We start from the raw sequence: 144,179 nt of genomic DNA on the forward strand, positions 1-144,179 counted from the left end.
AGAACGTGAAACTACTGTACTGTGTCAAGTTTCAAGAAGCTAGCACAAACCGTGTTGGATTCAGAGTTCCAAATACATCCATCAATATAGGAGTAAACAGAGTGAAACCTAAAAATTCAAACTGTTACTGAAAACGAACGCTTCAACGTAGAAGAACGAAATTTGGGAAACCAAGTCGCCTTAGTGTACTGATCATTACCTGAAAGTATCATCCAGTTTGGGTGAAAAAGTATTTGCTGAGATTTCTGGAGATTTGTAATTTTTGGAAGTTGGCAACCCCTTTCCATGAAAGTGTTTCTCGCCAGTCACTGCTTAGGGCTACATCAAGAGGAAACAAAACATAGAGATAGAACGTGAAACTACTGTACTGTGTCAAGTTTCAAGAAGCTAGCACAAACCGTGTTGGATTTAGAGTTCCAAATACATCTATCAATATAGGAGAAAACAGAGTGAAACCTAAAAATTCAAACTGTTACTGGAAACGAATGCTTCAACATAGAAGAACGAAATTTTGGGAACCAAGATGCCTTAGTGTACTGATCATTACCTGAAAGTATCATCCATTTTGGGTGAAAAAGTATTTGCTGAGATTTCTGGAGATTCGTAATTTTTGGAAGCTTGGCAACCCCTTTCCATGAAAGTGTTTCTCCCAGTCACTGCTTAGGGCTACATCAAGAGGAAACAAAACATAGAGATAGAACGTGAAACTACTGTACTGTGTCAAGTTTCAAGAAGCTAGCACAAACCGTGTTGGATTTAGAGTTCCAAATACATCTATCAATATAGGAGTAAACAGAGTGAAACCTAAAAATTCAAACTGTTACTGGAAACGAACGCTTCAACATAGAAGAACGAAATTTGGGAAACCAAGTCTCCTTAGTGTACTGATCATTACCTGAAAGTATCATCCATTTTGGGTGAAAAAGTATTTGCTGAGATTTCTGGAGATTCGTAATTTTTGGAAGCTTGGCAACCCCTTTCCATGAAAGTGTTTCTCGCCAGTCACTGCTTAGGACTACAGCAAGAGGAAAGAAAACATAGAGATAGAACGTGAAACTACTTTATTGTGTCAATTTTCAAGAACCTAGCATAAACCGTGTTGGATTTAGAGTTCCAAATACATCTATCAATATAGGAGAAAACAGAGTGAAACCTAAAAATTCAAACTGTTACTGGAAACGAATGCTTCAACATAGAAGAACGAAATTTTGGGAACCAAGATGCCTTAGTGTACTGATCATTACCTGAAAGTATCATCCATTTTGGGTGAAAAAGTATTTGCTGAGATTTCTGGAGATTCGTAATTTTTGGAAGCTTGGCAACCCCTTTCCATGAAAGTGTTTCTCGCCAGTCACTGCTTAGGGCTACATCAAGAGGAAACAAAACATAGAGATAGAACGTGAAACTACTGTACTGTGTCAAGTTTCAAGAAGCTAGCACAAACCGTGTTGGATTTAGAGTTCCAAATACATCTATCAATATAGGAGAAAACAGAGTGAAACCTAAAAATTCAAACTGTTACTGGAAACGAATGCTTCAACGTAGAAGAACGAAATGTGGGGAACCAAGTCGCCTTAGTGTACTGATCATTACCTGAAAGTACCATCCATTTTGGGTGAAAAAGTATTTGCTGAGATTTCTGGAGATTCGTAATTTTTGGAAGCTTGGCAACCCCTTTCCATGAAAGTGTTTCTCGCCAGTCACTGCTTAGGACTACAGCAAGAGGAAACAAAACATAGAGATAGAACGTGAAACTACTTTATTGTGTCAAGTTTCAAGAACCTAGCATAAACCGTGTTGGATTTAGAGTTCCAAATACATCTATCAATATAGGAGAAAACAGAGTGAAACCTAAAAATTCAAACTGTTACTGGAAACGAACGCTTCAACGTAGAAGAACGAAATGTGGGGAACCAAGTCGCCTTAGTGTACTGATCATTACCTGAAAGTATCATCCAGTTTGGGTGAAAAAGTATTTGCTGAGATTTCTGGAGATTCGTAATTTTTGGAAGCTTGGCAACCCCTTTCCATGAAAGTGTTTCTCGCCAGTCACTGCTTAGGGCTACAGCAAGAGGAAACAAAACATTGAGATAGAACGTGAAACTACTTTATTGTGTCAAGTTTCAAGAAGCTAGCACAAACCGTGTTGGATTTAGAGTTCCAAATACATCTATCAATATAGGAGAAAACAGAGTGAAACCTAAAAATTCAAACTGTTACTGGAAACGAATGCTTCAACATAGAAGAACGAAATTTTGGGAACCAAGATGCCTTAGTGTACTGATCATTACCTGAAAGTATCATCCATTTTGGGTGAAAAAGTATTTGCTGAGATTTCTGGAGATTCCTAATTTTTGGAAGCTTGGCAACCCCTTTCCATGAAAGTGTTTCTCGCCAGTCACTGCTTAGGGCTACATCAAGAGGAAACAAAACATAGAGATAGAACGTGAAACTACTGTACTGTGTCAAGTTTCAAGAAGCTAGCACAAACCGTGTTGGATTTAGAGTTCCAAATACATCTATCAATATAGGAGTAAACAGAGTGAAACCTAAAAATTCAAACTGTTACTGGAAACGAACGCTTCAACATAGAAGAACGAAATTTGGGAAACCAAGTCGCCTTAGTGTACTGATCATTACCTGAAAGTATCATCCATTTTGGGTGAAAAAGTATTTGCTGAGATTTCTGGAGATTCGTAATTTTTGGAAGCTTGGCAACCCCTTTCCATGAAAGTGTTTCTCGCCAGTCACTGCTTAGGACTACAGCAAGAGGAAACAAAACATAGAGATAGAACGTGAAACTACTTTATTGTGTCAAGTTTCAAGAAGCTAGCACAAACCGTGTTGGATTTAGAGTTCCAAATACATCTATCAATATAGGAGTAAACAGAGTGAAACCTAAAAATTCAAACTGTTACTGGAAACGAACGCTTCAACATAGAAGAACGAAATGTGGGGAACCAAGTCGCCTTAGTGTACTGATCATTACCTGAAAGTATCATCCAGTTTGGGTGAAAAAGTATTTGCTGAGATTTCTGGAGATTCGTAATTTTTGGAAGCTTGGCAACCCCTTTCCATGAAAGTGTTTCTCGCCAGTCACTGCTTAGGGCTACAGCAAGAGGAAACAAAACATAGAGATAGAACGTGAAACTACTGTACTGTGTCAAGTTTCAAGAAGCTAGCACAAACCGTGTTGGATTCAGAGTTCCAAATACATCGATCAATATAGGAGTAAACAGAGTGAAACCTAAAAATTCAAACTGTTACTGAAAACGAACGCTTCAACGTAGAAGAACGAAATTTGGGAAACCAAGTCGCCTTAGTGTACTGATCATTACCTGAAAGTATCATCCAGTTTGGGTGAAAAAGTATTTGCTGAGATTTCTGGAGATTTGTAATTTTTGGAAGCTTGGCAACCCCTTTCCATGAAAGTGTTTCTCGCCAGTCACTGCTTAGGGCTACATCAAGAGGAAACAAAACATAGAGATAGAACGTGAAACTACTGTACTGTGTCAAGTTTCAAGAAGCTAGCACAAACCGTGTTGGATTTAGAGTTCCAAATACATCTATCAATATAGGAGAAAACAGAGTGAAACCTAAAAATTCAAACTGTTACTGGAAACGAATGCTTCAACATAGAAGAACGAAATTTTGGGAACCAAGATGCCTTAGTGTACTGATCATTACCTGAAAGTATCATCCATTTTGGGTGAAAAAGTATTTGCTGAGATTTCTGGAGATTCGTAATTTTTGGAAGCTTGGCAACCCCTTTCCATGAAAGTGTTTCTCCCAGTCACTGCTTAGGGCTACATCAAGAGGAAACAAAACATAGAGATAGAACGTGAAACTACTGTACTGTGTCAAGTTTCAAGAAGCTAGCACAAACCGTGTTGGATTTAGAGTTCCAAATACATCTATCAATATAGGAGTAAACAGAGTGAAACCTAAAAATTCAAACTGTTACTGGAAACGAACGCTTCAACATAGAAGAACGAAATTTGGGAAACCAAGTCTCCTTAGTGTACTGATCATTACCTGAAAGTATCATCCATTTTGGGTGAAAAAGTATTTGCTGAGATTTCTGGAGATTCGTAATTTTTGGAAGCTTGGCAACCCCTTTCCATGAAAGTGTTTCTCGCCAGTCACTGCTTAGGACTACAGCAAGAGGAAAGAAAACATAGAGATAGAACGTGAAACTACTTTATTGTGTCAATTTTCAAGAACCTAGCATAAACCGTGTTGGATTTAGAGTTCCAAATACATCTATCAATATAGGAGAAAACAGAGTGAAACCTAAAAATTCAAACTGTTACTGGAAACGAATGCTTCAACATAGAAGAACGAAATTTTGGGAACCAAGATGCCTTAGTGTACTGATCATTACCTGAAAGTATCATCCATTTTGGGTGAAAAAGTATTTGCTGAGATTTCTGGAGATTCGTAATTTTTGGAAGCTTGGCAACCCCTTTCCATGAAAGTGTTTCTCGCCAGTCACTGCTTAGGGCTACATCAAGAGGAAACAAAACATAGAGATAGAACGTGAAACTACTGTACTGTGTCAAGTTTCAAGAAGCTAGCACAAACCGTGTTGGATTTAGAGTTCCAAATACATCTATCAATATAGGAGAAAACAGAGTGAAACCTAAAAATTCAAACTGTTACTGGAAACGAATGCTTCAACGTAGAAGAACGAAATGTGGGGAACCAAGTCGCCTTAGTGTACTGATCATTACCTGAAAGTACCATCCATTTTGGGTGAAAAAGTATTTGCTGAGATTTCTGGAGATTCGTAATTTTTGGAAGCTTGGCAACCCCTTTCCATGAAAGTGTTTCTCGCCAGTCACTGCTTAGGACTACAGCAAGAGGAAACAAAACATAGAGATAGAATGTGAAACTACTTTATTGTGTCAAGTTTCAAGAACCTAGCATAAACCGTGTTGGATTTAGAGTTCCAAATACATCTATCAATATAGGAGAAAACAGAGTGAAACCTAAAAATTCAAACTGTTACTGGAAACGAACGCTTCAACGTAGAAGAACGAAATGTGGAGAACCAAGTCGCCTTAGTGTACTGATCATTACCTGAAAGTATCATCCAGTTTGGGTGAAAAAGTATTTGCTGAGATTTCTGGAGATTCGTAATTTTTGGAAGCTTGGCAACCCCTTTCCATGAAAGTGTTTCTCGCCAGTCACTGCTTAGGGCTACAGCAAGAGGAAACAAAACATTGAGATAGAACGTGAAACTACTTTATTGTGTCAAGTTTCAAGAAGCTAGCACAAACCGTGTTGGATTTAGAGTTCCAAATACATCTATCAATATAGGAGAAAACAGAGTGAAACCTAAAAATTCAAACTGTTACTGGAAACGAATGCTTCAACATAGAAGAACGAAATTTTGGGAACCAAGATGCCTTAGTGTACTGATCATTACCTGAAAGTATCATCCATTTTGGGTGAAAAAGTATTTGCTGAGATTTCTGGAGATTCCTAATTTTTGGAAGCTTGGCAACCCCTTTCCATGAAAGTGTTTCTCGCCAGTCACTGCTTAGGGCTACATCAAGAGGAAACAAAACATAGAGATAGAACGTGAAACTACTGTACTGTGTCAAGTTTCAAGAAGCTAGCACAAACCGTGTTGGATTTAGAGTTCCAAATACATCTATCAATATAGGAGTAAACAGAGTGAAACCTAAAAATTCAAACTGTTACTGGAAACGAACGCTTCAACATAGAAGAACGAAATTTGGGAAACCAAGTCGCCTTAGTGTACTGATCATTACCTGAAAGTATCATCCATTTTGGGTGAAAAAGTATTTGCTGAGATTTCTGGAGATTCGTAATTTTTGGAAGCTTGGCAACCCCTTTCCATGAAAGTGTTTCTCGCCAGTCACTGCTTAGGACTACAGCAAGAGGAAACAAAACATAGAGATAGAACGTGAAACTACTTTATTGTGTCAAGTTTCAAGAAGCTAGCACAAACCGTGTTGGATTTAGAGTTCCAAATACATCTATCAATATAGGAGTAAACAGAGTGAAACCTAAAAATTCAAACTGTTACTGGAAACGAACGCTTCAACATAGAAGAACGAAATGTGGGGAACCAAGTCGCCTTAGTGTACTGATCATTACCTGAAAGTATCATCCAGTTTGGGTGAAAAAGTATTTGCTGAGATTTCTGGAGATTCGTAATTTTTGGAAGCTTGGCAACCCCTTTCCATGAAAGTGTTTCTCGCCAGTCACTGCTTAGGGCTACAGCAAGAGGAAACAAAACATAGAGATAGAACGTGAAACTACTGTACTGTGTCAAGTTTCAAGAAGCTAGCACAAACCGTGTTGGATTCAGAGTTCCAAATACATCGATCAATATAGGAGTAAACAGAGTGAAACCTAAAAATTCAAACTGTTACTGAAAACGAACGCTTCAACGTAGAAGAACGAAATTTGGGAAACCAAGTCGCCTTAGTGTACTGATCATTACCTGAAAGTATCATCCAGTTTGGGTGAAAAAGTATTTGCTGAGATTTCTGGAGATTTGTAATTTTTGGAAGCTTGGCAACCCCTTTCCATGAAAGTGTTTCTCGCCAGTCACTGCTTAGGGCTACATCAAGAGGAAACAAAACATAGAGATAGAACGTGAAACTACTGTACTGTGTCAAGTTTCAAGAAGCTAGCACAAACCGTGTTGGATTTAGAGTTCCAAATACATCTATCAATATAGGAGAAAACAGAGTGAAACCTAAAAATTCAAACTGTTACTGGAAACGAATGCTTCAACATAGAAGAACGAAATTTTGGGAACCAAGATGCCTTAGTGTACTGATCATTACCTGAAAGTATCATCCATTTTGGGTGAAAAAGTATTTGCTGAGATTTCTGGAGATTCGTAATTTTTGGAAGCTTGGCAACCCCTTTCCATGAAAGTGTTTCTCCCAGTCACTGCTTAGGGCTACATCAAGAGGAAACAAAACATAGAGATAGAACGTGAAACTACTGTACTGTGTCAAGTTTCAAGAAGCTAGCACAAACCGTGTTGGATTTAGAGTTCCAAATACATCTATCAATATAGGAGTAAACAGAGTGAAACCTAAAAATTGAAACTGTTACTGGAAACGAACGCTTCAACATAGAAGAACGAAATTTGGGAAACCAAGTCTCCTTAGTGTACTGATCATTACCTGAAAGTATCATCCATTTTGGGTGAAAAAGTATTTGCTGAGATTTCTGGAGATTCGTAATTTTTGGAAGCTTGGCAACCCCTTTCCATGAAAGTGTTTCTCGCCAGTCACTGCTTAGGACTACAGCAAGAGGAAACAAAACATAGAGATAGAACGTGAAACTACTTTATTGTGTCAAGTTTCAAGAACCTAGCATAAACCGTGTTGGATTTAGAGTTCCAAATACATCTATCAATATAGGAGAAAACAGAGTGAAACCTAAAAATTCAAACTGTTACTGGAAACGAATGCTTCAACGTAGAAGAACGAAATGTGGGGAACCAAGTCGCCTTAGTGTACTGATCATTACCTGAAAGTATCATCCAGTTTGGGTGAAAAAGTATTTGCTGAGATTTCTGGAGATTCGTAATTTTTGGAAGCTTGGCAACCCCTTTCCATGAAAGTGTTTCTCGCCAGTCACTGCTTAGGGCTACAGCAAGAGGAAACAAAACATTGAGATAGAACGTGAAACTACTTTATTGTGTCAAGTTTCAAGAAGCTAGCACAAACCGTGTTGGATTTAGAGTTCCAAATACATCTATCAATATAGGAGAAAACAGAGTGAAACCTAAAAATTCAAACTGTTACTGGAAACGAATGCTTCAACATAGAAGAACGAAATTTTGGGAACCAAGATGCCTTAGTGTACTGATCATTACCTGAAAGTATCATCCATTTTGGGTGAAAAAGTATTTGCTGAGATTTCTGGAGATTCCTAATTTTTGGAAGCTTGGCAACCCCTTTCCATGAAAGTGTTTCTCGCCAGTCACTGCTTAGGGCTACATCAAGAGGAAACAAAACATAGAGATAGAACGTGAAACTACTGTACTGTGTCAAGTTTCAAGAAGCTAGCACAAACCGTGTTGGATTTAGAGTTCCAAATACATCTATCAATATAGGAGTAAACAGAGTGAAACCTAAAAATTCAAACTGTTACTGGAAACGAACGCTTCAACATAGAAGAACGAAATTTGGGAAACCAAGTCGCCTTAGTGTACTGATCATTACCTGAAAGTATCATCCATTTTGGGTGAAAAAGTATTTGCTGAGATTTCTGGAGATTCGTAATTTTTGGAAGCTTGGCAACCCCTTTCCATGAAAGTGTTTCTCGCCAGTCACTGCTTAGGACTACAGCAAGAGGAAACAAAACATAGAGATAGAACGTGAAACTACTTTATTGTGTCAAGTTTCAAGAAGCTAGCACAAACCGTGTTGGATTTAGAGTTCCAAATACATCTATCAATATAGGAGTAAACAGAGTGAAACCTAAAAATTCAAACTGTTACTGGAAACGAACGCTTCAACATAGAAGAACGAAATGTGGGGAACCAAGTCGCCTTAGTGTACTGATCATTACCTGAAAGTATCATCCAGTTTGGGTGAAAAAGTATTTGCTGAGATTTCTGGAGATTCGTAATTTTTGGAAGCTTGGCAACCCCTTTCCATGAAAGTGTTTCTCGCCAGTCACTGCTTAGGGCTACAGCAAGAGGAAACAAAACATAGAGATAGAACGTGAAACTACTGTACTGTGTCAAGTTTCAAGAAGCTAGCACAAACCGTGTTGGATTCAGAGTTCCAAATACATCGATCAATATAGGAGTAAACAGAGTGAAACCTAAAAATTCAAACTGTTACTGAAAACGAACGCTTCAACGTAGAAGAACGAAATTTGGGAAACCAAGTCGCCTTAGTGTACTGATCATTACCTGAAAGTATCATCCAGTTTGGGTGAAAAAGTATTTGCTGAGATTTCTGGAGATTTGTAATTTTTGGAAGCTTGGCAACCCCTTTCCATGAAAGTGTTTCTCGCCAGTCACTGCTTAGGGCTACATCAAGAGGAAACAAAACATAGAGATAGAACGTGAAACTACTGTACTGTGTCAAGTTTCAAGAAGCTAGCACAAACCGTGTTGGATTTAGAGTTCCAAATACATCTATCAATATAGGAGAAAACAGAGTGAAACCTAAAAATTCAAACTGTTACTGGAAACGAATGCTTCAACATAGAAGAACGAAATTTTGGGAACCAAGATGCCTTAGTGTACTGATCATTACCTGAAAGTATCATCCATTTTGGGTGAAAAAGTATTTGCTGAGATTTCTGGAGATTCGTAATTTTTGGAAGCTTGGCAACCCCTTTCCATGAAAGTGTTTCTCCCAGTCACTGCTTAGGGCTACATCAAGAGGAAACAAAACATAGAGATAGAACGTGAAACTACTGTACTGTGTCAAGTTTCAAGAAGCTAGCACAAACCGTGTTGGATTTAGAGTTCCAAATACATCTATCAATATAGGAGTAAACAGAGTGAAACCTAAAAATTCAAACTGTTACTGGAAACGAACGCTTCAACATAGAAGAACGAAATTTGGGAAACCAAGTCTCCTTAGTGTACTGATCATTACCTGAAAGTATCATCCATTTTGGGTGAAAAAGTATTTGCTGAGATTTCTGGAGATTCGTAATTTTTGGAAGCTTGGCAACCCCTTTCCATGAAAGTGTTTCTCGCCAGTCACTGCTTAGGACTACAGCAAGAGGAAACAAAACATAGAGATAGAACGTGAAACTACTTTATTGTGTCAAGTTTCAAGAACCTAGCATAAACCGTGTTGGATTTAGAGTTCCAAATACATCTATCAATATAGGAGAAAACAGAGTGAAACCTAAAAATTCAAACTGTTACTGGAAACGAATGCTTCAACATAGAAGAACGAAATTTTGGGAACCAAGATGCCTTAGTGTACTGATCATTACCTGAAAGTATCATCCATTTTGGGTGAAAAAGTATTTGCTGAGATTTCTGGAGATTCGTAATTTTTGGAAGCTTGGCAACCCCTTTCCATGAAAGTGTTTCTCGCCAGTCACTGCTTAGGGCTACATCAAGAGGAAACAAAACATAGAGATAGAACGTGAAACTACTGTACTGTGTCAAGTTTCAAGAAGCTAGCACAAACCGTGTTGGATTTAGAGTTCCAAATACATCTATCAATATAGGAGAAAACAGAGTGAAACCTAAAAATTCAAACTGTTACTGGAAACGAATGCTTCAACGTAGAAGAACGAAATGTGGGGAACCAAGTCGCCTTAGTGTACTGATCATTACCTGAAAGTACCATCCATTTTGGGTGAAAAAGTATTTGCTGAGATTTCTGGAGATTCGTAATTTTTGGAAGCTTGGCAACCCCTTTCCATGAAAGTGTTTCTCGCCAGTCACTGCTTAGGACTACAGCAAGAGGAAACAAAACATAGAGATAGAACGTGAAACTACTTTATTGTGTCAAGTTTCAAGAACCTAGCATAAACCGTGTTGGATTTAGAGTTCCAAATACATCTATCAATATAGGAGAAAACAGAGTGAAACCTAAAAATTCAAACTGTTACTGGAAACGAACGCTTCAACGTAGAAGAACGAAATGTGGGGAACCAAGTCGCCTTAGTGTACTGATCATTACCTGAAAGTATCATCCAGTTTGGGTGAAAAAGTATTTGCTGAGATTTCTGGAGATTTGTAATTTTTGGAAGCTTGGCAACCCCTTTCCATGAAAGTGTTTCTCGCCAGTCACTGCTTAGGGCTACAGCAAGAGGAAACAAAACTTAGATATAGACCGTGAAACTAGTGTACTGTGTCAAGTTTCAAGAAGCTAGCACAAACCGTGTTGGATTCAGAGTTCCAAATACATCGATCAATATAGGAGTAAACAGAGTGAAACCTAAAAATTCAAACTGTTACTGGAAACGAACGCTTCAACATAGAAGAACGAAATTTGGGAAATCAAGTCGCCTTAGTGTACTGATCATTACCTGAAAGTATCATCCAGTTTGGGTGAAAAAGTATTTGCTGAGATTTCTGGAGATTCGTAATTTTTGGAAGCTTGGCAACCCCTTTCCATGAAAGTGTTTCTCGCCAGTAACTGCTTAGGGCTACATCAAGAGGAAACAAAACATAGAGATAGAACGTGAAACTACTTTATTGTGTCAAGTTTGAAGAAGCTAGCACAAACCGTGTTGGATTTAGAGTTCCAAATACATCTATCAATATAGGAGAAAACAGAGTGAAACCTAAAAATTCAAACTGTTACTGGAAACGAACGCTTCAACATAGAAGAACGAAATTTGGGAAACCAAGTCTCCTTAGTGTACTGATCATTACCTGAAAGTATCATCCATTTTGGGTGAAAAAGTATTTGCTGAGATTTCTGGAGATTCGTAATTTTTGGAAGCTTGGCAACCCCTTTCCATGAAAGTGTTTCTCGCCAGTCACTGCTTAGGACTACAGCAAGAGGAAACAAAACATAGAGATAGAACGTGAAACTACATTATTGTGTCAAGTTTCAAGAACCTAGCATAAACCGTGTTGGATTTAGAGTTCCAAATACATCTATCAATATAGGAGAAAACAGAGTGAAACCTAAAAATTCAAACTGTTACTGGAAACGAATGCTTCAACATAGAAGAACGAAATTTTGGGAACCAAGATGCCTTAGTGTACTGATCATTACCTGAAAGTATCATCCATTTTGGGTGAAAAAGTATTTGCTGAGATTTCTGGAGATTCGTAATTTTTGGAAGCTTGGCAACCCCTTTCCATGAAAGTGTTTCTCGCCAGTCACTGCTTAGGGCTACATCAAGAGGAAACAAAACATAGAGATAGAACGTGAAACTACTGTACTGTGTCAAGTTTCAAGAAGCTAGCACAAACCGTGTTGGATTTAGAGTTCCAAATACATCTATCAATATAGGAGAAAACAGAGTGAAACCTAAAAATTCAAACTGTTACTGGAAACGAATGCTTCAACGTAGAAGAACGAAATGTGGGGAACCAAGTCGCCTTAGTGTACTGATCATTACCTGAAAGTACCATCCATTTTGGGTGAAAAAGTATTTGCTGAGATTTCTGGAGATTCGTAATTTTTGGAAGCTTGGCAACCCCTTTCCATGAAAGTGTTTCTCGCCAGTCACTGCTTAGGACTACAGCAAGAGGAAACAAAACATAGAGATAGAACGTGAAACTACTTTATTGTGTCAAGTTTCAAGAACCTAGCATAAACCGTGTTGGATTTAGAGTTCCAAATACATCTATCAATATAGGATAAAACAGAGTGAAACCTAAAAATTCAAACTGTTACTGGAAACGAACGCTTCAACGTAGAAGAACGAAATGTGGGGAACCAAGTCGCCTTAGTGTACTGATCATTACCTGAAAGTATCATCCAGTTTGGGTGAAAAAGTATTTGCTGAGATTTCTGGAGATTCGTAATTTTTGGAAGCTTGGCAACCCCTTTCCATGAAAGTGTTTCTCGCCAGTCACTGCTTAGGGCTACAGCAAGAGGAAACAAAACATAGATATAGACCGTGAAACTAGTGTACTGTGTCAAGTTTCAAGAAGCTAGCACAAACCGTGTTGGATTCAGAGTTCCAAATACATCGATCAATATAGGAGTAAACAGAGTGAAACCTAAAAATTCAAACTGTTACTGGAAACGAACGCTTCAACATAGAAGAACGAAATTTGGGAAATCAAGTCGCCTTAGTGTACTGATCATTACCTGAAAGTATCATCCAGTTTGGGTGAAAAAGTATTTGCTGAGATTTCTGGAGATTCGTAATTTTTGGAAGCTTGGCAACCCCTTTCCATGAAAGTGTTTCTCGCCAGTAACTGCTTAGGGCTACATCAAGAGGAAACAAAACATAGAGATAGAACGTGAAACTACTTTATTGTGTCAAGTTTCAAGAAGCTAGCACAAACCGTGTTGGATTTAGAGTTCCAAATACATCTATCAATATAGGAGAAAACAGAGTGAAACCTAAATATTCAAACTGTTACTGGAAACGAACACTTCAACGTAGAAGAACGAAATGTGGGGAACCAAGTCGCCTTAGTGTACTGATCATTACCTGAAAGTATCATCCAGTTTGGGTGAAAAAGTATTTGCTGAGATTTCTGGAGATTCGTAATTTTTGGAAGCTTGGCAACCCCTTTCCATGAAAGTGTTTCTCGCCAGTCACTGCTTAGGGCTACATCAAGAGGAAACAAAACATAGTGATACAACGTGAAACTACTTTATTGTGTCAAGTTTCAAGAAGCTAGCACAAACCGTGTTGGATTTAGAGTTCCAAATACATCTATCAATATAGGAGAAAACAGAGTGAAACCTAAAAATTCAAACTGTTACTGGAAACGAACGCTTCAACGTAGAAGAACGAAATGTGGGGAACCAAGTCGCCTTAGTGTACTGATCATTACCTGAAAGTATCATCCAGTTTGGGTGAAAAAGTATTTGCTGAGATTTCTGGAGATTCGTAATTTTTGGAAGCTTGGCAACCCCTTTCCATGAAAGTGTTTCTCGCCAGTCACTGCTTAGGGCTACATCAAGATGAAACAAAACATAGAGATAGAACGTGAAACTACTGTACTGTGTCAAGTTTCAAGAAGCTAGCACAAACCGTGTTGGATTTAGAGTTCCAAATACATCTATCAATATAGGAGGAAACAGAGTGAAACCTAAAAATTCAAACTGTTACTGGAAACGAACGCTTCAACGTAGAAGAACGAAGTGTTGGGAAACAAGTCGCCTTAGTGTACTGATCATTACCTGAAAGTATCATCCAGTTTGGGTGAAAAAATATTTGCTGAGATTTCTGTAGATTCGTAATTTTAGGAAGCTTGGCAACCCCTTTCCATGAAAGTGTTTCTCGCCAGTCACTGCTTAGGGCTACAGCAAGAGGAAACAAAACATTGAGATAGAACGTGAAACTACTTTATTGTGTCAAGTTTCAAGAAGCTAGCACAAACCGTGTTGGATTTAGAGTTCCAAATACATCTATCAATATAGGAGAAAACAGAGTGAAACCTAAAAATTCAAACTGTTACTGGAAACGAATGCTTCAACATAGAAGAACGAAATTTTGGGAACCAAGATGCCTTAGTGTACTGATCATTACCTGAAAGTATCATCCATTTTGGGTGAAAAAGTATTTGCTGAGATTTCTGGAGATTCGTAATTTTTGGAAGCTTGGCAACCCCTTTCCATGAAAGTGTTTCTCGCCAGTCACTGCTTAGGGCTACATCAAGAGGAAACAAAACATAGAGATAGAACGTGAAACTACTGTACTGTGTCAAGTTTCAAGAAGCTAGCACAAACCGTGTTGGATTTAGAGTTCCAAATACATCTATCAATGGGGCTGGGGATGTGGCTCAAGTGGTAGCGCGCTCGCCTGGCATGCGTGCGGCCCGGGTTCGATCCTCAGCACCACATACAAACAAAGATGTTGTGCCCGCCGAAAAATAAAAAATAAAGATTAAAAAAAATCCTCTCTCTCTCTCTCTCTCTCTCTCTCTCTCTGTGTCTCTCACTCTCTCTTTAAAAAAAAAAAAAAAAAAAAAAAAAAAAAAAAAAAAAAAAAACAAATACATCTATCAATATAGGAGTAAACAGAGTGAAACCTAAAAATTCAAACTGTTACTGGAAACGAACGCTTCAACATAGAAGAACGAAATTTGGGAAACCAAGTCGCCTTAGTGTACTGATCATTACCTGAAAGTATCATCCATTTTGGGTGAAAAAGTATTTGCTGAGATTTCTGGAGATTCGTAATTTTTGGAAGCTTGGCAACCCCTTTCCATGAAAGTGTTTCTCGCCAGTCACTGCTTAGGACTACAGCAAGAGGAAACAAAACATAGAGATAGAACGTGAAACTACTTTATTGTGTCAAGTTTCAAGAACCTAGCATAAACCGTGTTGGATTTAGAGTTCCAAATACATCTATCAATATAGGAGAAAACAGAGTGAAACCTAAAAATTCAAACTGTTACTGGAAACGAACGCTTCAACGTAGAAGAACGAAATGTGGGGAACCAAGTCGCCTTAGTGTACTGATCATTACCTGAAAGTATCATCCAGTTTGGGTGAAAAAGTATTTGCTGAGATTTCTGGAGATTTGTAATTTTTGGAAGCTTGGCAACCCCTTTCCATGAAAGTGTTTCTCGCCAGTCACTGCTTAGGGCTACAGCAAGAGGAAACAAAACTTAGATATAGACCGTGAAACTAGTGTACTGTGTCAAGTTTCAAGAAGCTAGCACAAACCGTGTTGGATTCAGAGTTCCAAATACATCGATCAATATAGGAGTAAACAGAGTGAAACCTAAAAATTCAAACTGTTACTGGAAACGAACGCTTCAACATAGAAGAACGAAATTTGGGAAATCAAGTCGCCTTAGTGTACTGATCATTACCTGAAAGTATCATCCAGTTTGGGTGAAAAAGTATTTGCTGAGATTTCTGGAGATTCGTAATTTTTGGAAGCTTGGCAACCCCTTTCCATGAAAGTGTTTCTCGCCAGTAACTGCTTAGGGCTACATCAAGAGGAAACAAAACATAGAGATAGAACGTGAAACTACTTTATTGTGTCAAGTTTCAAGAAGCTAGCACAAACCGTGTTGGATTTAGAGTTCCAAATACATCTATCAATATAGGAGAAAACAGAGTGAAACCTAAATATTCAAACTGTTACTGGAAACGAACACTTCAACGTAGAAGAACGAAATGTGGGGAACCAAGTCGCCTTAGTGTACTGATCATTACCTGAAAGTATCATCCAGTTTGGGTGAAAAAGTATTTGCTGAGATTTCTGGAGATTCGTAATTTTTGGAAGCTTGGCAACCCCTTTCCATGAAAGTGTTTCTCGCCAGTCACTGCTTAGGGCTACATCAAGAGGAAACAAAACATAGTGATACAACGTGAAACTACTTTATTGTGTCAAGTTTCAAGAAGCTAGCACAAACCGTGTTGGATTTAGAGTTCCAAATACATCTATCAATATAGGAGAAAACAGAGTGAAACCTAAAAATTCAAACTGTTACTGGAAACGAACGCTTCAACGTAGAAGAACGAAATGTGGGGAACCAAGTCGCCTTAGTGTACTGATCATTACCTGAAAGTATCATCCAGTTTGGGTGAAAAAGTATTTGCTGAGATTTCTGGAGATTCGTAATTTTTGGAAGCTTGGCAACCCCTTTCCATGAAAGTGTTTCTCGCCAGTCACTGCTTAGGGCTACATCAAGATGAAACAAAACATAGAGATAGAACGTGAAACTACTGTACTGTGTCAAGTTTCAAGAAGCTAGCACAAACCGTGTTGGATTTAGAGTTCCAAATACATCTATCAATATAGGAGGAAACAGAGTGAAACCTAAAAATTCAAACTGTTACTGGAAACGAACGCTTCAACGTAGAAGAACGAAGTGTTGGGAAACAAGTCGCCTTAGTGTACTGATCATTACCTGAAAGTATCATCCAGTTTGGGTGAAAAAATATTTGCTGAGATTTCTGTAGATTCGTAATTTTAGGAAGCTTGGCAACCCCTTTCCATGAAAGTGTTTCTCGCCAGTCACTGCTTAGGGCTACAGCAAGAGGAAACAAAACATTGAGATAGAACGTGAAACTACTTTATTGTGTCAAGTTTCAAGAAGCTAGCACAAACCGTGTTGGATTTAGAGTTCCAAATACATCTATCAATATAGGAGAAAACAGAGTGAAACCTAAAAATTCAAACTGTTACTGGAAACGAATGCTTCAACATAGAAGAACGAAATTTTGGGAACCAAGATGCCTTAGTGTACTGATCATTACCTGAAAGTATCATCCATTTTGGGTGAAAAAGTATTTGCTGAGATTTCTGGAGATTCGTAATTTTTGGAAGCTTGGCAACCCCTTTCCATGAAAGTGTTTCTCGCCAGTCACTGCTTAGGGCTACATCAAGAGGAAACAAAACATAGAGATAGAACGTGAAACTACTGTACTGTGTCAAGTTTCAAGAAGCTAGCACAAACCGTGTTGGATTTAGAGTTCCAAATACATCTATCAATGGGGCTGGGGATGTGGCTCAAGTGGTAGCGCGCTCGCCTGGCATGCGTGCGGCCCGGGTTCGATCCTCAGCACCACATACAAACAAAGATGTTGTGCCCGCCGAAAAATAAAAAATAAAGATTAAAAAAAATCCTCTCTCTCTCTCTCTCTCTCTCTCTCTCTCTGTGTCTCTCACTCTCTCTTTAAAAAAAAAAAAAAAAAAAAAAAAAAAAAAAAAAAAAAAAACAAATACATCTATCAATATAGGAGTAAACAGAGTGAAACCTAAAAATTCAAACTGTTACTGGAAACGAACGCTTCAACATAGAAGAACGAAATTTGGGAAACCAAGTCGCCTTAGTGTACTGATCATTACCTGAAAGTATCATCCATTTTGGGTGAAAAAGTATTTGCTGAGATTTCTGGAGATTCGTAATTTTTGGAAGCTTGGCAACCCCTTTCCATGAAAGTGTTTCTCGCCAGTCACTGCTTAGGACTACAGCAAGAGGAAACAAAACATAGAGATAGAACGTGAAACTACTTTATTGTGTCAAGTTTCAAGAACCTAGCATAAACCGTGTTGGATTTAGAGTTCCAAATACATCTATCAATATAGGAGAAAACAGAGTGAAACCTAAAAATTCAAACTGTTACTGGAAACGAACGCTTCAACGTAGAAGAACGAAATGTGGGGAACCAAGTCGCCTTAGTGTACTGATCATTACCTGAAAGTATCATCCAGTTTGGGTGAAAAAGTATTTGCTGAGATTTCTGGAGATTTGTAATTTTTGGAAGCTTGGCAACCCCTTTCCATGAAAGTGTTTCTCGCCAGTCACTGCTTAGGGCTACAGCAAGAGGAAACAAAACTTAGATATAGACCGTGAAACTAGTGTACTGTGTCAAGTTTCAAGAAGCTAGCACAAACCGTGTTGGATTCAGAGTTCCAAATACATCGATCAATATAGGAGTAAACAGAGTGAAACCTAAAAATTCAAACTGTTACTGGAAACGAACGCTTCAACATAGAAGAACGAAATTTGGGAAATCAAGTCGCCTTAGTGTACTGATCATTACCTGAAAGTATCATCCAGTTTGGGTGAAAAAGTATTTGCTGAGATTTCTGGAGATTCGTAATTTTTGGAAGCTTGGCAACCCCTTTCCATGAAAGTGTTTCTCGCCAGTAACTGCTTAGGGCTACATCAAGAGGAAACAAAACATAGAGATAGAACGTGAAACTACTTTATTGTGTCAAGTTTGAAGAAGCTAGCACAAACCGTGTTGGATTTAGAGTTCCAAATACATCTATCAATATAGGAGAAAACAGAGTGAAACCTAAAAATTCAAACTGTTACTGGAAACGAACGCTTCAACATAGAAGAACGAAATTTGGGAAACCAAGTCTCCTTAGTGTACTGATCATTACCTGAAAGTATCATCCATTTTGGGTGAAAAAGTATTTGCTGAGATTTCTGGAGATTCGTAATTTTTGGAAGCTTGGCAACCCCTTTCCATGAAAGTGTTTCTCGCCAGTCACTGCTTAGGACTACAGCAAGAGGAAACAAAACATAGAGATAGAACGTGAAACTACATTATTGTGTCAAGTTTCAAGAACCTAGCATAAACCGTGTTGGATTTAGAGTTCCAAATACATCTATCAATATAGGAGAAAACAGAGTGAAACCTAAAAATTCAAACTGTTACTGGAAACGAATGCTTCAACATAGAAGAACGAAATTTTGGGAACCAAGATGCCTTAGTGTACTGATCATTACCTGAAAGTATCATCCATTTTGGGTGAAAAAGTATTTGCTGAGATTTCTGGAGATTCGTAATTTTTGGAAGCTTGGCAACCCCTTTCCATGAAAGTGTTTCTCGCCAGTCACTGCTTAGGGCTACATCAAGAGGAAACAAAACATAGAGATAGAACGTGAAACTACTGTACTGTGTCAAGTTTCAAGAAGCTAGCACAAACCGTGTTGGATTTAGAGTTCCAAATACATCTATCAATATAGGAGAAAACAGAGTGAAACCTAAAAATTCAAACTGTTACTGGAAACGAATGCTTCAACGTAGAAGAACGAAATGTGGGGAACCAAGTCGCCTTAGTGTACTGATCATTACCTGAAAGTACCATCCATTTTGGGTGAAAAAGTATTTGCTGAGATTTCTGGAGATTCGTAATTTTTGGAAGCTTGGCAACCCCTTTCCATGAAAGTGTTTCTCGCCAGTCACTGCTTAGGACTACAGCAAGAGGAAACAAAACATAGAGATAGAACGTGAAACTACTTTATTGTGTCAAGTTTCAAGAACCTAGCATAAACCGTGTTGGATTTAGAGTTCCAAATACATCTATCAATATAGGATAAAACAGAGTGAAACCTAAAAATTCAAACTGTTACTGGAAACGAACGCTTCAACGTAGAAGAACGAAATGTGGGGAACCAAGTCGCCTTAGTGTACTGATCATTACCTGAAAGTATCATCCAGTTTGGGTGAAAAAGTATTTGCTGAGATTTCTGGAGATTCGTAATTTTTGGAAGCTTGGCAACCCCTTTCCATGAAAGTGTTTCTCGCCAGTCACTGCTTAGGGCTACAGCAAGAGGAAACAAAACATAGATATAGACCGTGAAACTAGTGTACTGTGTCAAGTTTCAAGAAGCTAGCACAAACCGTGTTGGATTCAGAGTTCCAAATACATCGATCAATATAGGAGTAAACAGAGTGAAACCTAAAAATTCAAACTGTTACTGGAAACGAACGCTTCAACATAGAAGAACGAAATTTGGGAAATCAAGTCGCCTTAGTGTACTGATCATTACCTGAAAGTATCATCCAGTTTGGGTGAAAAAGTATTTGCTGAGATTTCTGGAGATTCGTAATTTTTGGAAGCTTGGCAACCCCTTTCCATGAAAGTGTTTCTCGCCAGTAACTGCTTAGGGCTACATCAAGAGGAAACAAAACATAGAGATAGAACGTGAAACTACTTTATTGTGTCAAGTTTCAAGAAGCTAGCACAAACCGTGTTGGATTTAGAGTTCCAAATACATCTATCAATATAGGAGAAAACAGAGTGAAACCTAAATATTCAAACTGTTACTGGAAACGAACACTTCAACGTAGAAGAACGAAATGTGGGGAACCAAGTCGCCTTAGTGTACTGATCATTACCTGAAAGTATCATCCAGTTTGGGTGAAAAAGTATTTGCTGAGATTTCTGGAGATTCGTAATTTTTGGAAGCTTGGCAACCCCTTTCCATGAAAGTGTTTCTCGCCAGTCACTGCTTAGGGCTACATCAAGAGGAAACAAAACATAGTGATACAACGTGAAACTACTTTATTGTGTCAAGTTTCAAGAAGCTAGCACAAACCGTGTTGGATTTAGAGTTCCAAATACATCTATCAATATAGGAGAAAACAGAGTGAAACCTAAAAATTCAAACTGTTACTGGAAACGAACGCTTCAACGTAGAAGAACGAAATGTGGGGAACCAAGTCGCCTTAGTGTACTGATCATTACCTGAAAGTATCATCCAGTTTGGGTGAAAAAGTATTTGCTGAGATTTCTGGAGATTCGTAATTTTTGGAAGCTTGGCAACCCCTTTCCATGAAAGTGTTTCTCGCCAGTCACTGCTTAGGGCTACATCAAGATGAAACAAAACATAGAGATAGAACGTGAAACTACTGTACTGTGTCAAGTTTCAAGAAGCTAGCACAAACCGTGTTGGATTTAGAGTTCCAAATACATCTATCAATATAGGAGGAAACAGAGTGAAACCTAAAAATTCAAACTGTTACTGGAAACGAACGCTTCAACGTAGAAGAACGAAGTGTTGGGAAACAAGTCGCCTTAGTGTACTGATCATTACCTGAAAGTATCATCCAGTTTGGGTGAAAAAATATTTGCTGAGATTTCTGTAGATTCGTAATTTTAGGAAGCTTGGCAACCCCTTTCCATGAAAGTGTTTCTCGCCAGTCACTGCTTAGGGCTACAGCAAGAGGAAACAAAACATTGAGATAGAACGTGAAACTACTTTATTGTGTCAAGTTTCAAGAAGCTAGCACAAACCGTGTTGGATTTAGAGTTCCAAATACATCTATCAATATAGGAGAAAACAGAGTGAAACCTAAAAATTCAAACTGTTACTGGAAACGAATGCTTCAACATAGAAGAACGAAATTTTGGGAACCAAGATGCCTTAGTGTACTGATCATTACCTGAAAGTATCATCCATTTTGGGTGAAAAAGTATTTGCTGAGATTTCTGGAGATTCGTAATTTTTGGAAGCTTGGCAACCCCTTTCCATGAAAGTGTTTCTCGCCAGTCACTGCTTAGGGCTACATCAAGAGGAAACAAAACATAGAGATAGAACGTGAAACTACTGTACTGTGTCAAGTTTCAAGAAGCTAGCACAAACCGTGTTGGATTTAGAGTTCCAAATACATCTATCAATGGGGCTGGGGATGTGGCTCAAGTGGTAGCGCGCTCGCCTGGCATGCGTGCGGCCCGGGTTCGATCCTCAGCACCACATACAAACAAAGATGTTGTGCCCGCCGAAAAATAAAAAATAAAGATTAAAAAAAATCCTCTCTCTCTCTCTCTCTCTCTCTCTCTCTCTGTGTCTCTCACTCTCTCTTTAAAAAAAAAAAAAAAAAAAAAAAAAAAAAAAAAAAAAAAAAACAAATACATCTATCAATATAGGAGTAAACAGAGTGAAACCTAAAAATTCAAACTGTTACTGGAAACGAACGCTTCAACATAGAAGAACGAAATTTGGGAAACCAAGTCGCCTTAGTGTACTGATCATTACCTGAAAGTATCATCCATTTTGGGTGAAAAAGTATTTGCTGAGATTTCTGGAGATTCGTAATTTTTGGAAGCTTGGCAACCCCTTTCCATGAAAGTGTTTCTCGCCAGTCACTGCTTAGGACTACAGCAAGAGGAAACAAAACATAGAGATAGAACGTGAAACTACTTTATTGTGTCAAGTTTCAAGAAGCTAGCACAAACCGTGTTGGATTTAGAGTTCCAAATACATCTATCAATATAGGAGTAAACAGAGTGAAACCTAAAAATTCAAACTGTTACTGGAAACGAACGCTTCAACATAGAAGAACGAAATGTGGGGAACCAAGTCGCCTTAGTGTACTGATCATTACCTGAAAGTATCATCCAGTTTGGGTGAAAAAGTATTTGCTGAGATTTCTGGAGATTCGTAATTTTTGGAAGCTTGGCAACCCCTTTCCATGAAAGTGTTTCTCGCCAGTCACTGCTTAGGGCTACAGCAAGAGGAAACAAAACATAGAGATAGAACGTGAAACTACTGTACTGTGTCAAGTTTCAAGAAGCTAGCACAAACCGTGTTGGATTTAGAGTTCCAAATACATCTATCAATATAGGAGAAAACAGAGTGAAACCTAAAAATTCAAACTGTTACTGGAAACGAATGCTTCAACATAGAAGAACGAAATTTTGGGAACCAAGATGCCTTAGTGTACTGATCATTACCTGAAAGTATCATCCAGTTTGGGTGAAAAAGTTTTTGCTGAGATTTCTGGAGATTCGTAATTTTTGGAAGCTTGGCAACCCCTTTCCATGAAAGTGTTTCTCCCAGTCACTGCTTAGGGCTACATCAAGAGGAAACAAAACATAGAGATAGAACGTGAAACTACTGTACTGTGTCAAGTTTCAAGAAGCTAGCACAAACCGTGTTGGATTTAGAGTTCCAAATACATCTATCAATATAGGAGAAAACAGAGTGAAACCTAAAAATTCAAACTGTTACTGGAAACGAACGCTTCAACATAGAAGAACGAAATTTGGGAAACCAAGTCTCCTTAGTGTACTGATCATTACCTGAAAGTATCATCCATTTTGGGTGAAAAAGTATTTGCTGAGATTTCTGGAGATTCGTAATTTTTGGAAGCTTGGCAACCCCTTTCCATGAAAGTGTTTCTCGCCAGTCACTGCTTAGGACTACAGCAAGAGGAAACAAAACATAGAGATAGAACGTGAAACTACTTTATTGTGTCAAGTTTCAAGAACCTAGCATAAACCGTGTTGGATTTAGAGTTCCAAATACATCTATCAATATAGGAGAAAACAGAGTGAAACCTAAAAATTCAAACTGTTACTGGAAACGAATGCTTCAACATAGAAGAACGAAATTTTGGGAACCAAGATGCCTTAGTGTACTGATCATTACCTGAAAGTATCATCCATTTTGGGTGAAAAAGTATTTGCTGAGATTTCTGGAGATTCGTAATTTTTGGAAGCTTGGCAACCCCTTTCCATGAAAGTGTTTCTCGCCAGTCACTGCTTAGGGCTACATCAAGAGGAAACAAAACATAGAGATAGAACGTGAAACTACTGTACTGTGTCAAGTTTCAAGAAGCTAGCACAAACCGTGTTGGATTTAGAGTTCCAAATACATCTATCAATATAGGAGAAAACAGAGTGAAACCTAAAAATTCAAACTGTTACTGGAAACGAATGCTTCAACGTAGAAGAACGAAATGTGGGGAACCAAGTCGCCTTAGTGTACTGATCATTACCTGAAAGTACCATCCATTTTGGGTGAAAAAGTATTTGCTGAGATTTCTGGAGATTCGTAATTTTTGGAAGCTTGGCAACCCCTTTCCATGAAAGTGTTTCTCGCCAGTCACTGCTTAGGACTACAGCAAGAGGAAACAAAACATAGAGATAGAACGTGAAACTACTTTATTGTGTCAAGTTTCAAGAACCTAGCATAAACCGTGTTGGATTTAGAGTTCCAAATACATCTATCAATATAGGAGAAAACAGAGTGAAACCTAAAAATTCAAACTGTTACTGGAAACGAACGCTTCAACGTAGAAGAACGAAATGTGGGGAACCAAGTCGCCTTAGTGTACTGATCATTACCTGAAAGTATCATCCAGTTTGGGTGAAAAAGTATTTGCTGAGATTTCTGGAGATTCGTAATTTTTGGAAGCTTGGCAACCCCTTTCCATGAAAGTGTTTCTCGCCAGTCACTGCTTAGGGCTACAGCAAGAGGAAACAAAACATAGATATAGACCGTGAAACTAGTGTACTGTGTCAAGTTTCAAGAAGCTAGCACAAACCGTGTTGGATTCAGAGTTCCAAATACATCGATCAATATAGGAGTAAACAGAGTGAAACCTAAAAATTCAAACTGTTACTGGAAACGAACGCTTCAACATAGAAGAACGAAATTTGGGAAATCAAGTCGCCTTAGTGTACTGATCATTACCTGAAAGTATCATCCAGTTTGGGTGAAAAAGTATTTGCTGAGATTTCTGGAGATTCGTAATTTTTGGAAGCTTGGCAACCCCTTTCCATGAAAGTGTTTCTCGCCAGTAACTGCTTAGGGCTACATCAAGAGGAAACAATACATAGAGATAGAACGTGAAACTACTTTATTGTGTCAAGTTTCAAGAAGCTAGCACAAACCGTGTTGGATTTAGAGTTCCAAATACATCTATCAATATAGGAGAAAACAGAGTGAAACCTAAATATTCAAACTGTTACTGGAAACGAACGCTTCAACGTAGAAGAACGAAATGTGGGGAACCAAGTCGCCTTAGTGTACTGATCATTACCTGAAAGTATCATCCAGTTTGGGTGAAAAAGTATTTGCTGAGATTTCTGGAGATTCGTAATTTTTGGAAGCTTGGCAACCCCTTTCCATGAAAGTGTTTCTCGCCAGTCACTGCTTAGGGCTACATCAAGAGGAAACAAAACATAGTGATACAACGTGAAACTACTTTATTGTGTCAAGTTTCAAGAAGCTAGCACAAACCGTGTTGGATTTAGAGTTCCAAATACATCTATCAATATAGGAGAAAACAGAGTGAAACCTAAAAATTCAAACTGTTACTGGAAACGAACGCTTCAACGTAGAAGAACGAAAAGTGGGGAACCAAGTCGCCTTAGTGTACTGATCATTACCTGAAAGTATCATCCAGTTTGGGTGAAAAAGTATTTGCTGAGATTTCTGGAGATTCGTAATTTTTGGAAGCTTGGCAACCCCTTTCCATGAAAGTGTTTCTCCCAGTCACTGCTTAGGGCTACATCAAGATGAAACAAAACATAGAGATAGAACGTGAAACTACTTTATTGTGTCAAGTTTCAAGAAGCTAGCACAAACCGTGTTGGATTTAGAGTTCCAAATACATCTATCAATATAGGAGTAAACAGAGTGAAACCTAAAAATTCAAACTGTTACTGGAAACGAACGCTTCAACATAGAAGAACGAAATGTGGGGAACCAAGTCGCCTTAGTGTACTGATCATTACCTGAAAGTATCATCCAGTTTGGGTGAAAAAGTATTTGCTGAGATTTCTGGAGATTCGTAATTTTTGGAAGCTTGGCAACCCCTTTCCATGAAAGTGTTTCTCGCCAGTCACTGCTTAGGGCTACAGCAAGAGGAAACAAAACATAGAGATAGAACGTGAAACTACTGTACTGTGTCAAGTTTCAAGAAGCTAGCACAAACCGTGTTGGATTCAGAGTTCCAAATACATCGATCAATATAGGAGTAAACAGAGTGAAACCTAAAAATTCAAACTGTTACTGAAAACGAACGCTTCAACGTAGAAGAACGAAATTTGGGAAACCAAGTCGCCTTAGTGTACTGATCATTACCTGAAAGTATCATCCAGTTTGGGTGAAAAAGTATTTGCTGAGATTTCTGGAGATTCGTAATTTTTGGAAGCTTGGCAACCCCTTTCCATGAAAGTGTTTCTCGCCAGTCACTGCTTAGGGCTACATCAAGAGGAAACAAAACATAGAGATAGAACGTGAAACTACTGTACTGTGTCAAGTTTCAAGAAGCTAGCACAAACCGTGTTGGATTTAGAGTTCCAAATACATCTATCAATATAGGAGAAAACAGAGTGAAACCTAAAAATTCAAACTGTTACTGGAAACGAATGCTTCAACATAGAAGAACGAAATTTTGGGAACCAAGATGCCTTAGTGTACTGATCATTACCTGAAAGTATCATCCAGTTTGGGTGAAAAAGTATTTGCTGAGATTTCTGGAGATTCGTAATTTTTGGAAGCTTGGCAACCCCTTTCCATGAAAGTGTTTCTCCCAGTCACTGCTTAGGGCTACATCAAGAGGAAACAAAACATAGAGATAGAACGTGAAACTACTGTACTGTGTCAAGTTTCAAGAAGCTAGCACAAACCGTGTTGGATTTAGAGTTCCAAATACATCTATCAATATAGGAGAAAACAGAGTGAAACCCAAAAATTCAAACTGTTACTGGAAACGAACGCTTCAACATAGAAGAACGAAATTTGGGAAACCAAGTCTCCTTAGTGTACTGATCATTACCTGAAAGTATCATCCATTTTGGGTGAAAAAGTATTTGCTGAGATTTCTGGAGATTCGTAATTTTTGGAAGCTTGGCAACCCCTTTCCATGAAAGTGTTTCTCGCCAGTCACTGCTTAGGACTACAGCAAGAGGAAACAAAACATAGAGATAGAACGTGAAACTACTTTATTGTGTCAAGTTTCAAGAACCTAGCATAAACCGTGTTGGATTTAGAGTTCCAAATACATCTATCAATATAGGAGAAAACAGAGTGAAACCTAAAAATTCAAACTGTTACTGGAAACGAATGCTTCAACATAGAAGAACGAAATTTTGGGAACCAAGATGCCTTAGTGTACTGATCATTACCTGAAAGTATCATCCATTTTGGGTGAAAAAGTATTTGCTGAGATTTCTGGAGATTCGTAATTTTTGGAAGCTTGGCAACCCCTTTCCATGAAAGTGTTTCTCGCCAGTCACTGCTTAGGGCTACATCAAGAGGAAACAAAACATAGAGATAGAACGTGAAACTACTGTACTGTGTCAAGTTTCAAGAAGCTAGCACAAACCGTGTTGGATTTAGAGTTCCAAATACATCTATCAATATAGGAGAAAACAGAGTGAAACCTAAAAATTCAAACTGTTACTGGAAACGAATGCTTCAACGTAGAAGAACGAAATGTGGGGAACCGAGTCGCCTTAGTGTACTGATCATTACCTGAAAGTACCATCCATTTTGGGTGAAAAAGTATTTGCTGAGATTTCTGGAGATTCGTAATTTTTGGAAGCTTGGCAACCCCTTTCCATGAAAGTGTTTCTCGCCAGTCACTGCTTAGGACTACAGCAAGAGGAAACAAAACATAGAGATAGAACGTGAAACTACTTTATTGTGTCAAGTTTCAAGAACCTAGCATAAACCGTGTTGGATTTAGAGTTCCAAATACATCTATCAATATAGGAGAAAACAGAGTGAAACCTAAAAATTCAAACTGTTACTGGAAACGAACGCTTCAACGTAGAAGAACGAAATGTGGGGAACCAAGTCGCCTTAGTGTACTGATCATTACCTGAAAGTATCATCCAGTTTGGGTGAAAAAGTATTTGCTGAGATTTCTGGAGATTCGTAATTTTTGGAAGCTTGGCAACCCCTTTCCATGAAAGTGTTTCTCGCCAGTCACTGCTTAGGGCTACAGCAAGAGGAAACAAAACATAGATATAGACCGTGAAACTAGTGTACTGTGTCAAGTTTCAAGAAGCTAGCACAAACCGTGTTGGATTCAGAGTTCCAAATACATCGATCAATATAGGAGTAAACAGAGTGAAACCTAAAAATTCAAACTGTTACTGGAAACGAACGCTTCAACATAGAAGAACGAAATTTGGGAAATCAAGTCGCCTTAGTGTACTGATCATTACCTGAAAGTATCATCCAGTTTGGGTGAAAAAGTATTTGCTGAGATTTCTGGAGATTCGTAATTTTTGGAAGCTTGGCAACCCCTTTCCATGAAAGTGTTTCTCGCCAGTAACTGCTTAGGGCTACATCAAGAGGAAACAAAACATAGAGATAGAACGTGAAACTACTTTATTGTGTCAAGTTTCAAGAAGCTAGCACAAACCGTGTTGGATTTAGAGTTCCAAATACATCTATCAATATAGGAGAAAACAGAGTGAAACCTAAATATTCAAACTGTTACTGGAAACGAACGCTTCAACGTAGAAGAACGAAATGTGGGGAACCAAGTCGCCTTAGTGTACTGATCATTACCTGAAAGTATCATCCAGTTTGGGTGAAAAAGTATTTGCTGAGATTTCTGGAGATTCGTAATTTTTGGAAGCTTGGCAACCCCTTTCCATGAAAGTGTTTCTCGCCAGTCACTGCTTAGGGCTACATCAAGAGGAAACAAAACATAGTGATACAACGTGAAACTACTTTATTGTGTCAAGTTTCAAGAAGCTAGCACAAACCGTGTTGGATTTAGAGTTCCAAATACATCTATCAATATAGGAGAAAACAGAGTGAAACCTAAAAATTCAAACTGTTACTGGAAACGAACGCTTCAACGTAGAAGAACGAAATGTGGGGAACCAAGTCGCCTTAGTGTACTGATCATTACCTGAAAGTATCATCCAGTTTGGGTGAAAAAGTATTTGCTGAGATTTCTGGAGATTCGTAATTTTTGGAAGCTTGGCAACCCCTTTCCATGAAAGTGTTTCTCCCAGTCACTGCTTAGGGCTACATCAAGAGGAAACAAAACATAGAGATAGAACGTGAAACTACTGTACTGTGTCAAGTTTCAAGAAGCTAGCACAAACCGTGTTGGATTTAGAGTTCCAAATACATCTATCAATATAGGAGTAAACAGAGTGAAACCTAAAAATTCAAACTGTTACTGGAAACGAACGCTTCAACGTAGAAGAACGAAGTGTTGGGAACCAAGTCGCCTTAGTGTACTGATCATTACCTGAAAGTATCATCCAGTTTGGGTGAAAAAATATTTGCTGAGATTTCTGTAGATTCGTAATTTTAGGAAGCTTGGCAACCCCTTTCCATGAAAGTGTTTCTCGCCAGTCACTGCTTAGGGCTACAGCAAGAGGAAACAAAACATAGAGATAGAACGTGAAACTACTTTATTGTGTCAAGTTTCAAGAAGCTAGCACAAACCGTGTTGGATTTAGAGTTCCAAATACATCTATCAATATAGGAGAAAACAGAGTGAAACCTAAAAATTCAAACTGTTACTGGAAACGAATGCTTCAACATAGAAGAACGAAATTTTGGGAACCAAGATGCCTTAGTGTACTGATCATTACCTGAAAGTATCATCCATTTTGGGTGAAAAAGTATTTGCTGAGATTTCTAAAGATTCGTAATTTTTGGAAGCTTGGCAACCCCTTTCCATGAAAGTGTTTCTCGCCAGTCACTGCTTAGGGCTACAGCAAGAGGAAACAAAACATAGAGATAGAACGTGAAACTACTGTACTGTATCAAGTTTCAAGAAGCTAGCACAAACCGTGTTGGATTCAGAGTTCCAAATACATCGATCAATATAGGAGTAAACAGAGTGAAATCTAAAAATTCAAACTGTTACTGAAAACGAACGCTTCAACGTAGAAGAACGAAATTTGGGAAACCAAGTCGCCTTAGTGTACTGATCATTACCTGAAAGTATCACCCAGTTTGGGTGAAAAAGCATTTGCTGAGATTTCTGGAGATTCGTAATTTTTGGAAGCTTGGCAACCCCTTTCCATGAAAGTGTTTCTCGCCAGTCACTGCTTAGGGCTACATCAAGAGGAAACAAAACATAGAGATAGAACGTGAAACTACTGTACTGTGTCAAGTTTCAAGAAGCTAGCACAAACCGTGTTGGATTTAGAGTTCCAAATATATCTATCAATATAGGAGTAAACAGAGTGAAACCTAAAAATTCAAACTGTTACTGGAAACGAACGCTTCAACATAGAAGAACGAAATGTGGGGAACCAAGTCGCCTTAGTGTACTGATCATTACCTGAAAGTATCATCCAGTTTGGGTGAAAAAGTATTTGCTGAGATTTCTGGAGATTCGTAATATTTGGAAGCTTGGCAACCCCTTTCCATGAAAGTGTTTCTCGCCAGTCACTGCTTAGGGCTACATCAAGAGGAAAAAAAACATAGAGATAGAACGTGAAACTACTTTATTGTGTCAAGTTTCAAGAAGCTAGCACAAACCGTGTTGGATTTAGAGTTCCAAATACATCTATCAATATAGGAGAAAACAGAGTGAAACCTAAAAATTCAAACTGTTACTGGAAACGAATGCTTCAACATAGAAGAACGAAATTTTGGGAACCAAGTCGCCTTAGTGTACTGATCATTACCTGAAAGTATCATCCAGTTTGGGTGAAAAAGTATTTGCTGAGATTTCTGGAGATTCGTAATTTTTGAAAGCTTGGCAACCCCTTTCCATGAAAGTGTTTCTCGCCAGTCACTGCTTAGGGCTACATCAAGAGGAAACAAAACATAGAGATAGAACGTGAAACTTCTGTACTGTGTGAAGTTTCAAGAAGCTAGCACAAACCGTGTTGGATTTAGAGTTCCAAATACATCTATCAATATAGGAGAAAACAGAGTGAAACCTAAAAATTCAAACTGTTACTGGAAACGAACGCTTCAACGTAGAAGAACGAAGTGTTGGGAACCAAGTCGCCTTAGTGTACTGATCATTACCTGAAAGTATCATCCAGTTTGGGTGAAAAAATATTTGCTGAGATTTCTGTAGATTCGTAATTTTTGGAAGCTTGGCAACCCCTTTCCATGAAAGTGTTTCTCGCCAGTCACTGCTTAGGGCTACAGCAAGAGGAAACAAAACATTGAGATAGAACGTGAAACTACTTTATTGTGTCAAGTTTCAAGAAGCTAGCACAAACCGTGTTGGATTTAGAGTTCCAAATACATCTATCAATATAGGAGTAAACAGAGTGAAACCTAAAAATTCAAACTGTTACTGGAAACGAATGCTTCAACATAGAAGAACGAAATTTGGGAAACCAAGTCGCCTTAGTGTACTGATCATTACCTGAAAGTATCATCCATTTTGGGTGAAAAAGTATTTGCTGAGATTTCTGGAGATTCGTAATTTTTGGAAGCTTGGCAACCCCTTTCCATGAAAGTGTTTCTCGCCAGTCACTGCTTAGGACTACAGCAAGAGGAAACAAAACATAGAGATAGAACGTGAAACTACTTTATTGTGTCAAGTTTCAAGAAGCTAGCACAAACCGTGTTGGATTTAGAGTTCCAAATACATCTATCAATATAGGAGTAAACAGAGTGAAACCTAAAAATTCAAACTGTTACTGGAAACGAACGCTTCAACATAGAAGAACGAAATGTGGGGAACCAAGTCGCCTTAGTGTACTGATCATTACCTGAAAGTATCATCCAGTTTGGGTGAAAAAGTATTTGCTGAGATTTCTGGAGATTCGTAATTTTTGGAAGCTTGGCAACCCCTTTCCATGAAAGTGTTTCTCGCCAGTCACTGCTTAGGGCTACAGCAAGAGGAAACAAAACATAGAGATAGAACGTGAAACTACTGTACTGTGTCAAGTTTCAAGAAGCTAGCACAAACCGTGTTGGATTCAGAGTTCCAAATACATCGATCAATATAGGAGTAAACAGAGTGAAACCTAAAAATTCAAACTGTTACTGAAAACGAACGCTTCAACGTAGAAGAACGAAATTTGGGAAACCAAGTCGCCTTAGTGTACTGATAATTACCTGAAAGTATCATCCAGTTTGGGTGAAAAAGTATTTGCTGAGATTTCTGGAGATTCGTAATTTTTGGAAGCTTGGCAACCCCTTTCCATGAAAGTGTTTCTCGCCAGTCACTGCTTAGGGCTACATCAAGAGGAAACAAAACATAGAGATAGAACGTGAAACTACTGTACTGTGTCAAGTTTCAAGAAGCTAGCACAAACCGTGTTGGATTTAGAGTTCCAAATACATCTATCAATATAGGAGAAAACAGAGTGAAACCTAAAAATTCAAACTGTTACTGGAAACGAATGCTTCAACATAGAAGAACGAAATTTTGGGAACCAAGATGCCTTAGTGTACTGATCATTACCTGAAAGTATCATCCATTTTGGGTGAAAAAGTATTTGCTGAGATTTCTGGAGATTCGTAATTTTTGGAAGCTTGGCAACCCCTTTCCATGAAAGTGTTTCTCCCAGTCACTGCTTAGGGCTACATCAAGAGGAAACAAAACATAGAGATAGAACGTGAAACTACTGTACTGTGTCAAGTTTCAAGAAGCTAGCACAAACCGTGTTGGATTTAGAGTTCCAAATACATCTATCAATATAGGAGTAAACAGAGTGAAACCTAAAAATTCAAACTGTTACTGGAAACGAACGCTTCAACATAGAAGAACGAAATTTGGGAAACCAAGTCTCCTTAGTGTACTGATCATTACCTGAAAGTATCATGCATTTTGGGTGAAAAAGTATTTGCTGAGATTTCTGGAGATTCGTAATTTTTGGAAGCTTGGCAACCCCTTTCCATGAAAGTGTTTCTCGCCAGTCACTGCTTAGGACTACAGCAAGAGGAAACAAAACATAGAGATAGAACGTGAAACTACTGTATTGTGTCAATTTTCAAGAACCTAGCATAAACCGTGTTGGATTTAGAGTTCCAAATACATCTATCAATATAGGAGAAAACAGAGTGAAACCTAAAAATTCAAACTGTTACTGGAAACGAATGCTTCAACATAGAAGAACGAAATTTTGGGAACCAAGATGCCTTAGTGTACTGATCATTACCTGAAAGTATCATCCATTTTGGGTGAAAAAGTATTTGCTGAGATTTCTGGAGATTCGTAATTTTTGGAAGCTTGGCAACCCCTTTCCATGAAAGTGTTTCTCGCCAGTCACTGCTTAGGGCTACATCAAGAGGAAACAAAACATAGAGATAGAACGTGAAACTACTGTACTGTGTCAAGTTTCAAGAACCTAGCATAAACCGTGTTGGATTTAGAGTTCCAAATACATCTATCAATATAGGAGAAAACAGAGTGAAACCTAAAAATTCAAACTGTTACTGGAAACGAACGCTTCAACGTAGAAGAACGAAATGTGGGGAACCAAGTCGCCTTAGTGTACTGATCATTACCTGAAAGTATCATCCAGTTTGGGTGAAAAAGTATTTGCTGAGATTTCTGGAGATTCGTAATTTTTGGAAGCTTGGCAACCCCTTTCCATGAAAGTGTTTCTCGCCAGTCACTGCTTAGGGCTACAGCAAGAGGAAACAAAACATAGATATAGACCGTGAAACTAGTGTACTGTGTCAAGTTTCAAGAAGCTAGCACAAACCGTGTTGGATTCAGAGTTCCAAATACATCGATCAATATAGGAGTAAACAGAGTGAAACCTAAAAATTCAAACTGTTACTGGAAACGAACGCTTCAACATAGAAGAACGAAATTTGGGAAATCAAGTCGCCTTAGTGTACTGATCATTACCTGAAAGTATCATCCAGTTTGGGTGAAAAAGTATTTGCTGAGATTTCTGGAGATTCGTAATTTTTGGAAGCTTGGCAACCCCTTTCCATGAAAGTGTTTCTCGCCAGTAACTGCTTAGGGCTACATCAAGAGGAAACAAAACATAAAGATAGAACGTGAAACTACTTTATTGTGTCAAGTTTCAAGAAGCTAGCACAAACCGTGTTGGATTTAGAGTTCCAAATACATCTATCAATATAGGAGAAAACAGAGTGAAACCTAAATATTCAAACTGTTACTGGAAACGAACGCTTCAACGTAGAAGAACGAAATGTGGGGAACCAAGTCGCCTTAGTGTACTGATCATTACCTGAAAGTATCATCCAGTTTGGGTGAAAAAGTATTTGCTGAGATTTCTGGAGATTCGTAATTTTTGGAAGCTTGGCAACCCCTTTCCATGAAAGTGTTTCTCGCCAGTCACTGCTTAGGGCTACATCAAGAGGAAACAAAACATAGTGATACAACGTGAAACTACTTTATTGTGTCAAGTTTCAAGAAGCTAGCACAAACCGTGTTGGATTTAGAGTTCCAAATACATCTATCAATATAGGAGAAAACAGAGTGAAACCTAAAAATTCAAACTGTTACTGGAAACGAAAGCTTCAACGTAGAAGAACGAAATGTGGGGAACCAAGTCGCCTTAGTGTACTGATCATTACCTGAAAGTATCATCCAGTTTGGGTGAAAAAGTATTTGCTGAGATTTCTGGAGATTCGTAATTTTTGGAAGCTTGGCAACCCCTTTCCATGAAAGTGTATCTCCCAGTCACTGCTTAGGGCTACATCAAGATGAAACAAAACATAGAGATAGAACGTGAAACTACTGTACTGTGTCAAGTTTCAAGAAGCTAGCACAAACCGTGTTGGATTTAGAGTTCCAAATACATCTATCAATATAGGAGTAAACAGAGTGAAACCTAAAAATTCAAACTGTTACTGGAAACGAACGCTTCAACGTAGAAGAACGAAGTGTTGGGAACCAAGTCGCCTTAGTGTACTGATCATTACCTGAAAGTATCATCCAGTTTGGGTGAAAAAATATTTGCTGAGATTTCTGTAGATTCGTAATTTTAGGAAGCTTGGCAACCCCTTTCCATGAAAGTGTTTCTCGCCAGTCACTGCTTAGGGCTACAGCAAGAGGAAACAAAACATAGAGATAGAACGTGAAACTACTTTATTGTGTCAAGTTTCAAGAAGCTAGCACAAACCGTGTTGGATTTAGAGTTCCAAATACATCTATCAATATAGGAGAAAACAGAGTGAAACCTAAAAATTCAAACTGTTACTGGAAACGAATGCTTCAACATAGAAGAACGAAATTTTGGGAACCAAGATGCCTTAGTGTACTGATCATTACCTGAAAGTATCATCCATTTTGGGTGAAAAAGTATTTGCTGAGATTTCTGGAGATTCGTAATTTTTGGAAGCTTGGCAACCCCTTTCCATGAAAGTGTTTCTCGCCAGTCACTGCTTAGGGCTACATCAAGAGGAAACAAAACATAGAGATAGAACGTGAAACTACTGTACTGTGTGAAGTTTCAAGAAGCTAGCACAAACCGTGTTGGATTTAGAGTTCCAAATACATCTATCAATATAGGAGTAAACAGAGTGAAACCTAAAAATTCAAACTGTTACTGGAAACGAACGCTTCAACATAGAAGAACGAAATTTGGGAAACCAAGTCGCCTTAGTGTACTGATCATTACCTGAAAGTATCATCCATTTTGGGTGAAAAAGTATTTGCTGAGATTTCTGGAGATTCGTAATTTTTGGAAGCTTGGCAACCCCTTTCCATGAAAGTGTTTCTCGCCAGTCACTGCTTAGGACTACAGCAAGAGGAAACAAAACATAGAGATAGAACGTGAAACTACTTTATTGTGTCAAGTTTCAAGAAGCTAGCACAAACCGTGTTGGATTTAGAGTTCCAAATACATCTATCAATATAGGAGTAAACAGAGTGAAACCTAAAAATTCAAACTGTTACTGGAAACGAACGCTTCAACATAGAAGAACGAAATGTGGGGAACCAAGATGCCTTAGTGTACTGATCATTACCTGAAAGTATCATCCAGTTTGGGTGAAAAAGTATTTGCTGAGATTTCTGGAGATTCGTAATTTTTGGAAGCTTGGCAACCCCTTTCCATGAAAGTGTTTCTCGCCAGTCACTGCTTAGGGCTACAGCAAGAGGAAACAAAACATAGAGATAGAACGTGAAACTACTGTACTGTGTCAAGTTTCAAGAAGCTAGCACAAACCGTGTTGGATTCAGAGTTCCAAATACATCGATCAATATAGGAGAAAACAGAGTGAAACCTAAAAATTCAAACTGTTACTGGAAACGAACGCTTCAACGTAGAAGAACGAAATTTGGGAAACCAAGTCGCCTTAGTGTACTGATCATTACCTGAAAGTATCATCCAGTTTGGGTGAAAAAGTATTTGCTGAGATTTCTGGAGATTCGTAATTTTTGGAAGCTTGGCAACCCCTTTCCATGAAAGTGTTTCTCGCCAGTCACTGCTTAGGGCTACAGCAAGAGGAAACAAAACATAGAGATAGAACGTGAAACTACTGTACTGTGTCAAGTTTCAAGAAGCTAGCACAAACCGTGTTGGATTCAGAGTTCCAAATATATCTATCAATATAGGAGTAAACAGAGTGAAACCTAAAAATTCAAACTGTTACTGGAAACGAACGCTTCAACGTAGAAGAACGAAATTTGGGAAACCAAGTCGCCTTAGTGTACTGATCATTACCTGAAAGTATCATCCAGTTTGGGTGAAAAAGTATTTGCTGAGATTTCTGGAGATTCGTAATTTTTGGAAGCTTGGCAACCCCTTTCCATGAAAGTGTTTCTCGCCAGTCACTGCTTAGGGCTACAGCAAGAGGAAACAAAACATAGAGATAGAACGTGAAACTACTGTACTGTGTCAAGTTTCAAGAAGCTAGCACAAACCGTGTTGGATTTAGAGTTCCAAATACATCTATCAATATAGGAGTAAACAGAGTGAAACCTAAAAATTCAAACTGTTACTGGAAACGAATGCTTCAACATAGAAGAACGAAATTTTGGGAACCAAGTCGCCTTAGTGTACTGATCATTACCTGAAAGTATCATCCAGTTTGGGTGAAAAAGTATTTGCTGAGATTTCTGGAGATTCGTAATTTTTGGAAGCTTGGCAACCCCTTTCCATGAAAGTGTTTCTCGCCAGTCACTGCTTAGGGCTACAGCAAGAGGAAACAAAACATAGAGATAGAACGTGAAACTACTGTACTGTGTGAAGTTTCAAGAAGCTAGCACAAACCGTGTTGGATTTAGAGTTCCAAATACATCTATCAATATAGGAGTAAACAGAGTGAAACCTAAAAATTCAAACTGTTACTGGAAACGAACGCTTCAACGTAGAAGAACGAAATGTGGGGAACCAAGTCGCCTTAGTGTACTGATCATTACCTGAAAGTATCATCCAGTTTGGGTGAAAAAGTATTTGCTGAGATTTCTGGAGATTCGTAATATTTGGAAGCTTGGCAACCCCTTTCCATGAAAGTGTTTCTCGCCAGTCACTGCTTAGGGCTACATCAAGAGGAAACAAAACATAGAGATAGAACGTGAAACTACTTTATTGTGTCAAGTTTCAAGAAGCTAGCACAAACCGTGTTGGATTTAGAGTTCCAAATACATCTATCAATATAGGAGAAAACAGAGTGAAACCTAAAAATTCAAACTGTTACTGGAAACGAATGCTTCAACATAGAAGAACGAAATTTTGGGAACCAAGTCACCTTAGTGTACTGATCATTACCTGAAAGTATCATCCTGTTTGGGTGAAAAAGTATTTGCTGAGATTCCTGGAGATTCGTAATTTTTGGAAGCTTGGCAACCCCTTTCCATGAAAGTGTTTCTCGCCAGTCACTGCTTAGGGCTACATCAAGAGGAAACAAAACATAGAGATAGAACGTGAAACTACTTTATTGTGTCAAGTTTCAAGAAGCTAGCACAAACCGTGTTGGATTTAGAGTTCCAAATACATCTATCAATATAGGAGAAAACAGAGTGAAACCTAAAAATTCAAACTGTTACTGGAAACGAACGCTTCAACGTAGAAGAACGAAATGTGGGGAACCAAGTCGCCTTAGTGTACTGATCATTACCTGAAAGTATCATCCATTTTGGGTGAAAAAGTATTTGCTGAGATTTCTGGAGATTCGTAATTTTTGGAAGCTTGGCAACCCCTTTCCATGAAAGTGTTTCTCGCCAGTCACTGCTTAGGGCTACATCAAGAGGAAACAAAACATAGAGATAGAACGTGAAACTACTTTATTGTGTCAAGTTTCAAGAAGCTAGCACAAACCGTGTTGGATTTAGAGTTCCAAATACATCTATCAATATAGGAGTAAACAGAGTGAAACCTAAAAATTCAAACTGTTACTGGAAACGAATGCTTCAACATAGAAGAACGCAATTTTGGGAACCAAGTCGCCTTAGTGTACTGATCATTACCTGAAAGTATCATCCAGTTTGGGTGAAAAAGTATTTGCTGAGATTCCTGGAGATTCGTAATTTTTGGAAGCTTGGCAACCCCTTTCCATGAAAGTGTTTCTCGCCAGTCACTGCTTAGGGCTACAGCAAGAGGAAACAAAACATAGAGATAGAACGTGAAACTACTGTACTGTGTCAAGTTTCAAGAAGCTAGCACAAACCGTGTTGGATTCAGAGTTCCAAATACATCGATCAATATAGGAGTAAACAGAGTGAAACCTAAAAATTCAAACTGTTACTGGAAACGAACGCTTCAACATAGAAGAACGAAATTTGGGAAATCAAGTCGCCTTAGTGTACTGATCATTACCTGAAAGTATCATCCAGTTTGGGTGAAAAAGTATTTGCTGAGATTTCTGGAGATTTGTAATTTTTGGAAGCTTGGCAACCCCTTTCCATGAAAGTGTTTCTCGCCAGTCACTGCTTAGGGCTACATCAAGAGGAAACAAAACATAGAGATAGAACGTGAAACTACTTTATTGTGTCAAGTTTCAAGAAGCTAGCACAAACCGTGTTGGATTTAGAGTTCCAAATACATCTATCAATATAGGAGAAAACAGAGTGAAACCTAAAAATTCAAACTGTTACTGGAAACGAACGCTTCAACGTAGAAGAACGAAATGTGGGGAACCAAGTCGCCTTAGTGTACTGATCATTACCTGAAAGTATCATCCATTTTGGGTGAAAAAGTATTTGCTGAGATTTCTGGAGATTCGTAATTTTTGGAAGCTTGGCAACCCCTTTCCATGAAAGTGTTTCTTGCCAGTCACTGCTTAGGGCTACATCAAGAGGAAACAAAACATAGTGATACAACGTGAAACTACTTTATTGTGTCAAGTTTCAAGAAGCTAGCACAAACCGTGTTGGATTTAGAGTTCCAAATACATCTATCAATATAGGAGAAAACAGAGTGAAACCTAAAAATTCAAACTGTTACTGGAAACGAATGCTTCAACATAGAAGAACGAAATTTTGGGAACCAAGTCGCCTTATTGTACTGATCATTACCTGAAAGTATCATCCAGTTTGGGTGAAAAAGTATTTGCTGAGATTTCTGGAGATTCGTAATTTTTGGAAGCTTGGCAACCCCTTTCCATGAAAGTGTTTCTCGCCAGTCACTGCTTAGGGCTACATCAAGAGGAAACAAAACATAGAGATAGAACGTGAAACTACTGTACTGTGTCAAGTTTCAAGAAGCTAGCACAAACCGTGTTGGATTTAGAGTTCCAAATATATCTATCAATATAGGAGTAAACAGAGTGAAACCTAAAAATTCAAACTGTTACTGGAAACGAACGCTTCAACATAGAAGAACGAAATGTGGGGAACCAAGTCGCCTTAGTGTACTGATCATTACCTGAAAGTATCATCCAGTTTGGGTGAAAAAGTATTTGCTGAGATTTCTGGAGATTCGTAATTTTTGGAAGCTTGGCAACCCCTTTCCATGAAAGTGTTTCTCGCCAGTCACTGCTTAGGGCTACATCAAGAGGAAACAAAACATAGAGATAGAACGTGAAACTAGTGTACTGTGTCAAGTTTCAAGAAGCTAGCACAAACCGTGTTGGATTCAGAGTTCCAAATACATCGATCAATATAGGAGTAAACAGAGTGAAACCTAAAAATTCAAACTGTTACTGGAAACGAACGCTTCAACATAGAAGAACGAAATTTGGGAAATCAAGTCGCCTTAGTGTACTGATCATTACCTGAAAGTATCATCCAGTTTGGGTGAAAAAGTATTTGCTGAGATTTCTGGAGATTCGTAATTTTTGGAAGCTTGGCAACCCTTTCCATGAAAGTGTTTCTCGCCAGTCACTGCTTAGGGCTACATCAAGAGGAAACAAAACATAGAGATAGAACGTGAAACTACTTTATTGTTTCAAGTTTCAAGAAGCTAGCACAAACCGTGTTGGATTTAGAGTTCCAAATACATCTATCAATATAGGAGAAAACAGAGTGAAACCTAAATATTCAAACTGTTACTGGAAACGAACGCTTCAACGTAGAAGAACGAAATGTGGGGAACCAAGTCGCCTTAGTGTACTGATCATTACCTGAAAGTATCATCCATTTTGGGTGAAAAAGTATTTGCTGAGATTTCTGGAGATTCGTAATTTTTGGAAGCTTGGCAACCCCTTTCCATGAAAGTGTTTCTCGCCAGTCACTGCTTAGGGCTACATCAAGAGGAAACAAAACATAGTGATACAACGTGAAACTACTTTATTGTGTCAAGTTTCAAGAAGCTAGCACAAACCGTGTTGGATTTAGAGTTCCAAATACATCTATCAATATAGGAGAAAACAGAGTGAAACCTAAAAATTCAAACTGTTACTGGAAACGAACGCTTCAACGTAGAAGAACGAAGTGTTGGGAACCAAGTCGCCTTAGTGTACTGATCATTACCTGAAAGTATCATCCAGTTTGGGTGAAAAAGTATTTGCTGAGATTTCTGTAGATTCGTAATTTTTGGAAGCTTGGCAACCCCTTTCCATGAAAGTGTTTCTCGCCAGTCACTGCTTAGGGCTACAGCAAGAGGAAACAAAACATAGAGATAGAACGTGAAACTACTTTATTGTGTCAAGTTTCAAGAAGCTAGCACAAACCGTGTTGGATTTAGAGTTCCAAATACATCTATCAATATAGGAGAAAACAGAGTGAAACCTAAAAATTCAAACTGTTACTGGAAACGAACGCTTCAACGTAGAAGAACGAAATGTGGGGAACCAAGTCGCCTTAGTGTACTGATCATTACCTGAAAGTATCATCCATTTTGGGTGAAAAAGTATTTGCTGAGATTTCTGGAGATTCGTAATTTTTGGAAGCTTGGCAACCCCTTTCCATGAAAGTGTTTCTCGCCAGTCACTGCTTAGGGCTACAGCAAGAGGAAACAAAACATAGTGATACAACGTGAAACTACTTTATTGTGTCAAGTTTCAAGAAGCTAGCACAAACCGTGTTGGATTTAGAGTTCCAAATACATCTATCAATATAGGAGAAAACAGAGTGAAACCTAAAAATTCAAACTGTTACTGGAAACGAACGCTTCAACGTAGAAGAACGAAATGTGGGGAACCAAGTCGCCTTAGTGTACTGATCATTACCTGAAAGTATCATCCAGTTTGGGTGAAAAAGTATTTGCGGAGATTTCTGGAGATTCGTAATTTTTGGAAGCTTGGCAACCCCATTCCATGAAAGTGTTTCTCGCCAGTCACTGCTTAGGGCTACAGCAAGAGGAAACAAAACATAGAGATAGAACGTGAAAGTACTGTACTGTGTCAAGTTTCAAGAAGCTAGCACAAACCGTGTTGGATTCAGAGTTCCAAATACATCGATCAATATAGGAGTAAACAGAGTGAAACCTAAAAATTCAAACTGTTACTGGAAACGAACGCTTCAACGTAGAAGAACGAAATTTAAGAAACCAAGTCGCCTTAGTGTACTGATCATTACCTGAAAGTATCATCCAGTTTGGGTGAAAAAGTATTTGCTGAGATTTCTGGAGATTCGTAATTTTTGGAAGCTTGGCAACCCCTTTCCATGAAAGTGTTTCTCGCCAGTCATTGCTTAGGGCTACATCAAGAGGAAACAAAACATAGAGATAGAACGTGAAACTACTTTATTGTGTCAAGTTTCAAGAAGCTAGCACAAACCGTGTTGGATTTAGAGTTCCAAATACATCTATCAATATAGGAGAAAACAGAGTGAAACCTAAAAATTCAAACTGTTACTGGAAACGAATGCTTCAACATAGAAGAACGAAATTTTGGGAACCAAGTCACCTTAGTGTACTGATCATTACCTGAAAGTATCATCCTGTTTGGGTGAAAAAGTATTTGCTGAGATTCCTGGAGATTCGTAATTTTTGGAAGCTTGGCAACCCCTTTCCATGAAAGTGTTTCTCGCCAGTCACTGCTTAGGGCTACATCAAGAGGAAACAAAACATAGAGATAGAACGTGAAACTACTTTATTGTGTCAAGTTTCAAGAAGCTAGCACAAACCGTGTTGGATTTAGAGTTCCAAATACATCTATCAATATAGGAGTAAACAGAGTGAAACCTAAAAATTCAAACTGTTACTGGAAACGAACGCTTCAACATAGAAGAACGAAATTTGGGAAATCAAGTCGCCTTAGTGTACTGATCATTACCTGAAAGTATCATCCAGTTTGGGTGAAAAAGTATTTGCTGAGATTTCTGGAGATTTGTAATTTTTGGAAGCTTGGCAACCCCTTTCCATGAAAGTGTTTCTCGCCAGTCACTGCTTAGGGCTACATCAAGAGGAAACAAAACATAGAGATAGAACGTGAAACTACTTTATTGTGTCAAGTTTCAAGAAGCTAGCACAAACCGTGTTGGATTTAGAGTTCCAAATACATCTATCAATATAGGAGAAAACAGAGTGAAACCTAAAAATTCAAACTGTTACTGGAAACGAACGCTTCAACGTAGAAGAACGAAATGTGGGGAACCAAGTCGCCTTAGTGTACTGATCATTACCTGAAAGTATCATCCATTTTGGGTGAAAAAGTATTTGCTGAGATTTCTGGAGATTCGTAATTTTTGGAAGCTTGGCAACCCCTTTCCATGAAAGTGTTTCTTGCCAGTCACTGCTTAGGGCTACATCAAGAGGAAACAAAACATAGTGATACAACGTGAAACTACTTTATTGTGTCAAGTTTCAAGAAGCTAGCACAAACCGTGTTGGATTTAGAGTTCCAAATACATCTATCAATATAGGAGAAAACAGAGTGAAACCTAAAAATTCAAACTGTTACTGGAAACGAATGCTTCAACATAGAAGAACGAAATTTTGGGAACCAAGTCGCCTTATTGTACTGATCATTACCTGAAAGTATCATCCAGTTTGGGTGAAAAAGTATTTGCTGAGATTTCTGGAGATTCGTAATTTTTGGAAGCTTGGCAACCCCTTTCCATGAAAGTGTTTCTCGCCAGTCACTGCTTAGGGCTACATCAAGAGGAAACAAAACATAGAGATAGAACGTGAAACTACTGTACTGTGTCAAGTTTCAAGAAGCTAGCACAAACCGTGTTGGATTTAGAGTTCCAAATATATCTATCAATATAGGAGTAAACAGAGTGAAACCTAAAAATTCAAACTGTTACTGGAAACGAACGCTTCAACATAGAAGAACGAAATGTGGGGAACCAAGTCGCCTTAGTGTACTGATCATTACCTGAAAGTATCATCCAGTTTGGGTGAAAAAGTATTTGCTGAGATTTCTGGAGATTCGTAATTTTTGGAAGCTTGGCAACCCCTTTCCATGAAAGTGTTTCTCGCCAGTCACTGCTTAGGGCTACATCAAGAGGAAACAAAACATAGTGATACAACGTGAAACTACTTTATTGTGTCAAGTTTCAAGAAGCTAGCACAAACCGTGTTGGATTTAGAGTTCCAAATACATCTATCAATATAGGAGAAAACAGAGTGAAACCTAAAAATTCAAACTGTTACTGGAAACGAACGCTTCAACGTAGAAGAACGAAATGTGGGGAACCAAGTCGCCTTAGTGTACTGATCATTACCTGAAAGTATCATCCAGTTTGGGTGAAAAAGTATTTGCGGAGATTTCTGGAGATTCGTAATTTTTGGAAGCTTGGCAACCCCATTCCATGAAAGTGTTTCTCGCCAGTCACTGCTTAGGGCTACAGCAAGAGGAAACAAAACATAGAGATAGAACGTGAAAGTACTGTACTGTGTCAAGTTTCAAGAAGCTAGCACAAACCGTGTTGGATTCAGAGTTCCAAATACATCGATCAATATAGGAGTAAACAGAGTGAAACCTAAAAATTCAAACTGTTACTGGAAACGAACGCTTCAACGTAGAAGAACGAAATTTAAGAAACCAAGTCGCCTTAGTGTACTGATCATTACCTGAAAGTATCATCCAGTTTGGGTGAAAAAGTATTTGCTGAGATTTCTGGAGATTCGTAATTTTTGGAAGCTTGGCAACCCCTTTCCATGAAAGTGTTTCTCGCCAGTCATTGCTTAGGGCTACATCAAGAGGAAACAAAACATAGAGATAGAACGTGAAACTACTTTATTGTGTCAAGTTTCAAGAAGCTAGCACAAACCGTGTTGGATTTAGAGTTCCAAATACATCTATCAATATAGGAGAAAACAGAGTGAAACCTAAAAATTCAAACTGTTACTGGAAACGAATGCTTCAACATAGAAGAACGAAATTTTGGGAACCAAGTCACCTTAGTGTACTGATCATTACCTGAAAGTATCATCCTGTTTGGGTGAAAAAGTATTTGCTGAGATTCCTGGAGATTCGTAATTTTTGGAAGCTTGGCAACCCCTTTCCATGAAAGTGTTTCTCGCCAGTCACTGCTTAGGGCTACATCAAGAGGAAACAAAACATAGAGATAGAACGTGAAACTACTTTATTGTGTCAAGTTTCAAGAAGCTAGCACAAACCGTGTTGGATTTAGAGTTCCAAATACATCTATCAATATAGGAGTAAACAGAGTGAAACCTAAAAATTCAAACTGTTACTGGAAACGAACGCTTCAACATAGAAGAACGAAATTTGGGAAATCAAGTCGCCTTAGTGTACTGATCATTACCTGAAAGTATCATCCAGTTTGGGTGAAAAAGTATTTGCTGAGATTTCTGGAGATTTGTAATTTTTGGAAGCTTGGCAACCCCTTTCCATGAAAGTGTTTCTCGCCAGTCACTGCTTAGGGCTACATCAAGAGGAAACAAAACATAGAGATAGAACGTGAAACTACTTTATTGTGTCAAGTTTCAAGAAGCTAGCACAAACCGTGTTGGATTTAGAGTTCCAAATACATCTATCAATATAGGAGAAAACAGAGTGAAACCTAAAAATTCAAACTGTTACTGGAAACGAACGCTTCAACGTAGAAGAACGAAATGTGGGGAACCAAGTCGCCTTAGTGTACTGATCATTACCTGAAAGTATCATCCATTTTGGGTGAAAAAGTATTTGCTGAGATTTCTGGAGATTCGTAATTTTTGGAAGCTTGGCAACCCCTTTCCATGAAAGTGTTTCTTGCCAGTCACTGCTTAGGGCTACATCAAGAGGAAACAAAACATAGTGATACAACGTGAAACTACTTTATTGTGTCAAGTTTCAAGAAGCTAGCACAAACCGTGTTGGATTTAGAGTTCCAAATACATCTATCAATATAGGAGAAAACAGAGTGAAACCTAAAAATTCAAACTGTTACTGGAAACGAATGCTTCAACATAGAAGAACGAAATTTTGGGAACCAAGTCGCCTTATTGTACTGATCATTACCTGAAAGTATCATCCAGTTTGGGTGAAAAAGTATTTGCTGAGATTTCTGGAGATTCGTAATTTTTGGAAGCTTGGCAACCCCTTTCCATGAAAGTGTTTCTCGCCAGTCACTGCTTAGGGCTACATCAAGAGGAAACAAAACATAGAGATAGAACGTGAAACTACTGTACTGTGTCAAGTTTCAAGAAGCTAGCACAAACCGTGTTGGATTTAGAGTTCCAAATATATCTATCAATATAGGAGTAAACAGAGTGAAACCTAAAAATTCAAACTGTTACTGGAAACGAACGCTTCAACATAGAAGAACGAAATGTGGGGAACCAAGTCGCCTTAGTGTACTGATCATTACCTGAAAGTATCATCCAGTTTGGGTGAAAAAGTATTTGCTGAGATTTCTGGAGATTCGTAATTTTTGGAAGCTTGGCAACCCCTTTCCATGAAAGTGTTTCTCGCCAGTCACTGCTTAGGGCTACATCAAGAGGAAACAAAACATAGTGATACAACGTGAAACTACTTTATTGTGTCAAGTTTCAAGAAGCTAGCACAAACCGTGTTGGATTTAGAGTTCCAAATACATCTATCAATATAGGAGAAAACAGAGTGAAACCTAAAAATTCAAACTGTTACTGGAAACGAACGCTTCAACGTAGAAGAACGAAATGTGGGGAACCAAGTCGCCTTAGTGTACTGATCATTACCTGAAAGTATCATCCAGTTTGGGTGAAAAAGTATTTGCGGAGATTTCTGGAGATTCGTAATTTTTGGAAGCTTGGCAACCCCTTTCCATGAAAGTGTTTCTCGCCAGTCACTGCTTATGGCTACAGCAAGAGGAAACAAAACATAGAGATAGAACGTGAAAGTACTGTACTGTGTCAAGTTTCAAGAAGCTAGCACAAACCGTGTTGGATTCAGAGTTCCAAATACATCGATCAATATAGGAGTAAACAGAGTGAAACCTAAAAATTCAAACTGTTACTGGAAACGAACGCTTCAACGTAGAAGAACGAAATTTAAGAAACCAAGTCGCCTTAGTGTACTGATCATTACCTGAAAGTATCATCCAGTTTGGGTGAAAAAGTATTTGCTGAGATTTCTGGAGATTCGTAATTTTTGGAAGCTTGGCAACCCCTTTCCATGAAAGTGTTTCTCGCCAGTCATTGCTTAGGGCTACATCAAGAGGAAACAAAACATAGAGATAGAACGTGAAACTACTTTATTGTGTCAAGTTTCAAGAAGCTAGCACAAACCGTGTTGGATTTAGAGTTCCAAATACATCTATCAATATAGGAGAAAACAGAGTGAAACCTAAAAATTCAAACTGTTACTGGAAACGAATGCTTCAACATAGAAGAACGAAATTTTGGGAACCAAGTCACCTTAGTGTACTGATCATTACCTGAAAGTATCATCCTGTTTGGGTGAAAAAGTATTTGCTGAGATTCCTGGAGATTCGTAATTTTTGGAAGCTTGGCAACCCCTTTCCATGAAAGTGTTTCTCGCCAGTCACTGCTTAGGGCTACATCAAGAGGAAACAAAACATAGAGATAGAACGTGAAACTACTTTATTGTGTCAAGTTTCAAGAAGCTAGCACAAACCGTGTTGGATTTAGAGTTCCAAATACATCTATCAATATAGGAGTAAACAGAGTGAAACCTAAAAATTCAAACTGTTACTGGAAACGAACGCTTCAACATAGAAGAACGAAATTTGGGAAATCAAGTCGCCTTAGTGTACTGATCATTACCTGAAAGTATCATCCAGTTTGGGTGAAAAAGTATTTGCTGAGATTTCTGGAGATTTGTAATTTTTGGAAGCTTGGCAACCCCTTTCCATGAAAGTGTTTCTCGCCAGTCACTGCTTAGGGCTACATCAAGAGGAAACAAAACATAGAGATAGAACGTGAAACTACTTTATTGTGTCAAGTTTCAAGAAGCTAGCACAAACCGTGTTGGATTTAGAGTTCCAAATACATCTATCAATATAGGAGAAAACAGAGTGAAACCTAAAAATTCAAACTGTTACTGGAAACGAACGCTTCAACGTAGAAGAACGAAATGTGGGGAACCAAGTCGCCTTAGTGTACTGATCATTACCTGAAAGTATCATCCATTTTGGGTGAAAAAGTATTTGCTGAGATTTCTGGAGATTCGTAATTTTTGGAAGCTTGGCAACCCCTTTCCATGAAAGTGTTTCTTGCCAGTCACTGCTTAGGGCTACATCAAGAGGAAACAAAACATAGTGATACAACGTGAAACTACTTTATTGTGTCAAGTTTCAAGAAGCTAGCACAAACCGTGTTGGATTTAGAGTTCCGAATACATCTATCAATATAGGAGAAAACAGAGTGAAACCTAAAAATTCAAACTGTTACTGGAAACGAACGCTTCAACGTAGAAGAACGAAGTGTTGGGAACCAAGTCGCCTTAGTGTACTGATCATTACCTGAAAGTATCATCCAGTTTGGGTGAAAAAGTATTTGCTGAGATTTCTGTAGATTCGTAATTTTTGGAAGCTTGGCAACCCCTTTCCATGAAAGTGTTTCTCGCCAGTCACTGCTTAGGGCTACAGCAAGAGGAAACAAAACATAGAGATAGAACGTGAAACTACTTTATTGTGTCAAGTTTCAAGAAGCTAGCACAAACCGTGTTGGATTTAGAGTTCCAAATACATCTATCAATATAGGAGAAAACAGAGTGAAACCTAAAAATTCAAACTGTTACTGGAAACGAACGCTTCAACGTAGAAGAACGAAATGTGGGGAACCAAGTCGCCTTAGTGTACTGATCATTACCTGAAAGTATCATCCATTTTGGGTGAAAAAGTATTTGCTGAGATTTCTGGAGATTCGTAATTTTTGGAAGCTTGGCAACCCCTTTCCATGAAAGTGTTTCTCGCCAGTCACTGCTTAGGGCTACATCAAGAGGAAACAAAACATAGTGATACAACGTGAAACTACTTTATTGTGTCAAGTTTCAAGAAGCTAGCACAAACCGTGTTGGATTTAGAGTTCCAAATACATCTATCAATATAGGAGAAAACAGAGTGAAACCTAAAAATTCAAACTGTTACTGGAAACGAACGCTTCAACGTAGAAGAACGAAATGTGGGGAACCAAGTCGCCTTAGTGTACTGATCATTACCTGAAAGTATCATCCAGTTTGGGTGAAAAAGTATTTGCGGAGATTTCTGGAGATTCGTAATTTTTGGAAGCTTGGCAACCCCATTCCATGAAAGTGTTTCTCGCCAGTCACTGCTTAGGGCTACAGCAAGAGGAAACAAAACATAGAGATAGAACGTGAAAGTACTGTACTGTGTCAAGTTTCAAGAAGCTAGCACAAACCGTGTTGGATTCAGAGTTCCAAATACATCGATCAATATAGGAGTAAACAGAGTGAAACCTAAAAATTCAAACTGTTACTGGAAACGAACGCTTCAACGTAGAAGAACGAAATTTAAGAAACCAAGTCGCCTTAGTGTACTGATCATTACCTGAAAGTATCATCCAGTTTGGGTGAAAAAGTATTTGCTGAGATTTCTGGAGATTCGTAATTTTTGGAAGCTTGGCAACCCCTTTCCATGAAAGTGTTTCTCGCCAGTCATTGCTTAGGGCTACATCAAGAGGAAACAAAACATAGAGATAGAACGTGAAACTACTTTATTGTGTCAAGTTTCAAGAAGCTAGCACAAACCGTGTTGGATTTAGAGTTCCAAATACATCTATCAATATAGGAGAAAACAGAGTGAAACCTAAAAATTCAAACTGTTACTGGAAACGAATGCTTCAACATAGAAGAACGAAATTTTGGGAACCAAGTCACCTTAGTGTACTGATCATTACCTGAAAGTATCATCCTGTTTGGGTGAAAAAGTATTTGCTGAGATTCCTGGAGATTCGTAATTTTTGGAAGCTTGGCAACCCCTTTCCATGAAAGTGTTTCTCGCCAGTCACTGCTTAGGGCTACATCAAGAGGAAACAAAACATAGAGATAGAACGTGAAACTACTTTATTGTGTCAAGTTTCAAGAAGCTAGCACAAACCGTGTTGGATTTAGAGTTCCAAATACATCTATCAATATAGGAGTAAACAGAGTGAAACCTAAAAATTCAAACTGTTACTGGAAACGAACGCTTCAACATAGAAGAACGAAATTTGGGAAATCAAGTCGCCTTAGTGTACTGATCATTACCTGAAAGTATCATCCAGTTTGGGTGAAAAAGTATTTGCTGAGATTTCTGGAGATTTGTAATTTTTGGAAGCTTGGCAACCCCTTTCCATGAAAGTGTTTCTCGCCAGTCACTGCTTAGGGCTACATCAAGAGGAAACAAAACATAGAGATAGAACGTGAAACTACTTTATTGTGTCAAGTTTCAAGAAGCTAGCACAAACCGTGTTGGATTTAGAGTTCCAAATACATCTATCAATATAGGAGAAAACAGAGTGAAACCTAAAAATTCAAACTGTTACTGGAAACGAACGCTTCAACGTAGAAGAACGAAATGTGGGGAACCAAGTCGCCTTAGTGTACTGATCATTACCTGAAAGTATCATCCATTTTGGGTGAAAAAGTATTTGCTGAGATTTCTGGAGATTCGTAATTTTTGGAAGCTTGGCAACCCCTTTCCATGAAAGTGTTTCTTGCCAGTCACTGCTTAGGGCTACATCAAGAGGAAACAAAACATAGTGATACAACGTGAAACTACTTTATTGTGTCAAGTTTCAAGAAGCTAGCACAAACCGTGTTGGATTTAGAGTTCCAAATACATCTATCAATATAGGAGAAAACAGAGTGAAACCTAAAAATTCAAACTGTTACTGGAAACGAATGCTTCAACATAGAAGAACGAAATTTTGGGAACCAAGTCGCCTTATTGTACTGATCATTACCTGAAAGTATCATCCAGTTTGGGTGAAAAAGTATTTGCTGAGATTTCTGGAGATTCGTAATTTTTGGAAGCTTGGCAACCCCTTTCCATGAAAGTGTTTCTCGCCAGTCACTGCTTAGGGCTACATCAAGAGGAAACAAAACATAGAGATAGAACGTGAAACTACTGTACTGTGTCAAGTTTCAAGAAGCTAGCACAAACCGTGTTGGATTTAGAGTTCCAAATATATCTATCAATATAGGAGTAAACAGAGTGAAACCTAAAAATTCAAACTTTTACTGGAAACGAACGCTTCAACATAGAAGAACGAAATGTGGGGAACCAAGTCGCCTTAGTGTACTGATCATTACCTGAAAGTATCATCCAGTTTGGGTGAAAAAGTATTTGCTGAGATTTCTGGAGATTCGTAATTTTTGGAAGCTTGGCAACCCCTTTCCATGAAAGTGTTTCTCGCCAGTCACTGCTTAGGGCTACATCAAGAGGAAACAAAACATAGTGATACAACGTGAAACTACTTTATTGTGTCAAGTTTCAAGAAGCTAGCACAAACCGTGTTGGATTTAGAGTTCCAAATACATCTATCAATATAGGAGAAAACAGAGTGAAACCTAAAAATTCAAACTGTTACTGGAAACGAACGCTTCAACGTAGAAGAACGAAATGTGGGGAACCAAGTCGCCTTAGTGTACTGATCATTACCTGAAAGTATCATCCAGTTTGGGTGAAAAAGTATTTGCGGAGATTTCTGGAGATTCGTAATTTTTGGAAGCTTGGCAACCCCATTCCATGAAAGTGTTTCTCGCCAGTCACTGCTTAGGGCTACAGCAAGAGGAAACAAAACATAGAGATAGAACGTGAAAGTACTGTACTGTGTCAAGTTTCAAGAAGCTAGCACAAACCGTGTTGGATTCAGAGTTCCAAATACATCGATCAATATAGGAGTAAACAGAGTGAAACCTAAAAATTCAAACTGTTACTGGAAACGAACGCTTCAACGTAGAAGAACGAAATTTAAGAAACCAAGTCGCCTTAGTGTACTGATCATTACCTGAAAGTATCATCCAGTTTGGGTGAAAAAGTATTTGCTGAGATTTCTGGAGATTCGTAATTTTTGGAAGCTTGGCAACCCCTTTCCATGAAAGTGTTTCTCGCCAGTCATTGCTTAGGGCTACATCAAGAGGAAACAAAACATAGAGATAGAACGTGAAACTACTTTATTGTGTCAAGTTTCAAGAAGCTAGCACAAACCGTGTTGGATTTAGAGTTCCAAATACATCTATCAATATAGGAGAAAACAGAGTGAAACCTAAAAATTCAAACTGTTACTGGAAACGAATGCTTCAACATAGAAGAACGAAATTTTGGGAACCAAGTCACCTTAGTGTACTGATCATTACCTGAAAGTATCATCCTGTTTGGGTGAAAAAGTATTTGCTGAGATTCCTGGAGATTCGTAATTTTTGGAAGCTTGGCAACCCCTTTCCATGAAAGTGTTTCTCGCCAGTCACTGCTTAGGGCTACATCAAGAGGAAACAAAACATAGAGATAGAACGTGAAACTACTTTATTGTGTCAAGTTTCAAGAAGCTAGCACAAACCGTGTTGGATTTAGAGTTCCAAATACATCTATCAATATAGGAGTAAACAGAGTGAAACCTAAAAATTCAAACTGTTACTGGAAACGAACGCTTCAACATAGAAGAACGAAATTTGGGAAATCAAGTCGCCTTAGTGTACTGATCATTACCTGAAAGTATCATCCAGTTTGGGTGAAAAAGTATTTGCTGAGATTTCTGGAGATTTGTAATTTTTGGAAGCTTGGCAACCCCTTTCCATGAAAGTGTTTCTCGCCAGTCACTGCTTAGGGCTACATCAAGAGGAAACAAAACATAGAGATAGAACGTGAAACTACTTTATTGTGTCAAGTTTCAAGAAGCTAGCACAAACCGTGTTGGATTTAGAGTTCCAAATACATCTATCAATATAGGAGAAAACAGAGTGAAACCTAAAAATTCAAACTGTTACTGGAAACGAACGCTTCAACGTAGAAGAACGAAATGTGGGGAACCAAGTCGCCTTAGTGTACTGATCATTACCTGAAAGTATCATCCATTTTGGGTGAAAAAGTATTTGCTGAGATTTCTGGAGATTCGTAATTTTTGGAAGCTTGGCAACCCCTTTCCATGAAAGTGTTTCTTGCCAGTCACTGCTTAGGGCTACATCAAGAGGAAACAAAACATAGTGATACAACGTGAAACTACTTTATTGTGTCAAGTTTCAAGAAGCTAGCACAAACCGTGTTGGATTTAGAGTTCCAAATACATCTATCAATATAGGAGAAAACAGAGTGAAACCTAAAAATTCAAACTGTTACTGGAAACGAATGCTTCAACATAGAAGAACGAAATTTTGGGAACCAAGTCGCCTTATTGTACTGATCATTACCTGAAAGTATCATCCAGTTTGGGTGAAAAAGTATTTGCTGAGATTTCTGGAGATTCGTAATTTTTGGAAGCTTGGCAACCCCTTTCCATGAAAGTGTTTCTCGCCAGTCACTGCTTAGGGCTACATCAAGAGGAAACAAAACATAGAGATAGAACGTGAAACTACTGTACTGTGTCAAGTTTCAAGAAGCTAGCACAAACCGTGTTGGATTTAGAGTTCCAAATATATCTATCAATATAGGAGTAAACAGAGTGAAACCTAAAAATTCAAACTGTTACTGGAAACGAACGCTTCAACATAGAAGAACGAAATGTGGGGAACCAAGTCGCCTTAGTGTACTGATCATTACCTGAAAGTATCATCCAGTTTGGGTGAAAAAGTATTTGCTGAGATTTCTGGAGATTCGTAATTTTTGGAAGCTTGGCAACCCCTTTCCATGAAAGTGTTTCTCGCCAGTCACTGCTTAGGGCTACATCAAGAGGAAACAAAACATAGTGATACAACGTGAAACTACTTTATTGTGTCAAGTTTCAAGAAGCTAGCACAAACCGTGTTGGATTTAGAGTTCCAAATACATCTATCAATATAGGAGAAAACAGAGTGAAACCTAAAAATTCAAACTGTTACTGGAAACGAACGCTTCAACGTAGAAGAACGAAATGTGGGGAACCAAGTCGCCTTAGTGTACTGATCATTACCTGAAAGTATCATCCAGTTTGGGTGAAAAAGTATTTGCGGAGATTTCTGGAGATTCGTAATTTTTGGAAGCTTGGCAACCCCTTTCCATGAAAGTGTTTCTCGCCAGTCACTGCTTATGGCTACAGCAAGAGGAAACAAAACATAGAGATAGAACGTGAAAGTACTGTACTGTGTCAAGTTTCAAGAAGCTAGCACAAACCGTGTTGGATTCAGAGTTCCAAATACATCGATCAATATAGGAGTAAACAGAGTGAAACCTAAAAATTCAAACTGTTACTGGAAACGAACGCTTCAACGTAGAAGAACGAAATTTAAGAAACCAAGTCGCCTTAGTGTACTGATCATTACCTGAAAGTATCATCCAGTTTGGGTGAAAAAGTATTTGCTGAGATTTCTGGAGATTCGTAATTTTTGGAAGCTTGGCAACCCCTTTCCATGAAAGTGTTTCTCGCCAGTCATTGCTTAGGGCTACATCAAGAGGAAACAAAACATAGAGATAGAACGTGAAACTACTTTATTGTGTCAAGTTTCAAGAAGCTAGCACAAACCGTGTTGGATTTAGAGTTCCAAATACATCTATCAATATAGGAGAAAACAGAGTGAAACCTAAAAATTCAAACTGTTACTGGAAACGAATGCTTCAACATAGAAGAACGAAATTTTGGGAACCAAGTCACCTTAGTGTACTGATCATTACCTGAAAGTATCATCCTGTTTGGGTGAAAAAGTATTTGCTGAGATTCCTGGAGATTCGTAATTTTTGGAAGCTTGGCAACCCCTTTCCATGAAAGTGTTTCTCGCCAGTCACTGCTTAGGGCTACATCAAGAGGAAACAAAACATAGAGATAGAACGTGAAACTACTTTATTGTGTCAAGTTTCAAGAAGCTAGCACAAACCGTGTTGGATTTAGAGTTCCAAATACATCTATCAATATAGGAGTAAACAGAGTGAAACCTAAAAATTCAAACTGTTACTGGAAACGAACGCTTCAACATAGAAGAACGAAATTTGGGAAATCAAGTCGCCTTAGTGTACTGATCATTACCTGAAAGTATCATCCAGTTTGGGTGAAAAAGTATTTGCTGAGATTTCTGGAGATTTGTAATTTTTGGAAGCTTGGCAACCCCTTTCCATGAAAGTGTTTCTCGCCAGTCACTGCTTAGGGCTACATCAAGAGGAAACAAAACATAGAGATAGAACGTGAAACTACTTTATTGTGTCAAGTTTCAAGAAGCTAGCACAAACCGTGTTGGATTTAGAGTTCCAAATACATCTATCAATATAGGAGAAAACAGAGTGAAACCTAAAAATTCAAACTGTTACTGGAAACGAACGCTTCAACGTAGAAGAACGAAATGTGGGGAACCAAGTCGCCTTAGTGTACTGATCATTACCTGAAAGTATCATCCATTTTGGGTGAAAAAGTATTTGCTGAGATTTCTGGAGATTCGTAATTTTTGGAAGCTTGGCAACCCCTTTCCATGAAAGTGTTTCTTGCCAGTCACTGCTTAGGGCTACATCAAGAGGAAACAAAACATAGTGATACAACGTGAAACTACTTTATTGTGTCAAGTTTCAAGAAGCTAGCACAAACCGTGTTGGATTTAGAGTTCCGAATACATCTATCAATATAGGAGAAAACAGAGTGAAACCTAAAAATTCAAACTGTTACTGGAAACGAATGCTTCAACATAGAAGAACGAAATTTTGGGAACCAAGTCGCCTTATTGTACTGATCATTACCTGAAAGTATCATCCAGTTTGGGTGAAAAAGTATTTGCTGAGATTTCTGGAGATTCATAATTTTTGGAAGCTTGGCAACCCCTTTCCATGAAAGTGTTTCTCGCCAGTCACTGCTTAGGGCTACATCAAGAGGAAACAAAACATAGAGATAGAACGTGAAACTACTGTACTGTGTCAAGTTTCAAGAAGCTAGCACAAACCGTGTTGGATTTAGAGTTCCAAATACATCTATCAATATAGGAGAAAACAGAGTGAAACCTAAAAATTCAAACTGTTACTGGAAACGAACGCTTCAACGTAGAAGAACGAAATGTGGGGAACCAAGTCGCCTTAGTGTACTGATCATTACCTGAAAGTATCATCCATTTTGGGTGAAAAAGTATTTGCTGAGATTTCTGGAGATTCGTAATTTTTGGAAGCTTGGCAACCCCTTTCCATGAAAGTGTTTCTCGCCAGTCACTGCTTAGGGCTACATCAAGAGGAAACAAAACATAGTGATACAACGTGAAACTACTTTATTGTGTCAAGTTTCAAGAAGCTAGCACAAACCGTGTTGGATTTAGAGTTCCAAATACATCTATCAATATAGGAGAAAACAGAGTGAAACCTAAAAATTCAAACTGTTACTGGAAACGAACGCTTCAACGTAGAAGAACGAAATGTGGGGAACCAAGTCGCCTTAGTGTACTGATCATTACCTGAAAGTATCATCCAGTTTGGGTGAAAAAGTATTTGCGGAGATTTCTGGAGATTCGTAATTTTTGGAAGCTTGGCAACCCCTTTCCATGAAAGTGTTTCTCGCCAGTCACTGCTTAGGGCTACAGCAAGAGGAAACAAAACATAGAGATAGAACGTGAAAGTACTGTACTGTGTCAAGTTTCAAGAAGCTAGCACAAACCGTGTTGGATTCAGAGTTCCAAATACATCTATCAATATAGGAGTAAACAGAGTGAAACCTAAAAATTCAAACTGTTACTGGAAACGAACGCTTCAACATAGAAGAACGAAATGTGGGGAACCAAGTCGCCTTAGTGTACTGATCATTACCTGAAAGTATCATCCAGTTTGGGTGAAAAAGTATTTGCTGAGATTTCTGGAGATTCGTAATTTTTGGAAGCTTGGCAACCCCTTTCCATGAAAGTGATTCTCGCCAGTCACTGCTTAGGGCTACATCAAGAGGAAACAAAACATAGAGATAGAACGTGAAACTAGTGTACTGTGTCAAGTTTCAAGAAGCTAGCACAAACCGTGTTGGATTTAGAGTTCCAAATACATCGATCAATATAGGAGTAAACAGAGTGAAACCTAAAAATTCAAACTGTTACTGGAAACGAACGCTTCAACATAGAAGAACGAAATTTGGGAAATCAAGTCGCCTTAGTGTACTGATCATTACCTGAAAGTATCATCCAGTTTGGGTGAAAAAGTATTTGCTGAGATTTCTGGAGATTCGTAATTTTTGGAAGCTTGGCAACCCTTTCCATGAAAGTGTTTCTCGCCAGTCACTGCTTAGGGCTACATCAAGAGGAAACAAAACATAGAGATAGAACGTGAAACTACTTTATTGTGTCAAGTTTCAAGAAGCTAGCACAAACCGTGTTGGATTTAGAGTTCCAAATACATCTATCAATATAGGAGAAAACAGAGTGAAACCTAAATATTCAAACTGTTACTGGAAACGAACGCTTCAACGTAGAAGAACGAAATGTGGGGAACCAAGTCGCCTTAGTGTACTGATCATTACCTGAAAGTATCATCCATTTTGGGTGAAAAAGTATTTGCTGAGATTTCTGGAGATTCGTAATTTTTGGAAGCTTGGCAACCCCTTTCCATGAAAGTGTTTCTCGCCAGTCACTGCTTAGGGCTACATCAAGAGGAAACAAAACATAGTGATACAACGTGAAACTACTTTATTGTGTCAAGTTTCAAGAAGCTAGCACAAACCGTGTTGGATTTAGAGTTCCAAATACATCTATCAATATAGGAGAAAACAGAGTGAAACCTAAAAATTCAAACTGTTACTGGAAACGAACGCTTCAACGTAGAAGAACGAAATGTGGGGAACCAAGTCGCCTTAGTGTACTGATCATTACCTGAAAGTATCATCCAGTTTGGGTGAAAAAGTATTTGCTGAGATTTCTGGAGATTCATAATTTTTGGAAGCTTGGCAACCCCTTTCCATGAAAGTGTTTCTCCCAGTCACTGCTTAGGGCTACATCAAGAGGAAACAAAACATAGAGATAGAACGTGAAACTACTGTACTGTGTCAAGTTTCAAGAAGCTAGCACAAACCGTGTTGGATTTAGAGTTCCAAATACATCTATCAATATAGGAGAAAACAGAGTGAAACCTAAAAATTCAAACTGTTACTGGAAACGAACGCTTCAACGTAGAAGAACGAAGTGTTGGGAACCAAGTCGCCTTAGTGTACTGATCATTACCTGAAAGTATCATCCAGTTTGGGTGAAAAAATATTTGCTGAGATTTCTGTAGATTCGTAATTTTTGGAAGCTTGGCAACCCCTTTCCATGAAAGTGTTTCTCGCCAGTCACTGCTTAGGGCTACAGCAAGAGGAAACAAAACATAGAGATAGAACGTGAAACTACTTTATTGTGTCAAGTTTCAAGAAGCTAGCACAAACCGTGTTGGATTTAGAGTTCCAAATACATCTATCAATATAGGAGAAAACAGAGTGAAACCTAAAAATTCAAACTGTTACTGGAAACGAACGCTTCAACGTAGAAGAACGAAATGTGGGGAACCAAGTCGCCTTAGTGTACTGATCATTACCTGAAAGTATCATCCATTTTGGGTGAAAAAGTATTTGCTGAGATTTCTGGAGATTCGTAATGTTTGGAAGCTTGGCAACCCCTTTCCATGAAAGTGTTTCTCGCCAGTCACTGCTTAGGGCTACATCAAGAGGAAACAAAACATAGTGATACAACGTGAAACTACTTTATTGTGTCAAGTTTCAAGAAGCTAGCACAAACCGTGTTGGATTTAGAGTTCCAAATACATCTATCAATATAGGAGAAAACAGAGTGAAACCTAAAAATTCAAACTGTTACTGGAAACGAACGCTTCAACGTAGAAGAACGAAATGTGGGGAACCAAGTCGCCTTAGTGTACTGATCATTACCTGAAAGTATCATCCAGTTTGGGTGAAAAAGTATTTGCGGAGATTTCTGGAGATTCGTAATTTTTGGAAGCTTGGCAACCCCTTTCCATGAAAGTGTTTCTCGCCAGTCACTGCTTAGGGCTACAGCAAGAGGAAACAAAACATAGAGATAGAACGTGAAAGTACTGTACTGTGTCAAGTTTCAAGAAGCTAGCACAAACCGTGTTGGATTCAGAGTTCCAAATACATCGATCAATATAGGAGTAAACAGAGTGAAACCTAAAAATTCAAACTGTTACTGGAAACGAACGCTTCAACGTAGAAGAACGAAATTTAAGAAACCAAGTCGCCTTAGTGTACTGATCATTACCTGAAAGTATCATCCAGTTTGGGTGAAAAAGTATTTGCTGAGATTTCTGGAGATTCGTAATTTTTGGAAGCTTGGCAACCCCTTTCCATGAAAGTGTTTCTCGCCAGTCATTGCTTAGGGCTACATCAAGAGGAAACAAAACATAGAGATAGAACGTGAAACTACTTTATTGTGTCAAGTTTCAAGAAGCTAGCACAAACCGTGTTGGATTTAGAGTTCCAAATACATCTATCAATATAGGAGAAAACAGAGTGAAACCTAAAAATTCAAACTGTTACTGGAAACGAATGCTTCAACATAGAAGAACGAAATTTTGGGAACCAAGTCACCTTAGTGTACTGATCATTACCTGAAAGTATCATCCTGTTTGGGTGAAAAAGTATTTGCTGAGATTCCTGGAGATTCGTAATTTTTGGAAGCTTGGCAACCCCTTTCCATGAAAGTGTTTCTCGCCAGTCACTGCTTAGGGCTACATCAAGAGGAAACAAAACATAGAGATAGAACGTGAAACTACTTTATTGTGTCAAGTTTCAAGAAGCTAGCACAAACCGTGTTGGATTTAGAGTTCCAAATACATCTATCAATATAGGAGAAAACAGAGTGAAACCTAAATATTCAAACTGTTACTGGAAACGAACGCTTCAACGTAGAAGAACGAAATGTGGGGAACCAAGTCGCCTTAGTGTACTGATCATTACCTGAAAGTATCATCCATTTTGGGTGAAAAAGTATTTGCTGAGATTTCTGGAGATTCGTAATGTTTGGAAGCTTGGCAACCCCTTTCCATGAAAGTGTTTCTCGCCAGTCACTGCTTAGGGCTACATCAAGAGGAAACAAAACATAGTGATACAACGTGAAACTACTTTATTGTGTCAAGTTTCAAGAAGCTAGCACAAACCGTGTTGGATTTAGAGTTCCAAATACATCTATCAATATAGGAGAAAACAGAGTGAAACCTAAAAATTCAAACTGTTACTGGAAACGAACGCTTCAACGTAGAAGAACGAAATGTGGGGAACCAAGTCGCCTTAGTGTACTGATCATTACCTGAAAGTATCATCCAGTTTGGGTGAAAAAGTATTTGCTGAGATTTCTGGAGATTCATAATTTTTGGAAGCTTGGCAACCCCTTTCCATGAAAGTGTTTCTCCCAGTCACTGCTTAGGGCTACATCAAGAGGAAACAAAACATAGAGATAGAACGTGAAACTACTGTACTGTGTCAAGTTTCAAGAAGCTAGCACAAACCGTGTTGGATTTAGAGTTCCAAATACATCTATCAATATAGGAGAAAACAGAGTGAAACCTAAAAATTCAAACTGTTACTGGAAACGAACGCTTCAACGTAGAAGAACGAAGTGTTGGGAACCAAGTCGCCTTAGTGTACTGATCATTACCTGAAAGTATCATCCAGTTTGGGTGAAAAAATATTTGCTGAGATTTCTGTAGATTCGTAATTTTTGGAAGCTTGGCAACCCCTTTCCATGAAAGTGTTTCTCGCCAGTCACTGCTTAGGGCTACAGCAAGAGGAAACAAAACATAGAGATAGAACGTGAAACTACTTTATTGTGTCAAGTTTCAAGAAGCTAGCACAAACCGTGTTGGATTTAGAGTTCCAAATACATCTATCAATATAGGAGAAAACAGAGTGAAACCTAAAAATTCAAACTGTTACTGGAAACGAACGCTTCAACGTAGAAGAACGAAATGTGGGGAACCAAGTCGCCTTAGTGTACTGATCATTACCTGAAAGTATCATCCATTTTGGGTGAAAAAGTATTTGCTGAGATTTCTGGAGATTCGTAATTTTTGGAAGCTTGGCAACCCCTTTCCATGAAAGTGTTTCTCGCCAGTCACTGCTTAGGGCTACATCAAGAGGAAACAAAACATAGTGATACAACGTGAAACTACTTTATTGTGTCAAGTTTCAAGAAGCTAGCACAAACCGTGTTGGATTTAGAGTTCCAAATACATCTATCAATATAGGAGAAAACAGAGTGAAACCTAAAAATTCAAACTGTTACTGGAAACGAACGCTTCAACGTAGAAGAACGAAATGTGGGGAACCAAGTCGCCTTAGTGTACTGATCATTACCTGAAAGTATCATCCAGTTTGGGTGAAAAAGTATTTGCGGAGATTTCTGGAGATTCGTAATTTTTGGAAGCTTGGCAACCCCTTTCCATGAAAGTGTTTCTCGCCAGTCACTGCTTAGGGCTACAGCAAGAGGAAACAAAACATAGAGATAGAACGTGAAACTACTGTACTGTGTCAAGTTTCAAGAAGCTAGCACAAACCGTGTTGGATTCAGAGTTCCAAATACATCGATCAATATAGGAGTAAACAGAGTGAAACCTAAAAATTCAAACTGTTACTGGAAACGAACGCTTCAACGTAGAAGAACGAAATTTAAGAAACCAAGTCGCCTTAGTGTACTGATCATTACCTGAAAGTATCATCCAGTTTGGGTGAAAAAGTATTTGCTGAGATTTCTGGAGATTCGTAATTTTTGGAAGCTTGGCAACCCCTTTCCATGAAAGTGTTTCTCGCCAGTCATTGCTTAGGGCTACATCAAGAGGAAACAAAACATAGAGATAGAACGTGAAACTACTTTATTGTGTCAAGTTTCAAGAAGCTAGCACAAACCGTGTTGGATTTAGAGTTCCAAATATATCTATCAATATAGGAGAAAACAGAGTGAAACCTAAAAATTCAAACTGTTACTGGAAACGAATGCTTCAACATAGAAGAACGAAATTTTGGGAATCAAGTCACCTTAGTGTACTGATCATTACCTGAAAGTATCATCCAGTTTGGGTGAAAAAGTATTTGCTGAGATTCCTGGAGATTCGTAATTTTTGGAAGCTTGGCAACCCCTTTCCATGAAAGTGTTTCTCGCCAGTCACTGCTTAGGGCTACAGCAAGAGGAAACAAAACATAGAGATAGAACGTGAAACTACTGTACTGTGTCAAGTTTCAAGAAGCTAGCACAAACCGTGTTGGATTCAGAGTTCCAAATACATCGATCAATATAGGAGTAAACAGAGTGAAACCTAAAAATTCAAACTGTTACTGGAAACGAACGCTTCAACATAGAAGAACGAAATTTGGGAAATCAAGTCGCCTTAGTGTACTGATCCTTACCTGAAAGTATCATCCAGTTTGGGTGAAAAAGTATTTGCTGAGATTTCTGGAGATTCGTAATTTTTGGAAGCTTGGCAACCCCTTTCCATGAAAGTGTTTCTCGCCAGTCACTGCTTAGGGCTACATCAAGAGGAAACAAAACATAGTGATACAACGTGAAACTACTTGATTGTGTCAAGTTTCAAGAAGCTAGCACAAACCGTGTTGGATTTAGAGTTCCAAATACATCTATCAATATAGGAGAAAACAGAGTGAAACCTAAAAATTCAAACTGTTACTGGAAACGAACGCTTCAACGTAGAAGAACGAAATGTGGGGAACCAAGTCGCCTTAGTGTACTGATCATTACCTGAAAGTATCATCCAGTTTGGGTGAAAAAGCATTTGCTGTGATTTCTGGAGATTCGTAATTTTTGGAAGATTGGCAACCCCTTTCCATGAAAGTGTTTCTCGCCAGTCACTGCTTAGGGCTACATCAAGAGGAAACAAAACATAGAGATAGAACGTGAAACTACTTTATTGTGTCAAGTTTCAAGAAGCTAGCACAAACCGTGTTGGATTTAGAGTTCCAAATACATCTATCAATATAGGAGAAAACAGAGTGAAACCTAAAAATTCAAACTGTTACTGGAAACGAATGCTTCAACATAGAAGAACGAAATTTTGGGAACCAAGTCGCCTTAGTGTACTGATCATTACCTGAAAGGATCATCCAGTTTGGGTGAAAAAGTATTTGCTGAGATTTCTGGAGATTCGTAATTTTTGGAAGCTTGGCAACCCCTTTCCATGAAAGTGTTTCTCGCCAGTCACTGCTTAGGGCTACATCAAGAGGAAACAAAACATAGAGATAGATAGAACGTGAAACTACTGTACTGTGTCAAGTTTCAAGAAGCTAGCACAAACCGTGTTGGATTTAGAGTTCCAAATACATCTATCAATATAGGAGTAAACAGAGTGAAACCTAAAAATTCAAACTGTTACTGGAAACGAACGCTTCAACATAGAAGAACGAAATTTGGGAAACCAAGTCGCCTTAGTGTACTGATCATTACCTGAAAGAATCATCCAGTTTGGGTGAAAAAGTATTTGCTGAGATTTCTGGAGATTCGTAATTTTTGGAAGCTTGGCAACCCCTTTCCATGAAAGTGTTTCTCGCCAGTCACTGCTTAGGGCTACATCAAGAGGAAACAAAACATAGAGCTAGAACGTGAAACTACTTTATTGTGTCAAGTTTCAAGAAGCTAGCACAAACCGTGTTGGATTTAGAGTTCCAAATACATCTATCAATATAGGAGAAAACAGAGTAAATCCTAAAAATTCAAACTGTTACTGGAAACGAACGCTTCAACATAGAAGAACGAAATTTTGGGAACCAAGTCGCCTTAGTGTACTGATCATTACCTGAAAGTATCATCCAGTTTGGGTGAAAAAGTATTTGCTGAGATTTTTGGAGATTCGTAATTTTTGGAAGCTTGGCAACCCCTTTCCATGAAAGTGTTTCTCGCCAGTCACTGCTTAGGGCTACAGCAAGAGGAAACAAAACATAGAGATAGAATGTGAAACTACTTTATTGTGTCAAGTTTCAAGAAGGTAGCACAAACCGTGTTGGATTTAGAGTTCCAAATACATCTATCAATATAGGAGAAAACAGAGTGAAACCTAAAAATTCAAACTGTTACTGGAAACGAATGCTTCAACATAGAAGAACGAAATTTTGGGAACCAAGTGGCCTTGGTGTACTGATCATTACCTGAAAGTATCATCCAGTTTGGGTGAAAAAGTATTTGCTGAGATTTCTGGAGATTCGTAATTTTTGGAAGCTTGGCAACCCCTTTCCATGAAAGTGTTTCTCGCCAGTCACTGCTTAGGGCTACATCAAGAGGAAACACAACATAGAGATAGAACGTGAAACTACTGTACTGTGTCAAGTTTCAAGAAGCTAGCACAAACCGTGTTGGATTTAGAGTTCCAAATACATCGATCAATATAGGAGTAAACAGAGTAAAACCTAAAAATTCAAACTGTTACTGGAAACGAACACTTCAACATAGAAGAACGAAATGTGGGGAACCAAGTCGGCTTAGTGTACTGATCATTACCTGAAAGTATCATCCAGTTTGGGTGAAAAAGTATTTGCTGAGATTTCTGGAGATTCGTAATTTTTGGAAGCTTGGCAACCCCTTTCCATGAAAGTGTTTCTCGCCAGTCACTGCTTAGGGCTACAGCAAGAGGAAACAAAACATAGAGATAGAACATGAAACTAATTTATTGTGTCAAGTTTCAAGAAGCTAGCACAAACCGTGTTGGATTTAGAGTTCCAAATACATCTATCAATATAGGAGAAAACAGAGTGAATCCTAAAAATTCAAACTGTTACTGGAAACGAATGCTTCAACATAGAAGAACGAAATTTTGGGAACCAAGTCGCCTTAGTGTACTGATCATTACCTGAAAGTATCATCCAGTTTGGGTGAAAAAGTATTTGCTGAGATTTTTGGAGATTCGTAATTTTTGGAAGCTTGGCAACCCCTTTCCATGAAAGTGTTTCTCGCCAGTCACTGCTTAGGGCTACATCAAGAGGAAACAAAACATAGAGATAGAACGTGAAACTACTTTATTGTGTCAAGTTTCAAGAAGCTAGCACAAACCGTGTTGGATTTAGAGTTCCAAATACATCTATCAATATAGGAGAAAACAGAGTGAAACCTAAAAATTCAAACTGTTACTGGAAACGAATGCTTCAACATAGAAGAACGAAATTTTGGGAACCAAGTCGCCTTAGTGTACTGATCATTACCTGAAAGGATCATCCAGTTTGGGTGAAAAAGTATTTGCTGAGATTTCTGGAGATTCGTAATTTTTGGAAGCTTGGCAACCCCTTTCCATGAAAGTGTTTCTCGCCAGTCACTGCTTAGGGCTACATCAAGAGGAAACAAAACATAGAGATAGATAGAACGTGAAACTACTGTACTGTGTCAAGTTTCAAGAAGCTAGCACAAACCGTGTTGGATTTAGAGTTCCAAATACATCTATCAATATAGGAGTAAACAGAGTGAAACCTAAAAATTCAAACTGTTACTGGAAACGAACGCTTCAACATAGAAGAACGAAATTTGGGAAACCAAGTCGCCTTAGTGTACTGATCATTACCTGAAAGAATCATCCAGTTTGGGTGAAAAAGTATTTGCTGAGATTTCTGGAGATTCGTAATTTTTGGAAGCTTGGCAACCCCTTTCCATGAAAGTGTTTCTCGCCAGTCACTGCTTAGGGCTACATCAAGAGGAAACAAAACATAGAGCTAGAACGTGAAACTACTTTATTGTGTCAAGTTTCAAGAAGCTAGCACAAACCGTGTTGGATTTAGAGTTCCAAATACATCTATCAATATAGGAGAAAACAGAGTGAAACCTAAAAATTCAAACTGTTACTGGAAACGAATGCTTCAACATAGAAGAACGAAATTTTGGGAACCAAGTCGCCTTAGTGTACTGATCATTACCTGAAAGTATCATCCATTTTGGGTGAAAAAGTATTTGCTGAGATTTCTGGAGATTCGTAATTTTTGGAAGCTTGGCAACCCCTTTCCATGAAAGTGTTTCTCGCCAGTCACTGCTTAGGGCTACATCAAGAGGAAACAAAACATAGAGATAGAACGTGAAACTACTGTACTGTGTCAAGTTTCAAGAAGCTAGCACAAACCGTGTTGGATTTAGAGTTCCAAATACATCGATCAATATAGGAGTAAACAGTGAAGCCTAAAAATTCAAACTGTTACTGGAAACGAACACTTCAATATAGAAGAACAAAATGTGGGGAACCAAGTCGCCTTAGTGTACTGATCATTACCTGAAAGTATCATCCAGTTTGGATGAAAAAGTATTTGCTGAGATTTCTGGAGATTCGTAATTTTTGGAAGCTTGGCAACCCCTTTCCATGAAAGTGTTTCTCGCCAGTCACTGCTTAGGGCTACATCAAGAGGAAACACAACATAGAGATAGAACGTTAAACTACTGTACTGTGTCAAGTTTCAAGAAGCTAGCACAAACCGTGTTGGATTCAGAATTCCAAATACATCGATCAATATAGGAGTAAACAGAGTGAAACCTAAATATTCAAACTGTTACTGGAAACGAACGCTTCAACGTAGAAGAACGAAATTTGGGAAACCAAGTCGCCTTAGTGTACTGATCATTACCTGAAAGTATCATCCAGTTTGGATGAAAAAGTATTTGCTGAGATTTCTGGAGATTCGTAATTTTTGGAAGCTTGGCAACCCCTTTCCATGAAAGTGTTTCTCGCCAGTCACTGCTTAGGGCTACAGCAAGAGGAAACAAAACATAGAGATAGAACCTGAAACTACTTTATTGTGTCAAGTTTCAAGAAGCTAGCACAAACCGTGTTGGATTTAGAGTTCCAAATACATCTATCAATATAGGAGAAAACAGAGTGAAACCTAAAAATTCAAACTGTTACTGGAAACGAACGCTTCAACCTAGAAGAACGAAATGTGGGGAACCAAGTCGGCTTAGTGTACTGATCATTACCTGAAAGTATCATCCAGTTTGGGTGAAAAAGTATTTGCTGAGATTTCTGGAGATTCGTAATTTTTGGAAGCTTGGCAACCCCTTTCCATGAAAGTGTTTCTCGCCAGTCACTGCTTAGGGATACATCAAGAGGAAACAAAACATAGAGATAGAACGTGAAACTACTGTACTGTGTCAAGTTTCAAGAAGCTAGCACAAACCGTGTTGGATTTAGAGTTCCAAATACATCTATCAATATAGGAGAAAACAGAGTGAAACCTAAAAATTCAAACTGTTACTGGAAACGAACGCTTCAACATAGAAGAACGAAATATGGGGAGCCAAGTGGCCTTGGTGTACTGATCATTACCTGAAAGTATCATCCAGTTTGGGTGAAAAAGTATTTGCTGAGATTTCTGGAGATTCGTAATTTTTGGAAGCTTGGCAACCCCTTTCCATGAAAGTGTTTCTCGCCAGTCACTGCTTAGGGCTACAGCAAGAGGAAACAAAACATAGAGATAGAACGTGAAACTACTGTACTGTGTCAAGTTTCAAGAAGCTAGCACAAACCGTGTTGGATTCAGAGTTCCAAATACATCGATCAATATAGGAGTAAACAGAGTGAAACCTAAAAATTCAAACTGTTACTGGAAACAAACGCTTCAACATAGAAGAACGAAATTTGGGAAATCAAGTCGCCTTAGTGTACTGATCATTACCTGAAAGGATCATCCAGTTTGGGTGAAAAAGTATTTGATGAGATTTCTGGAGATTCGTAATTTTTGGAAGCTTGGCAACCCCTTTCCATGAAAGTGTTTCTCGCCAGTCACTGCTTAGGGCTACAGCAAGAGGAAACAAAACGTAGAGATAGAACGTGAAACTAGTGTACTGTGTCAAGTTTCAAGAAGCTAGCACAAACCGTGTTGGATTTAGAGTTCCAAATACATCTATCAATATAGGAGAAAACAGAGTGAAACCTAAAAATTCAAACTGTTACTGGAAACGAACGCTTCAACGTAGAAGAACGAAATGTGGGGAACCAAGTCGCCTTAGTGTACTGATCATTACCTGAAAGTATCATCCAGTTTGGGTGAAAAAGTATTTGCTGAGATTTCTGGAGATTCGTAATATTTGGAAGCTTGGCAACCCCTTTCCATGAAAGTGTTTCTCGCCAGTCACTGCTTAGGGCTACATCAAGAGGAAACAAAACATAGAGATAGAACGTGAAACTACTTTATTGTGTCAAGTTTCAAGAAGCTAGCACAAACCGTGTTGGATTTAGAGTTCCAAATACATCTATCAATAAGGTGAAAACAGAGTGAATCCTAAAAATTCAAACTGTTACTGGAAACGAATGCTTCAACATAGAAGAACGAAATTTTGGGAACCAAGTCGCGTTAGTGTACTGATCATTACCTGAAAGTATCATCCAGTTTGGGTGAAAAAGTATTTGCTGAGATTTCTGGAGATTCGCAATTTTTGGAAGCTTGGCAACCCCTTTCCATGAAAGTGTTTCTCGCCAGTCACTGCTTAGGGCTACATCAAGAGGAAACAAAACATAGAGATAGAACGTGAAACTACTGTACTGTGTCAAGTTTCAAGAAGCTAGCACAAACCGTGTTGGATTTAGAGTTCCAAATACATCTATCAATATAGGAGAAAACAGAGTGAAACCTAAAAATTCAAACTGTTACTGGAAACGAACGCTTCATCGAAGAAGAACGAAATGTGGGGAACCAAGTCGCCTTAGTGTACTGATCATTACCTGAAAGTATCATCCAGTTTGGGTGAAAAAGTATTTGCTGAGATTTCTGGAGATTCGTAATTTTTGGAAGCTTGGCAACCCCTTTCCATGAAAGTGTTTCTCGCCAGTCACTGCTTAGGGCTACATCAAGAGGAAACAAAACATAGAGATAGAACGTGAAACTACTTTATTGTGTCAAGTTTCAAGAAGCTAGCACAAACCGTGTTGGATTTAGAGTTCCAAATACATCTATCAATATAGGAGAAAACAGAGTGAAACCTAAAAATTCAAACTGTTACTGGAAACGAACGCTTCAACCTAGAAGAACGAAATGTGGGGAACCAAGTCGCCTTAGTGTACTGATCATTACCTGAAAGTATCATCCAGTTTGGATGAAAAAGTATTTGCTGAGATTTCTGGAGATTCGTAATTTTTGGAAGATGGCAACCCCTTTCCATGAAAGTGTTTCTCGCCAGTCACTGCTTAGGGCTACAGCAAGAGGAAACAAAACATAGAGATAGAACGTGAAACTACTTTATTGTGTCAAGTTTCAAGAAGCTAGCACAAACCGTGTTGGATTTGGAGTTCCAAATACATCTATCAATATAGGAGAAAACAGAGTGAAACCTAAAAATTCAAACTGTTACTGGAAACGAATGCTTCAACATAGAAGAACGAAATTTTGGGAACCAAGTCGCCTTAGTGTACTGATCATTACCTGAAAGTATCATCCAGTTTGGGTGAAAAAGTATTTGCTGAGATTTCTGGAGATTCGTAATTTTTGGAAGCTTGGCAACCCCTTTCCATGAAAGTGTTTCTCGCCAGTCACTGCTTAGGGCTACATCAAGAGGAAACAAAACATAGAGATAGAACGTCAAACTACTTTATTGTGTCAAGTTTCAAGAAGCTAGCACAAACCGTGTTGGATTTAGAGTTCCAAATACATCTATCAATATAGGAGAAAACAGAGTGAAACCTAAAAATTCAAACTGTTACTGGAAACGAACGCTTCAACGAAGAAGAACGAAATGTGGGGAACCAAGTCGCCTTAGTGTACTGATCATTACCTGAAAGTATCATCCATTTTGGGTGAAAAAGTATTTGCTGAGATTTCTGGAGATTCGTAATTTTTGGAAGCTTGGCAACCCCTTTCCATGAAAGTGTTTCTCGCCAGTCACTGCTTAGGGCTACATCAAGAGGAAACACAACATAGAGATAGAACGTGAAACTACTGTACTGTGTCAAGTTTCAAGAAGCTAGCACAAACCGTGTTGGATTTAGAGTTCCAAATACATCGATCAATATAGGAGTAAACAGTGAAGCCTAAAAATTCAAACTGTTACTGGAAACGAACACTTCAATATAGAAGAACAAAATGTGGGGAACCAAGTCGCCTTAGTGTACTGATCATTACCTGAAAGTATCATCCAGTTTGGATGAAAAAGTATTTGCTGAGATTTCTGGAGATTCGTAATTTTTGGAAGCTTGGCAACCCCTTTCCATGAAAGTGTTTCTCGCCAGTCACTGCTTAGGGCTACATCAAGAGGAAACAAAACATAGAGATAGAACGTGAAACTACTGTACTGTGTCAAGTTTCAAGAAGCTAGCACAAACCGTGTTGGATTCAGAATTCCAAATACATCGATCAATATAGGAGTAAACAGAGTGAAACCTAAATATTCAAACTGTTACTGGAAACGAACGCTTCAACGTAGAAGAACGAAATTTGGGAAACCAAGTCGCCTTAGTGTACTGATCATTACCTGAAAGTATCATCCAGTTTGGATGAAAAAGTATTTGCTGAGATTTCTGGAGATTCGTAATTTTTGGAAGCTTGGCAACCCCTTTCCATGAAAGTGTTTCTCGCCAGTCACTGCTTAGGGCTACAGCAAGAGGAAACAAAACATAGAGATAGAACCTGAAACTACTTTATTGTGTCAAGTTTCAAGAAGCTAGCACAAACCGTGTTGGATTTAGAGTTCCAAATACATCTATCAATATAGGAGAAAACAGAGTGAAACCTAAAAATTCAAACTGTTACTGGAAACGAACGCTTCAACCTAGAAGAACGAAATGTGGGGAACCAAGTCGGCTTAGTGTACTGATCATTACCTGAAAGTATCATCCAGTTTGGGTGAAAAAGTATTTGCTGAGATTTCTGGAGATTTGTAATTTTTGGAAGCTTGGCAACCCCTTTCCATGAAAGTGTTTCTCGCCAGTCACTGCTTAGGGCTACATCAAGAGGAAACAAAACATAGAGATAGAACGTGAAACTACTGTACTGTGTCAAGTTTCAAGAAGCTAGCACAAACCGTGTTGGATTTAGAGTTCCAAATACATCTATCAATATAGGAGAAAACAGAGTGAAACCTAAAAATTCAAACTGTTACTGGAAACGAACGCTTCAACATAGAAGAACGAAATATGGGGAACCAAGTGGCCTTGGTGTACTGATCATTACCTGAAAGTATCATCCAGTTTGGGTGAAAAAGTATTTGCTGAGATTTCTGTAGATTCGTAATTTTTGGAAGCTTGGCAACCCCTTTCCATGAAAGTGTTTCTCGCCAGTCACTGCTTAGGGCTACAGCAAGAGGAAACAAAACATAGAGATAGAACGTGAAACTACTGTACTGTGTCAAGTTTCAAGAAGCTAGCACAAACCGTGTTGGATTCAGAGTTCCAAATACATCGATCAATATAGGAGTAAACAGAGTGAAACCTAAAAATTCAAACTGTTACTGGAAACAAACGCTTCAACATAGAAGAACGAAATTTGGGAAATCAAGTCGCCTTAGTGTACTGATCATTACCTGAAAGGATCATCCAGTTTGGGTGAAAAAGTATTTGCTGAGATTTCTGGAGATTCGTAATTTTTGGAAGCTTGGCAACCCCTTTCCATGAAAGTGTTTCTCGCCAGTCACTGCTTAGGGCTACATCAAGAGGAAACAAAACATAGAGATAGAACGTCAAACTACTTTATTGTGTCAAGTTTCAAGAAGCTAGCACAAACCGTGTTGGATTTAGAGTTCCAAATACATCTATCAATATAGGAGAAAACAGAGTGAAACCTAAAAATTCAAACTGTTACTGGAAACGAACGCTTCAACATAGAAGGACGAAATCTGGTGAAGCAAGTGGGCTTAGTGTACTGATCATTACCTGAAAGTATCATCCAGTTTGGGTGAAAAAGTATTTGCTGAGATTTCTGGAGATTCGTAATTTTTGGAAGCTTGGCAACCCCTTTCCATGAAAGTGTTTCTCGCCAGTCACTGCTTAGGGCTACAGCAAGAGGAAACAAAACGTAGAGATAGAACGTGAAACTACTGTACTGTGTCAAGTTTCAAGAAGCTATCACAAAACGTGTTGGATAGAGTTCCAAATACATCTATCAATATAGGAGTAAACAGAGTGAAAACTAAAAATTCAAACTGTTACTGGAAACGAACGCTTCAACATAGAAGGACGAAATCTGGTGAAGCAAGTGGGCTTAGTGTACTGATCATTACCTGAAAGTATCATCCAGTTTGGGTGAAAAAGTATTTGCTGAGATTTCTGGAGATTCGTAATTTTTGGAAGCTTGGCAACCCCTTTCCATGAAAGTGTTTCTCGCCAGTCACTGCTTAGGGCTACATCAAGAGGAAACAATACATAGAGATAGAACGTGAAACTACTGTACTGTGTCAAGTTTCAAGAAGCTAGCATAAACCGTGTTGGATTTAGAGTTCCAAATACATCTATCAATATAGGAGTAAACAGCGTGAAACCTAAAAAGTCAAACTGTTACTGGAAACGAACGCTTCAACATAGAAGAACAATATTTGGGAAACCAAGTCGCCTTAGTGTACTGATCATTACCTGAAAGTATCATCCAGTTTGGGTGAAAAAGTATTTGCTGAGATTTCTGGAGATTCGTAATTTTTGGAAGCTTGCAACCCCTTTCCATGAAAGTGTTTCTCGCCAGTCACTGCTTAGGGCTACAGCAAGAGGAAACAAAACATAGAGATAGAACGTGAAACTACTTTATTGTGTCAAGTTTCAAGAAGCTAGCACAAACCGTGTTGGATTTAGAGTTCCAAATACATCTATCAATATAGGAGAAAACAGAGTGAAACCTAAAAATTCAAACTGTTACTGGAAAGGAACGCTTGAACGTAGAAGAACGAAATGGGGGAACCAAGTCGCCTTAGTGTACTGATCATTACCTGAAAGTATCATCCAGTTTGGGTGAAAAAGTATTTGCTGAGATTTCTGGAGATTCGTAATTTTTGGAAGCTTGGCAACCCCTTTCCATGAAAGTGTTTCTCGCCAGTCACTGCTTAGGGCTACATCAAGAGGAAACAAAACATAGAGATAGAACGTGAAACTACTGTACTGTGTCAAGTTTCAAGAAGCTAGCACAAACCGTGTTGGATTTAGAGTTCCAAATACATCTATCAATATAGGAGAAAACAGAGTGAAACCTAAAAATTCAAACTGTTACTGGAAACGAACGCTTCAACATAGAAGAACGAAATATGGGGAGCCAAGTGGCCTTGGTGTACTGATCATTACCTGAAAGTATCATCCAGTTTGGGTGAAAAAGTATTTGCTGAGATTTCTGGAGATTCGTAATTTTTGGAAGCTTGGCAACCCCTTTCCATGAAAGTGTTTCTCGCCAGTCACTGCTTAGGGCTACAGCAAGAGGAAACAAAACATAGAGATAGAACGTGAAACTACTGTACTGTGTCAAGTTTCAAGAAGCTAGCACAAACCGTGTTGGATTCAGAGTTCCAAATACATCGATCAATATAGGAGTAAACAGAGTGAAACCTAAAAATTCAAACTGTTACTGGAAACAAACGCTTCAACATAGAAGAACGAAATTTGGGAAATCAAGTCGCCTTAGTGTACTGATCATTACCTGAAAGGATCATCCAGTTTGGGTGAAAAAGTATTTGATGAGATTTCTGGAGATTCGTAATTTTTGGAAGCTTGGCAACCCCTTTCCATGAAAGTGTTTCTCGCCAGTCACTGCTTAGGGCTACAGCAAGAGGAAACAAAACGTAGAGATAGAACGTGAAACTAGTGTACTGTGTCAAGTTTCAAGAAGCTAGCACAAACCGTGTTGGATTTAGAGTTCCAAATACATCTATCAATATAGGAGAAAACAGAGTGAAACCTAAAAATTCAAACTGTTACTGGAAACGAACGCTTCAACGTAGAAGAACGAAATGTGGGGAACCAAGTCGCCTTAGTGTACTGATCATTACCTGAAAGTATCATCCAGTTTGGGTGAAAAAGTATTTGCTGAGATTTCTGGAGATTCGTAATATTTGGAAGCTTGGCAACCCCTTTCCATGAAAGTGTTTCTCGCCAGTCACTGCTTAGGGCTACATCAAGAGGAAACAAAACATAGAGATAGAACGTGAAACTACTTTATTGTGTCAAGTTTCAAGAAGCTAGCACAAACCGTGTTGGATTTAGAGTTCCAAATACATCTATCAATAAGGTGAAAACAGAGTGAATCCTAAAAATTCAAACTGTTACTGGAAACGAATGCTTCAACATAGAAGAACGAAATTTTGGGAACCAAGTCGCGTTAGTGTACTGATCATTACCTGAAAGTATCATCCAGTTTGGGTGAAAAAGTATTTGCTGAGATTTCTGGAGATTCGCAATTTTTGGAAGCTTGGCAACCCCTTTCCATGAAAGTGTTTCTCGCCAGTCACTGCTTAGGGCTACATCAAGAGGAAACAAAACATAGAGATAGAACGTGAAACTACTGTACTGTGTCAAGTTTCAAGAAGCTAGCACAAACCGTGTTGGATTTAGAGTTCCAAATACATCTATCAATATAGGAGAAAACAGAGTGAAACCTAAAAATTCAAACTGTTACTGGAAACGAACGCTTCATCGAAGAAGAACGAAATGTGGGGAACCAAGTCGCCTTAGTGTACTGATCATTACCTGAAAGTATCATCCAGTTTGGGTGAAAAAGTATTTGCTGAGATTTCTGGAGATTCGTAATTTTTGGAAGCTTGGCAACCCCTTTCCATGAAAGTGTTTCTCGCCAGTCACTGCTTAGGGCTACATCAAGAGGAAACAAAACATAGAGATAGAACGTGAAACTACTTTATTGTGTCAAGTTTCAAGAAGCTAGCACAAACCGTGTTGGATTTAGAGTTCCAAATACATCTATCAATATAGGAGAAAACAGAGTGAAACCTAAAAATTCAAACTGTTACTGGAAACGAACGCTTCAACCTAGAAGAACGAAATGTGGGGAACCAAGTCGCCTTAGTGTACTGATCATTACCTGAAAGTATCATCCAGTTTGGATGAAAAAGTATTTGCTGAGATTTCTGGAGATTCGTAATTTTTGGAAGATGGCAACCCCTTTCCATGAAAGTGTTTCTCGCCAGTCACTGCTTAGGGCTACAGCAAGAGGAAACAAAACATAGAGATAGAACGTGAAACTACTTTATTGTGTCAAGTTTCAAGAAGCTAGCACAAACCGTGTTGGATTTGGAGTTCCAAATACATCTATCAATATAGGAGAAAACAGAGTGAAACCTAAAAATTCAAACTGTTACTGGAAACGAATGCTTCAACATAGAAGAACGAAATTTTGGGAACCAAGTCGCCTTAGTGTACTGATCATTACCTGAAAGTATCATCCAGTTTGGGTGAAAAAGTATTTGCTGAGATTTCTGGAGATTCGTAATTTTTGGAAGCTTGGCAACCCCTTTCCATGAAAGTGTTTCTCGCCAGTCACTGCTTAGGGCTACATCAAGAGGAAACAAAACATAGAGATAGAACGTCAAACTACTTTATTGTGTCAAGTTTCAAGAAGCTAGCACAAACCGTGTTGGATTTAGAGTTCCAAATACATCTATCAATATAGGAGAAAACAGAGTGAAACCTAAAAATTCAAACTGTTACTGGAAACGAACGCTTCAACGAAGAAGAACGAAATGTGGGGAACCAAGTCGCCTTAGTGTACTGATCATTACCTGAAAGTATCATCCATTTTGGGTGAAAAAGTATTTGCTGAGATTTCTGGAGATTCGTAATTTTTGGAAGCTTGGCAACCCCTTTCCATGAAAGTGTTTCTCGCCAGTCACTGCTTAGGGCTACATCAAGAGGAAACACAACATAGAGATAGAACGTGAAACTACTGTACTGTGTCAAGTTTCAAGAAGCTAGCACAAACCGTGTTGGATTTAGAGTTCCAAATACATCGATCAATATAGGAGTAAACAGTGAAGCCTAAAAATTCAAACTGTTACTGGAAACGAACACTTCAATATAGAAGAACAAAATGTGGGGAACCAAGTCGCCTTAGTGTACTGATCATTACCTGAAAGTATCATCCAGTTTGGATGAAAAAGTATTTGCTGAGATTTCTGGAGATTCGTAATTTTTGGAAGCTTGGCAACCCCTTTCCATGAAAGTGTTTCTCGCCAGTCACTGCTTAGGGCTACATCAAGAGGAAACAAAACAGAGAGATAGAACGTGAAACTACTGTACTGTGTCAAGTTTCAAGAAGCTAGCACAAACCGTGTTGGATTCAGAATTCCAAATACATCGATCAATATAGGAGTAAACAGAGTGAAACCTAAATATTCAAACTGTTACTGGAAACGAACGCTTCAACGTAGAAGAACGAAATTTGGGAAACCAAGTCGCCTTAGTGTACTGATCATTACCTGAAAGTATCATCCAGTTTGGATGAAAAAGTATTTGCTGAGATTTCTGGAGATTCGTAATTTTTGGAAGCTTGGCAACCCCTTTCCATGAAAGTGTTTCTCGCCAGTCACTGCTTAGGGCTACAGCAAGAGGAAACAAAACATAGAGATAGAACCTGAAACTACTTTATTGTGTCAAGTTTCAAGAAGCTAGCACAAACCGTGTTGGATTTAGAGTTCCAAATACATCTATCAATATAGGAGAAAACAGAGTGAAACCTAAAAATTCAAACTGTTACTGGAAACGAACGCTTCAACCTAGAAGAACGAAATGTGGGGAACCAAGTCGGCTTAGTGTACTGATCATTACCTGAAAGTATCATCCAGTTTGGGTGAAAAAGTATTTGCTGAGATTTCTGGAGATTCGTAATTTTTGGAAGCTTGGCAACCCCTTTCCATGAAAGTGTTTCTCGCCAGTCACTGCTTAGGGCTACATCAAGAGGAAACAAAACATAGAGATAGAACGTGAAACTACTGTACTGTGTCAAGTTTCAAGAAGCTAGCACAAACCGTGTTGGATTTAGAGTTCCAAATACATCTATCAATATAGGAGAAAACAGAGTGAAACCTAAAAATTCAAACTGTTACTGGAAACGAACGCTTCAACATAGAAGAACGAAATATGGGGAACCAAGTGGCCTTGGTGTACTGATCATTACCTGAAAGTATCATCCAGTTTGGGTGAAAAAGTATTTGCTGAGATTTCTGGAGATTCGTAATTTTTGGAAGCTTGGCAACCCCTTTCCATGAAAGTGTTTCTCGCCAGTCACTGCTTAGGGCTACAGCAAGAGGAAACAAAACATAGAGATAGAACGTGAAACTACTGTACTGTGTCAAGTTTCAAGAAGCTAGCACAAACCGTGTTGGATTCAGAGTTCCAAATACATCGATCAATATAGGAGTAAACAGAGTGAAACCTAAAAATTCAAACTGTTACTGGAAACAAACGCTTCAACATAGAAGAACGAAATTTGGGAAATCAAGTCGCCTTAGTGTACTGATCATTACCTGAAAGGATCATCCAGTTTGGGTGAAAAAGTATTTGCTGAGATTTCTGGAGATTCGTAATTTTTGGAAGCTTGGCAACCCCTTTCCATGAAAGTGTTTCTCGCCAGTCACTGCTTAGGGCTACATCAAGAGGAAACAAAACATAGAGATAGAACGTCAAACTACTTTATTGTGTCAAGTTTCAAGAAGCTAGCACAAACCGTGTTGGATTTAGAGTTCCAAATACATCTATCAATATAGGAGAAAACAGAGTGAAACCTAAAAATTCAAACTGTTACTGGAAACGAACGCTTCGACGTAGAAGAACGAAATGTGGGGATCCAAGTCGCCTTAGTGTACTGATCATTACCTGAAAGTATCATCCAGTTTGGGTGAAAAAGTATTTGCTGAGATTTCTGGAGATTCGTAATTTTTGGAAGCTTGGCAACCCCTTTCCATGAAAGTGTTTCTCGCCAGTCACTGCTTAGGGCTACAGCAAGAGGAAACAAAACGTAGAGATAGAACGTGAAACTACTGTACTGTGTCAAGTTTCAAGAAGCTATCACAAAACGTGTTGGATAGAGTTCCAAATACATCTATCAATATAGGAGTAAACAGAGTGAAAACTAAAAATTCAAACTGTTACTGGAAACGAACGCTTCAACATAGAAGGACGAAATCTGGTGAAGCAAGTGGGCTTAGTGTACTGATCATTACCTGAAAGTATCATCCAGTTTGGGTGAAAAAGTATTTGCTGAGATTTCTGGAGATTCGTAATTTTTGGAAGCTTGGCAACCCCTTTCCATGAAAGTGTTTCTCGCCAGTCACTGCTTAGGGCTACATCAAGAGGAAACAATACATAGAGATAGAACGTGAAACTACTGTACTGTGTCAAGTTTCAAGAAGCTAGCATAAACCGTGTTGGATTTAGAGTTCCAAATACATCTATCAATATAGGAGTAAACAGCGTGAAACCTAAAAAGTCAAACTGTTACTGGAAACGAACGCTTCAACATAGAAGAACAATATTTGGGAAACCAAGTCGCCTTAGTGTACTGATCATTACCTGAAAGTATCATCCAGTTTGGGTGAAAAAGTATTTGCTGAGATTTCTGGAGATTCGTAATTTTTGGAAGCTTGCAACCCCTTTCCATGAAAGTGTTTCTCGCCAGTCACTGCTTAGGGCTACAGCAAGAGGAAACAAAACATAGAGATAGAACGTGAAACTACTTTATTGTGTCAAGTTTCAAGAAGCTAGCACAAACCGTGTTGGATTTAGAGTTCCAAATACATCTATCAATATAGGAGAAAACAGAGTGAAACCTAAAAATTCAAACTGTTACTGGAAAGGAACGCTTGAACATAGAAGAACGAAATGGGGGAACCAAGTCGCCTTAGTGTACTGATCATTACCTGAAAGTATCATCCAGTTTGGGTGAAAAAGTATTTGCTGAGATTTCTGGAGATTCGTAATTTTTGGAAGCTTGGCAACCCCTTTCCATGAAAGTGTTGCTCGCCAGTCACTGCTTAGGGCTACAGCAAGAGGAAACAAAACATAGAGATAGAACGTGAAACTACTTTATTGTGTCAAGTTTCAAGAAGCTAGCACAAACCGTGTTGGATTTAGAGTTCCAAATACATCTATCAATATAGGAGAAAACAGAGTGAAAACTAAAAATTCAAACTGTTACTGGAAACGAATGCTTCAACATAGAAGAACGAAATTTTGGGAAACAAGTCGGCTTAGTGTACTGATCATTACCTGAAAGTATCATCCAGTTTGGGTGAAAAAGTATTTGCTGAGATTTCTGGAGATTCGTAATTTTTGGAAGCTTGGCAACCCCTTTCCATGAAAGTGTTTCTCGCCAGTCACTGCTTAGGGCTACATCAAGAGGAAACAAAACATAGAGATAGAACGTGAAACTACTGTACTGTGTCAAGTTTCAAGAAGCTAGCACAAACCGTGTTGGATTTAGAGTTCCAAATACATCTATCAATAGAGGAGTAAACAGAGTGAAACCTAAAAATTCAAACTGTTACTGGAAACGAACGCTTCAACATAGAAGAACGAAATTTGGGAAACCAGGTCGCTTTAGTGTACTGATCATTACCTGAAAGTATCATCCAGTTTGGGTGAAAAAATATTTGCTGAGATTTCTGGAGATTCGTAATTTTTGGAAGCTTGGCAACCCCTTTCCATGAAAGTGTTTCTCGCCAGTCACTGCTTAGGGCTACATCAAGAGGAAACAATACATAGAGATAGAACGTGAAACTACTGTACTGTGTCAAGTTTCAAGAAGCTAGCATAAACCATGTTGGATTTAGTGTTCCAAATACATCTATCAATATAGGAGTAAACAGAGTGAAACCTAAAAATTCAAACTGTTACTGGAAACGAACGCTTCAACGTAGCAGAACGAAATGTGGGGAACCAAGTCACCTTAGTGTACTGATCATTACCTGAAAGTATCATCCAGTTTGGGTGAAAAAGTATGTGCTGAGATTTCTGGAGATTCGTAATTTTTGGAAGCTTGGCAACCCCTTTCCATGAAAGTGTTTCTCGCCAGTCACTGCTTAGGGCTACAGCAAGAGGAAACAAAACATAAAGATAGAACGTGAAACTACTTTATTGTGTCAAGTTTCAAGAAGCTAGCACAAACCGTGTTGGATTTAGAGTTCCAAAAACATCTATCAATATAGGAGAAAACAGAGTGAAACCTAAAAATTCAAACTGTTACTGGAAACGAACGCTTCGACGTAGAAGAACGAAATGTGGGGATCCAAGTCGCCTTAGTGTACTGATCATTACCTGAAAGTATCATCCAGTTTGGGTGAAAAAGTATTTGCTGAGATTTCTGGAGATTCGTAATTTTTGGAAGCTTGGCAACCCCTTTCCATGAAAGTGTTTCTCGCCAGTCACTGCTTAGGGCTACAGCAAGAGGAAACAAAACATAGAGATAGAACGTGAAACTACTTTATTGTGTCAAGTTTCAAGAAGCTATCACAAAACGTGTTGGATAGAGTTCCAAATACATCTATCAATATAGGAGTAAACAGAGTGAAAACTAAAAATTCAAACTGTTACTGGAAACGAACGCTTCAACATAGAAGGACGAAATCTGGTGAAGCAAGTGGGCTTAGTGTACTGATCATTACCTGAAAGTATCATCCAGTTTGGGTGAAAAAGTATTTGCTGAGATTTCTGGAGATTCGTAATTTTTGGAAGCTTGGCAACCCCTTTCCATGAAAGTGTTTCTCGCCAGTCACTGCTTAGGGCTACATCAAGAGGAAACAATACATAGAGATAGAACGTGAAACTACTGTACTGTGTCAAGTTTCAAGAAGCTAGCATAAACCGTGTTGGATTTAGAGTTCCAAATACATCTATCAATATAGGAGTAAACAGCGTGAAACCTAAAAAGTCAAACTGTTACTGGAAACGAACGCTTCAACATAGAAGAACGATATTTGGGAAACCAAGTCGCCTTAGTGTACTGATCATTACCTGAAAGTATCATCCAGTTTGGGTGAAAAAGTATTTGCTGAGATTTCTTGAGATTCGTAATTTTTGGAAGCTTGCAACCCCTTTCCATGAAAGTGTTTCTCGCCAGTCACTGCTTAGGGCTACATCAAGAGGAAACAATACATAGAGATAGAACGTGAAACTACTTTATTGTGTCAAGTTTCAAGAAGCTAGCACAAACCGTGTTGGATTTAGAGTTCCAAATACATCTATCAATATAGGAGTAAACAGAGTGAAACCTAAAAATTCAAACTGTTACTGGAAACGAACGCTTCAACGTAGCAGAACGAAATGTGGGGAACCAAGTCACCTTAGTGTACTGATCATTACCTGAAAGTATCATCCAGTTTGGGTGAAAAAGTATTTGCTGAGATTTCTGGAAATTCGTAATTTTTAGAAGCTTGGCAACCCCTTTCCATGAAAGTGTTTCTCGCCAGTCACTGCTTAGGGCTACAGCAAGAGGAAACAAAACATAGAGATAGAACGTGAAACTACTTTATTGTGTCAAGTTTCAAGAAGCTAGCACAAACCGTGTTGGATTTAGAGTTCCAAATACATCTATCAATATAGGAGAAAACAGAGTGAAACCTAAAAATTCAAACTGTTACTGGAAAGGAACGCTTGAACGTAGAAGAACGAAATGGGGGAACCAAGTCGCCTTAGTGTACTGATCATTACCTGAAAGTATCATCCAGTTTGGGTGAAAAAGTATTTGCTGAGATTTCTGGAGATTCGTAATTTTTGGAAGCTTGGCAACCCCTTTCCATGAAAGTGTTGCTCGCCAGTCACTGCTTAGGGCTACAGCAAGAGGAAACAAAACATAGAGATAGAACGTGAAACTACTTTATTGTGTCAAGTTTCAAGAAGCTAGCACAAACCGTGTTGGATTTAGAGTTCCAAATACATCTATCAATATAGGAGAAAACAGAGTGAAACCTAAAAATTCAAACTGTTACTGGAAAGGAACGCTTGAACGTAGAAGAACGAAATGGGGGAACCAAGTCGCCTTAGTGTACTGATCATTACCTGAAAGTATCATCCAGTTTGGGTGAAAAAGTATTTGCTGAGATTTCTGGAGATTCGTAATTTTTGGAAGCTTGGCAACCCCTTTCCATGAAAGTGTTGCTCGCCAGTCACTGCTTAGGGCTACAGCAAGAGGAAACAAAACATAGAGATAGAACGTGAAACTACTTTATTGTGTCAAGTTTCAAGAAGCTAGCACAAACCGTGTTGGATTTAGAGTTCCAAATACATCTATCAATATAGGAGAAAACAGAGTGAAAACTAAAAATTCAAACTGTTACTGGAAACGAATGCTTCAACATAGAAGAACGAAATTTTGGGAAACAAGTCGGCTTAGTGTACTGATCATTACCTGAAAGTATCATCCAGTTTGGGTGAAAAAGTATTTGCTGAGATTTCTGGAGATTCGTAATTTTTGGAAGCTTGGCAACCCCTTTCCATGAAAGTGTTTCTCGCCAGTCACTGCTTAGGGCTACATCAAGAGGAAACAAAACATAGAGATAGAACGTGAAACTACTGTACTGTGTCAAGTTTCAAGAAGCTAGCACAAACCGTGTTGGATTTAGAGTTCCAAATACATCTATCAATAGAGGAGTAAACAGAGTGAAACCTAAAAATTCAAACTGTTACTGGAAACGAACGCTTTAATATAGAAGAACGAAATTTGGGAAACCAAGTCGCCTTAGTGTACTGATCATTACCTGAAAGTATCATCCAGTTTGGGTGAAAAAGTATTTGCTGAGATTTCTGGAGATTCGTAATTTTTGGAAGCTTGGCAACCCCTTTCCATGAAAGTGTTTCTCGCCAGTCACTGCTTAGGGCTACATCAAGAGGAAACAAAACATAGAGATAGAACGTGAAACTACTTTATTGTGTCAAGTTTCAAGAAGCTAGCACAAACTGTGTTGGATTTAGAGTTCCAAATACATCTATCAATATAGGAGAAAACAGAGTGAAACCTAAAAATTCAAACTGTTACTGGAAACGAACGCTTCAACGTAGAAGAACGAAATGTGGGGAACCAAGTTGCATTAGTGTACTGATCATTACCTGAAAGTATCATCCAGTTTGGGTGAAAAAGTATTTGCTGAGATTTCTGGAGATTCGTAATTTTTGGAAGCTTGGCAACCCCTTTCCATGAAAGTGTTTCTCGCCAGTCACTGCTTAGGGCTACAGCAAGAGGAAACAATACATAGAGATAGAACGTGAAACTACTGTACTGTGTCAAGTTTCAAGAAGCTAGCATAAACCGTGTTGGATTTAGAGTTCCAAATACATCTATCAATATAGGAGTAAACAGCGTGAAACCTAAAAATTCAAACTTTACTGGAAACGAACGCTTCAACATAGAAGAACAAAATGTGGGAAACCAAGTCGCCTTAGTGTACTGATCATTACCTGAAAGTATCATCCAGTTTGGGTGAAAAAGTATTTGCTGAGATTTGTGGAGATTCGTAATTTTTGGAAGCTTGGCAACCCCTTTCCATGAAAGTGTTTCTCGCCAGTCACTGCTTAGGGCTACATCAAGAGGAAACAATACGTAGAGATAGAACGTGAAACTACTTTATTGTGTCAAGTTTCAAGAAGCTAGCACAAACCGTGTTGGATTTAGAGTTCCAAATACATCTATCAATATAGGAGTAAACAGAGTGAAACCTAAAAATTCAAACTGTTACTGGAAACGAATGCTTCAACGTAGCAGAACAAAATGTGGGGAACCAAGTCGCCTTAGTGTTATGATCATTACCTGAAAGTATCATCCAGTTTGGGTGAAAAAGTATTTGCTGAGATTTCTGGAGATTCGTAATTTTTGGAAGCTTGGCAACCCCTTTCCATGAAAGTGTTTCTCGCCAGTAACTGCTTAGGACTACATCAAGAGGAAACAAAACATAGAGATAGAACGTGAAACTACTGTACTGTGTCAAGTTTCAAGAAGCTAGCACAAACCGTGTTGGATTTAGAGTTCCAAATACATCTATCAATATAGGAGTAAACAGAGTGAAACCTAAAAATTCAAACTGTTACTGGAAACGAACGCTTCAACATAGAAGAACGAAATTTGGGAAACCAGGTTGCCTTAGTGTACTGATCATTACCTGAAAGTATCATCCAGTTTGGGTGAAAAAATATTTGCTGAGATTTCTGGAGATTCGTAATTTTTGGAAGCTTGGCAACCCCTTTCCATGAAAGTGTTTCTCGCCAGTCACTGCTTAGGGCTACATCAAGAGGAAACAATACATAGAGATAGAATGTGAAACTACTGTACTGTGTCAAGTTTCAAGAAGCTAGCATAAACCGTGTTGGATTTAGTGTTCCAAATACATCTATTAATATAGGAGTAAACAGAGTGAAACCTAAAAATTCAAACTGTTACTGGAAACGAACGCTTCAACATAGAAGAACGAAATTTGGGAAACCAAGTTGCCTTAGTGTACTGATCATTACCTGAAAGTATCATCCAGTTTGGGTGAAAAAGTATTTGCTGAGATTTCTGGAGATTCGTAATTTTTGGAAGCTTGGCAACCCCTTTCCATGAAAGTGTTTCTCGCCAGTCACTGCTTAGGGCTACATCAAGAGGAAACAAAACATAGAGATAGAACGTGAAACTACTTTATTGTGTCAAGTTTCAAGAAGCTAGCACAAACCGTGTTGGATTTAGAGTTCCAAATACATCTATCAATATAGGAGAAAACAGAGTGAAACCTAAAAATTCAAACTGTTACTGGAAACGAACGCTTCAACGTAGAAGAACGAAATGTGGGGAACCAAGTCGCCTTAGTGTACTGATCATTACCTGAAAGTATCATCCAGTTTGGGTGAAAAAATATTTGCTGAGATTTCTGGAGATTCGTAATTTTTGGAAGCTTGGCAACCCCCTTCCATGAAAGTGTTTTTCGCCAGTCACTGCTTAGGGCTACATAAAGAGGAAACAATACATAGAGATAGAACGTGAAACTACTGTACTGTGTCAAGTTTCAAGAAGCTAGCACAAACCGTGTTGGATTTAGAGTTCCAAATACATCTATCAATATAGGAGTAAACAGAGTGAAACCTAAAAATTCAAACTGTTACTGGAAACGAATGCTTCAACGTAGCAGAACGAAATATGGGGAACCAAGTCACCTTAGTGTACTGATCATTACCTGAAAGTATCATCCAGTTTGGGTGAAAAAGTATTTGCTGAGATTTCTGGAGATTCGTAATTTTTGGAAGCTTGGCAACCCCTTTCCATGAAAGTGTTTCTCGCCAGTCACTGCTTAGGGCTACAGCAAGAGGAAACAATACATAGAGATAGAACGTGAAACTACTGTACTGTGTCAAGTTTCAAGAAGCTAGCATAAACCGTGTTGGATTTAGAGTTCCAAATACATCTATCAATATAGGAGTAAACAGCGTGAAACCTAAAAATTCAAACTGTTACTGGAAACGAACGCTTCAACATAGAAGAACGAAATTTGGGAAACCAAGTCGCCTTAGTGTACTGATCATTACCTGAAAGTATCATCCAGTTTGGGTGAAAAAGTATTTGCTGAGATTTCTGGAGATTCGTAATTTTTGGAAGCTTGGCAACCCCTTTCCATGAAAGTGTTTCTCGCCAGTCACTGCTTAGGGCTACATCAAGAGGAAACAATACATAGAGATAGAACGTGAAACTACTTTATTGTGTCAAGTTTCAAGAAGCTAGCACAAACCGTGTCGGATTTAGAGTTCCAAATACATCTATCAATATAGGAGTAAACAGAGTGAAACCTAAAAATTCAAACTGTTACTGGAAAGGAACGCTTGAACGTAGAAGAACGAAATGGGGGAACCAAGTCGCCTTAGTGTACTGATCATTACCTGAAAGTATCATACAGTTTGGGTGAAAAAGTATTTGCTGAGATTTCTGGAGATTCGTAATTTTTGGAAGCTTGGCAACCCCTTTCCATGAAAGTGTTGCTCGCCAGTCACTACTTAGGGCTACAGCAAGAGGAAACAAAACATAGAGATAGAACGTGAAACTACTTTATTGTGTCAAGTTTCAAGAAGCTAGCACAAACCGTGTTGGATTTAGAGTTCCAAATACATCTATCAATATAGGAGAAAACAGAGTGAAAACTAAAAATTCAAACTGTTACTGGAAACGAATGCTTCAACATAGAAGAACGAAATTTTGGGAAACAAGTCGGCTTAGTGTACTGATCATTACCTGAAAGTATCATCCAGTTTGGGTGAAAAAGTATTTGCTGAGATTTCTGGAGATTCGTAATTTTTGGAAGCTTGGCAACCCCTTTCCATGAAAGTGTTTCTCGCCAGTCACTGCTTAGGGCTACATCAAGAGGAAACAAAACATAGAGATAGAACGTGAAACTACTGTACTGTGTCAAGTTTCAAGAAGCTAGCACAAACCGTGTTGGATTTAGAGTTCCAAATACATCTATCAATATAGGAGAAAACAGAGTGAAAACTAAAAATTCAAACTGTTACTGGAAACGAATGCTTCAACATAGAAGAACGAAATTTTGGGAAACAAGTCGGCTTAGTGTACTGATCATTACCTGAAAGTATCATCCAGTTTGGGTGAAAAAGTATTTGCTGAGATTTCTGGAGATTCATAATTTTTGGAAGCTTGGCAACCCCTTTCCATGAAAGTGTTTCTCGCCAGTCACTGCTTAGGGCTACATCAAGAGGAAACAAAACATAGAGATAGAACGTGAAACTACTGTACTGTGTCAAGTTTCAAGAAGCTAGCACAAACCGTGTTGGATTTAGAGTTCCAAATACATCTATCAATAGAGGAGTAAACAGAGTGAAACCTAAAAATTCAAACTGTTACTGGAAACGAACGCTTCAACATAGAAGAACGAAATTTGGGAAACCAGGTCGCCTTAGTGTACTGATCATTACCTGAAAGTATCATCCAGTTTGGGTGAAAAAATATTTGCTGAGATTTCTGGAGATTCGTAATTTTTGGAAGCTTGGCAACCCCTTTCCATGAAAGTGTTTCTCGCCAGTCACTGCTTAGGGCTACATCAAGAGGAAACAATACATAGAGATAGAACGTGAAACTACTGTACTGTGTCAAGTTTCAAGAAGCTAGCATAAACCATGTTGGATTTAGTGTTCCAAATACATCTATCAATATAGGAGTAAACAGAGTGAAACCTAAAAATTCAAACTGTTACTGGAAACGAACGCTTCAAAGTAGCAGAACGAAATGTGGGGAACCAAGTCACCTTAGTGTACTGATCATTACCTGAAAGTATCATCCAGTTTGGGTGAAAAAGTATTTGCTGAGATTTCTGGAGATTCGTAATTTTTGGAAGCTTGGCAACCCCTTTCCATGAAAGTGTTTCTCGCCAGTCACTGCTTAGGGCTACATCAAGAGGAAACAAAACATAGAGATAGAACGTGAAACTACTTTATTGTGTCAAGTTTCAAGAAGCTAGCACAAACCGTGTTGGATTTAGAGTTCCAAATACATCTATCAATATAGGAGAAAACAGAGTGAAACCTAAAAATTCAAACTGTGACTGGAAACGAAGGCTTCGACGTAGAAGAACGAAATGTGGGGATCCAAGTCGCCTTAGTGTACTGATCATTACCTGAAAGTATCATCCAGTTTGGGTGAAAAAGTATTTGCTGAGATTTCTGGAGATTCGTAATTTTTGGAAGCTTGGCAACCCCTTTCCATGAAAGTGTTTCTCGCCAGTCACTGCTTAGGGCTACAGCAAGAGGAAACAAAACGTAGAGATAGAACGTGAAACTACTTTATTGTGTCAAGTTTCAAGAAGCTATCACAAAACGTGTTGGATAGAGTTCCAAATACATCTATCAATATAGGAGTAAACAGAGTGAAAACTAAAAATTCAAACTGTTACTGGAAACGAACGCTTCAACATAGAAGGACGAAATCTGGTGAAGCAAGTGGGCTTAGTGTACTGATCATTACCTGAAAGTATCATCCAGTTTGGGTGAAAAAGTATCTGCTGAGATTTCTGGAGATTCGTTATTTTGGAAGCTTGGCAACCCCTTTCCATGAAAGTGTTTCTCGCCAGTCACTGCTTAGGGCTACAGCAAGAGGAAACAATACATAGAGATAGAACGTGAAACTACTGTACTGTGTCAAGTTTCAAGAAGCTAGCATAAACCGTGTTGGATTTAGAGTTCCAAATACATCTATCAATATAGGAGAAAACAGAGTGAAACCTAAAAATTCAAACTGTTACTGGAAACGAACGCTTCGACGTAGAAGAACGAAATGTGGGGATCCAAGTCGCCTTAGTGTACTGATCATTACCTGAAAGTATCATCCAGTTTGGGTGAAAAAGTATTTGCTGAGATTTCTGGAGATTCGTAATTTTTGGAAGCTTGGCAACCCCTTTCCATGAAAGTGTTTCTCGCCAGTCACTGCTTAGGGCTACAGCAAGAGGAAACAATACATAGAGATAGAACGTGAAACTACTGTACTGTGTCAAGTTTCAAGAAGCTAGCATAAACCATGTTGGATTTAGAGTTCCAAATACATCTATCAATATAGGAGTAAACAGCGTGAAACCTAAAAATTCAAACTTTACTGGAAACGAACGCTTCAACATAGAAGAACAAAATTTGGGAAACCAAGTCGCCTTAGTGTACTGATCATTACCTGAAAGTATCATCCAGTTTGGGTGAAAAAGTATTTGCTGAGATTTCTGGAGATTCGTAATTTTTGGAAGCTTGGCAACCCCTTTCCATGAAAGTGTTTCTCGCCAGTCACTGCTTAGGGCTACATCAAGAGGAAACAATACGTAGAGATAGAACGTGAAACTACTTTATTGTGTCAAGTTTCAAGAAGCTAGCACAAACCGTGTTGGATTTAGAGTTCCAAATACATCTATCAATATAGGAGTAAACAGAGTGAAACCTAAAAATTCAAACTGTTACTGGAAACGAATGCTTCAACGTAGCAGAACGAAATGTGGGGAACCAAGTCGCCTTAGTGTTCTGATCATTACCTGAAAGTATCATCCAGTTTGGGTGAAAAAGTATTTGCTGAGATTTCTGGAGATTCGTAATTTTTGGAAGCTTGGCAACCCCTTTCCATGAACGTGTTTCTCGCCAGTAACTGCTTAGGACTACATCAAGAGGAAACAAAACATAGAGATAGAACGTGAAACTACTGTACTGTGTCAAGTTTCAAGAAGCTAGCACAAACCGTGTTGGATTTAGAGTTCCAAATACATCTATCAATATAGGAGTAAACAGAGTGAAACCTAAAAATTCAAACTGTTACTGGAAACGAACGCTTCAACATAGAAGAACGAAATTTGGGAAACCAGGTCGCCTTAGTGTACTGATCATTACCTGAAAGTATCATCCAGTTTGGGTGAAAAAATATTTGCTGAGATTTCTGGAGATTCGTAATTTTTGGAAGCTTGGCAACCCCTTTCCATGAAAGTGTTTCTCGCCAGTCACTGCTTAGGGCTACATCAAGAGGAAACAAAACATAGAGATAGAACGTGAAACTACTTTATTGTGTCAAGTTTCAAGAAGCTAGCACAAACCGTGTTGGATTTAGAGTTCCAAATACATCTATCAATATAGGAGAAAACAGAGTGAAACCTAAAATTTCAAACTGTGACTGGAAACGAACGCTTCGACGTAGAAGAACGAAATGTGGGGATCCAAGTCGCCTTAGTGTACTGATCATTACCTGAAAGTATCATCCAGTTTGGGTGAAAAAGTATTTGCTGAGATTTCTGGAGATTCGTAATTTTTGGAAGCTTGGCAACCCCTTTCCATGAAAGTGTTTCTCGCCAGTCACTGCTTAGGGCTACAGCAAGAGGAAACAAAACGTAGAGATAGAACGTGAAACTACTTTATTGTGTCAAGTTTCAAGAAGCTATCACAAAACGTGTTGGATAGAGTTCCAAATACATCTATCAATATAGGAGTAAACAGAGTGAAAACTAAAAATTCAAACTGTTACTGGAAACGAACGCTTCAACATAGAAGGACGAAATCTGGTGAAGCAAGTGGGCTTAGTGTACTGATCATTACCTGAAAGTATCATCCAGTTTGGGTGAAAAAGTATCTGCTGAGATTTCTGGAGATTCGTTATTTTGGAAGCTTGGCAACCCCTTTCCATGAAAGTGTTTCTCGCCAGTCACTGCTTAGGGCTACATCAAGAGGAAACAAAACATAGAGATAGAACGTGAAACTACTTTATTGTGTCAAGTTTCAAGAAGCTCTCACAAACCGTGTTGGATTTAGAGTTCCAAATACATCTATCAATATAGGAGAAAACAGAGTGAAACCTAAAAATTCAAACTGTTACTGGAAACGAACGCTTCAACGTAGAAGAACGAAATGTGGGGAACCAAGTCGCCTTAGTGTACTGATCATTACCTGAAAGTATCATCCAGTTTGGGTGAAAAAATATTTGCTGAGATTTCTGGAGATTCGTAATTTTTGGAAGCTTGGCAACCCCTTTCCATGAAAGTGTTTCTCGCCAGTCACTGCTTAGGGCTACAGCAAGAGGAAACAATACATAGAGATAGAACGTGAAACTACTGTACTGTGTCAAGTTTCAAGAAGCTAGCATAAACCGTGTTGGATTTAGAGTTCCAAATACATCTATCAATATAGGAGAAAACAGAGTGAAACCTAAAAATTCAAACTGTTACTGGAAACGAACGCTTCGACGTAGAAGAACGAAATGTGGGGATCCAAGTCGCCTTAGTGTACTGATCATTACCTGAAAGTATCATCCAGTTTGGGTGAAAAAGTATTTGCTGAGATTTCTGGAGATTCGTAATTTTTGGAAGCTTGGCAACCCCTTTCCATGAAAGTGTTTCTCGCCAGTCACTGCTTAGGGCTACAGCAAGAGGAAACAATACATAGAGATAGAACGTGAAACTACTGTACTGTGTCAAGTTTCAAGAAGCTAGCATAAACCATGTTGGATTTAGAGTTCCAAATACATCTATCAATATAGGAGTAAACAGCGTGAAACCTAAAAATTCAAACTTTACTGGAAACGAACGCTTCAACATAGAAGAACGAAATTTTGGGAAACAAGTCGGCTTAGTGTACTGATCATTACCTGAAAGTATCATCCAGTTTGGGTGAAAAAGTATTTGCTGAGATTTCTGGAGATTCGTAATTTTTGGAAGCTTGGCAACCCCTTTCCATGAAAGTGTTTCTCGCCAGTCACTGCTTAGGGCTACATCAAGAGGAAACAAAACATAGAGATAGAACGTGAAACTACTGTACTGTGTCAAGTTTCAAGAAGCTAGCACAAACCGTGTTGGATTTAGAGTTCCAAATACATCTATCAATAGAGGAGTAAACAGAGTGAAACCTAAAAATTCAAACTGTTACTGGAAACGAACGCTTCAACATAGAAGAACGAAATTTGGGAAACCAGGTCGCCTTAGTGTACTGATCATTACCTGAAAGTATCATCCAGTTTGGGTGAAAAAATATTTGCTGAGATTTCTGGAGATTCGTAATATTTGGAAGCTTGGCAACCCCTTTCCATGAAAGTGTTTCTCGCCAGTCACTGCTTAGGGCTACATCAAGAAGAAACAATACATAGAGATAGAACGTGAAACTACTGTACTGTGTCAAGTTTCAAGAAGCTAGCATAAACCATGTTGGATTTAGTGTTCCAAATACATCTATCAATATAGGAGTAAACAGAGTGAAACCTAAAAATTCAAACTGTTACTGGAAACGAACGCTTCAACGTAGCAGAACGAAATGTGGGGAACCAAGTCACCTTAGTGTACTGATCATTACCTGAAAGTATCATCCAGTTTGGGTGAAAAAGTATTTGCTGAGATTTCTGGAGATTCGTAATTTTTGGAAGCTTGGCAACCCCTTTCCATGAAAGTGTTTCTCGCCAGTCACTGCTTAGGGCTACATCAAGAGGAAACAAAACATAGAGATAGAACGTGAAACTACTTTATTGTGTCAAGTTTCAAGAAGCTAGCACAAACCGTGTTGGATTTAGAGTTCCAAATACATCTATCAATATAGGAGAAAACAGAGTGAAACCTAAAAATTCAAACTGTGACTGGAAACGAACGCTTCGACGTAGAAGAACGAAATGTGGGGATCCAAGTCGCCTTAGTGTACTGATCATTACCTGAAAGTATCATCCAGTTTGGGAGAAAAAGTATTTGGTGAGATTTCTGGAGATTCGTAATTTTTGGAAGCTTGGCAACCCCTTTCCATGAAAGTGTTTCTCGCCAGTCACTGCTTAGGGCTACAGCAAGAGGAAACAAAACGTAGAGATAGAACGTGAAACTACTTTATTGTGTCAAGTTTCAAGAAGCTATCACAAAACGTGTTGGATAGAGTTCCAAATACATCTATCAATATAGGAGTAAACAGAGTGAAAACTAAAAATTCAAACTGTTACTGGAAACGAACGCTTCAACATAGAAGGACGAAATCTGGTGAAGCAAGTGGGCTTAGTGTACTGATCATTACCTGAAAGTATCATCCAGTTTGGGTTAAAAAGTATCTGCTGAGATTTCTGGAGATTCGTTATTTTGGAAGCTTGGCAACCCCTTTCCATGAAAGTGTTTCTCGCCAGTCACTGCTTAGGGCTACATCAAGAGGAAACAAAACATAGAGATAGAACGTGAAACTACTTTATTGTGTCAAGTTTCAAGAAGCTCTCACAAACCGTGTTGGATTTAGAGTTCCAAATACATCTATCAATATAGGAGAAAACAGAGTGAAACCTAAAAATTCAAACTGTTACTGGAAACGAACGCTTCGACGTAGAAGAACGAAATGTGGGGATCCAAGTCGCCTTAGTGTACTGATCATTACCTGAAAGTATCATCCAGTTTGGGTGAAAAAGTATTTGCTGAGATTTCTGGAGATTCGTAATTTTTGGAAGCTTGGCAACCCCTTTCCATGAAAGTGTTTCTCGCCAGTCACTGCTTAGGGCTACAGCAAGAGGAAACAAAACATAAAGATAGAACGTGAAACTACTTTATTGTGTCAAGTTTCAAGAAGCTATCACAAAACGTGTTGGATAGAGTTCCAAATACATCTATCAATATAGGAGTAAACAGAGTGAAAACAAAAAATTCAAACTGTTACAGGAAACGAACGCTTCAACATAGAAGGACGAAATCTGGTGAAGCAAGTGGGCTTAGTGTACTGATCATTACCTGAAAGTATCATCCAGTTTGGGTGAAAAAGTATTTGCTGAGATTTCTGGAGATTCATAATTTTTGGAAGCTTGGCAACCCCTTTCCATGAAAGTGTTTCTCGCCAGTCACTGCTTAGGGCTACATCAAGAGGAAACAATACATAGAGATAGAACGTGAAACTACTGTACTGTGTCAAGTTTCACGAAGCTAGCATAAACCGTGTTGGATTTAGAGTTCCAAATACATCTATCAATATAGGAGTAAACAGCGTGAAACCTAAAAAGTCAAACTGTTACTGGAAACGAACGCTTCAATATAGAAGAACGATATTTGGGAAACCAAGTCGCCTTACTGTACTGATCATTACCTGAAAGTATCATCCAGTTTGGGTGAAAAAGTATTTGCTGAGATTTCTGGAGATTCGTAATTTTTGGAAGCTTGCAACCCCTTTCCATGAAAGTGTTTCTCGCCAGTCACTGCTTAGGGCTACATCAAGAGGAAACAATACATAGAGATAGAACGTGAAACTACTTTATTGTGTCAAGTTTCAAGAAGCTAGCACAAACCGTGTTGGATTTAGAGTTCCAAATACATCTATCAATATAGGAGTAAACAGAGTGAAACCTAAAAATTCAAACTGTTACTGGAAACGAACGCTTCAACGTAGAAGAACGAAATGTGGGGAACCAAGTCACTTTACTGTACTGATCATTACCTGAAAGTATCATCCAGTTTGGGTGAAAAAGTATTTGCTGAGATTTCTGGAAATTCGTAATTTTTAGAAGCTTGGCAACCCCTTTCCATGAAAGTGTTTCTCGCCAGTCACTGCTTAGGGCTACAGCAAGAGGAAACAAAACATAGAGATAGAACATGAAACTACTTTATTGTGTCAAGTTTCAAGAAGCTAGCACAAACCGTGTTGGATTTAGAGTTCCAAATACATCTATCAATATAGGAGAAAACAGAATGAAACCTAAAAATTCAAACTGTTACTGGAAAGGAACGCTTGAACGTAGAAGAACGAAATGGGGGAACCAAGTCGCCTTAGTGTACTGATCATTACCTGAAAGTATCATCCAGTTTTGGTGAAAAAGTATTTGCTGAGATTTCTGGAGATTCGTAATTTTTGGAAGCTTGGCAACCCCTTTCCATGAAAGTGTTGCTCGCCAGTCACTGCTTAGGGCTACAGCAAGAGGAAACAAAACATAGAGATAGAACGTGAAACTACTTTATTGTGTCAAGTTTCAAGAAGCTAGCACAAACCGTGTTGGATTTAGAGTTCCAAATACATCTATCAATATAGGAGAAAACAGAGTGAAAACTAAAAATTCAAACTGTTACTGGAAACGAATGCTTCAACATAGAAGAACGAAATTTTGGGAAACAAGTCGGCTTAGTGTACTGATCATTACCTGAAAGTATCATCCAGTTTGGGTGAAAAAGTATTTGCTGAGATTTCTGGAGATTCGTAATTTTTGGAAGCTTGGCAACCCCTTTCCATGAAAGTGTTTCTCGCCAGTCACTGCTTAGGGCTACATCAAGAGGAAACAAAACATAGAGATAGAACGTGAAACTACTGTACTGTGTCAAGTTTCAAGAAGCTAGCACAGACCGTGTTGGATTTAGAGTTCCAAATACATCTATCAATAGAGGAGTAAACAGAGTGAAACCTAAAAATTCAAACTGTTACTGGAAACGAACGCTTCAACATAGAAGAACGAAATTTGGGAAACCAGGTCGCCTTAGTGTACTGATCATTACCTGAAAATATCATCCAGTTTGGGTGAAAAAATATTTGCTGAGATTTCTGGAGATTCGTAATTTTTGGAAGCTTGGCAACCCCTTTCCATGAAAGTGTTTCTCGCCAGTCACTGCTTAGGGCTACATCAAGAGGAAACAATACATAGAGATAGAACGTGAAACTACTGTACTGTGTCAAGTTTCAAGAAGCTAGCATAAACCATGTTGGATTTAGTGTTCCAAATACATCTATCAATATAGGAGTAAACAGAGTGAAACCTAAAAATTCAAACTGTTACTGGAAACGAATGTTTTAATATAGAAGAACGAAATTTGGGAAACCAAGTCGCCTTAGTGTACTGATCATTACCTGAAAGTATCATCCAGTTTGGGTGAAAAAGTATTTGCTGAGATTTCTGGAGATTCGTAATTTTTGGAAGCTTGGCAACCCCTTTCCATGAAAGTGTTTCTCGCCAGTCACTGCTTAGGGCTACATCAAGAGGAAACAAAACATAGAGATAGAACGTGAAACTACTGTACTGTGTCAAGTTTCAAGAAGCTAGCACAAACCGTGTTGGATTTAGAGTTCCAAATACATCTATCAATATAGGAGAAAACAGAGTGAAACCTAAAAATTCAAACTGTTACTGGAAACGAACGCTTCAACGTAGATGAACGAAATGTGGGGAACCAAGTCGCCTTAGTGTACTGATCATTACCTGAAAGTATCATCCAGTTTGGGTGAAAAAGTATTTGCTGAGATTTCTGGAGATTCGTAATTTTTGGAAGCTTGGCAACCCCTTTCCATGAACGTGTTTCTCGCCAGTCACTGCTTAGGGCTACATCAAGAGGAAACAATACATAGAGATAGATCGTGAAACTACTGTACTGTGTCAAGTTTCAAGAAGCTAGCATAAACCATGTTGGATTTAGAGTTCCAAATACATCTATCAATATAGGAGTAAACAGCGTGAAACCTAAAAATTCAAACTTTACTGGAAACGAACGCTTCAACATAGAAGAACAAAATTTGGGAAACCAAGTCGCCTTAGTGTACTGATCATTACCTGAAAGTATCATCCAGTTTGGGTGAAAAAATATTTGCTGAGATTCCTGGAGATTCGTAATTTTTGGAAGCTTGGCAACCCCTTTCCATGAAAGTGTTTCTCGCCAGTCACTGCTTAGGGCTACATCAAGAGGAAACAATACATAGAGATAGAATGTGAAACTACTGTAGTGTGTCAAGTTTCAAGAAGCTAGCATAAACCGTGTTGGATTTAGTGTTCCAAATACATCTATTAATATAGGAGTAAACAGAGTGAAACCTAAAAATTCAAACTGTTACTGGAAACGAACGCTTCAACATAGAAGAACGAAATTTGGGAAACCAAGTCGCCTTAGTGTACTGATCATTACCTGAAAGTATCATCCAGTTTGGGTGAAAAAGTATTTGCTGAGATTTCTGGAGATTTGTAATTTTTGGAAGCTTGGCAACCCCTTTCCATGAAAGTGTTTCTCGCCAGTCACTGCTTAGGGCTACATCAAGAGGAAACAAAACATAGAGATAGAACGTGAAACTACTTTATTGTGTCAAGTTTCAAGAAGCTAGCACAAACCGTGTCGGATTTAGAGTTCCAAATACATCTATCAATATAGGAGTAAACAGAGTGAAACCTAAAAATTCAAACTGTTACTGGAAAGGAACGCTTGAACGTAGAAGAACGAAATGGGGGAACCAAGTCGCCTTAGTGTACTGATCATTACCTGAAAGTATCATCCAGTTTGGGTGAAAAAGTATTTGCTGAGATTTCTGGAGATTCGTAATTTTTGGAAGCTTGGCAACCCCTTTCCATGAAAGTGTTTCTCGCCAGTCACTGCTTAGGGCTACATCAAGAGGAAACAAAACATAGAGATAGAACGTGAAACTACTTTATTGTGTCAAGTTTCAAGAAGCTAGCACAAACCGTGTTGGATTTAGAGTTCCAAATACATCTATCAATATAGGAGAAAACAGAGTGAAAACTAAAAATTCAAACTGTTACTGGAAACGAATGCTTCAACATAGAAGAACGAAATTTTGGGAAACAAGTCGGCTTAGTGTACTGATCATTACCTGAAAGTATCATCCAGTTTGGGTGAAAAAGTATTTGCTGAGATTTCTGGAGATTCGTAATTTTTGGAAGCTTGGCAACCCCTTTCCATGAAAGTGTTTCTCGCCAGTCACTGCTTAGGGCTACATCAAGAGGAAACAAAACATAGAGATAGAACGTGAAACTACTGTACTGTGTCAAGTTTCAAGAAGCTAGCACAAACCGTGTTGGATTTAGAGTTCCAAATACATCTATCAATAGAGGAGTAAACAGAGTGAAACCTAAAAATTCAAACTGTTCCTGGAAACGAACGCTTCAACATAGAAGAACGAAATTTGGGAAACCAGGTCGCCTTAGTGTACTGATCATTACCTGAAAGTATCATCCAGTTTGGGTGAAAAAATATTTGCTGAGATTTCTGGAGATTCGTAATTTTTGGAAGCTTGGCAACCCCTTTCCATGAAAGTGTTTCTCGCCAGTCACTGCTTAGGGCTACATCAAGAGGAAACAATACATAGAGATAGAACGTGAAACTACTGTACTGTGTCAAGTTTCAAGAAGCTAGCATAAACCATGTTGGATTTAGTGTTCCAAATACATCTATCAATATAGGAGTAAACAGAGTGAAACCTAAAAATTCAAACTGTTACTGGAAACGAACGCTTCAACGTAGCAGAACGAAATGTGGGGAACCAAGTCACCTTAGTGTACTGATCATTACCTGAAAGTATCATCCAGTTTGGGTGAAAAAGTATTTGCTGAGATTTCTGGAGATTCGTAATTTTTGGAAGCTTGGCAACCCCTTTCCATGAAAGTGTTTCTCGCCAGTCACTGCTTAGGGCTACAGCAAGAGGAAACAAAACGTAGAGATAGAACGTGAAACTACTTTATTGTGTCAAGTTTCAAGAAGCTATCACAAAACGTGTTGGATAGAGTTCCAAATACATCTATCAATATAGGAGTAAACAGAGTGAAAACTAAAAATTCAAACTGTTACTGGAAACGAACGCTTCAACATAGAAGGACGAAATCTGGTGAAGCAAGTGGGCTTAGTGTACTGATCATTACCTGAAAGTATCATCCAGTTTGGGTGAAAAAGTATCTGCTGAGATTTCTGGAGATTCGTTATTTTGGAAGCTTGGCAACCCCTTTCCATGAAAGTGTTTCTCGCCAGTCACTGCTTAGGGCTACATCAAGAGGAAACAAAACATAGAGATAGAACGTGAAACTACTTTATTGTGTCAAGTTTCAAGAAGCTCTCACAAACCGTGTTGGATTTAGAGTTCCAAATACATCTATCAATATAGGAGAAAACAGAGTGAAACCTAAAAATTCAAACTGTTACTGGAAACGAACGCTTCGACGTAGAAGAACGAAATGTGGGGATCCAAGTCGCCTTAGTGTACTGATCATTACCTGAAAGTATCATCCAGTTTGGGTGAAAAAGTATTTGCTGAGATTTCTGGAGATTCGTAATTTTTGGAAGCTTGGCAACCCCTTTCCATGAAAGTGTTTCTCGCCAGTCACTGCTTAGGGCTACAGCAAGAGGAAACAAAACATAGAGATAGAACATGAAACTACTTTATTGTGTCAAGTTTCAAGAAGCTATCACAAAACGTGTTGGATAGAGTTCCAAATACATCTATCAATATAGGAGTAAACAGAGTGAAAACTAAAAATTCAAACTGTTACAGGAAACGAACGCTTCAACATAGAAGGACGAAATCTGGTGAAGCAAGTGGGATTAGTGTACTGATCATTACCTGAAAGTATCATCCAGTTTGGGTGAAAAAGTATTTGCTGAGATTTCTGGAGATTCGTAATTTTTGGAAGCTTGGCAACCCCTTTCCATGAAAGTGTTTCTCGCCAGTCACTGCTTAGGGCTACATCAAGAGGAAACAATACATAGAGATAGAACGTGAAACTACTGTACTGTGTCAAGTTTCAAGAAGCTAGCATAAACCGTGTTGGATTTAGAGTTCCAAATACATCTATCAATATAGGAGTAAACAGCGTGAAACCTAAAAAGTCAAACTGTTACTGGAAAGGAATGCTTGAACGTAGAAGAACGAAATGGGGGAACCAAGTCGCCTTAGTGTACTGATCATTACCTGAAAGTATCATCCAGTTTGGGTGAATAAGTATTTGCTGAGATTTCTGGAGATTCGTAATTTTTGGAAGCTTGGCAACCCCTTTCCATGAAAGTGTTGCTCGCCAGTCACTGCTTAGGGCTACAGCAAGAGGAAACAAAACATAGAGATAGAACGTGAAACTACTTTATTGTGTCAAGTTTCAAGAAGCTAGCACAAACCATGTTGGATTTAGAGTTCCAAATACATCTATCAATATAGGAGAAAACAGAGTGAAAACTAAAAATTCAAACTGTTACTGGAAACGAATGCTTCAACATAGAAGAACGAAATTTTGGGAAACAAGTCGGCTTAGTGTACTGATCATTACCTGAAAGTATCATCCAGTTTGGGTGAAAAAGTATTTGCTGAGATTTCTGGAGATTCGTAATTTTTGGAAGCTTGGCAACCCCTTTCCATGAAAGTGTTTCTCGCCAGTCACTGCTTAGGGCTACATCAAGAGGAAACAAAACATAGAGATAGAACGTGAAACTACTGTACTGTGTCAAGTTTCAAGAAGCTAGCACAGACCGTGTTGGATTTAGAGTTCCAAATACATCTATCAATAGAGGAGTAAACAGAGTGAAACCTAAAAATTCAAACTGTTACTGGAAACGAACGCTTCAACATAGAAGAACGAAATTTGGGAAACCAGGTCGCCTTAGTGTACTGATCATTACCTGAAAGTATCATCCAGTTTGGGTGAAAAAATATTTGCTGAGATTTCTGGAGATTCGTAATTTTTGGAAGCTTGGCAACCCCTTTCCATGAAAGTGTTTCTCGCCAGTCACTGCTTAGGGCTACATCAAGAGGAAACAATACATAGAGATAGAACGTGAAACTACTGTACTGTGTCAAGTTTCAAGAAGCTAGCATAAACCATGTTGGATTTAGTGTTCCAAATACATCTATCAATATAGGAGTAAACAGAGTGAAACCTAAAAATTCAAACTGTTACTGGAAACGAACGCTTTAATGTAGAAGAACGAAATTTGGGAAACCAAGTCGCCTTAGTGTACTGATCATTACCTGAAAGTATCATCCAGTTTGGGTGAAAAAGTATTTGCTGAGATTTCTGGAGATTCGTAATTTTTGGAAGCTTGGCAACCCCTTTCCATGAAAGTGTTTCTCGCCAGTCACTGCTTAGGGCTACATCAAGAGGAAACAAAACATAGAGATAGAACGTGAAACTACTTTATTGTGTCAAGTTTCAAGAAGCTAGCACAAACTGTGTTGGATTTAGAGTTCCAAATACATCTATCAATATAGGAGAAAACAGAGTGAAACCTAAAAATTCAAACTGTTACTGGAAACGAACGCTTCAACGTAGAAGAACGAAATGTGGGGAACCAAGTCGCCTTAGTGTACTGATCATTACCTGAAAGTATCATCCAGTTTGGGTGAAAAAGTATTTGCTGAGATTTCTGGAGATTCGTAATTTTTGGAAGCTTGGCAACCCCTTTCCATGAACGTGTTTCTCGCCAGTCACTGCTTAGGGCTACATCAAGAGGAAACAATACATAGAGATAGAACGTGAAACTCCTGTACTGTGTCAAGTTTCAAGAAGCTAGCATAAACCATGTTGGATTTAGAGTTCCAAATACATCTATCAATATAGGAGTAAACAGCGTGAAACCTAAAAAATCAAACTTTACTGGAAACGAACGCTTCAACATAGAAGAACAAAATTTGGGAAACCAAGTCGCCTTAGTGTACTGATCATTACCTGAAAGTATCATCCAGTTTGGGTGAAAAAGTATTTGCTGAGATTTCTGGAGATTCGTAATTTTTGGAAGCTTGGCAACCCCTTTCCATGAAAGTGTTTCTCGCCAGTCACTGCTTAGGGCTACATCAAGAGGAAACAATACGTAGAGATAGAACGTGAAACTACTTTATTGTGTCAAGTTTCAAGAAGCTAGCACAAACCGTGTTGGATTTAGAGTTCCAAATACATCTATCAATATAGGAGTAAACAGAGTGAAACCTAAAAATTAAAACTGTTACTGGAAACGAACGCTTCAACGTAGCAGAACGAAATGTGGGGAAACAAGTCGCCTTAGTGTACTGATCATTACCTGAAAGTATCATCCAGTTTGGGTGAAAAAGTATTTGCTGAGATTTCTGGAGATTCGTAATTTTTGGAAGCTTGGCAACCCCTTTCCATGAAAGTGTTTCTCGCCAGTCACTGCTTAGGGCTACATAAAGAGGAAACAATACATAGAGATAGAACGTGAAACTACTGTACTGTGTCAAGTTTCAAGAAGCTAGCACAAACCGTGTTGGATTTAGAGTTCCAAATACATCTATCAATATAGGAGTAAACAGAGTGAAACCTAAAAATTCAAAATGTTACTGGAAACGAATGCTTCAACGTAGCAGAACGAAATGTGGGGAACCAAGTCGCCTTAGTGTACTGATCATTACCTGAAAGTATCATCCAGTTTGGGTGAAAAAGTATTTGCTGAGATTTCTGGAGATTCGTAATTTTTGGAAGCTTGACAACCCCTTTCCATGAAAGTGTTTCTCGCCAGTAACTGCTTAGGACTAAATCAAGAGGAAACAAAACATAGAGATAGAACGTGAAACTACTGTACTGTGTCAAGTTTCAAGAAGCTAGCACAAACCGTGTTGGATTTAGAGTTCCAAATACATCTATCAATATAGGAGTAAACAGAGTGAAACCTAAAAATTCAAACTGTTACTGGAAACGAACGCTTCAACATAGAAGAACGAAATTTATGAAACCAGGTCGCCTTAGTGTACTGATCATTACCTGAAAGTATCATCCAGTTTGGGTGAAAAAATATTTGCTGAGATTTCTGGAGATTCGTAATTTTTGGAAGCTTGGCAACCCCTTTCCATGAAAGTGTTTCTCGCCAGTCACTGCTTAGGGCTACATCAAGAGGAAACAATACATAGAGATAGAATGTGAAACTACTGTACTGTGTCAAGTTTCAAGAAGCTAGCATAAACCGTGTTGGATTTAGTGTTCCAAATACATCTATCAATATAGGAGTAAACAGAGTGAAACCTAAAAATTCAAACTGTTACTGGAAACGAACGCTTCAACATAGAAGAACGAAATTTGGAAACCAAGTCGCCTTAGTGTACTGATCATTACCTGAAAGTATCATCCTGTTTGGGTGAAAAAGTATTTGCTGAGATTTCTGGAGATTCGTAATTTTTGGAAGCTTGGCAACCCCTTTCCATGAAAGTGTTTCTCGCCAGTCACTGCTTAGGGCTACATCAAGAGGAAACAAAACATAGAGATAGAACGTGAAACTACTTTATTGTGTCAAGTTTCAAGAAGCTAGCACAAACCGTGTTGGATTTAGAGTTCCAAATACATCTATCAATATAGGAGAAAACAGAGTGAAACCTAAAAATTCAAACTGTTACTGGAAACGAACGCTTCAACGTAGAAGAACGAAATGTGGGGAACCAAGTCGCCTTAGTGTACTGATCATTACCTGAAAGTATCATCCAGTTTGGGTGAAAAAGTATTTGCTGAGATTTCTGGAGATTCGTAATTTTTGGAAGCTTGGCAACCCCTTTCCATGAAAGTGTTTCTCGCCAGTCACTGCTTAGGGCTACAGCAAGAGGAAACAAAACATAGAGATAGAACGTGAAACTACTTTATTGTGTCAAGTTTCAAGAAGCTAGCACAAACCGTGTTGGATTTACAGTTCCAAATACATCTATCAATATAGGAGAAAACAGAGTGAAACCTAAAAGTTCAAACTGTTACTGGAAACGAACGCTTGAACGTAGAAGAACGAAATGGGGGAACCAAGTCACCTTAGTGTACTGATCATTACCTGAAAGTATCATCCAGTTTGGGTGAAAAAGTATTTGCTGATATTTCTGGATATTCGTAATTTTTGGAAGCTTGGCAACCCCTTTCCATGAAAGTGTTTCTCGCCAGTCACTGCTTAGGGCTACATCAAGAGGAAACAAAACATAGAGATAGAACGTGAAACTACTTTATTGTGTCAAGTTTCAAGAAGCTCGCACAAACCGTGTTGGATTTAGAGTTCCAAATACATCTATCAATATAGGAGAAAACAGAGTGAAACCTAAAAATTCAAACTGTTACTGGAAACGAACGCTTCAACGTAGAAGAACGAAATGTGGGGAACCAAGTCGGCTTAGTGTACTGATCATTACCTGAAAGTATCATCCAGTTTGGTTGAAAAAGTATTTGCTGAGATTTCTGGAGATTCGTAATTTTTGGAAGCTTGGCAACCCCTTTCCATGAAAGTGTTTATCTCCAGTCACTGCTTAGGGCTACATCAAGAGGAAACAATACATAGAGATAGAACGTAAAACTACTGTACTGTGTCAAGTTTCAAGAAGCTAGCATAAACCATGTTGGATTTAGAGTTCCAAATACATCTATCAATATAGGAGTAAACAGCGTGAAACCTAAAAATTCAAACTGTTACTGGAAACGAACGCTTCAACATAGAAGAACGAAATTTGGGAAACCAAGTCGCCTTAGTGTACTGATCATTACCTGAAAGTATCATCTAGTTTGGGTGAAAAAGTATTTGCTGAGATTTCTGGAGATTCGTAATTTTTGGAAGCTTGCAACCCCTTTCCATGAAAGTGTTTCTCGCCAGTCACTGCTTAGGGCTACATCAAGAGGAAACAATACATAGAGATAGAACGTGAAACTACTTTATTGTGTCAAGTTTCAAGAAGCTAGCACAAACCGTGTTGGATTTAGAGTTCCAAATACATCTATCAATATAGGAGTTAACAGAGTGAAACCTAAAAATTCAAACTGTTACTGGAAACGAACGCTTCAACGTAGAAGAACGAAATGTGGGGAACCAAGTCACCTTAGTGTACTGATCATTACCTGAAAGTATCATCCAGTTTGGGTGAAAAAGTATTTGCTGAGATTTCTGGAAATTCGTAATTTTTAGAAGCTTGGCAACCCCTTTCCATGAAAGTGTTTCTCGCCAGTCACTGCTTACGGCTACAGCAAGAGGAAACAAAACATAGAGATAGAACGTGAAACTACTTTATTGTGTCAAGTTTCAAGAAGCTAGCACAAACCGTGTTGGATTTAGAGTTCCAAATACATCTATCAATATAGGAGAAAACAGAGTGAAACCTAAAAATTCAAACTGTTACTGGAAAGGAATGCTTGAACGTAGAAGAACGAAATGGGGGAACCAAGTCGCCTTAGTGTACTGATCATTACCTGAAAGTATCATCCAGTTTGGGTGAATAAGTATTTGCTGAGATTTCTGGAGATTCGTAATTTTTGGAAGCTTGGCAACCCCTTTCCATGAAAGTGTTGCTCGCCAGTCACTGCTTAGGGCTACAGCAAGAGGAAACAAAACATAGAGATAGAACGTGAAACTACTTTATTGTGTCAAGTTTCAAGAAGCTAGCACAAACCATGTTGGATTTAGAGTTCCAAATACATCTATCAATATAGGAGAAAACAGAGTGAAAACTAAAAATTCAAACTGTTACTGGAAACGAATGCTTCAACATAGAAGAACGAAATTTTGGGAAACAAGTCGGCTTAGTGTACTGATCATTACCTGAAAGTATCATCCAGTTTGGGTGAAAAAGTATTTGCTGAGATTTCTGGAGATTCGTAATTTTTGGAAGCTTGGCAACCCCTTTCCATGAAAGTGTTTCTCGCCAGTCACTGCTTAGGGCTACATCAAGAGGAAACAAAACATAGAGATAGAACGTGAAACTACTGTACTGTGTCAAGTTTCAAGAAGCTAGCACAGACCGTGTTGGATTTAGTGTTCCAAATACATCTATCAATAGAGGAGTAAACAGAGTGAAACCTAAAAATTCAAACTGTTACTGGAAACGAACGCTTCAACATAGAAGAACGAAATTTGGGAAACCAGGTCGCCTTAGTGTACTGATCATTACCTGAAAGTATCATCCAGTTTGGGTGAAAAAATATTTGCTGAGATTTCTGGAGATTCGTAATTTTTGGAAGCTTGGCAACCCCTTTCCATGAAAGTGTTTCTCGCCAGTCACTGCTTAGGGCTACATCAAGAGGAAACAATACATAGAGATAGAACGTGAAACTACTGTACTGTGTCAAGTTTCAAGAAGCTAGCATAAACCATGTTGGATTTAGTGTTCCAAATACATCTATCAATATAGGAGTAAACAGAGTGAAACCTAAAAATTCAAACTGTTACTGGAAACGAACGCTTTAATGTAGAAGAACGAAATTTGGGAAACCAAGTCGCCTTAGTGTACTGATCATTACCTGAAAGTATCATCCAGTTTGGGTGAAAAAGTATTTGCTGAGATTTCTGGAGATTCGTAATTTTTGGAAGCTTGGCAACCCCTTTCCATGAAAGTGTTTCTCGCCAGTCACTGCTTAGGGCTACATCAAGAGGAAACAAAACATAGAGATAGAACGTGAAACTACTTTATTGTGTCAAGTTTCAAGAAGCTAGCACAAACTGTGTTGGATTTAGAGTTCCAAATACATCTATCAATATAGGAGAAAACAGAGTGAAACCTAAAAATTCAAACTGTTACTGGAAACGAACGCTTCAACGTAGAAGAACGAAATGTGGGGAACCAAGTCGCCTTAGTGTACTGATCATTACCTGAAAGTATCATCCAGTTTGGGTGAAAAAGTATTTGCTGAGATTTCTGGAGATTCGTAATTTTTGGAAGCTTGGCAACCCCTTTCCATGAACGTGTTTCTCGCCAGTCACTGCTTAGGGCTACATCAAGAGGAAACAATACATAGAGATAGAACGTGAAACTCCTGTACTGTGTCAAGTTTCAAGAAGCTAGCATAAACCATGTTGGATTTAGAGTTCCAAATACATCTATCAATATAGGAGTAAACAGCGTGAAACCTAAAAAATCAAACTTTACTGGAAACGAACGCTTCAACATAGAAGAACAAAATTTGGGAAACCAAGTCGCCTTAGTGTACTGATCATTACCTGAAAGTATCATCCAGTTTGGGTGAAAAAGTATTTGCTGAGATTTCTGGAGATTCGTAATTTTTGGAAGCTTGGCAACCCCTTTCCATGAAAGTGTTTCTCGCCAGTCACTGCTTAGGGCTACATCAAGAGGAAACAATACGTAGAGATAGAACGTGAAACTACTTTATTGTGTCAAGTTTCAAGAAGCTAGCACAAACCGTGTTGGATTTAGAGTTCCAAATACATCTATCAATATAGGAGTAAACAGAGTGAAACCTAAAAATTAAAACTGTTACTGGAAACGAACGCTTCAACGTAGCAGAACGAAATGTGGGGAAACAAGTCGCCTTAGTGTACTGATCATTACCTGAAAGTATCATCCAGTTTGGGTGAAAAAGTATTTGCTGAGATTTCTGGAGATTCGTAATTTTTGGAAGCTTGGCAACCCCTTTCCATGAAAGTGTTTCTCGCCAGTCACTGCTTAGGGCTACATAAAGAGGAAACAATACATAGAGATAGAACGTGAAACTACTGTACTGTGTCAAGTTTCAAGAAGCTAGCACAAACCGTGTTGGATTTAGAGTTCCAAATACATCTATCAATATAGGAGTAAACAGAGTGAAACCTAAAAATTCAAAATGTTACTGGAAACGAATGCTTCAACGTAGCAGAACGAAATGTGGGGAACCAAGTCGCCTTAGTGTACTGATCATTACCTGAAAGTATCATCCAGTTTGGGTGAAAAAGTATTTGCTGAGATTTCTGGAGATTCGTAATTTTTGGAAGCTTGACAACCCCTTTCCATGAAAGTGTTTCTCGCCAGTAACTGCTTAGGACTAAATCAAGAGGAAACAAAACATAGAGATAGAACGTGAAACTACTGTACTGTGTCAAGTTTCAAGAAGCTAGCACAAACCGTGTTGGATTTAGAGTTCCAAATACATCTATCAATATAGGAGTAAACAGAGTGAAACCTAAAAATTCAAACTGTTACTGGAAACGAACGCTTCAACATAGAAGAACGAAATTTATGAAACCAGGTCGCCTTAGTGTACTGATCATTACCTGAAAGTATCATCCAGTTTGGGTGAAAAAATATTTGCTGAGATTTCTGGAGATTCGTAATTTTTGGAAGCTTGGCAACCCCTTTCCATGAAAGTGTTTCTCGCCAGTCACTGCTTAGGGCTACATCAAGAGGAAACAATACATAGAGATAGAATGTGAAACTACTGTACTGTGTCAAGTTTCAAGAAGCTAGCATAAACCGTGTTGGATTTAGTGTTCCAAATACATCTATCAATATAGGAGTAAACAGAGTGAAACCTAAAAATTCAAACTGTTACTGGAAACGAACGCTTCAACATAGAAGAACGAAATTTGGAAACCAAGTCGCCTTAGTGTACTGATCATTACCTGAAAGTATCATCCTGTTTGGGTGAAAAAGTATTTGCTGAGATTTCTGGAGATTCGTAATTTTTGGAAGCTTGGCAACCCCTTTCCATGAAAGTGTTTCTCGCCAGTCACTGCTTAGGGCTACATCAAGAGGAAACAAAACATAGAGATAGAACGTGAAACTACTTTATTGTGTCAAGTTTCAAGAAGCTAGCACAAACCGTGTTGGATTTAGAGTTCCAAATACATCTATCAATATAGGAGAAAACAGAGTGAAACCTAAAAATTCAAACTGTTACTGGAAACGAACGCTTCAACGTAGAAGAACGAAATGTGGGGAACCAAGTCGCCTTAGTGTACTGATCATTACCTGAAAGTATCATCCAGTTTGGGTGAAAAAGTATTTGCTGAGATTTCTGGAGATTCGTAATTTTTGGAAGCTTGGCAACCCCTTTCCATGAAAGTGTTTCTCGCCAGTCACTGCTTAGGGCTACAGCAAGAGGAAACAAAACATAGAGATAGAACGTGAAACTACTTTATTGTGTCAAGTTTCAAGAAGCTAGCACAAACCGTGTTGGATTTACAGTTCCAAATACATCTATCAATATAGGAGAAAACAGAGTGAAACCTAAAAGTTCAAACTGTTACTGGAAACGAACGCTTGAACGTAGAAGAACGAAATGGGGGAACCAAGTCACCTTAGTGTACTGATCATTACCTGAAAGTATCATCCAGTTTGGGTGAAAAAGTATTTGCTGATATTTCTGGATATTCGTAATTTTTGGAAGCTTGGCAACCCCTTTCCATGAAAGTGTTTCTCGCCAGTCACTGCTTAGGGCTACATCAAGAGGAAACAAAACATAGAGATAGAACGTGAAACTACTTTATTGTGTCAAGTTTCAAGAAGCTCGCACAAACCGTGTTGGATTTAGAGTTCCAAATACATCTATCAATATAGGAGAAAACAGAGTGAAACCTAAAAATTCAAACTGTTACTGGAAACGAACGCTTCAACGTAGAAGAACGAAATGTGGGGAACCAAGTCGGCTTAGTGTACTGATCATTACCTGAAAGTATCATCCAGTTTGGTTGAAAAAGTATTTGCTGAGATTTCTGGAGATTCGTAATTTTTGGAAGCTTGGCAACCCCTTTCCATGAAAGTGTTTATCTCCAGTCACTGCTTAGGGCTACATCAAGAGGAAACAATACATAGAGATAGAACGTAAAACTACTGTACTGTGTCAAGTTTCAAGAAGCTAGCATAAACCATGTTGGATTTAGAGTTCCAAATACATCTATCAATATAGGAGTAAACAGCGTGAAACCTAAAAATTCAAACTGTTACTGGAAACGAACGCTTCAACATAGAAGAACGAAATTTGGGAAACCAAGTCGCCTTAGTGTACTGATCATTACCTGAAAGTATCATCTAGTTTGGGTGAAAAAGTATTTGCTGAGATTTCTGGAGATTCGTAATTTTTGGAAGCTTGGCAACCCCTTTCCATGAAAGTGTTTCTCGCCAGTCACTGCTTAGGGCTACAGCAAGAGGAAACAATACATAGAGATAGAACGTGAAACTACTTTATTGTGTCAAGTTTCAAGAAGCTAGCACAAACCGTGTTGGATTTAGAGTTCCAAATACATCTATCAATATAGGTGTAAACAGAGTGAAACCTAAAAATTCAAACTGTTACTGGAAACGAACGCTTCAACGTAGCAGAACGAAATGTGCGGAAACAAGAGGCCTTAGTGTACTGATCATTACCTGAAAGTATCATCCAGTTTGGGTGAAAAAGTATTTGCTGAGATTTCTGGAGATTCGTAATTTTTGGAAGCTTGGCAACCCCTTTCCATGAAAGTGTTTCTCGCCAGTCACTGCTTAGGGCTACATCAAGAGGAAACAATACATAGAGATAGAACGTGAAACTACTGTACTGTGTCAAGTTTCAAGAAGCTAGCACAAACCGTGTTGGATTTAGAGTTCCAAATACATCTATCAATATAGGAGTAAACAGAGTGAAACCTAAAAATTCAAACTGTTACTGGAAACGAATGCTTCAACGTAGCAGAACGAAATATGGGGAACCAAGTCGCCTTAGTGTACTGATCATTACCTGAAAGTATCATCCAGTTTGGGTGAAAAATTATTTGCTGAGATTTCTGGAGATTCGTAATTTTTGGAAGCTTGGCAACCCCTTTCCATGAAAGTGTTTCTCGCCAGTCACTGCTTAGGGCTACATCAAGAGGAAACAAAACATAGAGATAGAACGTGAAACTACTTTATTGTGTCAAGTTTCAAGAAGCTCGCACAAACCGTGTTGGATTTAGAGTTCCAAATACATCTATCAATATAGGAGAAAACAGAGTGAAACCTAAAAATTCAAACTGTTACTGGAAACGAACGCTTCAACATAGAAGAACGAAATGTGGGGAACCAAGTCGCCTTAGTGTACTGATCATTACCTGAAAGTATCATCCAGTTTGGGTGAAAAAATATTTGCTGAGATTTCTGGAGATTCGTAATTTTTGGAAACTTGGCAACCCCTTTCCATGAAAGTGTTTCTCGCCAGTCACTGCTTAGGGCTACAGCAAGAGGAAACAATACATAGAGATAGAACGTGAGGGGGGAATGAAGCCAGATTTAAAGTTAGGTAGTCAGTGTAGTTAGGTAAATCGGGTCTAATACCAAGTGAAATCTAAAATGGAGGCCATGCTGGGAATGACTCAGGAAAAACACAGGACAATGGAATGTTAATGGAGCCCAGGAAACAGCCCCCAACAGATTTGAAGATAGCCCATCACAAAGAAGTGTTAATAAACAGCCCCCAGCAAACTTAAAGATAGCCCATCCCAAAAGTCCTCCCTGTCCTTTTGGCCCACCTGTGTCACAACCCCTCCCACCTACATTCCATCACCAAAACTATAAAAAGGGGAGACAACAGCCCTTCCTCGGTTTCCACCTATTGGGTCCCCTTCTTCCTCCGGGAGAAGTCTTTTCTGCTGTCCTTTAATAAACTTCTACTTTCTACTCTGAAAAAAAAAAACAAAACAAAAAAAAAAAAAAAAAAAAAAAAAAAAAAAAAGAACGTGAAACTACTGTACTGTGTCAAGTTTCAAGAAGCTAGCATAAACCGTGTTGGATTTAGAGTTCCAAATACATCTATCAATATAGGAGAAAACAGAGTGAAACCTAAAAATTCAAACTGTTACTGGAAACGAACGCTTCGACGTAGAAGAACAAAATGTGGGGATCCAAGTCACCTTAGTGTACTGATCATTACCTGAAAGTATCATCCAGTTTGGGTGAAAAAGTATTTGCTGAGATTTCTGGAGATTCGTAATTTTTGGAAGCTTGGCAACCCCTTTCCATGAAAGTGTTTCTCGCCAGTCACTGCTTAGGGCTACATCAAGAGGAAACAATACATAGAGATAGAACGTGAAACTACTGTACTGTGTCAAGTTTCAAGAAGCTAGCATAAACCGTGTTGGATTTAGAGTTCCAAATACATCTATCAATATAGGAGTAAACAGCGTGAAACCTAAAAATTCAAACTGTTACTGGAAACGAACGCTTCAACATAGAAGAACGAAATTTGGGAAACCAAGTCGCCTTAGTGTACTGATCATTACCTGAAAGTATCATCCAGTTTGGGTGAAAAAGTATTTGCTGAAATTTCTGGAGATTCGTAATTTTTGGAAGCTTGCAACCCCTTTCCATGAAAGTGTTTCTCGCCAGTCACTGCTTAGGGCTACATCAAGAGGAAACAAAACATAGAGATAGAACGTGAAACTACTTTATTGTGTCAAGTTTCAAGAAGCTAGCACAAACCGTGTTGGATTTAGAGTTCCAAATACATCTATCAATATAGGAGTAAACAGAGTGAAACCTAAAAATTCAAACTGTTACTGGAAACGAACGCTTCAACGTAGCAGAACGAAATGTGGGGAACCAAGTCACCTTAGTGTACTGATCATTACCTGAAAGTATCATCCAGTTTGGGTGAAAAAGTATTTGCTGAGATTTCTGGAAATTCGTAATTTTTAGAAGCTTGGCAACCCCTTTCCATGAAAGTGTTTCTCGCCAGTCACTGCTTAGGGCTACAGCAAGAGGAAACAAAACATAGAGATAGAACGTGAACCTACTGTACTGTGTCAAGTTTCAAGAAGCTCTCATAAACCATGTTGGATTTAGAGTTCCAAATACATCTATCAATATAGGAGTAAACAGAGTGAAACCTAAAAATTCAAACTGTTACTGGAAACGAACGCTTTAACATAGAAGAACGAAATTTGGGAAACCAAGTCGCCTTAGTGTACTGATCATTACCTGAAAGTATCATCCAGTTTGGGTGAAAAAGTATTTGCTGAGATTTCTGGAGATTCGTAATATTTGGAAGCTTGGCAACCCCTTTCCATGAAAGTGTTTCTCGCCAGTCACTGCTTAGGGCTACATCAAGAGGAAACAAAACATAGAGATAGAACGTGAAACTACTTTATTGTGTCAAGTTTCAAGAAGCTAGCACAAACTGTGTTGGATTTAGAGTTCCAAATACATCTATCAATATAGGAGAAAACAGAGTGAAACCTAAAAATTCAAACTGTTACTGGAAACGAACGCTTCAACGTAGCAGAACGAAATGTGGGGAACCAAGTCACCTTAGTGTACTGATCATTACCTGAAAGTATCATCCAGTTTGGGTGAAAAAGTATTTGCTGAGATTTCTGGAGATTCGTAATTTTTGGAAGCTTGGCAACCCCTTTCCATGAAAGTGTTTATCGCCAGTCACTGCTTAGGGCTACATCAAGAGGAAACAATACATAGAGATAGAACGTAAAACTACTGTACTGTGTCAAGTTTCAAGAAGCTAGCATAAACCATGTTGGATTTAGAGTTCCAAATACATCTATCAATATAGGAGTAAACAGCGTGAAACCTAAAAATTCAAACTGTTACTGGAAAGGAACGCTTCAACATAGAAGAACGAAATTTGGGAAACCAAGTCGCCTTAGTGTACTGATCATTACCTGAAAGTATCATCTAGTTTGGGTGAAAAAGTATTTGCTGAGATTTCTGGAGATTCGTAATTTTTGGAAGCTTGGCAACCCCTTTCCATGAAAGTGTTTCTCGCCAGTCACTGCTTAGGGCTACAGCAAGAGGAAACAAAACGTAGAGATAGAACGTGAAACTACTTTATTGTGTCAAGTTTCAAGAAGCTATCACAAAACGTGTTGGATAGAGTTCCAAATACATCTATCAATATAGGAGTAAACAGAGTGAAAACTAAAAATTCAAACTGTTACTGGAAACGAACGCTTCAACATAGAAGGACGAAATCTGGTGAAGCAAGTGGGCTTAGTGTACTGATCATTACCTGAAAGTATCATCCAGTTTGGGTGAAAAAGTATCTGCTGAGATTTCTGGAGATTCGTTATTTTGGAAGCTTGGCAACCCCTTTCCATGAAAGTGTTTCTCGCCAGTCACTGCTTAGGGCTACATCAAGAGGAAACAATACATAGAGATAGAACGTGAAACTACTGTACTGTGTCAAGTTTCAAGAAGCTAGCACAAACCGTGTTGGATTTAGAGTTCCAAATACATCTATCAATATAGGAGTAAACAGAGTGAAACCTAAAAATTCAAACTGTTACTGGAAACGAATGCTTCAACGTAGCAGAACGAAATATGGGGAACCAAGTCGCCTTAGTGTACTGATCATTACCTGAAAGTATCATCCAGTTTGGGTGAAAAAGTATTTGCTGAGATTTCTGGAGATTCGTAATTTTTGGAAGCTTGGCAACCCCTTTCCATGAAAGTGTTTCTCGCCAGTCACTGCTTAGGGCTACATCAAGAGGAAACAAAACATAGAGATAGAACGTGAAACTACTTTATTGTGTCAAGTTTCAAGAAGCTCGCACAAACCGTGTTGGATTTAGAGTTCCAAATACATCTATCAATATAGGAGAAAACAGAGTGAAACCTAAAAATTCAAACTGTTACTGGAAACGAACGCTTCAACATAGAAGAACGAAATGTGGGGAACCAAGTCGCCTTAGTGTACTGATCATTACCTGAAAGTATCATCCAGTTTGGGTGAAAAAATATTTGCTGAGATTTCTGGAGATTCGTAATTTTTGGAAACTTGGCAACCCCTTTCCATGAAAGTGTTTCTCGCCAGTCACTGCTTAGGGCTACAGCAAGAGGAAACAATACATAGAGATAGAACGTGAGGGGGGAATGAAGCCAGATTTAAAGTTAGGTAGTCAGTGTAGTTAGGTAAATCGGGTCTAATACCAAGTGAAATCTAAAATGGAGGCCATGCTGGGAATGACTCAGGAAAAACACAGGACAATGGAATGTTAATGGAGCCCAGGAAACAGCCCCCAACAGATTTGAAGATAGCCCATCACAAAGAAGTGTTAATAAACAGCCCCCAGCAAACTTAAAGATAGCCCATCCCAAAAGTCCTCCCTGTCCTTTTGGCCCACCTGTGTCACAACCCCTCCCACCTACATTCCATCACCAAAACTATAAAAAGGGGAGACAACAGCCCTTCCTCGGTTTCCACCTATTGGGTCCCCTTCTTCCTCCGGGAGAAGTCTTTTCTGCTGTCCTTTAATAAACTTCTACTTTCTACTCTGAAAAAAAAAAACAAAACAAAACAAAAAAAAAAAAGAAAAAAAAAAAAAAAGAACGTGAAACTACTGTACTGTGTCAAGTTTCAAGAAGCTAGCATAAACCGTGTTGGATTTAGAGTTCCAAATACATCTATCAATATAGGAGAAAACAGAGTGAAACCTAAAAATTCAAACTGTTACTGGAAACGAACGCTTCGACGTAGAAGAACAAAATGTGGGGATCCAAGTCACCTTAGTGTACTGATCATTACCTGAAAGTATCATCCAGTTTGGGTGAAAAAGTATTTGCTGAGATTTCTGGAGATTCGTAATTTTTGGAAGCTTGGCAACCCCTTTCCATGAAAGTGTTTCTCGCCAGTCACTGCTTAGGGCTACATCAAGAGGAAACAATACATAGAGATAGAACGTGAAACTACTGTACTGTGTCAAGTTTCAAGAAGCTAGCATAAACCGTGTTGGATTTAGAGTTCCAAATACATCTATCAATATAGGAGTAAACAGCGTGAAACCTAAAAATTCAAACTGTTACTGGAAACGAACGCTTCAACATAGAAGAACGAAATTTGGGAAACCAAGTCGCCTTAGTGTACTGATCATTACCTGAAAGTATCATCCAGTTTGGGTGAAAAAGTATTTGCTGAAATTTCTGGAGATTCGTAATTTTTGGAAGCTTGCAACCCCTTTCCATGAAAGTGTTTCTCGCCAGTCACTGCTTAGGGCTACATCAAGAGGAAACAAAACATAGAGATAGAACGTGAAACTACTTTATTGTGTCAAGTTTCAAGAAGCTAGCACAAACCGTGTTGGATTTAGAGTTCCAAATACATCTATCAATATAGGAGTAAACAGAGTGAAACCTAAAAATTCAAACTGTTACTGGAAACGAACGCTTCAACGTAGCAGAACGAAATGTGGGGAACCAAGTCACCTTAGTGTACTGATCATTACCTGAAAGTATCATCCAGTTTGGGTGAAAAAGTATTTGCTGAGATTTCTGGAAATTCGTAATTTTTAGAAGCTTGGCAACCCCTTTCCATGAAAGTGTTTCTCGCCAGTCACTGCTTAGGGCTACAGCAAGAGGAAACAAAACATAGAGATAGAACGTGAACCTACTGTACTGTGTCAAGTTTCAAGAAGCTCTCATAAACCATGTTGGATTTAGAGTTCCAAATACATCTATCAATATAGGAGTAAACAGAGTGAAACCTAAAAATTCAAACTGTTACTGGAAACGAACGCTTTAACATAGAAGAACGAAATTTGGGAAACCAAGTCGCCTTAGTGTACTGATCATTACCTGAAAGTATCATCCAGTTTGGGTGAAAAAGTATTTGCTGAGATTTCTGGAGATTCGTAATATTTGGAAGCTTGGCAACCCCTTTCCATGAAAGTGTTTCTCGCCAGTCACTGCTTAGGGCTACATCAAGAGGAAACAAAACATAGAGATAGAACGTGAAACTACTTTATTGTGTCAAGTTTCAAGAAGCTAGCACAAACTGTGTTGGATTTAGAGTTCCAAATACATCTATCAATATAGGAGAAAACAGAGTGAAACCTAAAAATTCAAACTGTTACTGGAAACGAACGCTTCAACGTAGCAGAACGAAATGTGGGGAACCAAGTCACCTTAGTGTACTGATCATTACCTGAAAGTATCATCCAGTTTGGGTGAAAAAGTATTTGCTGAGATTTCTGGAGATTCGTAATTTTTGGAAGCTTGGCAACCCCTTTCCATGAAAGTGTTTATCGCCAGTCACTGCTTAGGGCTACATCAAGAGGAAACAATACATAGAGATAGAACGTAAAACTACTGTACTGTGTCAAGTTTCAAGAAGCTAGCATAAACCATGTTGGATTTAGAGTTCCAAATACATCTATCAATATAGGAGTAAACAGCGTGAAACCTAAAAATTCAAACTGTTACTGGAAAGGAACGCTTCAACATAGAAGAACGAAATTTGGGAAACCAAGTCGCCTTAGTGTACTGATCATTACCTGAAAGTATCATCTAGTTTGGGTGAAAAAGTATTTGCTGAGATTTCTGGAGATTCGTAATTTTTGGAAGCTTGGCAACCCCTTTCCATGAAAGTGTTTCTCGCCAGTCACTGCTTAGGGCTACAGCAAGAGGAAACAAAACGTAGAGATAGAACGTGAAACTACTTTATTGTGTCAAGTTTCAAGAAGCTATCACAAAACGTGTTGGATAGAGTTCCAAATACATCTATCAATATAGGAGTAAACAGAGTGAAAACTAAAAATTCAAACTGTTACTGGAAACGAACGCTTCAACATAGAAGGACGAAATCTGGTGAAGCAAGTGGGCTTAGTGTACTGATCATTACCTGAAAGTATCATCCAGTTTGGGTGAAAAAGTATTTGCTGAGATTTCTGGAGATTCGTAATTTTTGGAAGCTTGGCAACCCCTTTCCATGAAAGTGTTTATCGCCAGTCACTGCTTAGGGCTACATCAAGAGGAAACAAAACATAGAGATAGAACGTGAAACTACTTTATTGTGTCAAGTTTCAAGAAGCTAGCACAAACTGTGTTGGATTTAGAGTTCCAAATACATCTATCAATATAGGTGTAAACAGAGTGAAACCTAAAAATTCAAACTGTTACTGGAAACGAACGCTTCAACGTAGCAGAACGAAATGTGCGGAAACAAGAGGCCTTAGTGTACTGATCATTACCTGAAAGTATCATCCAGTTTGGGTGAAAAAGTATTTGCTGAGATTTCTGGAGATTCGTAATTTTTGGAAGCTTGCAACCCCTTTCCATGAAAGTGTTTCTCGCCAGTCACTGCTTAGGGCTACATCAAGAGGAAACAATACATAGAGATAGAACGTGAAACTACTTTATTGTGTCAAGTTTCAAGAAGCTAGCACAAACCGTGTTGGATTTAGAGTTCCAAATACATCTATCAATATAGGAGTTAACAGAGTGAAACCTAAAAATTCAAACTGTTACTGGAAACGAACGCTTCAACGTAGAAGAACGAAATGTGGGGAACCAAGTCACCTTAGTGTACTGATCATTACCTGAAAGTATCATCCAGTTTGGGTGAAAAAGTATTTGCTGAGATTTCTGGAAATTCGTAATTTTTAGAAGCTTGGCAACCCCTTTCCATGAAAGTGTTTCTCGCCAGTCACTGCTTACGGCTACAGCAAGAGGAAACAAAACATAGAGATAGAACGTGAAACTACTTTATTGTGTCAAGTTTCAAGAAGCTAGCACAAACCGTGTTGGATTTAGAGTTCCAAATACATCTATCAATATAGGAGAAAACAGAGTGAAACCTAAAAATTCAAACTGTTACTGGAAAGGAATGCTTGAACATAGAAGAACGAAATGGGGGAACCAAGTCGCCTTAGTGTACTGATCATTACCTGAAAGTATCATCCAGTTTGGGTGAAAAAGTATTTGCTGAGATTTCTGGAGATTCGTAATTTTTGGAAGCTTGGCAACCCCTTTCCATGAAAGTGTTGCTCGCCAGTCACTGCTTAGGGCTACAGCAAGAGGAAACAAAACATAGAGATAGAACGTGAAACTACTTTATTGTGTCAAGTTTCAAGAAGCTAGCACAAACCATGTTGGATTTAGAGTTCCAAATACATCTATCAATATAGGAGAAAACAGAGTGAAACCTAAAAATTCAAACTGTTACTGGAAACGAACGCTTCAATGTAGAAGAACGAAATGTGGGGAACCAAGTCGCATTAGTGTACTGATCATTACCTGAAAGTATCATCCAGTTTGGGTGAAAAAGTATTTGCTGAGATTTCTGGAGATTCGTAATTTTTGGAAGCTTGGCAACCCCTTTCCATGAAAGTGTTTCTCGCCAGTCACTGCTTAGGGCTACATCAAGAGGAAACAAAACATAGAGATAGAACGTGAAACTACTGTACTGTGTCAAGTTTCAAGAAGCTAGCACAGACCGTGTTGGATTTAGAGTTCCAAATACATCTATCAATAGAGGAGTAAACAGAGTGAAACCTAAAAATTCAAACTGTTACTGGAAACAAACGCTTCAACATAGAAGAACGAAATTTGGGAAACCAGGTCGCCTTAGTGTACTGATCATTACCTGAAAGTATCATCCAGTTTGGGTGAAAAAATATTTGCTGAGATTTCTGGAGATTCGTAATTTTTGGAAGCTTGGCAACCCCTTTCCATGAAAGTGTTTCTCGCCAGTCACTGCTTAGGGCTACATCAAGAGGAAACAATACATAGAGATAGAACGTGAAACTATTGTACTGTGTCAAGTTTCAAGAAGCTAGCATAAACCATGTTGGATTTAGTGTTCCAAATACATCTATCAATATAGGAGTAAACAGAGTGAAACCTAAAAATTCAAACTGTTACTGGAAACGAACGCTTTAATATAGAAGAACGAAATTTGGGAAACCAAGTCGCCTTAGTGTACTGATCATTACCTGAAAGTATCATCCAGTTTGGGTGAAAAAGTATTTGCTGAGATTTCTGGAGATTCGTAATTTTTGGAAGCTTGGCAACCCCTTTCCATGAAAGTGTTTATCGCCAGTCACTGCTTAGGGCTACATCAAGAGGAAACAAAACATAGAGATAGAACGTGAAACTACTTTATTGTGTCAAGTTTCAAGAAGCTAGCACAAACTGTGTTGGATTTAGAGTTCCAAATACATCTATCAATATAGGAGAAAACAGAGTGAAACCTAAAAATTCAAACTGTTACTGGAAACGAACGCTTCAACGTAGAAGAACGAAATGTGGGGAACCAAGTCGCCTTAGTGTACTGATCATTACCTGAAAGTATCATCCAGTTTGGGTGAAAAAGTATTTGCTGAGATTTCTGGAGATTCGTAATTTTTGGAAGCTTGGCAACCCCTTTCCATGAACGTGTTTCTCGCCAGTCACTGCTTAGGGCTACATCAAGAGGAAACAATACATAGAGATAGAACGTGAAACTCCTGTACTGTGTCAAGTTTCAAGAAGCTAGCATAAACCATGTTGGATTTAGAGTTCCAAATACATCTATCAATATAGGAGTAAACAGCGTGAAACCTAAAAAATCAAACTTTACTGGAAACGAACGCTTCAACATAGAAGAACAAAATTTGGGAAACCAAGTCGCCTTAGTGTACTGATCATTACCTGAAAGTATCATCCAGTTTGGGTGAAAAAGTATTTGCTGAGATTTCTGGAGATTCGTAATTTTTGGAAGCTTGGCAACCCCTTTCCATGAAAGTGTTTCTCGCCAGTCACTGCTTAGGGCTACATCAAGAGGAAACAATACGTAGAGATAGAACGTGAAACTACTTTATTGTGTCAAGTTTCAAGAAGCTAGCACAAACCGTGTTGGATTTAGAGTTCCAAATACATCTATCAATATAGGAGTAAACAGAGTGAAACCTAAAAATTAAAACTGTTACTGGAAACGAACGCTTCAACGTAGCAGAACGAAATGTGGGGAACCAAGTCGCCTTAGTGTACTGATCATTACCTGAAAGTATCATCCAGTTTGGGTGAAAAAGTATTTGCTGAGATTTCTGGAGATTCGTAATTTTTGGAAGCTTGGCAACCCCTTTCCATGAAAGTGTTTCTCGCCAGTCACTGCTTAGGGCTACATAAAGAGGAAACAATACATAGAGATAGAACGTGAAACTACTGTACTGTGTCAAGTTTCAAGAAGCTAGCACAAACCGTGTTGGATTTAGAGTTCCAAATACATCTATCAATATAGGAGTAAACAGAGTGAAACCTAAAAATTCAAAATGTTACTGGAAACGAATGCTTCAACGTAGCAGAACGAAATGTGGGGAACCAAGTCGCCTTAGTGTACTGATCATTACCTGAAAGTATCATCCAGTGTGGGTGAAAAAGTATTTGCTGAGATTTCTGGAGATTCGTAATTTTTGGAAGCTTGGCAACCCCTTTCCATGAAAGTGTTTCTCGCCAGTAACTGCTTAGGAGTAAATCAAGAGGAAACAAAACATAGAGATAGAACGTGAAACTACTGTACTGTGTCAAGTTTCAAGAAGCTAGCACAAACCGTGTTGGATTTAGAGTTCCAAATACATCTATCAATATAGGAGTAAACAGAGTGAAACCTAAAAATTCAAACTGTTACTGGAAACGAACGCTTCAACATAGAAGAACGAAATTTATGAAACCAGGTCGCCTTAGTGTACTGATCATTACCTGAAAGTATCATCCAGTTTGGGTGAAAAAATATTTGCTGAGATTTCGGGAGATTCGTAATTTTTGGAAGCTTGGCAACCCCTTTCCATGAAAGTGTTTCTCGCCAGTCACTGCTTAGGGCTACATCAAGAGGAAACAATACATAGAGATAGAATGTGAAACTACTGTACTGTGTCAAGTTTCAAGAAGCTAGCATAAACCGTGTTGGATTTAGTGTTCCAAATACATCTATCAATATAGGAGTAAACAGAGTGAAACCTAAAAATTCAAACTGTTACTGGAAACGAACGCTTCAACATAGAAGAACGAAATTTGGGAAACCAAGTCGCCTTAGTGTACTGATCATTACCTGAAAGTATCATCCAGTTTGGGTGAAAAAGTATTTGCTGAGATTTCTGGAGATATGTAATTTTTGGAAGCTTTGCAACCCCTTTCCATGAAAGTGTTTCTCGCCAGTCACTGCTTAGGGCTACATCAAGAGGAAACAAAACATGAGATAGAACGTGAAACTACTTTATTGTGTCAAGTTTCAAGAAGCTAGCACAAACCGTGTTGGATTTAGAGTTCCAAATACATCTATCAATATAGGAGAAAACAGAGTGAAACCTAAAAATTCAAACTGTTACTGGAAACGAACGCTTCAACGTAGAAGAACGAAATGTGGGGAACCAAGTCGCCCTAGTGTACTGATCATTACCTGAAAGTATCATCCAGTTTGGGTGAAAAAGTATTTGCTGAGATTTCTGGAGATTCGTAATTTTTGGAAGCTTGGCAACCCCTTTCCATGAAAGTGTTTCTCGCCAGTCACTGCTTAGGGCTACAGCAAGAGGAAACAAAACATAGAGATAGAACGTGAAACTACTTTATTGTGTCAAGTTTCAAGAAGCTAGCACAAACCGTGTTGGATTTACAGTTCCAAATACATCTATCAATATAGGAGAAAACAGAGTGAAACCTAAAAGTTCAAACTGTTACTGGAAACGAACGCTTGAACGTAGAAGAACGAAATGGGGGAACCAAGTCGCCTTAGTGTACTGATCATTACCTGAAAGTATCATCCAGTTTGGGTGAAAAAGTATTTGCTGATATTTCTGGATATTCGTAATTTTTGGAAGCTTGGCAACCCCTTTCCATGAAAGTGTTTCTCGCCAGTCACTGCTTAGGGCTACATCAAGAGGAAACAAAACATAGAGATAGAACGTGAAACTACTTTATTGTGTCAAGTTTCAAGAAGCTCGCACAAACCGTGTTGGATTTAGAGTTCCAAATACATCTATCAATATAGGAGAAAACAGAGTGAAACCTAAAAATTCAAACTGTTACTGGAAACGAACGCTTCAACGTAGAAGAACGAAATGTGGGGAACCAAGTCGGCTTAGTGTACTGATCATTACCTGAAAGTATCATCCAGTTTGGTTGAAAAAGTATTTGCTGAGATTTCTGGAGATTCGTAATTTTTGGAAGCTTGGCAACCCCTTTCCATGAAAGTGTTTATCTCCAGTCACTGCTTAGGGCTACATCAAGAGGAAACAATACATAGAGATAGAACGTAAAACTACTGTACTGTGTCAAGTTTCAAGAAGCTAGCATAAACCATGTTGGATTTAGAGTTCCAAATACATCTATCAATATAGGAGTAAACAGCGTGAAACCTAAAAATTCAAACTGTTACTGGAAACGAACGCTTCAACATAGAAGAACGAAATTTGGGAAACCAAGTCGCCTTAGTGTACTGATCATTACCTGAAAGTATCATCCAGTTTGGGTGAAAAAGTATTTGCTGAGATTTCTGGAGATTCATAATTTTTGGAAGCTTGGCAACCCCTTTCCATGAAAGTGTTTCTCGCCAGTCACTGCTTAGGGCTACATCAAGAGGAAACAATACATAGAGATAGAACGTGACACTACTTTATTGTGTCAAGTTTCAAGAAGCTAGCACAAACCGTGTTGGATTTAGAGTTCCAAATACATCTATCAATATAGGAGTAAACAGAGTGAAACCTAAAAATTCAAACTGTTACTGGAAACGAACGCTTCAACGTAGCAGAACGAAATGTGGGGAAACAAGTCGCCTTAGTGTACTGATCATTACCTGAAAGTATCATCCAGTTTGGGTGAAGAAGTATTTGCTGAGATTTCTGTAGATTCGTAATTTTTGGAAGCTTGGCAACCCCTTTCCATGAAAGTGTTTCTCGCCAGTCACTGCTTAGGGCTACATAAAGAGGAAACAATACATAGAGATAGAACGTGAACCTACTGTACTGTGTCAAGTTTCAAGAAGCTCTCATAAACCATGTTGGATTTAGAGTTCCAAATACATCTATCAATATAGGAGTAAACAGAGTGAAACCTAAAAATTCAAACTGTTACTGGAAACGAACGCTTTAACATAGAAGAACGAAATTTGGGAAACCAAGTCGCCTTAGTGTACTGATCATTACCTGAAAGTATCATCCAGTTTGGGTGAAAAAGTATTTGCTGAGATTTCTGGAGATTCGTAATATTTGGAAGCTTGGCAACCCCTTTCCATGAAAGTGTTTCTCGCCAGTCACTGCTTAGGGCTACATCAAGAGGAAACAAAACATAGAGATAGAACGTGAAACTACTTTATTGTGTCAAGTTTCAAGAAGCTAGCACAAACTGTGTTGGATTTAGAGTTCCAAATACATCTATCAATATAGGAGAAAACAGAGTGAAACCTAAAAATTCAAACTGTTACTGGAAACGAACGCTTCAACGTAGCAGAACGAAATGTGGGGAACCAAGTCACCTTAGTGTACTGATCATTACCTGAAAGTATCATCCAGTTTGGGTGAAAAAGTATTTGCTGAGATTTCTGGAGATTCATAATTTTTGGAAGCTTGGCAACCCCTTTCCATGAAAGTGTTTCTCGCCAGTAACTGCTTAGGGCTACATCAAGAGGAAACAATACATAGAGATAGAACGTGACACTACTTTATTGTGTCAAGTTTCAAGAAGCTAGCACAAACCGTGTTGGATTTAGAGTTCCAAATACATCTATCAATATAGGAGTAAACAGAGTGAAACCTAAAAATTCAAACTGTTACTGGAAACGAACGCTTCAACGTAGCAGAACGAAATGTGGGGAAACAAGTCGCCTTAGTGTACTGATCATTACCTGAAAGTATCATCCAGTTTGGGTGAAGAAGTATTTGCTGAGATTTCTGTAGATTCGTAATTTTTGGAAGCTTGGCAACCCCTTTCCATGAAAGTGTTTCTCGCCAGTCACTGCTTAGGGCTACATAAAGAGGAAACAATACATAGAGATAGAACGTGAACCTACTGTACTGTGTCAAGTTTCAAGAAGCTCTCATAAACCATGTTGGATTTAGAGTTCCAAATACATCTATCAATATAGGAGTAAACAGAGTGAAACCTAAAAATTCAAACTGTTACTGGAAACGAACGCTTTAACATAGAAGAACGAAATTTGGGAAACCAAGTCGCCTTAGTGTACTGATCATTACCTGAAAGTATCATCCAGTTTGGGTGAAAAAGTATTTGCTGAGATTTCTGGAGATTCGTAATATTTGGAAGCTTGGCAACCCCTTTCCATGAAAGTGTTTCTCGCCAGTCACTGCTTAGGGCTACATCAAGAGGAAACAAAACATAGAGATAGAACGTGAAACTACTTTATTGTGTCAAGTTTCAAGAAGCTAGCACAAACTGTGTTGGATTTAGAGTTCCAAATACATCTATCAATATAGGAGAAAACAGAGTGAAACCTAAAAATTCAAACTGTTACTGGAAACGAACGCTTCAACGTAGCAGAACGAAATGTGGGGAACCAAGTCACCTTAGTGTACTGATCATTACCTGAAAGTATCATCCAGTTTGGGTGAAAAAGTATTTGCTGAGATTTCTGGAGATTCGTAATTTTTGGAAGCTTGGCAACCCCTTTCCATGAAAGTGTTTATCGCCAGTCACTGCTTAGGGCTACATCAAGAGGAAACAATACATAGAGATAGAACGTAAAACTACTGTACTGTGTCAAGTTTCAAGAAGCTAGCATAAACCATGTTGGATTTAGAGTTCCAAATACATCTATCAATATAGGAGTAAACAGCGTGAAACCAAAAAATTCAAACTGTTACTGGAAACGAACGCTTCAACATAGAAGAACGAAATTTGGGAAACCAAGTCGCCTTAGTGTACTGATCATTACCTGAAAGTATCATCTAGTTTGGGTGAAAAAGTATTTGCTGAGATTTCTGGAGATTCGTAATTTTTGGAAGCTTGGCAACCCCTTTCCATGAAAGTGTTTCTCGCCAGTCACTGCTTAGGGCTACAGCAAGAGGAAACAATACATAGAGATAGAACGTGAAACTACTTTATTGTGTCAAGTTTCAAGAAGCTAGCACAAACCGTGTTGGATTTAGAGTTCCAAATACATCTATCAATATAGGTGTAAACAGAGTGAAACCTAAAAATTCAAACTGTTACTGGAAACGAACGCTTCAACGTAGCAGAACGAAATGTGTGGAAACAAGAGGCCTTAGTGTACTGATCATTACCTGAAAGTATCATCCAGTTTGGGTGAAAAAGTATTTGCTGAGATTTCTGGAGATTCGTAATTTTTGGAAGCTTGGCAACCCCTTTCCATGAAAGTGTTTCTCGCCAGTCACTGCTTAGGGCTACATAAAGAGGAAACAATACATAGAGATAGAACGTGAAACTACTGTACTGTGTCAAGTTTCAAGAAGCTAGCACAAACCGTGTTGGATTTAGAGTTCCAAATACATCTATCAATATAGGAGTAAACAGAGTGAAACCTAAAAATTCAAACTGTTACTGGAAACGAATGCTTCAACGTAGCAGAACGAAATATGGGGAACCAAGTCGCCTTAGTGTACTGATCATTACCTGAAAGTATCATCCAGTTTGGGTGAAAAAGTATTTGTTGAGATTTCTGGAGATTCGTAATTTTTGGAAGCTTGGCAACCCCTTTCCATGAAAGTGTTTCTCGCCAGTCACTGCTTAGGGCTACATCAAGAGGAAACAAAACATAGAGATAGAACGTGAAACTACTTTATTGTGTCAAGTTTCAAGAAGCTCGCACAAACCGTGTTGGATTTAGAGTTCCAAATACATCTATCAATATAGGAGAAAACAGAGTGAAACCTAAAAATTCAAACTGTTACTGGAAACGAACGCTTCAACATAGAAGAACGAAATGTGGGGAACCAAGTCGCCTTAGTGTACTGATCATTACCTGAAAGTATCATCCAGTTTGGGTGAAAAAATATTTGCTGAGATTTCTGGAGATTCGTAATTTTTGGAAACTTGGCAACCCCTTTCCATGAAAGTGTTTCTCGCCAGTCACTGCTTAGGGCTACAGCAAGAGGAAACAATACATAGAGATAGAACGTGAGGGGGGAATGAAGCCAGATTTAAAGTTAGGTAGTCAGTGTAGTTAGGTAAATCGGGTCTAATACCAAGTGAAATCTAAAATGGAGGCCATGCTGGGAATGACTCAGGAAAAACACAGGACAATGGAATGTTAATGGAGCCCAGGAAACAGCCCCCAACAGATTTGAAGATAGCCCATCACAAAGAAGTGTTAATAAACAGCCCCCAGCAAACTTAAAGATAGCCCATCCCAAAAGTCCTCCCTGTCCTTTTGGCCCACCTGTGTCACAACCCCTCCCACCTACATTCCATCACCAAAACTATAAAAAGGGGAGACAACAGCCCTTCCTCGGTTTCCACCTATTGGGTCCCCTTCTTCCTCCGGGAGAAGTCTTTTCTGCTGTCCTTTAATAAACTTCTACTTTCTACTCTGAAAAAAAAAAACAAAACAAAACAAAAAAAAAAAAAAAAAAAAAAAAAAGAACGTGAAACTACTGTACTGTGTCAAGTTTCAAGAAGCTAGCATAAACCGTGTTGGATTTAGAGTTCCAAATACATCTATCAATATAGGAGAAAACAGAGTGAAACCTAAAAATTCAAACTGTTACTGGAAACGAACGCTTCGACGTAGAAGAACAAAATGTGGGGATCCAAGTCGCCTTAGTGTACTGATCATTACCTGAAAGTATCATCCAGTTTGGGTGAAAAAGTATTTGCTGAGATTTCTGGAGATTCGTAATTTTTGGAAGCTTGGCAACCCCTTTCCATGAAAGTGTTTCTCGCCAGTCACTGCTTAGGGCTACATAAAGAGGAAACAATACATAGAGATAGAACGTGAAACTACTGTACTGTGTCAAGTTTCAAGAAGCTAGCACAAACCGTGTTGGATTTAGAGTTCCAAATACATCTATCAATATAGGAGTAAACAGAGTGAAACCTAAAAATTCAAACTGTTACTGGAAACGAATGCTTCAACGTAGCAGAACGAAATATGGGGAACCAAGTCGCCTTAGTGTACTGATCATTACCTGAAAGTATCATCCAGTTTGGGTGAAAAAGTATTTGTTGAGATTTCTGGAGATTCGTAATTTTTGGAAGCTTGGCAACCCCTTTCCATGAAAGTGTTTCTCGCCAGTCACTGCTTAGGGCTACATCAAGAGGAAACAAAACATAGAGATAGAACGTGAAACTACTTTATTGTGTCAAGTTTCAAGAAGCTCGCACAAACCGTGTTGGATTTAGAGTTCCAAATACATCTATCAATATAGGAGAAAACAGAGTGAAACCTAAAAATTCAAACTGTTACTGGAAACGAACGCTTCAACATAGAAGAACGAAATGTGGGGAACCAAGTCGCCTTAGTGTACTGATCATTACCTGAAAGTATCATCCAGTTTGGGTGAAAAAATATTTCCTGAGATTTCTGGAGATTCGTAATTTTTGGAAACTTGGCAACCCCTTTCCATGAAAGTGTTTCTCGCCAGTCACTGCTTAGGGCTACAGCAAGAGGAAACAATACATAGAGATAGAACGTGAGGGGGGAATGAAGCCAGATTTAAAGTTAGGTAGTCAGTGTAGTTAGGTAAATCGGGTCTAATACCAAGTGAAATCTAAAATGGAGGCCATGCTGGGAATGACTCAGGAAAAACACAGGACAATGGAATGTTAATGGAGCCCAGGAAACAGCCCCCAACAGATTTGAAGATAGCCCATCACAAAGAAGTGTTAATAAACAGCCCCCAGCAAACTTAAAGATAGCCCATCCCAAAAGTCCTCCCTGTCCTTTTGGCCCACCTGTGTCACAACCCCTCCCACCTACATTCCATCACCAAAACTATAAAAAGGGGAGACAACAGCCCTTCCTCGGTTTCCACCTATTGGGTCCCCTTCTTCCTCCGGGAGAAGTCTTTTCTGCTGTCCTTTAATAAACTTCTACTTTCTACTCTGAAAAAAAAAAACAAAACAAAAAAAAAAAAAAAAAAAAAAAAAAAAAGAACGTGAAACTACTGTACTGTGTCAAGTTTCAAGAAGCTAGCATAAACCGTGTTGGATTTAGAGTTCCAAATACATCTATCAATATAGGAGAAAACAGAGTGAAACCTAAAAATTCAAACTGTTACTGGAAACGAACGCTTCGACGTAGAAGAACAAAATGTGGGGATCCAAGTCGCCTTAGTGTACTGATCATTACCTGAAAGTATCATCCAGTTTGGGTGAAAAAGTATTTGCTGAGATTTCTGGAGATTCGTAATTTTTGGAAGCTTGGCAACCCCTTTCCATGAAAGTGTTTCTCGCCAGTCACTGCTTAGGGCTACATCAAGAGGAAACAATACATAGAGATAGAACGTGAAACTACTGTACTGTGTCAAGTTTCAAGAAGCTAGCATAAACCGTGTTGGATTTAGAGTTCCAAATACATCTATCAATATAGGAGTAAACAGCGTGAAACCTAAAATTTCAAACTGTTACTGGAAACGAACGCTTCAACATAGAAGAACGAAATTTGGGAAACCAAGTCGCCTTAGTGTACTGATCATTACCTGAAAGTATCATCCAGTTTGGGTGAAAAAGTATTTGCTGAAATTTCTGGAGATTCGTAATTTTTGGAAGCTTGCAACCCCTTTCCATGAAAGTGTTTCTCGCCAGTCACTGCTTAGGGCTACAGCAAGAGGAAACAAAACATAGAGATAGAACGTGAAACTACTTTATTGTGTCAAGTTTCAAGAAGCTAGCACAAACCGTGTTGGATTTACAGTTCCAAATACATCTATCAATATAGGAGAAAACAGAGTGAAACCTAAAAGTTCAAACTGTTACTGGAAACGAACGCTTGAACGTAGAAGAACGAAATGGGGGAACCAAGTCGCCTTAGTGTACTGATCATTACCTGAAAGTATCATCCAGTTTGGGTGAAAAAGTATTTGCTGATATTTCTGGATATTCGTAATTTTTGGAAGCTTGGCAACCCCTTTCCATGAAAGTGTTTCTCGCCAGTCACTGCTTAGGGCTACATCAAGAGGAAACAAAACATAGAGATAGAACGTGAAACTACTTTATTGTGTCAAGTTTCAAGAAGCTCGCACAAACCGTGTTGGATTTAGAGTTCCAAATACATCTATCAATATAGGAGAAAACAGAGTGAAACCTAAAAATTCAAACTGTTACTGGAAACGAACGCTTCAACGTAGAAGAACGAAATGTGGGGAACCAAGTCGGCTTAGTGTACTGATCATTACCTGAAAGTATCATCCATTTTGGTTGAAAAAGTATTTGCTGAGATTTCTAGAGATTCGTAATTTTTGGAAGCTTGGCAACCCCTTTCCATGAAAGTGTTTATCTCCAGTCACTGCTTAGGGCTACATCAAGAGGAAACAATACATAGAGATAGAACGTAAAACTACTGTACTGTGTCAAGTTTCAAGAAGCTAGCATAAACCATGTTGGATTTAGAGTTCCAAATACATCTATCAATATAGGAGTAAACAGCGTAAAACCTAAAAATTCAAACTGTTACTGGAAACGAACGCTTCAACATAGAAGAACGAAATTTGGGAAACCAAGTCGCCTTAGTGTACTGATCATTACCTGAAAGTATCATCCAGTTTGGGTGAAAAAGTATTTGCTGAGATTTCTGGAGATTCATAATTTTTGGAAGCTTGGCAACCCCTTTCCATGAAAGTGTTTCTCGCCAGTCACTGCTTAGGGCTACATCAAGAGGAAACAATACATAGAGATAGAACGTGACACTACTTTATTGTGTCAAGTTTCAAGAAGCTAGCACAAACCGTGTTGGATTTAGAGTTCCAAATACATCTATCAATATAGGAGTAAACAGAGTGAAACCTAAAAATTCAAACTGTTACTGGAAACGAACGCTTCAACGTAGCAGAACGAAATGTGGGGAAACAAGTCGCCTTAGTGTACTGATCATTACCTGAAAGTATCATCCAGTTTGGGTGAAGAAGTATTTGCTGAGATTTCTGTAGATTCGTAATTTTTGGAAGCTTGGCAACCCCTTTCCATGAAAGTGTTTCTCGCCAGTCACTGCTTAGGGCTACATAAAGAGGAAACAATACATAGAGATAGAACGTGAACCTACTGTACTGTGTCAAGTTTCAAGAAGCTCTCATAAACCATGTTGGATTTAGAGTTCCAAATACATCTATCAATATAGGAGTAAACAGAGTGAAACCTAAAAATTCAAACTGTTACTGGAAACGAACGCTTTAACATAGAAGAACGAAATTTGGGAAACCAAGTCGCCTTAGTGTACTGATCATTACCTGAAAGTATCATCCAGTTTGGGTGAAAAAGTATTTGCTGAGATTTCTGGAGATTCGTAATATTTGGAAGCTTGGCAACCCCTTTCCATGAAAGTGTTTCTCGCCAGTCACTGCTTAGGGCTACATCAAGAGGAAACAAAACATAGAGATAGAACGTGAAACTACTTTATTGTGTCAAGTTTCAAGAAGCTAGCACAAACTGTGTTGGATTTAGAGTTCCAAATACATCTATCAATATAGGAGAAAACAGAGTGAAACCTAAAAATTCAAACTGTTACTGGAAACGAACGCTTCAACGTAGCAGAACGAAATGTGGGGAACCAAGTCACCTTAGTGTACTGATCATTACCTGAAAGTATCATCCAGTTTGGGTGAAAAAGTATTTGCTGAGATTTCTGGAGATTCATAATTTTTGGAAGCTTGGCAACCCCTTTCCATGAAAGTGTTTCTCGCCAGTAACTGCTTAGGGCTACATCAAGAGGAAACAATACATAGAGATAGAACGTGACACTACTTTATTGTGTCAAGTTTCAAGAAGCTAGCACAAACCGTGTTGGATTTAGAGTTCCAAATACATCTATCAATATAGGAGTAAACAGAGTGAAACCTAAAAATTCAAACTGTTACTGGAAACGAACGCTTCAACGTAGCAGAACGAAATGTGGGGAAACAAGTCGCCTTAGTGTACTGATCATTACCTGAAAGTATCATCCAGTTTGGGTGAAGAAGTATTTGCTGAGATTTCTGTAGATTCGTAATTTTTGGAAGCTTGGCAACCCCTTTCCATGAAAGTGTTTCTCGCCAGTCACTGCTTAGGGCTACATAAAGAGGAAACAATACATAGAGATAGAACGTGAACCTACTGTACTGTGTCAAGTTTCAAGAAGCTCTCATAAACCATGTTGGATTTAGAGTTCCAAATACATCTATCAATATAGGAGTAAACAGAGTGAAACCTAAAAATTCAAACTGTTACTGGAAACGAACGCTTTAACATAGAAGAACGAAATTTGGGAAACCAGGTCGCCTTAGTGTACTGATCATTACCTGAAAGTATCATCCAGTTTGGGTGAAAAAGTATTTGCTGAGATTTCTGGAGATTCGTAATATTTGGAAGCTTGGCAACCCCTTTCCATGAAAGTGTTTCTCGCCAGTCACTGCTTAGGGCTACATCAAGAGGAAACAAAACATAGAGATAGAACGTGAAACTACTTTATTGTGTCAAGTTTCAAGAAGCTAGCACAAACTGTGTTGGATTTAGAGTTCCAAATACATCTATCAATATAGGAGAAAACAGAGTGAAACCTAAAAATTCAAACTGTTACTGGAAACGAACGCTTCAACGTAGCAGAACGAAATGTGGGGAACCAAGTCACCTTAGTGTACTGATCATTACCTGAAAGTATCATCCAGTTTGGGTGAAAAAGTATTTGCTGAGATTTCTGGAGATTCGTAATTTTTGGAAGCTTGGCAACCCCTTTCCATGAAAGTGTTTATCGCCAGTCACTGCTTAGGGCTACATCAAGAGGAAACAATACATAGAGATAGAACGTAAAACTACTGTACTGTGTCAAGTTTCAAGAAGCTAGCATAAACCATGTTGGATTTAGAGTTCCAAATACATCTATCAATATAGGAGTAAACAGCGTGAAACCAAAAAATTCAAACTGTTACTGGAAACGAACGCTTCAACATAGAAGAACGAAATTTGGGAAACCAAGTCGCCTTAGTGTACTGATCATTACCTGAAAGTATCATCTAGTTTGGGTGAAAAAGTATTTGCTGAGATTTCTGGAGATTCGTAATTTTTGGAAGCTTGGCAACCCCTTTCCATGAAAGTGTTTCTCGCCAGTCACTGCTTAGGGCTACAGCAAGAGGAAACAATACATAGAGATAGAACGTGAAACTACTTTATTGTGTCAAGTTTCAAGAAGCTAGCACAAACCGTGTTGGATTTAGAGTTCCAAATACATCTATCAATATAGGTGTAAACAGAGTGAAACCTAAAAATTCAAACTTTTACTGGAAACGAACGCTTCAACGTAGCAGAACGAAATGTGTGGAAACAAGAGGCCTTAGTGTACTGATCATTACCTGAAAGTATCATCCAGTTTGGGTGAAAAAGTATTTGCTGAGATTTCTGGAGATTCGTAATTTTTGGAAGCTTGGCAACCCCTTTCCATGAAAGTGTTTCTCGCCAGTCACTGCTTAGGGCTACATAAAGAGGAAACAATACATAGAGATAGAACGTGAAACTACTGTACTGTGTCAAGTTTCAAGAAGCTAGCACAAACCGTGTTGGATTTAGAGTTCCAAATACATCTATCAATATAGGAGTAAACAGAGTGAAACCTAAAAATTCAAACTGTTACTGGAAACGAATGCTTCAACGTAGCAGAACGAAATATGGGGAACCAAGTCGCCTTAGTGTACTGATCATTACCTGAAAGTATCATCCAGTTTGGGTGAAAAAGTATTTGTTGAGATTTCTGGAGATTCGTAATTTTTGGAAGCTTGGCAACCCCTTTCCATGAAAGTGTTTCTCGCCAGTCACTGCTTAGGGCTACATCAAGAGGAAACAAAACATAGAGATAGAACGTGAAACTACTTTATTGTGTCAAGTTTCAAGAAGCTCGCACAAACCGTGTTGGATTTAGAGTTCCAAATACATCTATCAATATAGGAGAAAACAGAGTGAAACCTAAAAATTCAAACTGTTACTGGAAACGAACGCTTCAACATAGAAGAACGAAATGTGGGGAACCAAGTCGCCTTAGTGTACTGATCATTACCTGAAAGTATCATCCAGTTTGGGTGAAAAAATATTTGCTGAGATTTCTGGAGATTCGTAATTTTTGGAAACTTGGCAACCCCTTTCCATGAAAGTGTTTCTCGCCAGTCACTGCTTAGGGCTACAGCAAGAGGAAACAATACATAGAGATAGAACGTGAGGGGGGAATGAAGCCAGATTTAAAGTTAGGTAGTCAGTGTAGTTAGGTAAATCGGGTCTAATACCAAGTGAAATCTAAAATGGAGGCCATGCTGGGAATGACTCAGGAAAAACACAGGACAATGGAATGTTAATGGAGCCCAGGAAACAGCCCCCAACAGATTTGAAGATAGCCCATCACAAAGAAGTGTTAATAAACAGCCCCCAGCAAACTTAAAGATAGCCCATCCCAAAAGTCCTCCCTGTCCTTTTGGCCCACCTGTGTCACAACCCCTCCCACCTACATTCCATCACCAAAACTATAAAAAGGGGAGACAACAGCCCTTCCTCGGTTTCCACCTATTGGGTCCCCTTCTTCCTCCGGGAGAAGTCTTTTCTGCTGTCCTTTAATAAACTTCTACTTTCTACTCTGAAAAAAAAAAACAAAACAAAACAAAAAAAAAAAAAAAAAAAAAAAAAAGAACGTGAAACTACTGTACTGTGTCAAGTTTCAAGAAGCTAGCATAAACCGTGTTGGATTTAGAGTTCCAAATACATCTATCAATATAGGAGAAAACAGAGTGAAACCTAAAAATTCAAACTGTTACTGGAAACGAACGCTTCGACGTAGAAGAACAAAATGTGGGGATCCAAGTCGCCTTAGTGTACTGATCATTACCTGAAAGTATCATCCAGTTTGGGTGAAAAAGTATTTGCTGAGATTTCTGGAGATTCGTAATTTTTGGAAGCTTGGCAACCCCTTTCCATGAAAGTGTTTCTCGCCAGTCACTGCTTAGGGCTACATAAAGAGGAAACAATACATAGAGATAGAACGTGAAACTACTGTACTGTGTCAAGTTTCAAGAAGCTAGCACAAACCGTGTTGGATTTAGAGTTCCAAATACATCTATCAATATAGGAGTAAACAGAGTGAAACCTAAAAATTCAAACTGTTACTGGAAACGAATGCTTCAACGTAGCAGAACGAAATATGGGGAACCAAGTCGCCTTAGTGTACTGATCATTACCTGAAAGTATCATCCAGTTTGGGTGAAAAAGTATTTGTTGAGATTTCTGGAGATTCGTAATTTTTGGAAGCTTGGCAACCCCTTTCCATGAAAGTGTTTCTCGCCAGTCACTGCTTAGGGCTACATCAAGAGGAAACAAAACATAGAGATAGAACGTGAAACTACTTTATTGTGTCAAGTTTCAAGAAGCTCGCACAAACCGTGTTGGATTTAGAGTTCCAAATACATCTATCAATATAGGAGAAAACAGAGTGAAACCTAAAAATTCAAACTGTTACTGGAAACGAACGCTTCAACATAGAAGAACGAAATGTGGGGAACCAAGTCGCCTTAGTGTACTGATCATTACCTGAAAGTATCATCCAGTTTGGGTGAAAAAATATTTGCTGAGATTTCTGGAGATTCGTAATTTTTGGAAACTTGGCAACCCCTTTCCATGAAAGTGTTTCTCGCCAGTCACTGCTTAGGGCTACAGCAAGAGGAAACAATACATAGAGATAGAACGTGAGGGGGGAATGAAGCCAGATTTAAAGTTAGGTAGTCAGTGTAGTTAGGTAAATCGGGTCTAATACCAAGTGAAATCTAAAATGGAGGCCATGCTGGGAATGACTCAGGAAAAACACAGGACAATGGAATGTTAATGGAGCCCAGGAAACAGCCCCCAACAGATTTGAAGATAGCCCATCACAAAGAAGTGTTAATAAACAGCCCCCAGCAAACTTAAAGATAGCCCATCCCAAAAGTCCTCCCTGTCCTTTTGGCCCACCTGTGTCACAACCCCTCCCACCTACATTCCATCACCAAAACTATAAAAAGGGGAGACAACAGCCCTTCCTCGGTTTCCACCTATTGGGTCCCCTTCTTCCTCCGGGAGAAGTCTTTTCTGCTGTCCTTTAATAAACTTCTACTTTCTACTCTGAAAAAAAAAAACAAAACAAAAAAAAAAAAAAAAAAAAAAAAAAAAAGAACGTGAAACTACTGTACTGTGTCAAGTTTCAAGAAGCTAGCATAAACCGTGTTGGATTTAGAGTTCCAAATACATCTATCAATATAGGAGAAAACAGAGTGAAACCTAAAAATTCAAACTGTTACTGGAAACGAACGCTTCGACGTAGAAGAACAAAATGTGGGGATCCAAGTCGCCTTAGTGTACTGATCATTACCTGAAAGTATCATCCAGTTTGGGTGAAAAAGTATTTGCTGAGATTTCTGGAGATTCGTAATTTTTGGAAGCTTGGCAACCCCTTTCCATGAAAGTGTTTCTCGCCAGTCACTGCTTAGGGCTACATCAAGAGGAAACAATACATAGAGATAGAACGTGAAACTACTGTACTGTGTCAAGTTTCAAGAAGCTAGCATAAACCGTGTTGGATTTAGAGTTCCAAATACATCTATCAATATAGGAGTAAACAGCGTGAAACCTAAAAATTCAAACTGTTACTGGAAACGAACGCTTCAACATAGAAGAACGAAATTTGGGAAACCAAGTCGCCTTAGTGTACTGATCATTACCTGAAAGTATCATCCAGTTTGGGTGAAAAAGTATTTGCTGAAATTTCTGGAGATTCGTAATTTTTGGAAGCTTGCAACCCCTTTCCATGAAAGTGTTTCTCGCCAGTCACTGCTTAGGGCTACATCAAGAGGAAACAATACATAGAGATAGAACGTGACACTACTTTATTGTGTCAAGTTTCAAGAAGCTAGCACAAACCGTGTTGGATTTAGAGTTCCAAATACATCTATCAATATAGGAGTAAACAGAGTGAAACCTAAAAATTCAAACTGTTACTGGAAACGAACGCTTCAACGTAGCAGAACGAAATGTGGGGAAACAAGTCGCCTTAGTGTACTGATCATTACCTGAAAGTATCATCCAGTTTGGGTGAAGAAGTATTTGCTGAGATTTCTGTAGATTCGTAATTTTTGGAAGCTTGGCAACCCCTTTCCATGAAAGTGTTTCTCGCCAGTCACTGCTTAGGGCTACATAAAGAGGAAACAATACATAGAGATAGAACGTGAACCTACTGTACTGTGTCAAGTTTCAAGAAGCTCTCATAAACCATGTTGGATTTAGAGTTCCAAATACATCTATCAATATAGGAGTAAACAGAGTGAAACCTAAAAATTCAAACTGTTACTGGAAACGAACGCTTTAACATAGAAGAACGAAATTTGGGAAACCAAGTCGCCTTAGTGTACTGATCATTACCTGAAAGTATCATCCAGTTTGGGTGAAAAAGTATTTGCTGAGATTTCTGGAGATTCGTAATATTTGGAAGCTTGGCAACCCCTTTCCATGAAAGTGTTTCTCGCCAGTCACTGCTTAGGGCTACATCAAGAGGAAACAAAACATAGAGATAGAACGTGAAACTACTTTATTGTGTCAAGTTTCAAGAAGCTAGCACAAACTGTGTTGGATTTAGAGTTCCAAATACATCTATCAATATAGGAGAAAACAGAGTGAAACCTAAAAATTCAAACTGTTACTGGAAACGAACGCTTCAACGTAGCTGAACGAAATGTGGGGAACCAAGTCACCTTAGTGTACTGATCATTACCTGAAAGTATCATCCAGTTTGGGTGAAAAAGTATTTGCTGAGATTTCTGGAGATTCATAATTTTTGGAAGCTTGGCAACCCCTTTCCATGAAAGTGTTTCTCGCCAGTCACTGCTTAGGGCTACATCAAGAGGAAACAATACATAGAGATAGAACGTGACACTACTTTATTGTGTCAAGTTTCAAGAAGCTAGCACAAACCGTGTTGGATTTAGAGTTCCAAATACATCTATCAATATAGGAGTAAACAGAGTGAAACCTAAAAATTCAAACTGTTACTGGAAACGAACGCTTCAACGTAGCAGAACGAAATGTGGGGAAACAAGTCGCCTTAGTGTACTGATCATTACCTGAAAGTATCATCCAGTTTGGGTGAAGAAGTATTTGCTGAGATTTCTGTAGATTCGTAATTTTTGGAAGCTTGGCAACCCCTTTCCATGAAAGTGTTTCTCGCCAGTCACTGCTTAGGGCTACATAAAGAGGAAACAATACATAGAGATAGAACGTGAACCTACTGTACTGTGTCAAGTTTCAAGAAGCTCTCATAAACCATGTTGGATTTAGAGTTCCAAATACATCTATCAATATAGGAGTAAACAGAGTGAAACCTAAAAATTCAAACTGTTACTGGAAACGAACGCTTTAACATAGAAGAACGAAATTTGGGAAACCAAGTCGCCTTAGTGTACTGATCATTACCTGAAAGTATCATCCAGTTTGGGTGAAAAAGTATTTGCTGAGATTTCTGGAGATTCGTAATATTTGGAAGCTTGGCAACCCCTTTCCATGAAAGTGTTTCTCGCCAGTCACTGCTTAGGGCTACATCAAGAGGAAACAAAACATAGAGATAGAACGTGAAACTACTTTATTGTGTCAAGTTTCAAGAAGCTAGCACAAACTGTGTTGGATTTAGAGTTCCAAATACATCTATCAATATAGGAGAAAACAGAGTGAAACCTAAAAATTCAAACTGTTACTGGAAACGAACGCTTCAACGTAGCAGAACGAAATGTGGGGAACCAAGTCACCTTAGTGTACTGATCATTACCTGAAAGTATCATCCAGTTTGGGTGAAAAAGTATTTGCTGAGATTTCTGGAGATTCGTAATTTTTGGAAGCTTGGCAACCCCTTTCCATGAAAGTGTTTATCGCCAGTCACTGCTTAGGGCTACAGCAAGAGGAAACAATACATAGAGATAGAACGTGAGGGGGGAATGAAGCCAGATTTAAAGTTAGGTAGTCAGTGTAGTTAGGTAAATCGGGTCTAATACCAAGTGAAATCTAAAATGGAGGCCATGCTGGGAATGACTCAGGAAAAACACAGGACAATGGAATGTTAATGGAGCCAAGGAAACAGCCCCCAACAGATTTGAAGATAGCCCATCACAAAGAAGTGTTAATAAACAGCCCCCAGCAAACTTAAAGATAGCCCATCCCAAAAGTCCTCCCTGTCCTTTTGGCCCACCTGTGTCACAACCCCTCCCACCTACATTCCATCACCAAAACTATAAAAAGGGGAGACAACAGCCCTTCCTCGGTTTCCACCTATTGGGTCCCCTTCTTCCTCCGGGAGAAGTCTTTTCTGCTGTCCTTTAATAAACTTCTACTTTCTACTCTGAAAAAAAAAAACAAAACAAAAAAAAAAAAAAAAAAAAAAAAAAAAAAAGAACGTGAAACTACTGTACTGTGTCAAGTTTCAAGAAGCTAGCATAAACCGTGTTGGATTTAGAGTTCCAAATACATCTATCAATATAGGAGAAAACAGAGTGAAACCTAAAAATTCAAACTGTTACTGGAAACGAACGCTTCGACGTAGAAGAACAAAATGTGGGGATCCAAGTCGCCTTAGTGTACTGATCATTACCTGAAAGTATCATCCAGTTTGGGTGAAAAAGTATTTGCTGAGATTTCTGGAGATTCGTAATTTTTGGAAGCTTGGCAACCCCTTTCCATGAAAGTGTTTCTCGCCAGTCACTGCTTAGGGCTACATCAAGAGGAAACAATACATAGAGATAGAACGTGAAACTACTGTACTGTGTCAAGTTTCAAGAAGCTAGCATAAACCGTGTTGGATTTAGAGTTCCAAATACATCTATCAATATAGGAGTAAACAGCGTGAAACCTAAAAATTCAAACTGTTACTGGAAACGAACGCTTCAACATAGAAGAACGAAATTTGGGAAACCAAGTCGCCTTAGTGTACTGATCATTACCTGAAAGTATCATCCAGTTTGGGTGAAAAAGTATTTGCTGAAATTTCTGGAGATTCGTAATTTTTGGAAGCTTGCAACCCCTTTCCATGAAAGTGTTTCTCGCCAGTCACTGCTTAGGGCTACATCAAGAGGAAACAATACATAGAGATAGAACGTGACACTACTTTATTGTGTCAAGTTTCAAGAAGCTAGCACAAACCGTGTTGGATTTAGAGTTCCAAATACATCTATCAATATAGGAGTAAACAGAGTGAAACCTAAAAATTCAAACTGTTACTGGAAACGAACGCTTCAACGTAGCAGAACGAAATGTGGGGAAACAAGTCGCCTTAGTGTACTGATCATTACCTGAAAGTATCATCCAGTTTGGGTGAAGAAGTATTTGCTGAGATTTCTGTAGATTCGTAATTTTTGGAAGCTTGGCAACCCCTTTCCATGAAAGTGTTTCTCGCCAGTCACTGCTTAGGGCTACATAAAGAGGAAACAATACATAGAGATAGAACGTGAACCTACTGTACTGTGTCAAGTTTCAAGAAGCTCTCATAAACCATGTTGGATTTAGAGTTCCAAATACATCTATCAATATAGGAGTAAACAGAGTGAAACCTAAAAATTCAAACTGTTACTGGAAACGAACGCTTTAACATAGAAGAACGAAATTTGGGAAACCAAGTCGCCTTAGTGTACTGATCATTACCTGAAAGTATCATCCAGTTTGGGTGAAAAAGTATTTGCTGAGATTTCTGGAGATTCGTAATATTTGGAAGCTTGGCAACCCCTTTCCATGAAAGTGTTTCTCGCCAGTCACTGCTTAGGGCTACATCAAGAGGAAACAAAACATAGAGATAGAACGTGAAACTACTTTATTGTGTCAAGTTTCAAGAAGCTAGCACAAACTGTGTTGGATTTAGAGTTCCAAATACATCTATCAATATAGGAGAAAACAGAGTGAAACCTAAAAATTCAAACTGTTACTGGAAACGAACGCTTCAACGTAGCAGAACAAAATGTGGGGAACCAAGTCACCTTAGTGTACTGATCATTACCTGAAAGTATCATCCAGTTTGGGTGAAAAAGTATTTGCTGAGATTTCTGGAGATTCATAATTTTTGGAAGCTTGGCAACCCCTTTCCATGAAAGTGTTTCTCGCCAGTCACTGCTTAGGGCTACATCAAGAGGAAACAATACATAGAGATAGAACGTGACACTACTTTATTGTGTCAAGTTTCAAGAAGCTAGCACAAACCGTGTTGGAGTTAGAGTTCCAAATACATCTATCAATATAGGAGTAAACAGAGTGAAACCTAAAAATTCAAACTGTTACTGGAAACGAACGCTTCAACGTAGCAGAACGAAATGTGGGGAAACAAGTCGCCTTAGTGTACTGATCATTACCTGAAAGTATCATCCAGTTTGGGTGAAGAAGTATTTGCTGAGATTTCTGTAGATTCGTAATTTTTGGAAGCTTGGCAACCCCTTTCCATGAAAGTGTTTCTCGCCAGTCACTGCTTAGGGCTACATAAAGAGGAAACAATACATAGAGATAGAACGTGAACCTACTGTACTGTGTCAAGTTTCAAGAAGCTCTCATAAACCATGTTGGATTTAGAGTTCCAAATACATCTATCAATATAGGAGTAAACAGAGTGAAACCTAAAAATTCAAACTGTTACTGGAAACGAACGCTTTAACATAGAAGAACGAAATTTGGGAAACCAAGTCGCCTTAGTGTACTGATCATTACCTGAAAGTATCATCCAGTTTGGGTGAAAAAGTATTTGCTGAGATTTCTGGAGATTCGTAATATTTGGAAGCTTGGCAACCCCTTTCCATGAAAGTGTTTCTCGCCAGTCACTGCTTAGGGCTACATCAAGAGGAAACAAAACATAGAGATAGAACGTGAAACTACTTTATTGTGTCAAGTTTCAAGAAGCTAGCACAAACTGTGTTGGATTTAGAGTTCCAAATACATCTATCAATATAGGAGAAAACAGAGTGAAACCTAAAAATTCAAACTGTTACTGGAAACGAACGCTTCAACGTAGCAGAACGAAATGTGGGGAACCAAGTCACCTTAGTGTACTGATCATTACCTGAAAGTATCATCCAGTTTGGGTGAAAAAGTATTTGCTGAGATTTCTGGAGATTCGTAATTTTTGGAAGCTTGGCAACCCCTTTCCATGAAAGTGTTTATCGCCAGTCACTGCTTAGGGCTACATCAAGAGGAAACAATACATAGAGATAGAACGTAAAACTACTGTACTGTGTCAAGTTTCAAGAAGCTAGCATAAACCATGTTGGATTTAGAGTTCCAAATACATCTATCAATATAGGAGTAAACAGCGTGAAACCAAAAAATTCAAACTGTTACTGGAAACGAACGCTTCAACATAGAAGAACGAAATTTGGGAAACCAAGTCGCCTTAGTGTACTGATCATTACCTGAAAGTATCATCTAGTTTGGGTGAAAAAGTATTTGCTGAGATTTCTGGAGATTCGTAATTTTTGGAAGCTTGGCAACCCCTTTCCATGAAAGTGTTTCTCGCCAGTCACTGCTTAGGGCTACAGCAAGAGGAAACAATACATAGAGATAGAACGTGAAACTACTTTATTGTGTCAAGTTTCAAGAAGCTAGCACAAACCGTGTTGGATTTAGAGTTCCAAATACATCTATCAATATAGGTGTAAACAGAGTGAAACCTAAAAATTCAAACTGTTACTGGAAACGAACGCTTCAACGTAGCAGAACGAAATGTGCGGAAACAAGAGGCCTTAGTGTACTGATCATTACCTGAAAGTATCATCCAGTTTGGGTGAAAAAGTATTTGCTGAGATTTCTGGAGATTCGTAATTTTTGGAAGCTTGGCAACCCCTTTCCATGAAAGTGTTTCTCGCCAGTCACTGCTTAGGGCTACATAAAGAGGAAACAATACATAGAGATAGAACGTGAAACTACTTTATTGTGTCAAGTTTCAAGAAGCTCGCACAAACCGTGTTGGATTTAGAGTTCCAAATACATCTATCAATATAGGAGAAAACAGAGTGAAACCTAAAAATTCAAACTGTTACTGGAAACGAACGCTTCAACGTAGAAGAACGAAATGTGGGGAACCAAGTCGCCTTAGTGTACTGATCATTACCTGAAAGTATCATCCAGTTTGGGTGAAAAAGTATTTGCTGAGATTTCTGGAGATTCGTAATTTTTGGAAGCTTGGCAACCCCTTTGCATGAAAGTGTTTCTCGCCAGTCACTGCTTAGGGCTACAGCAAGAGGAAACAAAACATAGAGATAGAACGTGAAACTACTTTATTGTGTCAAGTTTCAAGAAGCTAGCACAAACCGTGTTGGATTTACAGTTCCAAATACATCTATCAATATAGGAGAAAACAGAGTGAAACCTAAAAGTTCAAACTGTTACTGGAAACGAACGCTTGAACGTAGAAGAACGAAATGGGGGAACCAAGTCACCTTAGTGTACTGATCATTACCTGAAAGTATCATCCAGTTTGGGTGAAAAAGTATTTGCTGATATTTCTGGATATTCGTAATTTTTGGAAGCTTGGCAACCCCTTTCCATGAAAGTGTTTCTCGCCAGTCACTGCTTAGGGCTACATCAAGAGGAAACAAAACATAGAGATAGAACGTGAAACTACTTTATTGTGTCAAGTTTCAAGAAGCTCGCACAAACCGTGTTGGATTTAGAGTTCCAAATACATCTATCAATATAGGAGAAAACAGAGTGAAACCTAAAAATTCAAACTGTTACTGGAAACGAACGCTTCAACGTAGAAGAACGAAATGTGGGGAACCAAGTCGGCTTAGTGTACTGATCATTACCTGAAAGTATCATCCAGTTTGGTTGAAAAAGTATTTGCTGAGATTTCTGGAGATTCGTAATTTTTGGAAGCTTGGCAACCCCTTTCCATGAAAGTGTTTATCTCCAGTCACTGCTTAGGGCTACATCAAGAGGAAACAATACATAGAGATAGAACGTAAAACTACTGTACTGTGTCAAGTTTCAAGAAGCTAGCATAAACCATGTTGGATTTAGAGTTCCAAATACATCTATCAATATAGGAGTAAACAGCGTGAAACCTAAAAATTCAAACTGTTACTGGAAACGAACGCTTCAACATAGAAGAACGAAATTTGGGAAACCAAGTCGCCTTAGTGTACTGATCATTACCTGAAAGTATCATCTAGTTTGGGTGAAAAAGTATTTGCTGAGATTTCTGGAGATTCGTAATTTTTGGAAGCTTGGCAACCCCTTTCCATGAAAGTGTTTCTCGCCAGTCACTGCTTAGGGCTACAGCAAGAGGAAACAATACATAGAGATAGAACGTGAAACTACTTTATTGTGTCAAGTTTCAAGAAGCTAGCACAAACCGTGTTGGATTTAGAGTTCCAAATACATCTATCAATATAGGTGTAAACAGAGTGAAACCTAAAAATTCAAACTGTTACTGGAAACGAACGCTTCAACGTAGCAGAACGAAATGTGCGGAAACAAGAGGCCTTAGTGTACTGATCATTACCTGAAAGTATCATCCAGTTTGGGTGAAAAAGTATTTGCTGAGATTTCTGGAGATTCGTAATTTTTGGAAGCTTGGCAACCCCTTTCCATGAAAGTGTTTCTCGCCAGTCACTGCTTAGGGCTACATCAAGAGGAAACAATACATAGAGATAGAACGTGAAACTACTGTACTGTGTCAAGTTTCAAGAAGCTAGCACAAACCGTGTTGGATTTAGAGTTCCAAATACATGTATCAATATAGGAGTAAACAGAGTGAAACCTAAAAATTCAAACTGTTACTGGAAACGAATGCTTCAACGTAGCAGAACGAAATATGGGGAACCAAGTCGCCTTAGTGTACTGATCATTACCTGAAAGTATCATCCAGTTTGGGTGAAAAAGTATTTGCTGAGATTTCTGGAGATTCGTAATTTTTGGAAGCTTGGCAACCCCTTTCCATGAAAGTGTTTCTCGCCAGTCACTGCTTAGGGCTACATCAAGAGGAAACAAAACATAGAGATAGAACGTGAAACTACTTTATTGTGTCAAGTTTCAAGAAGCTCGCACAAACCGTGTTGGATTTAGAGTTCCAAATACATCTATCAATATAGGAGAAAACAGAGTGAAACCTAAAAATTCAAACTGTTACTGGAAACGAACGCTTCAACATAGAAGAACGAAATGTGGGGAACCAAGTCGCCTTAGTGTACTGATCATTACCTGAAAGTATCATCCAGTTTGGGTGAAAAAATATTTGCTGAGATTTCTGGAGATTCGTAATTTTTGGAAACTTGGCAACCCCTTTCCATGAAAGTGTTTCTCGCCAGTCACTGCTTAGGGCTACAGCAAGAGGAAACAATACATAGAGATAGAACGTGAGGGGGGAATGAAGCCAGATTTAAAGTTAGGTAGTCAGTGTAGTTAGGTAAATCGGGTCTAATACCAAGTGAAATCTAAAATGGAGGCCATGCTGGGAATGACTCAGGAAAAACACAGGACAATGGAATGTTAATGGAGCCCAGGAAACAGCCCCCAACAGATTTGAAGATAGCCCATCACAAAGAAGTGTTAATAAACAGCCCCCAGCAAACTTAAAGATAGCCCATCCCAAAAGTCCTCCCTGTCCTTTTGGCCCACCTGTGTCACAACCCCTCCCACCTACATTCCATCACCAAAACTATAAAAAGGGGAGACAACAGCCCTTCCTCGGTTTCCACCTATTGGGTCCCCTTCTTCCTCCGGGAGAAGTCTTTTCTGCTGTCCTTTAATAAACTTCTACTTTCTACTCTGAAAAAAAAAAACAAAACAAAAAAAAAAAAAAAAAAAAAAAAGAACGTGAAACTACTGTACTGTGTCAAGTTTCAAGAAGCTAGCATAAACCGTGTTGGATTTAGAGTTCCAAATACATCTATCAATATAGGAGAAAACAGAGTGAAACCTAAAAATTCAAACTGTTACTGGAAACGAACGCTTCGACGTAGAAGAACAAAATGTGGGGATCCAAGTCGCCTTAGTGTACTGATCATTACCTGAAAGTATCATCCAGTTTGGGTGAAAAAGTATTTGCTGAGATTTCTGGAGATTCGTAATTTTTGGAAGCTTGGCAACCCCTTTCCATGAAAGTGTTTCTCGCCAGTCACTGCTTAGGGCTACATCAAGAGGAAACAATACATAGAGATAGAACGTGAAACTACTGTACTGTGTCAAGTTTCAAGAAGCTAGCATAAACCGTGTTGGATTTAGAGTTCCAAATACATCTATCAATATAGGAGTAAACAGCGTGAAACCTAAAAATTCAAACTGTTACTGGAAACGAACGCTTCAACATAGAAGAACGAAATTTGGGAAACCAAGTCGCCTTAGTGTACTGATCATTAC

This window comes from Spermophilus citellus, assembly GCF_964194105.1.
Source record: "Spermophilus citellus genome assembly, chromosome: 8".
In the NCBI taxonomy this organism is placed as follows: Eukaryota; Metazoa; Chordata; class Mammalia; order Rodentia; family Sciuridae; genus Spermophilus; species Spermophilus citellus.